Source organism: Cavia porcellus, unplaced genomic scaffold (assembly GCF_034190915.1).
Source record: "Cavia porcellus strain 051 isolate PalLab524CR breed Dunkin Hartley unplaced genomic scaffold, mCavPor4.1 scaffold_8, whole genome shotgun sequence".
Lineage (NCBI taxonomy): Eukaryota > Metazoa > Chordata > Mammalia > Rodentia > Caviidae > Cavia > Cavia porcellus.
Window position 1 is genome coordinate 49,644,040 of NW_026947491.1, and position 144,179 is coordinate 49,788,218.

A 144,179-nucleotide genomic window follows, 5' to 3' on the forward strand; every position below is an offset into this window, starting at 1 on the left:
CCGATAAAAAGAAAAATACAAAAAAAATTATTTTTAAATAAAGTTTTAAGTCTAGGGATGTACTTGTAAAAACTCCACACAAGGATGTAAACATATACTAAAAACTAAAAACATCCCTCCAAAAACAACAAACTACATTATAATTAAAAAAAAAAAAAAAAAAAAAGGCCTGGGGTAACTCTTAAGTTCAATTCCCAAAACTAGGACATACACCCCATAAAACAGACAAAAACATTTGTCCAAAATAGAAAACATTTAGGAAAACTTAGTAGCTCCTGCCTATCATCTCAGTACTTGGGAGGTCAAGGTAAAAGGCTCATGTGCTCAAAGCCAGACTAAGCAATAGAAGTTCAGGGCAAATCTGGACAACACAATAGGAGAAGACTGTCTGAAAAACCAAACCAAGCCAAAATTAAGCAATGAACATAGGGTATAGCTCAGTGATAGAACTCTTATGAGGGCCTTAGGTACTGAAAAATAAATTACATAAATAAGGGGGAGAGGGAACATAAAAATAAGTATTATTTTTAATACTTATTAGGTTCCCCGTCCTATTTTTGAGACCCAGACTGATTTTTTTTTAAGTTTTTTTTTTCTTTTGGTACTAGGGATTGAACACATGACCATGTCATACTTGCCAAGCAGGTCCTTAAGTCACTGAGCTAAATCCCTGCCCCACCCCCTTTTTATACAGGGATTGAACTCATGTCCTTGCCATGCAGGCGTTTATACCGAGCTAAATCCCAGGCCCCTTATTTTTTAGTTTTTTGAGACAGCATTTCACTTCATAATTCACGCTGGCCCCGAACTACCTGCAATGCTCCTGCGTCAGCCTCTTGAGTATAGGAATTGCAGATGTGAACCACCATGCCCAGATAATCAAGTGGTATTTTATGTAAAATACAAGTTACTTTTCATGTCACAAGAATCACACAGAACTTTATTTTTTTTTTGGTAGTACCAGGAATCAAACCCATGACCTCACGCTTGCCAGGCAGGCACTAATGCCACTGAGCTAAATCTCTGGCCCAGAGCGTATCTTTTTTTCCCTGAAGTTAAAATGTCCCTTATAATTCACCTTACCAACTTTATCTTAAGAGTTAAAAACTTTTTGTTTTGCTGGGGGTAGAATGCAGGTGTGACAGGATCACACTAAATTACCTGATCTTAACATCCTCTTGGATCATTATGTCAGAAAGACTGGGATTGGGCTGGGGATTTAGCTCAGCAGCGTAAGAGCCTGCCTTGTGCAAGCACAGGGTCCTGAGTTTGACTCCTGGTACTAAAGCAGGCAAAAAAAAGTCTGGTAATACAAGAATTGACCAACACGCCCAGATATAAAAACTTTCAACGGATTCCTTATACTACTGATACACTTTTACACCTGTTCTCACAAATACTCTGGAGTGGGTGTGCAGTCTCATTGTATAGTTTAGGCTTGCCTCCAATTTGTGGAGCTCCTCTGGCCTCCAGTGCTGGGATTATAGGCATGCATCACCACCACCACCACCACCACCCCACACACACAACCACACACTTTCATATTGAGGTCTTTGCAGTTTTATCTGCAGACCTCCCACCTTTTTCTACTCACTACGTAGTTCACACTGGCCTTTAACTCACTATGTAACCAAGAGTAGCCTTGAACTTGCAGCGATCCTTGCCTCAATCTCCTGAGTACTGGGATTACAGGTGTGTGCAACCATGCTTGGCTACCAAAGCATTTACCAGGCCTGGGATCCAGGAATCCACATAACCCTAAAAAAATCCAGATAATTTTGAGAGCCAGCAGGTTCAATACAAACCACAAATTTCTAGGGGAAACTGGAACTTCAAGACCAATTAGTTGACGTCAGAGAAAGAACAACGGTTGAGACATAAGTATGTCAGAGAGGCTTAGTGGCAAGTTTAACACATTCCCGTCTGCATGAACCACTATTACGTATGTCACTGTTCCATAAATGACTGTAACTCTTGTACCACCAGTGATATAAGCTGCTTGACTGGACAGTCAGCCATGTGTTACTACTGGTGGTTCAAGCTGCCTAGCAACCAGACACAGAAGCCCTATTATGAATGTGCTAGGGTGTTTTACAGTTTTTTTTTTTATTTTTTTTCAGTTTTCTTTTTAAAGAAGGGTTGTTACATGCCAAAGTTGGCCTTGGACTTTGTATTGTAATTATAGGAATATACTTCTATGTCCAGCTACTTCTCAACCCTTTAATGTAGCTAAAGCATAGGTTGGTCATTATTTAATGTAGTCACTGGATTTGAGGTTAAGAAATTTATTTTTTAAGACAGGGTCACCTGGCCTTGAACTCACTTATGTAGCCCAAGCTGGCTTTGAAGACAGACCAATTTACTGTTTTGTTAAAAAAAAAAAAAAAACTTTTTGTTTGTAGGCAGGGGCTTATGCCTCTAAGCTATAATTCCAGCCCTCAAAAATATGAGTCAGAACTCTACAGTTCAGGCTGATCTCAAAAAATCCCGCCTTAGTTTCCTAAGCACTATTACAGTATGTTTATTTTATTTTATTTTTATTGGTACCAGGGATCAAACTCACGACTGCCTGCTTGCAAGGCAGGTGCTTATGTCCCTGAACTAAATCCCCAGTCCCGCACTATTACAGTATGTAACACCATGTCCAGCAAAACAAAAACTAAACTGGGCTTGGTGGCGCACACCTGTAACTTGGAAGGCTAATCCAAAATTGCCATGAACTTGAGGCCAACCAGGGCCACAGTGGAAACTGTCTTTAAAAATAAAAAAAACCCTATTAAACCAGGTGGTATGTGACTATAATCACAGGACTGTGGGAGTATAAGAAAGATCATGACTCTGAGCCTAGTATAGGTGACATAGCAAAATGGTTTCAAAATAAAAATGCCATGTGTGATGCCTGCTAATAAAGGTTATGAAACCCTTAAAGTGTTTAAACATGAACTCAACCTAAAATTTTTAAGGTGATTGGAGGTACTACATATGAATCCATGGTGGAGTGTTTCCCTAGCGTGTGTGAGGCCTTGAGTCTTATCACAACAAAAAGGTACAAACGTTAGATGTGGTGGCAAATGCCTGTAATCCCAGCACTTGGGAGGCTAAGGCAGGAGGATCTTTAGTTCAAAGGACAGCTTTCTGAACTGCACACAAAAACCCTTTCTCAAAAAGATGAAAGGTGGTGGGCGGGAGGAGTTTTAAGAATCTTAAGACAGGATGTAATCAGAAAGCCAACAGGTTGTGTTTTCTTAACACTACAGATTAATGTCTTAGCAGTAAAACAGTGAACCCTTAACTTCCAGAGAAGAGTACTTTCAAGAGACTAAATCCAAGCATACTGGCCCATGCTAGTAATCCAAGGACTCAAATGTTGAGCTACACATACAGCAAGACTCTGCATTAACAAAAAAGGGTCAAGGGGAGACGAGATTGAGAAAGTGAAAATTTCTCCCTCTTTAAGCTAAGAATTACAGTATATGTCATGGATCTTTCAGTAAATTCCAAAAAAAGCGAAGACTAAGTTAACATCTGGGGGCTTTTAAGAAACTATTCCTTTACCAGGGTTAAGGCCAAAGCTATACTGTCACAGGTAAATAATGTTATGCCCAAAACCCCTGAAAGCAGTAAAGTTTTTTCATGAAATTTGGGGGGAAAAATCATTTTTCAGTAGCATCCTGATAGGAGCCATATACTGAACACAGGAAAAAAATTTAAGTATGCTTTTTCTTCTGATTCTCCACATACTTATTGTCTTTCTCATTTATCATTTTTTTGTCCATTAAATTTGTCTTCCTTGGCTTACCTGTGAGGTGCCTAAATAGAAATCACCAGAGACAAATAACTTTTGTATCATATGCAACACAAGTACTAAATATCTGCTATATAAAGTGCTGGCTGAGGATGGTGGCACAGGCATAGTATAATCCCAGCACTTGGAAGGCTGAGGCAGGATTGCTGCCAATTTCAGGTCAGCATGAGTGACAGTGAATTCAAGGCCAGCCTAAACTGCATAGTAAAACTGTCTTTAAAAGATCGAAAAAAATTTCCAAAAATAAAAAATTGCATGACAAATATATAGAAACTGTGAGGGAATGAAAACTGCCAAAATGCATAAGCTCAAAGATTGAGGAGGACAACACAATTGGTTTTATTTTAATCAAATCACAACACTTTCTTTGCCAGCTGCTGCAAAGTGCATCTACAATTTTCTATTACAGATCCACTTTAAGAAGGTTTCCTGTGACATTATAGCAAGCCTTTTTCACACACAGGAATAGCCCCAAATTCTTCAAAAGTAAATACTCGATTCCAGTAAATATAGATACATGAAGTTACAGTAAAAGACACTTAAAAGGACAGCCAAAAGTCTTCCAACAGTTTATTAGAAAGAATGTAGACATTTAAAAAAATCCCACTGTCATGAACATAAATTGAGGTTTTTTTCAGCTAGCATAAAAGCTGAATCAAAAACAAATAAAAATCCAATAGTGTATTAACACCTTTTCATTCATTTGCCATATTGACAGTGCAAATACAAATCTGGTCTAAATGTACAGACTCCCAAGCAACAATGTACAGCTTTCTCCGTCCTCCATGCTAAGAGATGTAAAAGCTTTAAGGGCCAAACAATACCAAGTGTACAGGCTTCAAAAACCATCTAAGTTAAGGGCATTCACTAGTTTTAGCTAAGATACATTTGGAACACTGACAAGTGATCACTTACATACAATAATGTGTAGTAAATTTTTTGAAAAATAAACTTTAGTGGAATAATCCTGAAAAGTATACCAAAGGAATGGTAGGTTATCAATTTAAGGTACCAGCCAATTTAAGCCAATGTCTAAAACCTAAAATTTAGTTACCTTTCCCTACGCTGAGAATTTACTATCATGTCAGTAACTATGTTATGAAGTACAGAAGACTTAGGTGAATTTTTTTTTTAAAATCACAAATGCTGTATCAATTGCTTAGGACCTCAACAGCTTGTGAAACTCTGGGAAATGTTCATGCATAAGAATAATCCCTCAGGTGACTCGAAACTGCCCCATACAATGGTAAATTATCAACCCTTTGTGAAGCCTTAAAGGGGAAAGAAAAAAAAAAAAAAAAGGTTGGAAAAATGGGTTAAAGGAGGCAAATACAGCATCTGCCTTTAGAGCTATCAACTCAGGAATTCTCTCAATTATGAAATCTTGCAGAGAAGTTATTTTCTTTTTCAAAATTCAGGTGATGACGTTTATTTACTCCAGATCTGGCATTTCTGAAAGGATTTTTAAAAAATATGAATTAATTAAGGAACAATAACCAATTTAAAATTCTTACAGTACACAGTCAAAATAAAAGTTTCCCAGTAAACTGGTCATTTTAGCTCTATCATTCACATTTCTACTTTATTCAATACCATGAGGATCAACCATTTTCTTCAAAGTATTGTTATATAGTTGATCTGTTTTGATCTGACACTTCTGTGTAAATACACTTTTTATAAAGTCACTTACTTTCATCATCACTGTCTTGTGAATCCTGCAGATGAAGAAATAAAGAGAAGTTATCAAGGTGATCAAATATTCCTCTAACTAGTTTGGCCGAAGAAGTCAAAACACTGTATTTTTGACTAAAATAGCAAAGGCATATGGCTATTATCAATGGATAAGACCTGGTTTATCTAAGGAGAATGGATATATAGCTGAGAGGCTATATTCCTGTAAAAAGCTAATGTGTGGCTTCCTGGTGAGAATTCAGCTCATCTTCTTAACTGTCCTCTTTGTCATTCAGTGAAAGGAAAAATGGCTCAATACAAAGATCAATAGGCCAATAAAGACAAACTCTAATCCTAAATTATTATAATTAGTTTCTAAGCTATATTGAATAATTTTTCTGGAAGATATAAACAGGATGCCAGAGGGGGCAATGCTAAGGAAATGACCTAGTGTTATATTATTAGTTTCACAATGCCCCTCTCTTGATTATACTCTCTGACAAATCTGTTTTTATTTGTTTAGGTTTTTTGAGACAGGATCTTGTTCTAATTCAGGCTAGCCTTGAATTCATTAGTGTATTCCAGGCTGGCCTCTAACTCCCAGTGGTCTCTTGCCTCATTCTCCCAAGGGTTAGGATACCTGTTCTTGGTTTTGAATCTATCTTTAACTTGTATCCTTTGTCAAAGTAATCCCTAAATTGACTTATTAAGACATGATGTCTTTCTGCAACGATTCTTACAAAATTTGGTCCCTTTAGGAACAGTCCATAAACATGGCTCCCTACTAGATATCCATCCATTAAGAATGGGCACATTTTAAAAGTGGTATTTAGGAAAAAACAACTGCCTCCTCCCAGGAATCTTTAAGCTATATAGAACAACCATAAATGCACTGTTTCTGATTATTAAAAATTAAGAGAAAAAAAGAATTTGAAGACTTACATCATCTGCTCCATCCACTTCTGGTAAATCTACATCCTCATCACCACCCATGTTGTTCATCATCTATTTGAAGTGTAAAAATTAAGTTTTAAAAACGATGTTAAATTAGGCCTTAATTATTAGGTGGCACAATCCTGAATATTCAAGTCTGTTATAGATTTCCTAACAAAAAAATACCAAAGAAATATATACCTTTCTTTCTGGAAAAGGTAGATTATAGATAATTCTGAAAAATGGTTATCTTTAGTGAGAAAAAGTAGGATTCATCTGTAGGGATAAAGTTTTTTATTTTGCCATGTATATTATAGTATTATCACTATAATTTAAAGTATTATGAGGACATAAACGATTTACCTTTTTTCAAATACCTTTGAAAAAAATAAAGATAAAAAAAATAAAAATTTGAGATGGCTAATCTGTACTAATAGCCTGAATATCCAACCAAAGGCTAAACAATAATAAATTTAAGATACCACAAATGAAAAGTTCTTCAAAAGTGCATACTGTGGAATGCAGCCTTGAATAACTACAATAAATTGGGACTAGTAATACAGAGTACTAACTTACTATTAGTTATTTTTAAAAAGGATATATTATTTGAAGAGATGCAAGTAACCAGAGAGTAAACAACTATTATCAAAGAAGGAAGGATTCATCTCAAGTTAAAAGTTTTTCCACAGTATTTAAATTTTAGAAAAAAACTATTTAAACAGTCACATACAACTTTAAAAAGGAAAAATTAATCAGGTGTGGTAAAACATGTAATGACATTCTGGCCACATGAGACAGGAGGATCCTAAGTTCAAGTCCATCCTGGGGATTTTGCCACTTAGTTAAGTAAGACTCCATCTCAAAACTTAAAAAAGGAGCTAGGGATGTAACTCAGAATGAAGGCTCTAGATGCAATTTTCAGTAACAGAGGAAAAAAAAAAAGGTCAACATTGGAATCCCCAACATGATGAACATTTGGCGAAAGTGAAATAAGCCCAGTGTCACAGGACTATTTTACTCTACTGTGAGGTATCTAAAATACCGAACCGCACAAAGACAAGTACAAGAGTAGTTTGGGGTTATTGGGGGTTTCACTTCAAAAATTATGCTGCTTTTTTAGTTTCCTTAAGTTCCAGAGACCTACTGGGCCTCCAGTAAACAATATAATTTTCTACACTTATGTACATGGGAATCAGATATCACACACGTGTTTTTACCTTAATTAATAGTAATAAAAAGAGCTGGGGAAGTTACTCATTGGTAGAACGCTCTCCTAGCATGACCCCACTAGATTAATCCCTAGCACCATAAACATAAAAACATTAACATATATGCTGAGGCCAGGGATTTAGCTCAGCGGCATAAATGCCTGCCTGGCAAGCACAAGGTTGTGAGTTCAATTCCCAGTACCAAAACAACAACAAAAAAATATATGCCTGTAATCCCAACTACTTGGGAAGCTTAGGCAGGATCACCAATTTGAACCCAACAGTGGTAATTTAATGACTTAATGAGATATTATCTCAAAATAAAATAGGGCAGAGATATAACTCAATACAAAGGCCCTGAGTTTAATTCCAAATACAACACTGTAATGTTTGCTTCAGCAGCACATATACCAAGCAATGCACCATACACACACAACCTAGTCAAACCTCTTAGTAAAATCATAATCATCACAATCTAGTTTTAAATAGCATAGGCAACTGACAAAGACACTGCTGAATACTTAACTTTTGTTGTATTATAACTGAACTTAAGGCCTCCTGCTAGACAAAGGCTCTACCATGAGCTACATTCCTATCCCTTTTTATTTGGAAACAGTGTTAAGATTACCCTCATTGGACTCAAACTTTCAATCCTCATTCCTCAGCCTCCAAAGTAGTTGGAATTACATCTGACACTGCAGCTTTTGTTTTTCCTTGAGCATGAAAAATGCTCAAAATTCAAAAAAAAAAAAAAAATGCTCAAAATATGCTAAGCATAATGCTAGGTGCTAAGAATACAACAGCAATAGAACTCAATTTAGGAAATGAAAAAGACAAAAAAAAGTAAAACAATACAAAGGTAGCACAATAAAAAATGAATAGGTAGGAGTGATCAGGTTAAAACAATCACTATAGCTAAAAATAGCACATGAGGAATCACGTGAATATTCTTTCCTCTTACTGAAATCAAGGTGTGAGAGCCATATGAAATGTTAAATACATTCAGTAGGAAATTAATACTTTAAATACATTTTATGGGTTTATATTTAAATCTAATGTCTTTTTTTTGTTTGTTTGTTTTGTTTTGAGACAAGGTCTTGCTATGTATTTCAAACTGGCCTTGAACTCATGGTGATCCTTCTGCTTTAGGGTCCTGAGTTGGGATTACAGGCATTCATCACAGTATGCAAGTAATATGCACTTTGTTTTTTGCTCTTCACATTCCTTGAGAGTAATATGCACTTTTTAATCAGCTTTATTCTAACACATACTGATGACTTTTTAATCAGCTTTATTCTAACACAATCTGTCTAGAAAGATCTAACATTTTTTGCTTTGGCAATATATGGTTTTGTGACATCTTAGAAAACAGACTTAAGCACACATGGTAGAACACACCTTCACTCTAGTACTTGGGAGGCTGAGGCAGAAGAATCTCAATTTTGGGTCCAGTCTCAAATAGTGAACTGAAGGACAGTCTAGACTACACAGGAGACCATCTCAGAAAACCAGGTGTGCACATACGTACACGTATGCGTACATACACACACCCACCCACACACACCCACACACACAGATGGCTTTTGTTTTTGCAACTAAAAACCTTCAAACATCTCAGTATGACTCACCATCCTTCTTACATTTAAAGTTTTGTATCTGCACTTATTATATAGCTACAAAATACAAAACAATTACTGGATTCATTCTCCAAAGAAGAAAAATGTTTCAATTCTAGAGCAACAACTAGCTAGGTTGAACTAATTGATTATACAGATTAATTTTGTCTTTTAGTATCTTATTTTATTTACCTATTTTTGGGTACTGGGAATCAAACTCATGACCTCGTGCTTGCCAGGTAGGCACTTGTGCTGTTAAGCTAAATTTCCAGCTCTATTTATTTTATTTAATGTTTATCTATTTTTAGAACACTTAAAACCAATTATAATCTATAGAACCATATATATACTGAGGCAGGAGACAGAGAAAACTTACCTCAGAGAAGCGATCAAAATTAGACATGTCTTCATCAGAATCATCCTCCCAGTCTTTCCAATTATTGAAGTCCACACTAAGCCAATTAAGCTATAGATCAATATAAACATCACCCTACAGTTAGCTTAACTTGCACTTTAAGACATTTTTGACCTACACTCATACTCATTAATTGGACACATAATTAGCACACACAAGAAAATGTGTACATATACACACACCAAGAACAAAAACACCCAGATGAAAATAGAAAAACTGGCTGGGGATTTAGCTCAGCGGCATAAGCACCTGCCTTGCAAACAGGCAGTCGTGAGTTCGATCCCTGGTACCGATAAAAAGGAAAAAGACAAAAAACAAACAAACAAAAAAACCATGCTGGCTACATGCGTGTACATGGACCCACTCCCCAAAATGATTGTAAACTGCATGTAGTGCAAACATGTACTAATAAAACTGTCTGTATTTAACATGTACAGATCTTAAAAAAGAAAATAGAAAAACTAACAAGCACTTTAAAGGTAAATATGTAGTTTTACAAACATTCAGAATTATTAAAATTATCTTTTGAAACATTCACATAGGAACTATTCTTGGACACTTAAAAAAGTTTTACTTTTTTCACTGGCTCCAACTATGTTCTCATGTTATAGGTAAGCAAATATTAAATCTTTTATGTTAGGTCCGTCTTTCTCATTTTTTATGGTGCTAAGTACTGAACCCCGGGCCTTGTGCACATAAAACATACTCTCTACCACTGGGGATCATCTCTAGCCCCAATGCATCTCTTTGATGAAAGATTCTGTATCAACTAATGACTGATTTTCTGACCATAATGCTGTTACAAGGAAAAAAAAAAAGAGAGAATATGAGCTTTTATACTTAGCTATGAAATGAAAACACTGTATTCCTTATCCAAAAAAGTGTATCTTTTTCTTTTTTTGGTACTGGGAATTGAACTCAAGATCCTGTGCTTGCCAGTTAAGTTCTGTGTTGCTGAGTTATATCCTCAGCCCCAAACAAGCGTATCTTTTCTGTTTTATTTATTTTTATCCATCCCATTAGTGAGTTATCTTTTCTGTTTTAATATAGACATATTAAACATTCAAAGAAAAGAGGAAAACATACCTTTGCCCTTTCTTTTGTTAACCTAGGCCATGACTGGCCAGATTCTCCTTTTCGTAAACAACATAAAATTGATCTGTCTGTTCTTTTATGCTTAGAATCCTAAAAACAAAAGCACAATGACACCATTTATCTCTCTTGGATCACTACAGTATATAGAGAGCAGTCTGTCCTTCCTACCTCTCTTTTTATTGATTTTTCTTTAGAGACAAAAGTCTTGCTTGTTGTCCAGATTATTTGGCTTAAACTTGGTTGTGTACCCTCAGCCTCCCAGAAGCTGGGATTAGAGTTGTGAACCACTCTACCTGGCTCTCACCTCTCCTTTTCTCATTTCTTGTTCTATTTTTTCCCCTAGATTCAAAGAACTATGTCTTTGACTCCTAAGAATTTCAAACTCTCCAAGTGCCAAAATATTTCTGAAGACAGTTACTTAACTTGACATCATTTTTTCTTGGCTGCATGAGATGAAAGAATACCTTCAAAAATCTAACTGAGCACATTAAGATCACAGAATGGCTTAAAGATGCTTAGAGAAGCCTTAAATTACCCGAGTCCAAATAGTAATAACAAGAAAAGAATATAAAGGGTGAAAAACATTACAAAATATAAATATATCTAGCTAAGTCCTCAACTGCTAAACCAAAATTACTGCTTACTGCTAAAAAAATACTTGAAGTATGTCTCATATATAAATAAGGATTAAGAATACTTACACTTGGATCAATACAGTGAAAAAGATCAATTTCATTTAAATGTTTAAAATTATCGCTTCCTCCAAGACAACTGTATAAAAGAAAAAGAAATAAGCTTCTTCAAAGATCAGTATTAACTGCATGAAAAAAACAATAAAACCCTCAGGTTAATCAGTCTTCTGAGAAGATTTTAAACCTAATTACATAAAACAGTAAATTTACCTGAAAGTAAGTTTGGATTTTTCAAAGTTTACATTAACATCTTTACTATCTTCAACACAAAATTCAATGAAGACATAGTCCCTTCGATCATACCACTTTGCAGAAGCAGGCTGCCTACAAACAGAAAAATAAGACAAACTCGTTTATTAACTATTTACATAATCTCTGAAGTGCAGGATGTGAGTGATGTATTTGTCTACTCCACTATATATCACTAGTTATTTTGAGGCACGTCACTGTAATTTAAACAGAAACTTTAACAGTAACCATTGCATTTAAAATATTAAGGCTTCTTTGGAAGAGGCAACAATATTGGGAACAAACACGGCTTTTACACTAAGCTATATTCCTATCATTTTTATTTTTGCTGCTTATACTAAGTATTGAACCCAGGGACTCCCTCCCACAAGATAGGCAAGCACTCCACCACTCAAGAGTATTTCCAACTTCCCCATCCCCCAATCTTTTGAGAGAGGATTTCCAACTAAATTGCTGATTTGCCCAGGCTAAGGTCAAACCTGCAATGCTCCTGCCTCAGCCTCCCCACATTGCTACATCACCATATCTGGCTAAAAATTTAAAAAAATAATTTTTTTTTCTTGATACCAGGGATTGAACTCATGATCTCAAGCTTGCCAGGTAGGCACTTACGCTGCTGAGCTAAATCCTCAGCCCTAAAAATTAAATTTTACAACTTTACCTGTTACTTTTTTGTACTTATATCCAAAATATACTAGAAGAAACCTGTAATTTTTTACCTTTTTCTTACTATTAGTTTCTTCACATTGTTGGCTGCCAGAACTCAAACTATAAAAATTATATTTATAAACCACTGTGACTGCTGAGCATGGGGGCATACACTTGCAATTCTAGCATTTGGGAGACTGAGGCATGAGAATCCAGGCCAGCCTGGGCTACATAGTGAGTTCTAGGTCAGTCTGAACTGTAAGATATCACCTCTCAAAAACTGCAATCAAAAAACAAAACACAAGGGGCTGGGGATTTAGCTCAGCGGCATAAGCGCCTGCCTTGCAAGCAGGCAGTTGTGAGGTGAGTTCGATCCCTGGTACCGATAAAAACAAAAAAGACCAAAAAAAAAAAAAAAAAAAAAAAAACCACCAAAAAACATGAGGTGTGCACTTATAATCTCAGCACTATGGAAAGGAAGCCAGTGAATTCAAGGCCAGCATGAATTGAGTGAGAGAAGACCTTAAAAACAAACAAACATGCTTTAGGCTTAGGAACCTAGGTCCATGGTACATTATTTATCTAGCATGCAGTAGGCCCTTGGTTTGATTCCCAGATTGTATAGAAAAAAGTCAGTTTTTAATCTGTTAAAACCCATTAAAAAGCAAACACATTCAAGTGCAGTTAATTGGCAGTAAAAACTGTATATGTCAGGGGCTGGGGATTTAGCTCAGCGGCACAAGCACCTGCCTTGCAAGCAGGCGGTCGTGAGTTCGATCCTTGGTACTGATAAAAATGAAAAAGACAAAAAACAAAAACTGTATATGTCAAGTGTGCTGAGGTACATGCCTATAATTCCAGCTATTCCAGAGCTTAATGAAGGATTATTCCAAATTCCAAACAGCCTTGGCAGCTCAGGTAGATCCTGAATCAAAATAAAATGTTTAGGGGCTGGGGATTTAGCTCAGCGGCATAAGCACCTGCCTTGAAAGCAGGCAGTCCTGAGTTTGATCCCTGGTACTGATAAAAATGAAAAAGACAAAAAAAAAAAAAATAAATAGGGGCTGGGGGTTTAGCTCAGTGGCATAAGCGCCTGTCTTGCAAGCAGGCGGTCCTGAGTTCGATCCCCGGTACCGATAAAAAGGAAAAAGACAAATAAATAAATAAATAAAATGTTTAAAAAGGGCAGAGGATTTAAATTAGTAGAGCACTTGCTGGGTGTGGTAGTAGATGTCTGTGATCCTAGCATTCAGAAGGCTGAGGAAGGAGATCATCCTGACCTGAAGGCAGCCTGGGTTACTTAAGTTCAAGGCCAGCCTGCACTACACATAGAAAGACCTTGCCTCTCAGTGGCGTAAGCACCTGCCTTGCAAGCAGGCAGTTGTGAGTTCGATCCCCGGTACTGATAAAAAGGAGAAAGATAAATAAATAAATATATAAATAAATAAATAAATAAGTACGAGGAAAGTAGTAGAGTACTTGCCTAGCATGCTTGAGGTTCTATCCCTTAATACTACGAATGAAGGAAAGAAAGTGACAGCTGTTGGGCAGGCTGAGACAGGAAAACTGTCATGGCCCCAGAGTTTACATCCTCAGTTTAGTTAGTAGATTTAGTAGCAAGGCAGATGTCTACTCTGCCCAATCTGGCCTCCAATTTGAGATCTTCCTGCCTCAGCAATTATTTGTGTGTACCACCATACTTGAAACTTCTGAATGTAGCATACCTTAATTCACAATCTTTTGCATGCATTGGCTATATATTATTTCCTAACTCTCTTTCCAAAACAGTATAAGGTCACCATGTGGTAACAGAGTGTCTTTTAAAATGCTTGTTACTTTGTAACTGGTTTGGTTTTTTTGCTCAGTGGTAAAGATCGGGTTTATTAGCATTGTACAAGGCCATAGGTTTATTAACCCATGTCAACAAAATCTACAATGTGTGTGTTATGTGTACAGACAAGTAAAACTTTTAATCTTTCTCCCTCAGCCTCTCAGACTGCTGGGATTATAGGCATGCACCCAAACCATGCTTGGCTTCACTTTCCTTTTATTAAAGTCCAAGCAAATTAGCATTACATGGTTTTATACTCAATAAAGGAAAATGATGTTCAAATAAGGCAATTATCTTAGAACTAAGGCCCTGGGTTCAACCTTCTACTACCTTCTACACCAAACAAAGTTGGCAGAAATTCATGAGGTTCTGCTTTGTCCTTAACTCTAGGATTTGAACAGACCTAGGACAATCATTTAACAGTCTGTGCATGCCCACAGTGCAGGACCAATTATTTCGGATCTTGGAACAAGAGTTTTCATCCTTTTATGCCAATTTCCAGGGTTTCATATCTGGCTTGCTGAAATACATTACCCAGTGACTATCAAGCTCATCTCACTTTTGTAACACACACAAACACCAGCAAACTAGCTGGGCATGGTGACACACTCCTGTAATCTAGGCACTTGGGAGGCTGAGGCAGAAAGATCCTTGCAAGTTAAAGACCAGCCTAGGCTACAAAGTGAGCCCAAGACTAGCTTGAACTGCATAGTGAGACCTTGTCTCAAAAAGACAAAAGAAGCTTGGTGTGATGGTACACTCCTGTAATCCTAGCATTTGGGAGGCTGAGGCAGGCGAATCATTTTAAGTGCAGGACCAGCCTGGGCTACAAAGTGGGCACAAGGCCAGCTTGAACCACACAGCAAGACCTTGTCTCAAAAAGAAAGAAAGAGGCCAGCCAGAACTGCATAGAGACCCTGTCTCAAAAAGACAAAAAGACAAAAAAAAAAAAAAAAAAAAAAAAAGAAATAGCAGCAAACTGATAGTGGGGGCAGGGTCAGGAGGCCTACAATGCTTACAAGCACCTGCTGTTACTGAGCAGTGGTAAAGGGTTGCATTTAGTGTATCAGTAAAGCTGGAGTTTGTTTGAGGCTGGAAAGAAGTACAGCCTAGACTGGAGTACTAATTCTTTATAAAAATGGCAGTGAAGGAAAGAGGTATTTCTCCTTCCTTCCCTTTATTAACTTCTACTCAAGCTAAACGACAAAGTAGAATTTCTTAAAAGAAAAAGGGTTTTTTTTTTTTAAAGTCTTTTTGAGACGGTCTCACTGTGCAGTTCAGGCTGGCCTGGAACTTGCAATGATCCTCTTGCCTCAGCCTCCAAGTGCTGGGATTACAGGTGTGCACCACCATACCCGGTTAGTTTATCACTTTGCAAATCATTGAAATGAAGAACTGCTTCAGACTAAAAGATACTTAAGAGCCAGGCATGGTGGTGCATACCTGTAACCTCATTCAGAAACTAAGGCAGGAGGATTATTGTGAGTTCAAGGCCTACATGCTACACAGTGAGATCTTGGTTTTCAAAACCAAAAAGAAAACAAACAGATACTTACTTAAGAGATTTAAGAAACAAACACAATTCAAGAACATGGTCTGGTTGGGTGTGGTGTCCCATGCCTCTAATCCATGTACACAGGAGGGCCAAGAGGATCACTGTAAATTTGAGGCCAGCCTGAATTGCATAGTGAAACCCTATTTCAAAAAGTCAGCCTGAGGGCTAGGGGATTTAGCTCAGTGGCATAATCCCTGATACCACACTCACACATGCACGCACACACACACACAAAGAACCCCCCCAAAATCAAAACAAAAAAAAGCCGGTTTTTTTTGCGTGGTAGGGCAATCCTGCAATCTCAGCATTCAAGGGGCTAAGGCTGGGGGACTGAGTTTGAAATCTGAGATCAGCCTGGGCTAACAAAGTTAAGTCTAAGGCCAGCCTGAACCACATAGCAAGACCCTTGTCTCAGAAAGACCAAAAAAATCCCCACGAAAAACAAAAGGTAAGCTGAACTACTTAAGCAATGTCCCAAAAGTTTATGTGTTGCACCTGTATGATAGCTATATGGAAATTATTCTCTCTCTTTTTTTGGTCTTTGTGAGACAGGGTCTCACTATAAAGTTCAGGCTGGCCTTGATTTGTTTCAAACTCAAAACAATCTTGTCTGCCTCAACCTCCTGCGTGCTGGGAATACAGGTGTGTGCCACCTTGTCCAGCTTTATTCTCTTGATTTTTACGTCTGAAAAATATATTTTATGAAAATCAACATGGGGTAGAGGCGTAGCTTAGCAATACAATGGTTGCCTGGCATATGTGTAGTTCTGAATTTGACTTCTTGCTTGGCCAAAAACAATCCTCTGAAAAAAAATTTTTGTCTTTTTCCTTTTTATCGGTACCGGGGATCGAACTCGTGACTGCCTGCTTGCAAGGCAGGCACTTATGCTGCTGAGCTAAATCCCCAGCCCCAATCCTCTGAAATTTTAATGACACTGCTTTCTTGATTTTAGTGGCAACAAGAATCATACGTCAAGCATGCTAGACAAGTGCTATACACTGAACTGCTCCAACTATCTTGAAGTTATTTCTGTGTACAATGCTTTGTGTTTTCTATTCATTTAAGACATAGGCAGACTGCAATTAATTATAGCTCACAAATCTGGCTATGACTGTTCAATTATCATTTACTCTGAAGCTTCAAAAATTGTTGCTTTGATAAATGGTATTCATTAGTCCACAGATACTCAGGCTGTAGATGTTCCTTATTTTAATGTTTTTCATAAACTTAAAAATAAAATCCACTGGGGAAGAGTAGGAGTGATAGATAACAGACCCTGTCATAATAGTTGGCACTAAATAATTGGTACATTAGGGGTTACTATTGTTTGTACTGTACCTTTTGTGACTCACGAAAATTATACAACAATCAAGAGGCATTAACTTGGGGCTTGGAATATAATTCAGCAGTAGACTACCTGCCTAATATGTACAAGTTACTGGGTTTAATTTCCAGTACTGCAAAAGATAGAAATGACTGTTTGGTTCATTTTGCAGGCCTGGGGCCAGTGGTCTGGGTCTCTTGGGAGGATGACAGTATGCAATTTATCAAATCTGGGGAATTTCCTTCTAGCTTGTCTTTGAAACTCAGTATTGTTCTGACTGTTCTGCTTTGATTGGTTTTACTGTTTGTTTTAGGTTTGATTTTGTTATATCTGATGGAATGGACAAGTATTATAAAGATAAAAAGATATTGGTAGCTACTATTGTTTTCCTAGTATCTTGCTCTGAAGTTCTGTACCAATTTTGCTGCTTTGTTTTGACTGGCTTTGATCTATTTTGTTGTATTTTACTATCTTTAAAATAAAAAAATGAAAAAAAAAAAAGATAAACACAAAAATAAATTTAAGCCAGACGTGGTGGTCACACCTTTAATCCCAGCACTCAGGAGGCTGAGGCAGGAGGATTGTTGAGTTCCAGACCAGCCTGGGCTACAAAGTGAGCTCAAGGCCAGCCTGAACTGCATAGCGAGACCCTGTCTCAAAAAGACTAAATAAATGAATTTTAAAAAAATAACAAGAGGAGCATTGCATGTTCTTCTGACAAGCCTTTTCTTTTTCCCAGTACCAGCATTTGAACCTGGTGCCTTCACATAGCCACATTCCATTTGAATATCCCCCACCCCCAACAGGTTCTCATTACGCAGCCTAGACTGGCAACAAACTCATTGTGATATGTCTGCTTCAGACTAGCATTACAGGCATGGCCTGCACCACTATACCTGACTATAGACTTCAATATGCTAAAAGCTGAGAGGTTTTATCCTAATTTGTAGAAAATTGTAGTACCTTTCAGTTCAGAAAATAGATGTACCAGTGACCTGGGATACACGCTCAGGGGCACAAATGCCTGCCTGGCAAGCACAAGGAAATGAGTTCAATCTCTGGTACAAAAAAAAAAAAAAAAGTAACAGGGAAGTTACATGGAAATAATTTGCTAAGGAAAATGATTCAGTTATTATTTCAGTTTTCTGATAGCTAATTAAATGAAGACATTTTATTATAAAAAATAATTATAACAGGTATGTTGGCACATACCTGTAATCCAGCACTAGGAAGCTGAGGCAGGAGGATCAGTACAAATTCAAGGTCAGCCTGTACTACATAGTAAGTTCAAGGCCAGTCTTACCTACACATCTAGACCCTCTTAAGTTTATTTCCTTCACCTCGCTATATTACTTCTCTCACAAAGGTCGATTGACTTCTTTACAAATGAAAGTTTCTTCATATATAAAATGTGACAAATCAAATATTAATATCTGAATTTGTTTTGTTTATGAATACATCCCCAGCCCTTTTTTTGAGACAGGGTGTCACTAAATTGTTCAAGTGGGCTCAAATCTATGACCCTCTTGCCTTGTGCTGGGCCTACAAATGTACCACCACACATGGTTTAATATCCGAATCTTAACTTTAAGACCTGGGGAAAATTAGAATGTTATAATCTTGTCTATACTACTGATTATTTTTTTTAAATTACCATGCTGTATTTATTTATTTATTTTTGTCTTTTTCATTCTTACCGGTACCAAGGATCGAACTCATGACCGCCTGCTTGCAAGGCAGGTGCTTATGCCGCTGAGCTAAATCCCCAGCCCTCTATACTGATTATTTAACATGCACAAATATATTAGAGAATAGAGCAGTAACAGCCACTGAATAAAATATGCTCCCTTTTCTTGAGGGTGGGTGTTTAAGACAGTTTCTCACTATGTAATTCAGGCTGACCTGAGACTCTTAGTGGCTTCTTTTACTGAGATTACAAACCAACCAACCACCAAAATAACCCACCCACCCAAATAGCAGCATGAAGAAACTAATCAGGTGAAAAAAGAAAAAAGAGAATGGGGCTGGGGATTTAGCTCAGCGGCATAAGCACCTGTCTTGCAAGCAGTCAGTCGTGAGTTTGATCCTTGGTACCGATAAAAAAAAAAAGGAAAAAGACCAAAAAAGAAAAGAAAAAGTGAAAAGAATTCTGACAAATTGGTAGGAGTGGTACACACCTGTAATCCTAGCAACCCTGGGACGCTGAAGAAGAAATACTACAAATTTAAATTCAGCCTAAGCAACTTTGTGAGATTCTAATTTCAGAGTAAAGGTCTTACTTAGTCTCAATCCCCAGTACCATAAGACTGAACACAATTATAAATAAAAGTTTTGACCAAAGTCAACTTTGTTTCTTGAGATAGATCTAGCTGTGTAGCCCAGGTTGGTCTCAAATTCTCCCTGATCCTCTTACCTCAGTCTTCACAATTGTGCAGCTGGCCCACATCTATAATCCCCAGCACTTGGGAGGCTGAGGAAAGAGGATCAATGTGAGTTTGAGGCCAGCATCAGTGACAAAGTGAGTTCAAACCCAGCCTGAACTGTATAGAGAAACTATGGCTCCAAAAGCAAAAAAAAATTCCTAAAGCTCAAAACATTCTGGTATGTACCACCACGTAGGACTTTAGGTTTGAAAAAAAAAAATGGAGGATAGGGAGATAAGGAGGAGACGATAGTCAATTAAAAAGAAAGTCTCTTGTTTTGACCTAAGAGATCAAGGTTACCAAATTATATCCACTTCTTATTCTTAAAAATATTATTTTTAAAATAAAGGACTCGCAAGTCAAAAGATTTTTAAGGCTGACTTGGTGCTATTTTTCCAATATTCCAAAATATAGTACATGTGCTGCCAAAATGAGCAAACTTTACAAAACACAGCAAAGCTGTAATTAATGAACTATAAAACCAGAGACTGAATCTATAAATGTCTTTCTCATAGTCTTTCAACTATTCACTACCTATCTACTTTCCAGTCTGTGTAACATGGAATACAGATGAATTTGACTAAAAATGGGTTACAGTAAAATAAAGCATCAAGAATATGAGATCCCAGGGCCAGGGATTTAGCTCAGGGGCATAAGTGCCTGCCTGGCAAACATGAGGTCATGAGTTCAATCCCTGGTACTGACTAAAAAAATAATATTAGGGGCTGGGGATTTAGCTCAGCGGCATAAGCGCCTGCCTTATAAGCAGGCAGTTGTGAATTTGATCCCTGGTACCGATAAAAACAAAAAAGACCAAAAATAAAAAAAAAAAAAAGAGATCCCAGTTAATTCCAACTCTAACTGTCAAGCATCTTACATAGGCAAGTCAGATAGCTGAAACAAATTTAGGAGTTGAAACTTCTTCACTAAACAAATGTTTATTCAATGTGGTGGAAGTATTCTGAAGATACAACAGTAGACCAAAGATCAAAATTTCAGCTCTTAAAAAGCTTACCAGGGCCAGGGATTTAGCTCAGCAGCATAAATGCCTGCCTGGCAAGTGCAAAGTCATGAATTCAATCCCTAGTACACATGAACACACACACACACACACACACACACACACACACACACACACACACACACAGAACTTACCAGCTGGGCCTGTTGCCACACACTTATAATCTAAACTCTCAGAAGACTAAAGTAAGATTGCTTGAGGCAGGAGGATTACTGCAAGTTCAAAACCAGCCTAGGCTACAAGGTGAGCTCAAGGCCAGTCTAAAGTGCGTAAGACCTTGTCTTAATAAACAAACAAAAAGAGGACAAGCTAGGCTCAAACTTCCAATCTGGCCTCAGTATCCTAGAAAAGTGAGGTAACAGGTGTGGGCTAGCCATTTTTAAAAACTCATGCTTTATTCAAAAGTAATGACTGTCGTGTTCTGAATCCTTTTGCTGTTTGTTTATATGTACGCATTTATTTATTTCCTGTTGTATTGGGTTTTGAACCTAGGGTGTTTGTACTATGATATGTCCCTAGCCCACTTCCTTACTCCCATTTTTCCTTTTTTCTTGGCCATGGGATCTCACTATAAAGCTCAGTTTGGCCTCAAACTTGGGATTCTCTTGCTTCAGAATCCAAATGCTAGATCACACCCGTTAAAATAGGGCATTACCTAAAACTATATTCAAACTGAGTATGTATGGTGGCATATACCTATAATCCGTTTTCTGGGAGGCTGAGGCAAAAGGACTGAGTTGAGCGCAGAGTGAAAGCCCTAGACTCAAAACCCGGTACCACTGCCTAAGTATATATGTTTATATACTTTTAATACATCCTCAACTATCTTTCCATGTTAACAGGTATAGAAAAATAAAATGAGTAAAGCTACAGTAAGCATAAAAAACAAAGGATGTTATCAAATTGAGAAGTATTGTTTTTTTTTTTTTAGCATGAGTAGTACATGGCTATGATTTCAGCACTCTATTGAAACCAAAAAAATCAAAGTACTGATTTTTTTTTTTTTTTTTTTTTTGTCTTTTTGTGAGACAGGGTCTAGCTATGCAGTTCAGGCTGGCTTTGAGCTTACTTTATAGCCCAGGCTGGACTCAAACTCACAAGGATCCTCCCACCTCAACCTCCCAAATGCTGGGATTACAGGCATGAGTCTGACTCAAAAGTACTGATTTTTAAAAACTGAAATTTGTCAATTTGGCTTATCATTCATAAAATAATCAAGAAAACTTGTAGGGGCTGGGGATTTAGCTCAGTGGCATAAGCGCCTGCCTTGCAAACAGGCAGTCGTGAGTTCGATGCCTGGTACCGATAAAAACAAAAAAGGCAAAAAATAAAAAAACTTTTAAATCTATTTCAATATATGGGAGGAAATAAGACATGAAAAGTTGACTATGCCTCCCAATGCTGGGATTAAAAGTATGTGCCACCACATCCCAAAGGGCTCCGTGTATTAATTTACATCTTAAAAGGAGGGCAAAAGTGGTTCAAGGTTGTATCTCTTCCCTCCCCAAACATAAAATGCCAAACATAAAGTGTTCTTCCCAACCAATTCCATGACTTTCCCATATTTCCCCATTTGTGGACTCTAATATTCCCCGAACAGTCTTCACTGTATGAAGTAAAATTCCTTTAAAACTCAAAATTTTAGACCTAGTGGGCTCTATTACTGTCAGCCAAGAAATATGACATTATATAAGAAGCACTTTAAATTATGTCAACCAGGCATGGTGGTGCACATCTATAATCCCAGGAGGCTGACACAGGATCACTATGAGTTGGGGGCCACTCTGGCCTACAGTGAGGCCTTGTCTCCTCAGAAATCATAAATAAACCCAAAATACAGATACTGTCTTTCTTTTCAAATTTAGACAACTACCTGGGAAATTTTGTTTTTGTGAAGTAGGAAAAAAAGATTTCTAGAGCAGTAAGATATAGCGGCACAAGCAACTGCTTGGCAAGCCAAGATTCTGACTTCAATTCCAGCTTTAAAAAAAAAAAAAAAAAAAAAAAAAAGATTTCTATTATAAATCCTGAGTTCTAATCCGGTTCTGAACATTTTAGGATACTAACTGCTTTGTGAATGGATGTCTTATTAACTCTTGAAGCTGGGCATGCAATCTCAGCACTAAGAGGTTGAGGTAGGACGACCAAGGGTTTGAACCTAGTCTGAGCATTGTATCAAGACCTTGTCTCAATTTTTTTTAAATGGACTCGGGATACATGGTAGTGCAGGAACCTGGGATATAGCTTAACAGCATTAAGTGCCTTCTGGCCAGTGCAAGGTCCTAAATTCAAATCCCAGTATGAAAAAATATATAATACATAAATGTACATAATAGTGCAGTGTGAAGCTCCTGGATTCAATCCCCTGTATCATGTGCAAATAAAAAGGACTATTGGAATCAAATTAAAAATCTTAAAAATACTTTATTAGTTCTAGAAATCTTTTGGGTCCCCTATGTGAAAGATTATGCAAATGCATGACTTTTCCCTTTCCTGTACATACCCTTTCTTTCTCCTGCCTGACTGCTCTGGCTGAAGTTTGAAGTACCATACTGAACAGGAATGATGAGAGTGAACACCCTTGTCCTGTTCCTGATTTTAAAAGAAAAGCTCTAAAGATTCTTTTTTCTCATTTAGTGTGATATTGGTAGTAGGTCTGTCATAAATGCCTTTTATCAGTTTGAAGTAAGGTCCTTCTTCTATCCCTGTTTTCATAAAAAAACTTTTGTGATTTAGAACCTTTCTGTACACAAAGATACTGAGCATTCTCTAAATTCAAAAGACCTGACATAAACATTCTACCAATAAGGTACACTACATGTGAAGAACAACTCTGGCACTGAAAATCTAGGACAGCAACATTTCATACAGGTTTGGAATATTACATGAAAAGAAACTATTACTGTTCAAGATAACATTAGAATTGGCAATCCTTGAGCTGGGCATAGTGGCACATGCCTGTAATCCCATCAGAAAGCTGGGGCAGAGGATTGCAATGAGTTTGAAGCCATCTGCACTATACAGTGAGACTCTGTCTCAAAAACAAACAAACAAACAAACAAGGGGCTGGGAATTTAGCTCAGCAGCATAAACACCTGCCTTGCAAGGGTGCAGTTGCTGACTTTGATTCCCCGAGACCAAAAAAATAAAACCAAAAAACCAAAAGAACAAGAAATCTGCAAAAGCAAAGACTCAAAGGTATAAGGGAGCAGCCTCAATTTAAAATTTACTGCTGTTAATCTAAACAATTGATAATAAAAAGCTTAATAAAAATGCTATAGTAAGATACTATCCTAAAAGTTCTTTTGGTTTTTTTTGAGACAGGGGTTATGCAGTACAGGGTGACCTTGAACTTGCATTCAGCCTCTGAATGCTGGCTTACAAGCATGAACAATGCTCAACCCAGCCTAAATGTTTCTTTTCTTTTCTTTTCTTTTTTTTTTTTTTTTTTTTGTCTTTTTCGTTTTTATCGGTACCAGGGATTGAACTCACGACTGCCTGTTTGCAAGGCAGGCGCTTATGCTGCTGAGCTAAATCCCCAGCCCTGCATCCTAAATGTTTAAAAGCTAGGTCAGCCATGATGGCCAGCACTTGGGCAGCAGAAGCAGGATTGCTAGGAATTTGAGATCAGTCTAGAATATCTAGTGCCATTTTGCTCCCCCTAAAAGGCATTTTTCACAAAACACACAATCACTAACTATACAAGACTCCAAAATGATACAAAATGATAGACACCTAGAATTTGCTTTTCCTTTAGCAGTACGCCACATCTCTATGTCCTAACATTTTTTTCATTCATTTTGACACAGGGTATCATGAAGTTGCTCAGGATAGCCTTAGACTAGGAAAAACTTTTTTTTTTTAAATTTTTATCGGTACCGGGGATCAAACTCACTTGCCTGCTTGCAAGGCAGGTGCTTATGCTGCTGAGCTAAATCCCCAGCCCCTTGTTTTTTTTTTTTTTATTTTAATTTTTTTTTTTTTTAATTTTAGACTAGGGAAAACTACCCTCAGTCTGCCTGCTCAGTAGCTAGAGTGTAACACACGTGCCACCTTGTAGATGAATTTTAGATTTTTAAACTACCAATACAATTAAACAGGAGGATCAGATTGTTATTAATTTAGTATTAAAATGGCCTGAACAAGTGATTTTGTCATTTCCAGTTCCTGTTGCCTTCTAGTTAAAGCCTAACTAAGCAAGAAAGAAAAAAATCCGAAAAATAAGAAAGAATCCAGTTGCCAGGTTACAATGGTTAGGAAATCAACACTGAACAAAGGCCATCATAAATTACTCTTTTCTAACTTAAAGAGAAATTAACCATATGCCATATATTATGGAATTTATTCTGAAGGTTCAATGTAAGGATTGATTCTATTTTTAGGGCTCAAGCCTACAAAACTGAGTGACAGCTAAGGAATACTTTAACCAATGTTACAGACAGGAAGTTTCTGCACAATTATAGGCCACAGATGACCAAGACTTCAAATTTTATTTTGTATCTATTGTTAATTCCTATGATAATATTTTAAAAGTACCAAATAGCTCTCCTGCACTAGTTTGCCACAAGGAAGCACTCTTTCCTGTTATGAGATCAAAAATATAGTGAATATTGCTGAGTATTATCCAACAGAAAGGCACTCATAAAAACACTACATAGCTTCATCTATCTTATTTAAAGCACTTTTCCAAAGTGAAAATGACTATGAGGCAAACATTTTGAATTGATGAAAGACAATGAAATAGCCAGGACTGCACAACTAAAGATACTCACCGAAAGGACTTTCAGAAGAGCTCCAAAAAGTGCCAAGAATGATGGGATGTGCATGCTTGAAGCAAGAAGTATTCTTTTAAGGATTGCTTTGAGATGGATTCATGACAATGTCATTTATTTTTTAAATCTTTTTCAGATGAGGTCTCACTATGTAGTTCAGACTGGCTCTAAGATCACTTTGCAGCCTCATCTGATCTTGAACGGGCAAGGAAGGATCCTACTACCTCAACCTCCTGAGTGCTGGGATTACAGGCATGCACCATGACACCTGGCTGACAATTTTATTGGATTTGGTACCAGGAACTGAATTCAGAACCTTCTGCTCACCAGGCAGGTGCTTGTACAGCTGGGATCTATCTATCTATCTATCTATCTCCGGCCCAATTGAAGTAAATTTTAATTTACACATTTGCTGTATTTTATAATCACACCTGGTTAATTTAGTGAAAAAGTCAAGGATTTAATTCCTAGTACAGCCTCCTATCCCCAAATCAGTTTTGAAGGTAGCATTCTTCTAACTAGAAACTACTTCTTGGGGGTATTGACTGCTACACTTTTTATTTATGTAATTTAACATTTCTCATTTAGTTATGTGACCTCCAGAAAATATTTTACTTTTTCCCCAGAAAGTATTTCTAATTCAAACCATTTCAAATAGCATATTTCTGTCAGGCATAGTGGCAAATGTCTGTAACCTCAGCACTAGGGAGACTGAGGCAGGAAGATACTGAGTTCATTGTCAGACTGGACAACAACAGTGTGACTATCTCCAAAAACAAAAAACAAACAACAACAAAAAAAATGCAAATGCTTTTTTTTTTTGTGAAAAGGATCTTACTTGACTATATGAAGTTGGTTACAACGTAAAACTTTTCTTTCTTGAGACAGGGTCTCACTATGTTCAGGCTGGCCTCAAACTCATGGCTATTCTCCTGCCTCAGCCTCTTGAATACTTTGGTGATTACAGGCATGTACCAACACACCAGGCTTAAAAGACATTTTTAACACATTGGAACATTACTTAAAGGAGGGAAAAAGCACAAGCTGTTTTTAGATAAATTTAAATTGACTTAGCTAGGCATGGTGGTGCACCCTTGCAATCCCAGCTCTCAGGAGGCTGAGGCAGATTGCTGTGAATCTGTCTGGCTTACATAAGACAAGTTGAAAGCTAGCCTGGACGAGAGTGAAACCTTGCCTCAAAACAAAGCAAATTTGACTAGAACCTTTTATCAACTTTGTAGGGGAAACATAGTCCAAAATTCTAAATATGCTCTCACAGTAATACTTTCTTCTTGAAGGTGGTTTTCAACCATCAACTGGCAGTATCCTAAAGCTTTTTTTGTGGGGATGGTAGTATGACTTGAAAAAGGCTTTTCCTATGTAGTTCATGCTGGAATCCACCTGGTGGTGATCCCCTCCTGTCTAGCCTCAGGAATGCTAGGATTACAGGCACACACCAGCTTCCTTAAAAAACTTCCAGTTTTATACTCTTAAACCACCACCCCTCTCCCCGTTTTTGAAGCTAGCCTCTAGATACATAGTTCACAGTGGCCTTTTCACTCATTGTGTACTCCATTTTAGTCCAGCACTCCAGAGATCCTCTTGCCTCTGCTTCTGGAACACAGGAATTGCAGGCATGCACCACACCTTGTTTAGCAAACCCTTTAAAGTGAATTATTTTGTAATAAAGCTACTCCCTTTTAATTGTTCTCCAGTTACCTTTAGAGCAGTTAGCACCTCCCTCTGAAAAACTCAAATTAGCTTTCATATCGGATAAGTTAAATGTTTTTTCGAAAAGAATATAAAGCAGAGGTGCCTTAATCGGATTTCTTAATCGGTTAAAATTCTTTTATCACAACAAAGATAGGGCTGCTTCAGAATCTGTGGTCACCGCATAATAAATATTTGCTTATTAAGCATCGAAATGTAAGTCACATGCCTATCTGGTTCTCACTCTGATAAAAGACCTCATCTAAAGTTTACTGTGCAACTACGCAAACGCACACAGAGTTTCTAAATCTCTGGACACGTGCAGCTACTACCTGTGCTTCTTGGTAACTCCTGGCTGCGGGGGAGGCGGCTGAGATTTGGCAACACGCACGCTTTTCCCAGAACCAGAGCTAGGAGGCGGTCTGGCGAGACCCATACTCCAGAAACCCAGAGACGTGAGAAGCTAACTACGGTGCACAGGCCTCCCTGCGGCCGCTTCGCAGGAGGGCCGAGAGCCGCGTGGTGCAGCTGGCCAGAGTCCGCGCGGCGCCCACCACAGGTGGGCCCGGCCCGGCGCGCCACCGCGGGGTCCACGCCTCCAGCGCCCGCGTGGACGGGCGCTCCCAGCAACTCAGGGCCTAGCGCTAAGTTACCACCCAGGACCGCCCAAGGGTGAAAAGTGGGGCTCCTGGCACCGTACGGTGAGGGAAGCTTCAAAGACGGGGAAAACGGTCATGTGGAACAAAAATGTCCTCTACCCGCCAACAGTAAGCGGAGTGAAGATCTCGAGACCTCCCACCCAAGGCCAGGTATGACCGCCTCCCAGAGAAGCCCTAGGGGCCGCACGCGGGGGGAGGGAGGGGAGCTGCTGGCTGCTGGGAGACCCCCGCGCGGCCTGGGCCTTATTCATGGGCGACCTTCCCAGAGCGGGATGTCGCACTCACATTGTGAACGGGGCAGGGGGACGGGCGAGCGGGTGGGCGGGCCTCTTGCGGCGGCTGCTAGGGAGTCGACTCCTTTTTGGTGGCGACTCCGGCGTTGTCTCCCCGGTCGTGGCCTCTTCTCGTTCCCCTCAGGCGACGGCGACGGCGACTGCGACGGCGACGACGGCGGGCTCGACCTGGGTCCCCACAATGCACCGCGCGGCGAGCGCGGCTCCTTGGTCGAGGAGAAGTGTAGGAAAAGGGGCGCGAGGACGGAGAATGAACGTGCGTGCGTGCGAGCAAGGGGTGGTAAGGCCGGGCGGCGGCTGGTGACGCAGCAAAATGCCCGGGCCGAGTCGCCGCGCGTGCGCAGTCTTTGTTTTTAGGCTCCTGCGCGGCTTTCTAGAGCTATCTACGGAAAGGGCGGGGTCTCCCAGCTCCTTCGCGAGGGTTCCCGGCGCAAGCCCCGCCCTTCGCTACGCACACCCCCTCCCGCCCTGTTTGCCTTGTTCCCGCCTCTCCTTCCGCGCTCTTCTCTAGCGTTAAGCAAAAACCGTTGGCTTCTCAACCGCCTGGCCACGCGCCGTGAGTGAGTTAAGAGAGCGTGCCTCGCATTGGCAAAGAGCAAGGCTGTGAGGAGAAGGCGTGCAGAGTCGCGAGTCTTCATAAGTAAACCGAAGCATTGGTTAGTCAAGCCATTGAGGAAACGGTCCTTCGTAAAAAGATGTGAAAACCCCTGAAGACAGTGCAGGGCTAATTTGGGGATGGGGGCTCGGGGCTTTTCGCGGTCGCCGTGGTTTTGAGGACCGCAGCCCGAGTCCGGGGCCGCGCAGGGACGCTTGCGCTTGGGAGCGGCTTCTGCTCGGACTTTGGGACGTTAGCGCTGAAGGTGCGCCCGGAAAGCTGAGGAGAGGAGAGCTCGGCGTCCCAGGACCCCGGTGATACGATAGTCCGCCATGCGCTGTACCTCGCCGTCTCAGACAAGGGGCTGTGCGCTGCCCGCTGGGCAGAAGTCTAGCAGGGCACCGACCGAGGGGAGGCAGTGCTTGCCAAAGACAGTGATGGAGGAAGGGAAGACATTTTTTTTTTTTAGAACATTTATTTAGAATAGGGAGACCTAAGGAAAGGGTTAGAAAAAGCGTTTGGGGCGTCATAGTATTATAAGGTGTTTAATGTCAGTGTTGTGCAAGACAGGTATGGGTACTGCAGAAGAGGAAGTGAAGCCTGGGTGGTGGCGCACACCTGTAACCCTAGCACCGTAGGGTACAGCAGAAGAGACGATTCAAACCCATGCTTTGACCCAGTGAGACCCTGTCACAAAATTCAAAAAGGGCAGGGGATTGTAGCTCAGAGAGAAGGCCTTGAATTCAGTCCCTGGAACAAGACAAAAAAACATACTGTGCATTTTTTTTTTCAGTTAAATCGAAACATGTAAAAACCATAATTTGTCGTACAAGAGCTAACAGTTTGGCAAGTTAGATTGTATCTGCAGGCCTTAGTTTACCAGTATGGCCTAGGAAATCCTAACTGTAGAGAAATAATTTTTGGTGATATTTGCCAGTAATCCGAAACTCAGAAGATGACAGGAAGATTTTAAATTCAAGGCCAGCCTAGACAAAAATAAATAAAAAAATCCCAGGTATGATGGACACACCTGAAATCCTACCATCTGGGAAGCTAAAGCAGAAGGAATCCCAAATTGGAGTCCAAATTCTGCATGGTAGCCTACTAGGAGGCTAAGGCAAGTGAATGTTTTAAATTCAAGACCACACTGATTGTGTAGTAAGTCAGTGACAATCCAAACTACATAGCAATACTGTCCAAAAATAAAAGAAACAAAGATGCAGCACAACTTGGCGATTTATTTATTTTTAACAGTCTTCTCAAAGTATAAGAAAAGTGCTATTTAGTGGAAGGGTCCTGGGTTCAGTCCCTAGTACCAGGCAAAAAGAAGAAAACAAAGCAAAAGGTCAAGAACAAACAAATTTGATGGGGTAGTACACCCTTTAAGATCAAGCCTTAACCTAAAGCTATCATTTTAATATAATCCGCATTAGCTAAGGCATATAGAAGTGAACCAGTAGCTCTGTGACTTAAGCGCTTGCCTGAGAAGCGTGAGGTTGCTTAATCCCCAGTACCAAAAAAAAAAAAAAAAAAAAAAAAAATCAATGCAGTGTCAGTGTACGTAGAAAGATACTTGATGAGACCAAAAAAATTCACAAATAATGGTGGCACTCAATATCAGTTTGTGTTCATCTTACATCTCTGGTAGGAAGCTACTGAAGTTTTTTTTTTTTTTTTTTTTTTTAATTATAGTAACACTTCTCAAAATATTGCCTTGGTAACAATATACAAAATGAAACTGGTATTGGTAGTACAAACCTATAATCCTAGCACTCAGGAGGCTGAGGCACAAGGATCATGAGTTCAGTAAAAAAAAGCCAGGTGTAGTAGCACATGCCTGTAATCTCAGCACTTGAGAGGATGAGGCAAGAGAATTGTCAGGAGTTTGAGACCAGCCTGGGCCACATAGTGAGTTCAAATGCCAGTTTGAGCTACGTAGACTTTTATCTTGAAAGATTGATGCTAGACTTCCGGGAGAACATGGCGGACAGATAACAGCAACTACTGGAGGCTCTCTGAAAGACTCAGCTCAGAAGCCAGGAATGGTGCGGACTAAGGAGACATAAGCAGGTGGAGATATGCTCTGCTGACTCAGGAACGAACTGGGCTGAGAGAAACCAACTTGGAATGCAGTCCTGGTGCTAAAACATGAAGAGAAAAGCCTCGGTGTGGAGGCTGGACCCCGCACCATTGTAAGCCGCGATTTGGGTTTCCTGCCGCGTGGCGGCTGGCTGCCTCTACAGTGGCTCGGCAAGGAGAGAGACACACAGAAGCTCTGAGAACGGCAATCTGCGAACGGCAGGGAGGCGTGCACTGACTTGTGGTGAGGTGAGTGAGAGAAACTGACACTCTACCACAGTTTGACTCCAGCAGAGGACTTTCTGGGCCCAAGCAGTCCTGCGGGAGCAGGGCGCTGTGGCGACTCCAGCCACACATCCCCCTCTCAGGCGGGATTGGTGAAAAGTGCCTGGCCTGCGTGACGCTGCCGGCGGACCTGGTAGACTGTCCCAACCCAGATCCCAGAGCCTGACAGTGGCCGGGAGGGGAGATGTGTAGGCTGCCTGGTCCGTAACTCCCTGGTGCGCAGCGGTGAGTGGGAACACCTAACTGGCGCAATTCGATCAGGCTGTGGCTGACTGGGAGAGAAGCTGGGCCTCTTATATAAGCTTGCATATATAAGGAACAGAGAAGAAGAGGCAGCATGGGAAAAGGCAGCAACAAGAAAGGCTCCTCGGCCCCCAATTCTGAGAAACAGGCAATAGCAGACACCGCACCAATATACATAAGGCACCATATAGAGAGCCTCATAGACCAATTCAGGAATGAAGTTATCAACGACCTGAAGCTAGAAGTAGGCAGAATAGTTAGAGAAATGCTAAGTACCACCCAAGAAAAAACAGGTGGTGGAATGGAAGAACAGAAAAAAAGGGGAGAATTGTTTGATGGAGAAAACAGAGAAAGCATAGAATACGTGAAGCAGGTTCAAAGGCACTACCAAGATACTAAGAAGTCTATAGAAGACTGGCATAACAGCTTGAAAGAAACTAAGGACAGACTATCTGAACTGGAGGGCAGACTTGTAATATGGGAGAATGAAATGAAAAACTTCTTAAAAATAACAAAGAAACAAACAGCAATAATACAAAGACAAGAAGATGATAAGAGGATCCATAACTTAAGGATTAAGAACATAAAAGAAGAAGTAGGGACACAAACAAGTGAACTACAAAAGCTACTCACAGAAATAATCCAGGAGAATTTTCCTAATTTAGCAAAAGGTAAAGATACTCAGATGTATGAGGCATACAGGACCCCAGCTACCTACAACCCAAACAGAGCAACACCCAGGCATATAATAATAAAAATTCCAGAAATCCAATACAAGAACAGAATATTAAAAGCCGTCAGAGACAAGAAGCAGATCACTTACAAGAGAACACCCATCAGAATTACAGCAGATTTCTCTGCACAAACCATCAAATCACGAAGAGCGTGGGGGGAAATAATTCAAGCTTTGAAAGATAATAATCTCCAGCCAAGATTGAGATATCCTGCACAACTGTCCCTGGAAATTGATGGAAAAACAAGGTGCTTCCAGGATAAAGAGGAACTGGGGGAATTTGCAACCACCAATTCAACTCTAAAGAGAGTTTTGCAGGATATTCTAAAAAAAGAAAAATACAAAGAATCCAGAAATAATAGCAGAGAGGCCACAACGAATGGAGCAGAGAACAAAATGAAGAAGACAAACTGACAGCTACTGACAGAAAAAGAGCTCAACAGAAATGAGGCAGAGAAGATTGGATGATAGGAACAGCTATTTTGGAGAAAATGACATCTTAATAGGTAATACTGATTTAGTATCATCTTGTTTTGAAGTCTCATCTAGCTTTTGTCCTTCTGTCTCCAATGGTCTAAATAGGCTGTATCTTATTGGATTTTATTATGTACGATAGTATAAGCAAAAACCTTTTAAAGACAAGGAGATTATACAGAAACCATTGTTCATTTTCTGTTAGTCGATTCTAAATACTCTGTAATGCTGTCATTCTCTTGAATGGTTTTACATTGTTTTGAACCGAAGTTGTACTCAAGGATTTCAAAGAAAGAGACAATATGGTAACTACTTTTAGGTTAGGATTATCTGGTGGTGAAACACTATTCTGCTTAAATGGTTATGTTTTGATCTGCGCTGTTTCATTGTTATGCCCTCTTTTATCTCAATCTCCACTCCATTATTTTTTATCTTTATCCTTTTAATTAAAGGAAAAAAATAGCAGGATATATTATAGTAACCCACTTTGACTTTTCGTTACCTTGATTTAAAGCCCTGTATTAGTCTCACCATCTGGTTTTTAACTGATGTTCCCCTATTCTGTTTTGCTTGATAGTACCAGGTTCGAAAGTTTAAGCAACAGCTGTGAAGATAGTGAGATTCATTATAACGCCCATTCTCGTTGACTATTATCTACTTTTGAAGACCCATAATGTCTCCAATGTTTTGGTTTTGTTGGTTTCGTTCTTTACTGTTTTGTTCAATTTTATTATAACTGATGATATAGGCAATTCTATTAGAGATAGCGGGAGGCATTATGGTAACCATTGTTGATCACCTTGTATTATGTTTTTACATTATCTATTATGTCCACCCTTTTGACTTGACCGAGTCTGTTCTCTTATGTCACATTTGGTTTTACTCTCTTCCAAAAAAGTAATAAGAACCGTGGGAGCAATGAAACCCAAAATGTGTAATAGTCATGGTACAAAAGAGAGGAAAAGAAAGTGCTCCAAACTATATAACTGCATGTATATTTAAGTGTATAAGATAGAAAATGATATCACAGAGTTTTATTGGATCAATGAACAGAACTGTTTGCAGTATCATTGATGGAATGTCCACTTTACAAGCTTTAATTTTGTGACTTGAACAATTATTTCTAAGATGACAATATGTAATCCATTAACTAGTGATTTCCTACTGTTCATTTTTTTTCTGTAAATCTGTATAACTTGTACCCTTTCCCTGCTTTTTTTTTTCTTTTCTCCTTAAATAAAAAAAAAAAAAAAAAAAAAAAAAAAAAAGAAAGATTGATGCTAGCCCAGGCTGGTCTGGAACTTGCAAGGAACCTCCGTCCTCAGCCTCCCCAGTACTGGGATTATAGGAGTGCACCATTATGCCTGAGGAGACCCTGTTTTAAAAAAAAAATGATAGAAGTTACGCTGGGGATTTAGCTCAGCAGCATAAGCGCCTGCCTTGCAAGCGCATGGTCGTGAGTTCGATGCCTAGTACCAATGAAAGAAAAAAAAAATGATAGAAGTTGAGAGGAAAGAGAAAGAAAAAGTAAAAAATTAAGGTGTATTATGTAGATGTACCAACTTCCTAGGATGAATATAATCATTATGTACTACAACAACTAATACTAAAAATAAATGGAGCAGGTGTGGTGGTGGATTTTGGGAGTCTGAAGTAGGAAGATTACAAATTCAAACTGAGGCTGGGAAACATTAATTTAGGGAGACATCGTCTCAAAGAAAAAGAAGAAAACAGGAAAAGAAGGGAGTAAAAAAAGGGCAAGAATGAAGGCCAGGGAGTGTAGCCAGTAAAGACTCCTGAGTTCAATACTACAAAAAAAAAAAAAATTAGAGTACTACTTTAAAGGTATAAACACTGTAAAAACAGCAACCTAAGGATGTAAGGAAATCTTGGGAAAGCAGAAATTGAGCCAAATGTCAAAGGCTGAATAAAAATTTTCTCCAGCCAGTAGTGAGAAGCAGGTTTTAGAAAAATTTCCTGGGGCTGGGGATTTAGCTCAGCGGCATAAGTACCTGCCTTGCAAGCAGGCGGTGATGAGTTCAATCCCCTGTACCGATTAAAAAAAAAAAAATTTCCTGGCAGTAGGTATAGCTTATATAAAAGAGTCAGTGGTACTTTCAGGAAGAGTTTAAAGTTCATTGTAGCTGAAGTTTAGGAGACAGTATAAAAGACGGAAGGTAAAGGGCCCTATATACCTCTTCAAGGACTTTAACTTTATAGACAACAGATTACTTGCCTTTTTGTTTTTGTTTTGCTTTTGCTATAAGTATTTTAGTGGAACTGAGGTTTTTGTTTTTTCTTTTCAAAGAACAGTTCTACAGAGGCATTGGTGGTATAGTGGTTAGCGTAGCTGTCCTCAAAGAACAGCTCAGACTAGGCATGGTAGTACATGCCTATAATCCCAGTACTCAGTAGGCTAGGGCAAAAAGATCGCTGTGAGTTCGAGGCCAGCCTCAGCTACCAAGTGAATTCAAGGCCAGCCTGAACTGCATAGTGAGACCCTGCCTCAAAAACAAAAAACACGCCAGTGATTTAGCTCAGTGGCATAAGTGCCTGCCTGGCAAGCACAAGGCTGTGAGTTCAATCCCCAGCAAAAACAAAAACAGGGCCAGGGATTTAGTTAGCAGCACAAGTGCCTGCCTGGCAAGCACAAGATTGTAAGTTTGATCCCCAGTACAAAAAAACAAAACATCTCTGAGCTGAGCATAGTGGTTTATATCCATAATCCTTTTTTGGTCTTTTTCGTTTTTATCGGTACCAGAGATCGAACTCACGATTGCCTGCTTGCAAGGCAGATGCTTATGCCGCTGAGCTTAAATCCCCAGCCCCTTATATCCATAATCCTATCACTCAAGAGACTGATGCAAAAGGATAAGCCTGGGATAGCAGCACACATCTGTAATCCCAGTACTCGGGAGACTTAGGTAGGAGGATTGCTCCAAATTTGAGGCCAGTCTGGGCTGTATAGTGAATTCAAGTCTAGCCTGAACACAGCAAAACCCTGTCTCAACAAAACCCAAAATAAAACAGTTCTGTGTGTATGTGTCTGATGTTTGGGTTTTAATTGACAGCCTCACACGTGGCAAGCAAAGACTGAGTTACCTTATACTCCAGATGTTAGGGGCTTTTATTTATTTTTTTTGGTTTTTATCGGTACCAGGGATAGAACTCACCTCACAACTGCCTGCTTGCAAGGCAAGCGCTTATGCTGCTGAGCTAAATCCCAAGCCCCAGGGCTTTTATTTAATACTTAGTAAGACTATGTAATAACTACTCAGACACTGTCTCAAAACAACATTCTGAGTAAGTTTTTCTCCACTTCTGTGACTCCTTAAATTCTAATTTCCTTTGGATCTAAAGGTCTTGGCAAGAAAAAAAAAATTCTAATCTCTTGTATATACTTACCATAGCTGGTCAGTCTGTAGTCTTTCTCAACTTTAGATGACAAAATATAATCAACAATTTTGAAAAGATTCTGTTCACCAGCACTGGGAAACAAAGATGACACCCATCCTCACACTCAAGAAAGTTGCCCACCCACATCATGGCAAGAATTACATTCCTAAGATAGCATAATATACAACATTCCTACACTGTGGCAAAATATTTGCGAAGCATCAATTTAAAGGAAGAAAAATTTTGGCTTGCAGTTGCAGACATTTCTGTTGATAGTTACTTGACCCCATTGGTCTAGGTCTCAGATAAAGCTAATAATAGCAGGCAGTGTGTCACGGAATAAAGCTGTTCATATTGGCCTGAAAGCAAAACAGAGGAAGGGTCTGGAGTCCCATTATTATCTACTTAAGAGAAATTTTCCAAATGACCTGACTTCCTCTATCTAGGCCCCATATAAAGTTTCCACTACTTCCCAATAGTGTCACACTGGAGCCTGGAACACGAAAACTTTTTTTTTTTTTTTTGTCACAATGTAATTCCAGCACTTGAGAGGCTGAGGCAGAAGAATTACCTATAGTGGGAGGCCAGGCTGGGCTGAATTTACAGAGATTCTTTGCTTCATCATCCCAAATGCTGGGATTACTGGTGTGAACCATCACACCTGGCTTCATCCACAAGTTTGATGTCTCTGACCTTGAAGATCAGTTACAAAGAAGAAGAGAAAAGTTTCTAGAATGGAAGATTGATTGAAATGTGATACCATTACCTAACTCTGAAAAGGGCAATGGAGGATGGAGGAATAGAAAGAGAAAATTTAATAGTGTATATAAAGTATTGAATAGGAGAGGGGCCAAAAATTTTGACTGTGTGGTCAAAGATAAAAAATGTGCTTTTGGGGCTGGGGATTTAGCTCAGCAGCATAAGCGCCTGCCTTGCAAGCAGGCAGTCTTAAGTTGGATCCCCGGTACTGATGAAAAAGAAAAAAAAAAAAAAAAAAAGCTTTTTTTTTTTTTTTTTTTAAAAGCAGGGTCTGGGGGCTGGGAATGTAGCTCAGCGGCATAAGCGCCTGCCTTGCAAGCAGGCAGTCGTGAGTTTGATCCTCGGTACCCATAAAAAGAAAAAAAATAAAGCAGGGTCTGGGATTACAAGGGCGTGCTGTGGGTTGTTTTTATTTATTTGGGGTTTTGTTTGAGACAGGGTTTTGCTATTTAGTGCAGGCTGCCCTTCAGTTTGTTTATGTAGCCCAAAATAGTTTTGAATTCAGGGAAACCCTCCTGCTTTAGCCTCATGAGTGTTGGGATTACAGGCATGTGCCATCATGCCTGATTTGTGGTTTTAGAAATAGGGGTTGAAACTAGGTGTGGTGATGCACACCTGTAATCCTAGTACTCCAGAGGTTAAAGCAGGAGGATTACAAATTCAAGGCCATCCTGGGGTAATATGCAGCAAGACCCTGACTCATAGAAATAAAGAAGTTTTGTTGTGCCTGGTAGTACATACCTATAATCCCAGCGTTTAGGAGGATCACAGTGGATGGGGTTTGAGGCCAGCCTGGGCTACATAGTGAGTTCAAGGACAGTCTGAATAATGAGTTCAAGGACATTCTGAATAGTGAGTTCAAAGGCAGTCTGAATCACACAGCTGAACTCTCTGTCTCTCTGTCTGTCTGTCTCTCTCTCTCTGTCTCTCTGTCTCTGTTGCTGTCTCTCTCTCACACACACACATGACTAGCCTGGACTATATGATAAGATCCTGTCTCAAAAAACAAACATAAAACAACAACAGTGAGGAAATAAATTTTATCATGTTTGAAACAAGAGAAGTTGTTGCAAAGAAAAATGAACCAACAGTGGAGTTTTGGGGGTCTCTTCTATGTTGAGTATCATGTCATCTGCAAATAATGATAATTTAACTTCCTTCTTTTCCTATCTTTACTCCTTTTATTTCTCTCTTGTTGAACAGACTAACAGAATAAGTCTTGCAATAAGTCTTGCAAGAGATGAGTTAGGAGAGGATAAAAGATGTGGGGGGGAGCCCCTTGGATAAGATAACTAACATGAAAGTAACTAAGAAAGTGGGCATCGTGGCCCAGCACTAGGGAGACTGAGGCAGGAGGATTTCCATGCGTTTGAGGTCAGTCTGGACTACATAGTTCAAGACCAGTTCGAACTACACAGTAAAACCCTGTCTCAAAAACAAAATCAAATGAAACAAAAACAAAAACTATAAGATGAAAAACAAAAATCAAAACAAGGGCTGGGTATCTCAGTGGGAAAGTTCTGGGGACAAATTAGTTAAAAACTACTTAGGAGGGCTGGGGATTTATCTCAGCTTCATATGAGCCTGCCTTGCAAGTGTGTGGTCGTGAGTTTGATCCCCAGTACCAATTAAAAAAAAGACAAACAAAAACAAAAACTGTTTAGGAGCCGGGTGTGGTAGCTCAACCTGTAATCCTAGCACTCTGGAGGCTGAGGTGGGAGGATCATTGCAAGTTCAAGACCAGCCTGGGTTACAAAGTGAGCTAAAGGCCAGCCTGAACTGCATAGGGAGACCCCGTCTCAAAAAAAGATCAAAGGGGCTGGGGATTTAGCTCAGCGGCATAAGCACCTGCCTTGCAAGCAGGCAGTCGTGAGTTTGATCCCCGGTACCGATAAAAATGAAAAAGCAAAAAAAAAAAAAAAAAAAAGATCAAAAACAAAAAACCCTACTTTGTAGGGACTAAGTAGGTAGTTCAGTGGGAGATTGACTGCTTAGCATGATCAAGATCCAGAGTTTTATTCCTGGCACTACACAAAATAAAAATAAATTGCAGAGTCCATGAAATAATGTACTTCGTTTGTTGTATTCCTTTGGTGTTATTTCTTTAATCTGCCAGTTTTATACGACCTCCACATGATATGGTGAAATAAATATAACTTCTACTCTGCTAGATGTCTGATACATAGAGTTCATGTTCCCCAAAGTTGAAGAATGGAGGTTAAGAGTGGGAAAATTTATTGGGGAAAAGGAATGGAGGATAGGTTTGCTATTGTTTTGAGACAGAGTCTCACTATGTAGTTCAGACTGGCCTTGAACTCTGTGTAACCTTTGCAGGCCTCAAACTCAGTGATCTTGCCTTGTGTGCCACCATGCTCAGCAGGAATGGGGAATAGGAATAGCTCCTGAGACTCAGGAGGGGTCCCAAGTGGATTGATAACCAGACCACTTCTGAAAGAAAGTTGTATAGAGCAAAATCATGAGGTGGGTACTACATGAGGCAAAATTGTGATCACTTATGATCAACAAGATTACAAGTATAGTTGCTTAGGTAATATTGATCCAATGGGAAGCAGGTGACATAGCAAGTGTACATGGATGATATCATTAACCTTGATTGATGATTTATATTCTTAGTCTGGGTGGGTGGGGGAGGGTGGCCTATCCCTAATAAAATAATAGTTTATGTGTATGGGAAATCTCAAAATGGTGTTACCAACAATCTCAAATTTCCATGTTTATCTCTTAGGGAAGTATATAAATCTAAATTATTGTGATTTTAATCTTTAGATGCTACCTCAGGCCTTGATGTCTTGTCATTCTCTGCACTTCCTTGAGGGTCTTGCCCTATTTGGCTGCCTAATTTAGTTGTCTATAATATTCCTGAAAGATATTCTTAACTGGGGCTGGAGATTTAGCTCAGTGGCATAAGCATCTGCCTTGCAAGCAGGCGATCGTGAGTACAATCCCCGGTACCGATAAAAAGTTAAAAAAAAAAGATACCCTTAACTGCCTTGACAGAGTAAGAGGCAAAGACCATTCTGGCTGAAGGGGGTAATAGTTGTGATTGGCAGGCGGAGATTTTCTTCAGAGGTTCTGTCTAAAGGCCCTTGATAGACATCTAATGTTTTCATCTTATGTAGGTGTATGGAGACCAGGGCAATGAAACTATTAAGTATGCATGAGCCAAATAATATTATAAATGCAATCAATAAATGTTTCTACCAGGAAGAGCTGATAATAATCTACCACACTGTAGGGTAAGGAGAAAATCCATGAAATTTTGGGATGTGATATGGCATCAGCCTGTCATTTAATATTTTAAACAGCCATCGATTTACTAGCAGAAGGATCAGGAACATACAAACAACATTTGGCTTTTACAATTGCGCAGGTACCCCCTTGTGCTGCTAAGATATCTAATGCCAACCAATTTTGAAGGATGACTTGTCTCATTAATTTTACTTCTTCATGTAGGAGAGAGACCAGTCAAGGTGTCATTTAAGGGCCCTTGAGTATATTTAGTCAAGGCCTCAGAGTGTTGCATGACATCCTCTAATCCTAAGGAAGGAATATAGAATCCAAATTATCATACCAGTGAAACACAATTCTAAACCATCAATATCATAGATGGTGTAAGTTTGCAGATTTGTCATTACTTTTGACACTTCTGCTTTGTAACCATAAAAATCCAAACAGGCATCTCCCTATCCATCTAGGGAGCAATGAGGGTCACAAATTGATTCCAGTGGAGGTTTTCCATTAATACCAGGGTGATTAAACCAGTCTGTTACAGTCTTTAGCTGTAAAGTTATGATGTGTATACACTGCTGAGGGGTATCCACCCCAATATTTAGTAGAATTAGGCCAATGAGAATAAAAGTGATTTCTTCATTCCTACATAAGGAGGCCTTCCTACTAAATTATCCTGTTGTTACAGTTCACTACATGTGATCATAATTAGTATAAATATTGACTTTCTCTCCTTCACTGAGTTGTAAAGCTCTTGTCATAAGTATGTGTCCTGCTAGATGGGCACTAGTTCTAGAGGTAAGTGAGGAACTTTCAAATTTCTGATGTAGAGTCAATACTGCATACCCTGCTTTTTTTAGGGGGCGGGGCTCGCATTTTACTTGAAGGAACTATCATCACAGAAGAGATCAAATCAGGGGCAGTAAAGAGGTATGTCTTAACAATTCTTCTCTGGCTGCATATGTATGAAGAATTACTTGTTTGATTTTATTATGTGATGATATGAACAGCTATTTTGAAGAAAACAAGACATTATAGTAGCCATTGCTGATTTCCTATAATCTTATTTTGAAGTCCTCTCCTGCTTTTATTGTTTTGTTTTGATTGGTTCTGTCCTGTTGTTTTATTTTATTTTATTTTATTTTTTTATTTTTGTCATTTTCATTTTTATCGGTACCAGGGATCGAACTCACGACTGCCTGCTTGCAAGGTAGGCGCTTATGCTGCTGAGCTAAATTCCCAGCCCCTATTTGATTTTATTATATGTGATGCTATGGACAAGTTTTTTGAGGAAAATGAGATAGTATAGTAGCCATTATTCATTTCCCGTTACCTGGTTTTGAAGTCCTGTAATGCTTTCATTATTGTTATTGGTTCTATACTATTTTGTTATGTTTGATATTATTGTCAACTATTTCAAAGATATAGTATGATATAGTTGATATCATAGATAATATAGTGAGTAGATAGTATGGTCAACTATTTCAAAGAAAACAAGAGACGGTATGGTAGCCACTGTTGATGTCCTATTTTCTTGTTGTGAAGTCCTGTGATGCTTGCAGTGTTCTGTTCTGATTTGCTTTATTCTGTTTTCTTTTGTTTTATTCTCTTTAAAATAAAAAAATTAAAAAAAAAAAAAAGAAAGAAAGAAGACCTGCTACGTTGTATATCTACAATGAGATCTTTGGGCCTAAAGTCAGCTTGCTTCTGGTGCCAAGAGAGCTACAGCAGCCCCAGCTCTGAGGCATGAAGGCCATCCCTTTACTGCAATATCCAATTCATGACTCAGATACCCTACAGGCTATTGAGCTGCTCCTCCAGTGAGCACTCTCAAAGCCATGCCCCGCCTTTCATCAACATACAGATAGAAATGGTGTCCTGTTAGTAGGTTCGGTGCTGGGGCGTTTAGAAGTGCTTGTTTGAGCTTCTGGAATGCAGTTTGGTAATCAGATTCTCATGTGAAAATGAATATCTGCCTTTAGGCTTCCTTTATAAGTTGACAGATGGTTTGCCAATCTTGCCATATTCTGCTATCCAAAATCTACAAAAGCTTGTAATTCTTAGGAATCCTTTTATCTGTTTTAGGGTCTTGGAAAGTATTGGTTTAATTCTGTCTTCCCTCAGCCTTCAGATTCTCTTTGATATGATAAAGCCCAAGTACTCTACCTCAAGGCTACAAAGTGGCTATAAGGGGCAGAGACCTTATAACCATTATATGCTGGAAAATTTAGCAGAACACAGGTGCCTTGGCTAAGAGCTCTTGGCTAAGAGCTCTTCTGAGTAGCACATAACAGTATATTATCAACATAAGGCAAGAACTGTGACAGAAAATTCAAAACATGCTTAGTCATGGAAAAGCACTTGTTCAAAAGACAAGGCCTATCTCTGAAATCTTGAGGAAGCAAAGTCCAAGTCAGTTAAAAAGTTTGGTTGAGCGGATTTTCAAAGACAACACAAAATTGGGAATCTGTATGTAAATGAGTAAAAAGAAGGCATCTTTTAAATCTAACACTGAAAACCAACCGGCATCTTCTAGGATCTGAGAAAGGAGAGTGTACAGGTGAGTACGAACAGGTAGATTAGCACTTGTGCCTTATTTATCAATATAAGGTCCTATATCAACTTCCATTCTCCATTGGGTTTTTTTTTTTTTTAAACTCCCAAGATTGGAGTGTTGCAAGAGCTGTTACAAGATGTGAGTAAACCACGTACAGTTAAATTGTCAATCATAAGCAATGGTCCTTTTTTAACTTCAATCCATAGGTATTTTATATGGTGAGGAAAACTAGTAGGATCTTTGAGATGTATTTGTACTGGACCAGCTTTTATTGCTGTACTATTTTAGTTGTCGATATTTCAGGATTTATTTTTGTCTCCATGAGGGAAAGGCAGCATACCTGACCTGGGTGCATGTATATTACAGTATTTAGCAGACATAAAATATCTCTCCCTAGGAGGCAACTAGATTTATAGGCATAATCAAAAAGGAGCAAGTGAAGAGATAGCTATCCCTGGAAGTTTGGAAAAGCCAGGAACATGGATTGTTTAGGGCAAGCTGCAAGAAGGGGAGCAAAGTGGGCCTAAGAGAGAAGCTGTGGGAGTTACAATCACCAGAAGTGCCCTGGAGTGTAACTACTCAAGCCCTTTGGAGCTCACAATTTGCCATAGATTGCTTGGCTGCTGGATTTGCAACTACAGGATTTAATGTTTGCGCTGTTGGATTTTGGACATTCTTTTGTCTTTGTACCCTCTTGTTTGTAACTTGGAATGAAAATGTTAATCTTGTGCCATTGCATATTGGAAGTGTTTAACTTTGTTTTCATTTGTACAGGGGTATGCAGCTAAGAGCTTGTCTTGGTTCTTAAACTTTTCAGCAATGCTGAAACTATTAGGACTTTGACAACTCTTGCAACTGGACTAAATACCTTTGCATAAAAGGATGTATATGAGTCTTTGGAGGGGCAGAGGCAAAATGTTATGATTGTAATGAAATGTTAATAGACTTAATGTTGGTTCTTAAGTATTGTTAAACCTGTGTTATAATGTTCAAATTGTGAAATGATAATAACCATGCTTTTGTACTGGAGACCTATTTTAAAGAAATATATCTAGGGGCTGGGGATTTAGCTCAGCGGCATAAGCACCTGCCTTGCAAGCAGGCGGTTGTGAGTTCGATCCCTGGTACTGATAAAAAGTTAAAAAAAATATATATATATCTAACTGGGTGTGGTAGCTCACGCCTATAATCCCAGCACTCGGGAGGCTGAAGCAGGAGGATCCTTGCAAGTTCGAGACCAGCCTGGGCTACAAAGTGAGTTCAAGGCCAGCCTGAACTGCATAGCCAGACCCTGTATCAAAAAGACCAAAAAAAAAATTATATATATATATATGGTTGCCAAATTGACAAGGGGTGGATTGTTATAGTTGACACATCGTGTCAACTTGAGAGGTTTTACTAAGAGACTCAGCAAATGAGCCAGGATCCTTACTTTGTAAATATCCTCAGTTTGTACTAGAGGGCACAGAGGTGGTATGAGTGCTATACCTGCCCTGAGGGTAGGGGGAGTACTCTGCTTACAATGTAAGGGAAAATAGGCTTGTTCTCCCTCTTTTTTGCTCTGGCTGCTTTTACTGGCTGCTGCCTTGAAGTGTTGCTCTGGTGCCATGCCACCCTGACATGGGGCCAGCTGATTATGGCCTTAAACGTCCACAAACTGTAAATAAATCTTTTATTCCTTTATTTTAGGCATCAAGTGTTTTGTCTCAGTAACAAGAAAAAGTAACCAAGACACTGGTGCTTTCCCAAATCAAGGAATAAGCAATTGACAGCCATGACAATTTTTGATTACCTAAATGAGTCACAATATACAATCCATGAAACAAAAGCAAACACTTGTTTCCAATGATCTCAATGGGGTCTCCAAATGATATAGGAACCCCAAGTGATATAAGGGAGATAAATGTAATCTCAACCTGCTAGAAGTTCAATATGTCCTTTTTTTTTGTACCAGGGATAGAAGTCCAATATGGCAAGTTTGTGTTTTCCAAAGTCAAAGAATTCTAACGAACAGTGGAGGTTAAGAGTAGGAAAATTTATTAGAGAACATCTTCACAGGAATTGAGAGTCATGAGGTGTCTCCAAGGGGTTGCCAGCTAGCCCACTTCTCAAAGGAAGTTTTATAGAGCAAAATCATGAGGTGGGTACATGAGATAAAATTATATCAACCAATAGGATTACAAGTTTAGTCACATAGGTAATATTGATTCAAAGGGAAACAGGTCACATATCAAGTGTACAGGGATATCATTAACATTAATCGATAATCTACAGTCTTAGTCTTAGTGGGTGGAGGAAGATAGCCCACTCCCTAATGAGATAATGGTTTATTTATATGGGAAATCCCAAAAGGGCATTACCAATAATCTCAAATTTCCATTTATTCCTTAGGGAAGTATGTAAATCTGGCCATGTGACTTTAATCTTCTTCAAAGTCTCCTCCAGACACAGTTGCCATGTGTTTTCAGCTTCTGCACTGGTTCCCTTAAGAGTTCCCAGCCCTATCTGACTGTCTGAAATATTTCTACCAAATTTAGCTGTCTCTAATACCAGGGCTTCATCATGCTGGACAAATGCTATACTACTGACCTATATTTTATTTTGAGACAGGGTCTAACGAAATTGTCGACAATGGCCTCAAAATTGCAATCCTGGGCCAGGGATATATCTCAGTAGCACAGTGCCTGCCTGGCAAGTGTGAGGTTGTGGAGTTCAATCCTGGTACCAAAAGAAAAAAAAAATTGCAATTCTATCTCAGTCTGTTGAGTAGCTGGGATTATAAGTATGTGTCACCGCACCTAGTGGTGGTGGTAGCTTCTTATCCCTGTAATGGAACAATGAGCCAAATTCAGAAGCTATGGCAAAATTAGGAGGCTCTGAAAGTGTTATTAGAAAATGAATTTTTCAGCCAGGGATTTAACTCTGTGGCATAAGCACCTGCCTGGCAAGCGCAAGGTTGTGAGTTCAACCCCCGGCACAAAAAGCAACAAAGAAAGGATTTTTCAGCTGGGCATGGTGGCACACACCTATAATTCCAGTACTAGGGAGGCTAAGGCAGGAAGATTGCCATGAATTTGAGGCCAGCATGGGCTACATAGTTAGTTTAAGGCCAGCTTTAACTACATTAGGAGACCTTGTCTCAACAAACAAACAAAAGCAAACCAAAAGCAGAGATTTTTTAAAATTTTTATTGGTACCGGGGATCGAACTCACGACCGCCTGCTTGCAAGGCAGGTGCTTATGCTGCTGAGCTAAATCCCCAGCCCCAAAAGCAGGGATTTTGAACAAGTTAAAAAATTTCTCTGCATATCAATAAATACTACTAAATTCAAGATCTACTATGGGGCTAGGGATTTAGCACAGTGGCATAAGCACCTGCCTTGCAAGCAGGCAGTCGTGAGTTCGATCCCCAGTACTGATAAAAAGGAAAAATACAAAAAAAAAAAAATTAGAGGAAGTCAGGGGCTGGAACTATAGGGATGGTGGTGCACCCCTATAGTCCCAGTACTCAGGAGGCTGAGGCAGGATGATTTGCTTTTGAGGCCAGCTTGTGCTATGTAGTGAATTCAAGGCCAACCTAAACTACATGGCAAGGCCTTGTCTCAGAAAAAATTTTTTCTACAAAAGAATTATAAAAACTGGGCAGTGAGGGGTTGGCTATTTAGTTCAGTGGCACAACCTGCCTGGCAAGCATAAGTTCAATTCCAGGTACAAAAAAAAAAAAAAATCCTGGGCAATGAAAGCCTAAATTTTTTTATGCTTTGCTAATTATTTGAAATAATGTTAATATTGCGTTTTAACATATATTTTATATGGCAGGATAAGATAAGGTAAATCAATAATAGGTTAACTAACAATGAAGAATTTTTTAGGGGAAAAGAAATAAAAATCAAATCATATGAACATTTTAGCACTGATCTCTAATACCTTTTCTGTTGAAGGGAACTAGTAGGGCCAGGTGTGGTGGTGCATACTTGTAACTCTAGCACTTGGGATGAGTTTGAGGCCAGTCAACCTGGACTGCCCAAGCTACTAAATGAAATCTTATGTCAAAGCTCATAAAAAAAAAAAACGGTAAATTTTTGAAGACGAATCAAGTCTGTTTGTGACCTAAAGCAAGCAAGCTTAAAACAGTGAGGTTGGGGCTGGGGATTTAGCTCAGCGGCATAAGCGCCTGTCTTGCAAGTAGGCAGCCGTGAGTTTGATCCCCGGTACCAACAACAACAACAACAAAAAACAGTGAAGTTAACTTTTCTGCTTCCAGTCATGAAGTAAACTGTTACAGAACATTTCCTCTGCTGTAATCAGAAGTTGGAAAGACTATACCAGGTGTTTTTAAACACTGGACAGTTGAGAAGGATGCAAAGTGAAAATTATGATCTTGTCTTTGTCTCTTGGAAGCACCTTGTGGATCCCAGGTTAGGGAGACAGTATCTAATCAGAGTGCTACAGTCTGGTTACACCAAAAAGACAAAGTTTTTATTTTGACATAAGGCCTCAAAATAAATTTGCCCTAGCAGAACATCCAAACTATTGCACCCACAGAATTTGTAGATAAGGATATAAAACACTATCATTTTATTGTACGTGTTCAAGAAGCTAGAGAAAAGGTGAAAATACAAAATAGGGACATAGAATATAAGGATATGTGTCACTTACATGAATCTATCTATGTATGTTCTAATAAAAAGTACAAGCCAGATGTGGTGGTGCATGCTTATAATCCCAGATACTCAGAAACCTGAGGCAGGAAGATCACAAATTCAAGGTCAGCCTGGGAAATTTTGAGAGACTCAAAATAAAAAGGACTAAGTAAGTAGTTCAGTGGCATGCCTGAAGCCTTGGGTTCCGTCACCAGTACTGAAAAATGAAGATGAAAAAATGAAGCTGAGATTAAAAAATGTTAGATGATTAGATGGGATTAAGGGAAGATTATTGTAGTGTATTGATAACTTGTGGTCAACCTGTAATAACAGCTGAACGAATCAGTGTGGTACTGAGTGTGGATGCCCACCCAATGATTGTTGCCAACATAAAAAAGAAAACGAGCAGAAAAGGTGGTGTTGGTTCTCCTGGAGGAGCTGGTTGATCTTCTTTCCTGATAGGAGCTTAGCTGTTTTCATCTCTCATCCTCAGAGGTTCACTTTGGGGGAGCTGTGGTCCTTACTTTGAACATGACTTCCTAGCTCAGCGGGAAAGACGTGTGCTGTTCAATTTCCTAGGGAAGCTTGCCAAGTTGGCTTCCTGATGTGAGCTCAGCTGTTCTCCTTGGAGGAGCTCTGGACCCCTCATTGTCGCTGAGGATGGCTGTGGTACTTTTTGGGGAAGCTCTGGTCCTTACTTTGAGCATCGCTTCTTGGCTCCGTTGCAGAACCCTCAGCCTATTGGCATAGATACTTCGTCCTGTTGGCACCGAGTTTCTAGCTTCCACCGCTGACCTTTTGGCCTTCCCAGGGCAGATCTGTGAAATCAGTGCATGAGTCATTGTGAGCTCTAGACCTCCAGTTGGACTTCTTGCGGGGGCATTGTCATGGGCTCTAAATCTTTTTTTTTTTCAATTTTTTTTTTTTTGTTGTTTTGTTTCTTTTTTACCGGCACCAGGGATCGAACTCACAACTGCCTGGTAGCAAATTAGGTGCTTATGCTGCTGAGCTAAATCCCCAGCCCATGGGCTCTAAATCTTGAGCTGGACTCACATGGAATGTTGCTGTGGGACCTGGGCCCTCAGCTGGATTCTTTGGGGTCTTTGCTGTGTGAAAACATTTCCTGCACTTTGTGTGTTTGACTCTCTGTGACTATTATAAAATAATACTAATTATGTGTCCTGTATTGAATCATTTTCCTTGCAATACAACAGATACTGAATAAATAAGTGTACTTGAAGACATAGCAGTACTATCTACAGAGTGGGGAAAAGAATTTTTGAAAATGAAGTCAGCTTGGTGGCATACACCTATAATCCTAGCCCTTGGTAGACTGAGGCAGGATCTCTAAATTTGAGGCCAGTTTGGGCTACCTGGTGAGTTCACCTGTCTGAATCAGGGACCTATAGTGTAGTCTGGCCTTGCATTCAGTGCTCCTCCTGCTTCAGCCTCTTTGAGTGCTGGGGTTATAGGCGTGTATCACCAAACTCAGCTTTTTAAGTTTTTGAGACAGTTTGCTAAATCACTGAAGTGACCGAACAGGGCCAGAACTTTTTGTCATATATATTGATCACTTTCATCATAAGACTTTGTACCTATACATAATACATATTTTTAAAAGTTTTTTTGAGACAGGGTGTCACTAACCTGTTCTTGAACTGTGTAGCCCACGATGGCCTCAAACTCAGGGTGATCCTTCTGTCTCAACCTCCCAAATTCTGGGATTACAGGTGTGAGCCACCACATCCAGCTCTCATTTTAATTTTTTGTTTTTTTTTAGCCACGCTACTTTGTAATTTTATTTTATTTTATTTTTTTAGCCAGGCTACTTTTTAAAAAAAATTTTTTGTTTTACATTTCATTTGAATTTCAGGATGAGGCTACAGTTCATTCACAGTGTTGGGTATCTCTGATTTGATTATTCCCACCAGTTTGAACTACCAGTGGTCAAGAACAATGTCCTCATCCAGCAGCCTGTACCAATTCTCAGAGGGTCTTTGATTACAATAATGCAAAAGGCAGATTCAGCAGATGTCATATTCTAGTTCGTTAAGGAAAACAAATGGTATAAAAACTTTAATTGTGGTATAGCAGTTGTAAATGTCTGTTACTAGCAATGGGATACTTTTCCTGTTAAATTTTAGAGAATTATTGATAAACAATTTGCAATACCATTTTTCCTTTTTTTTTTTTTTTTTTTTTTTTTCAGACAGGGTCTCCTATGTAGCGCAGGCTGGCCTGTTAATTTGCAGTGATCCCACTGCCTCAGCCTCCTGAATGCTAGGATTACAGAAGTACACCACTATGCCCAGCAGGGCATTGATTATCCAAATACAAGCATTCTCAGTCCATTTTTATTTATTAATTTTATTAGTAAAAAGACCAATAAAAGTGATTAGATGTTTGTACCAGTGGTATAAGCTATCTAATGGGTAGTTCAACCTACTATCCCTTGGGAATGTGTTCATTTTTTCATATATTTATTAGCCATTCCTCGTTTTTAGAAAAATACTTTTGATTGAATTTTAAATTGTTTCTCTTTTGGAAATTGCATCAAGGACCTATTTTCAGTTTTGTGACTTTCAAATAATCTAAATCAGTGGTGGCAAACCTACAGCATCCCTGCTACAGAGGGCTGATTTGCCTTCTTTTTTTTTTTTTTTTTGAGACAGGGTCTCACTGTATCATTCAGGTTGGCCTTGAACTCTTACATAGCCCAGACTGGCTTCATATCACAATTCTCCTACCTTAGCCTCCTAAATACTGTGATTAGAGGGGCTGGGGATTTAGCTCAGCGGCATAAGCGTCTGCCTTGCAAGCAGGCAGTTGTGAGTTCAATCCCTGGTACCGATAAAAAAGACAAACACACACACACACACACACACACACACACACACACACACACAAACTGTGATTAGTCATACATCACCATGCCTAACTGTATCCTTGAAAGTTCTGAAATGTTTGCTATCACTGGTCTAAACTGTTCCAAGTGAAATGGAAGTAGGTAATCATCCTTAATCAAACTTTACTCATCAATCTGTACTTCCCCTCTATTGAATACTTCCCTGCTGTGGAACAAAAAAGGACAAGCTCTTTGAAGGAAATAAATGTTAGGGTTTGGTCTTTCATTCACATTATAATTCCTTTTACAGGCTTTGAAAGATCAGTAAGGCATGGTTGCATACATCTGTAACCTCTTAGGAGGCTGAGGCAGGAGGATCACTTTGAGTTGAGACCCACCTGAACTACATAGGGAATCACTGTCTCAAACAAAAATTCCCAAACCAGGGATTGAAAGATCAAACTCAACAACTGAAAGTCTAAACCAGTCATCCATGATGGCTGGGTGTGGTGGTGCAGGCCTTATAATCCCAACATGGCCAGCACTGACTGAGACAGATCACTTTGAGTTTCAGGGCAGCCACAGGTACATTGTGAGTTTACCCTGTCTCAAAACCAAACAATTATAAATGGTGTTGATATACCTTATTCCCATCTAATGTACTCATTTGTTTTTTCTGTTTTTTGAGACAGGGTCTCAGCTATATAGTCCAGGGTGGTCTCAAACTCTCAGGAGATCCTGCCTCAGCCTCCCAAATGCTGGATTACAATTAATACTGCCTCTATACCCTTTCCCATTTCTAAATTTTAGTTGTGTCCCCTGAATTACTTTTGGTACTAGGAATTTAACTTGGCACGTTGCACTTGGTTGGCAGGTGCTGTGCTGCTAAGCTATATATACCCAGTCTTTTCCTGAATTATTCAGACAATCCATACTTTTCTTGGGGTTCCAAGTTTTTATTATAAACTAGCCTATTGTGTGTCTGAAATAGTTCTGCTTTTCACTTATTGTGATCATAACTGTGGCTACCTATAATCTACATAATCTAGATTGTCTGTATGCTGCATTCCTTATGTTTACACTAAAGTCACAATCTTCCTCTTTGTGAGATCAATTTTCATCTTTTACAAATAACCACTTTTTGTCCACGTTTTTGGTACACTAAGCCTTCACACAAGTTATAACTAATTGGGATTGTACCAAGCCTGGCTTAAAGCAAACTCCTTAGAGCAGTGATAGAGAACCTTTCAGAGCTTTCAATGATACATACAAACTGCTGTGGCCTGTGTGCCATAGGATTGTGATCATAGGTAGATCCTCGAGTTACAAACCAGTAATTCCATGGCACACTGAAAATGCATTTAATGTATCAAGTTAGTAACATAGTACCCTTTACTGTTTGGTTTATCCTTTTGACTATGTGGCTAAATGGTCTGCTGGCACCACCAAGCATCAGATCAAAATTCAAAGTTATCTTCTCAAATGCTTATTGCTTTGGATTACCGTAAAGTTTAAAAATTTTAAGTCAGGGCTGGAGATTTAGCTCAGCAGCATAAGCGCCTGCCTTGCAAGTAGGCAGTCGTGAGTTCGATCCCCGGTACCGATAAAAAGGAAAAAGACCAAAAAAAAAAAAAAAAAAAAAAATTTAAGTCAAAGTATTTTTTTTTCTTTTCTTTTTTTTTTTACATCGGAACCAGGGATCGAACTCACGACTGCCTGCTTGCAAGGCAGGCGCTTATGCCGCTGAACTAAATCCCCAGCCCCTAAGTCAAAGTATTTTAAGTAAACTGTTAAATTCAGACATGAATTATTAGCTGAATCAGATTCTGTGAATGGTTAACATGAGAAGAAACAAACTGAGAAAGTACTGTTGTCGTCTCTGAAAATAAGAGGGTCCTAACAGCCTAGTAGTGTTGTTGAAACTACCACACGTGCCCAGGAGCTTTCAATGACAGCAAATAGCCTGTTGACCACCATGGGCTAGTATAATAATACTTTATAAGAGGTGAAAAAATCCGTATTAACTCTTGTATTGAAAAAAAAAAAAAAAAAAAAAAAAAAAAAGAGGTGAAAAAGGTTGAGATTTTAAAAATAGAGAAAATCGGGGCTGGAGGTTTAGCTCAGCGGCATAAGCGCCTGCCTTGCAAGCACACAGTCGTGAGTTCAATCCCCGGTACCGATAAAAAGGAAAAAGACAAAAAAAAAAAAAAAAAAAAAAAAAAAAAAAAAAAAAAAAAAAAAAAAAAAAGAGAGAGAAAATCTGGGGCAACAAATCTTTTTGATTAAAGGTGGTCTTGAAATAAATTACTGAAGACTTCAATTTTGGGTAGAGTGAGTTGGGGGAAGAGACCAAGCACCCACTGAGTTCATCCAATAAGTCATAACTTTATTAGTGATAGAAACAGTACAAATTTCAAACCAAGCTGCAGTGACCTTTTTGCAAACACCAAAGAAGTCCTCTTTTCAGATGATTACATTGTTAGTTCCTGTAAGAAAAAAAAGATAATTAGACGTGATGAACTGGGAGAGTTCTGGTCTTAAAACTTAAGGCAACTCAGAATAGGTTTTGGAATGGGGCTTCCTATTTGGCTAATATTAGGCAGAGAAGATTAAGGTCACTCTGATTGGTCAGGTAAGAGGCTGCTAAGGAATAGTCATGGACACTTACCATAATAGCATTTACAATATCATTACTGTTGTTCTTCAGAGCTCGGACCGCCTTTGCCCTTGATACATTTGCTTGTGACATAACCAATTCTATGTCCTTAACTTCCACACCTGTTTCATCAACCTAAAAGAGGAAAAGGGAAGGGAAGCTTAATAAATTGCAGGTAAGAACCTCAGTAATTCTTTGAAGCTGTAATTTGGGGGGGGGGGGGGACAGGGACCAGGAATGAAACTCAGGACTTTGCACAGGCAGACACTGTGACACTGAGCTATACTCCGTCTGGCCTTTTTTTTTTTTTTTGGTCTTTTTAAGGCAGGGTATCAGACTGGTTTTGAACTCACTCTGTAGCTCAGGCTGGCCTCCAGCCACAATCTTTTTGAATCCTGTTCTTACAATGAATGAAAAGCCACATAACTTAGCGGGGACCGAGTACATAAGAAACAGAGAATCTAGCTGAGTGCAGTGGCACATGCCTATAATCCCTGCACTCTGGGAGACTGAAGCAGGAGAGGTAGTTTAGTGTCAAAGTTTTGGCTTCAATCCCCAGTACAGAGGGGGGAAAAAAAATCTGACATCACAGACTAAATAAGTAGATGAAGCAGAGAAGATTAAAAGTACAGAAGCTTTTCTGGTATACCTCTTCCTCTTCACTCTCCTCTTGAACAGTTGGAGTCTGTGTATTTTCTTGAATGTTTGAGACAGCTTCACCTTGAACTTTGAATTTCTCAGCAGCCGCTAACTGTGCTTGCTGAGATAAGTCTTCAATCTACAGGGCAGAGAATAGACTCAGGTGAGATAATTTTACAGTAAAGAAAGAAATCATAAATACTTTTTCAGATTTGTCACTCAATCTATTTCAGGTAACTTACTATATATCATAAAATGCATACCTCACTTAGATTATCACAGAAAGAGAAGTAGCTTAGGTATAGATTCTTAGCTATAGATATTTGTCTCCATGGACTATTTGGCAAAGTTTGAAGATTTTTTTGTTATCACACTGAATACGAAGTGGCTAAATATCTATAATGCACAGGATAGTGCTCCCAAAATAATTACATAGGTCAAAATGTCAATAATTTTCAGAGTTTAGGAAAACCTTACTCACCTTGGCTTCCCCAAAAACTATGTAGGTATCTGAAGCTGGGCTCTTATAGACATCTGGTTTTGTGATGACAAAGAGGATATTCTTAGATTTCCGGATAGTGACTCTAGTAACCCCTGTAACCTGCCGAAGACCCAGTTTGGACATAGCCTAAAGAATACAAAAGAATAATAAGTTTCAACCTTAGAAGAATCTTTAAAAAGCACAGGAAAAGTTATCATCCTGAAGCAAATATTTTTCCTGGGTTATGAAAAATTTATACAAATTAAGAACACAACTTGGGGTGGTGATGCATCCCTGTAATCTCAACACTTGGGAGGCTGAGGCAGGAGGGCTGCCTTGAGTTTAAGGACAGCCTGGGCTACCTAGTGAGTTCAAGGATACTCTGAATTACAAAGCACGACCCTGACTCAAAAAACCAAACCAAAGCAAACAAACTGAAAACTAAATCAAACAAAAACAAATTAAGAGTCAGAAAATCAATTTTCAGAATGCATGCACTTTTTTTGTACCTTGTTACTAAATAATATTTTACTACTACCAACAATTCCAGTGCAAGTGTTCTACTCTGAAGTTATTTCATTGTAACCACTTGTTTGTAAATTAAAATGTTACCTTCCGTGCCTTCTTTTCACTCCGACTCTGTTTTGCTTTACTGACTGGTTCTTCATCGATTTCAGCTGCTGCTGCCAGCTAAAGACAAAACAGCTATGAATTAAATGGAATCTAAGACCTAGGTATCACTATCTCTGTGGTTTTCCTTTACCAAGATTTTTTAGCCCTGGTTCTTCAGTGCTCCCATAACCCGCATACAGCACTTACACCAACCATTTAGTAAAATAAAAGAATATCCACCTGGGCTTGTTGTGTGGTTGCTTGTGTGGAATCTTGCTCCTCAAGCTCTGGTACTGATTCATCACTGTCAGATTCTGTTCCAGACCCTAAGATGACAAACAGCTTTACAATTCTACAGTAAAGATTTTAAGGAGGATGCATATCATAGCTTGTGTGGACTAGAGATCACTGCTATATGCTAAGCCTTACAATGTTAAATGTAAATTCACTAACTTGTGTAAAGCCAACTTGAAAGCCCCCCAACTCACACTAATACATATGTATCTATTACAGACTCACCTCCAGAAATGAGGGATAATCACTAGATATACTGAATATTTTTAGTATTACAATTGATTTTTTTGTCCCCTTTAAGATCTTCATTTCTTGGTATAGTCATCCACAAAGCACCTATGGGACTTCAATAGCTCAATCATCTCAGAAAGATTCTGGCAAAAGGTTATCTCTGGATACTCAAGTGAAGAAACAATAAAATGACAGGCCAGAGCAGGTAGGGTGCTTTCTCCTCATTTCTTTAAACTTAAATCAGAGAAGGCCAGAAACAATTATGTATATACATTTCGCCTTATTTTCAAACCATTCACTAGTAATTTGCTCTAATCAGTATCTCTGGAAAATCCTCAATGTCAAGTTCTAAAAGTCACCTCTCTTATGATTCTGTGATTTCCCCCATTTCTTTCAAATGTATCTCACATTTTATTTCCCTTAATTGAAAGGCCAAGCACCACTAAAGACTACTGAGAAAGAAAAAAGCATTTACCTGCACCATTCTTTAGGTGCCTACAGTTTTAAGAAAGGAAGTCCCTGGGCAACTGGTCATTACTAAGTCTATGAAATAAAAAAATAGCTCCAGAGTCCCCAATATTTTTAGCAAATCCCAGGCCCAGGGACAAGGTTAGTGATGTGTAAGATTAGAGCAAATTAAAGGTCTGGTAGGTCTTGGTTTTCAATGTCAGCAGTGTTAGGTAAAAAGGACCACAGATACATAGTTCAGTCTGTACCATATTACATAACACACCAAGTACTATCTGAAATAATGAAAACCAAGATTTAATTTTGTATTCCCAGAGCTTTTTGCGTTTAAGATTATTATTCTATGTACTATGTCCAAACCCAAGCAAATGTACTGGAGAAAGCGGCGCATCCTTGGGTTAGTACTGGTGGGTAGCCCCAAGAGGGGTGTGGGCAACACACCATGCACACAGCAAACCAAGGCAAATACCCTTGTTGTTCTTCAAAACAGGCTGCTTGGCAGAGGGGGTTGGGACAGGGATTCCAGCAGGTTTGGGGGTGGGCATGTTGACGAGGACCGTCTGGAAAGGCATGCCCCCAGAGATGGGTTCCGGGGGAATCAGAGGCGGCAGCTCATCCTCATCAGCAGGGGCTGGGGGCTTAGAGGGTGACTCCAGCCCAGGTGAGGACTGCAGAAACTGCTGTTTAGGAAGGAGAGGGGAAACTGGGGAGGGAGCAAGAGGCAGGGAAACTGGTGGGTTGGGTGCTGGAGAGACAGGTGCTGATCCAGCTTTAGGGTCAGAGGCCACTGCTGCTAGAGGGGTAGATGTCTTGGACTCAGGAGGAGCAGCCAAGGAACCTTTTGCAGAATGAGAACCTGTGCCTTTTGTAGAAATATGGAGGGCTTTTGTTGTCTTTGAAGAATCTTTCTGAATGGGTGCTGCAGCCATGGTAGAATGAGATCCTTTAGTATCATTTTTAGCAGAGGGATCAGAACACTTAAGAGGTACAGTGGCAGAATTCTTGGCTCCTGTGCCTTTATGAGCAGGAGCCTCAGTGATTGATGCACTTTTTGGAGCTGGGGCAACAAGTACTTCTTTGGTATCTATGGGGCTTTTCTTTTCTGGGAGCCCTTCTAATGCCTGAGGGTCAATAGCCCCCAAGGTACTTGGAACTGACACTGGGGAAGTAGGGAAGCCTTTAGGGGAGGGAGGAAACACAGAGGAGATGGCAGGGGCTCCTTTGGAAGCAGCAAGAGTGGCTGGAAAAATAGGGGCTTCTTCAGAGGATGGAGCCTCTTTGTGAGAGTGAGGAGTCACAGCTAAAGCTGGGCCTTCCTTGCAAGAGAGAGGGGTGGCATCTAGGGAAGTGGAGGCCCTTTTGGAGGCTGGAGTCTTTTGAGGAGTACTAGCTGAAGGAGAGAAAGCTCCTTTAGAGGATGGGTTTGCTGGGGCATCTTTAAGGGAGTTGGGAGTCACAGATGAGACAGATTGAACCCCTTTGGGAAACGGGGTTACTGGAGCCTTTTGAGAGGGGCTGGGCATCACAACTTGGGGATCAGGGCCCTCTTTGGGTGCTACAGTTGTTGGGGTCTTTTTTGGAGAAGGAGTCTTGGCTGAGACAGGGGGGCTCCCTTTGGCTGATGGGACTTTTTTGGAGGAGTGAGTCACCACTGTAGGAGTGGGGGGCTCTTTGGAAGCTGTGGTTTCTGTAGCCTTTTGGGGGGATGGGCCACTTGAGATCCCTTTGGAAGGTGAGGTTACTGAAGGCTTTTTGGGGGAGGGAGCTTTGCCTGGAAAAGGGTTCTCCTTGCAGGATGGAGTGGCTGGGGCCTCTTTGGGGGCTGAAGTTGCTGAGGCATTTTTAGGAGAGGCAGGAGCCAGGATTGTAGTAATGGGGGCCCCTTTGGATGAACTTGAGGCTTTTTGTGGGGAGAGAGGAGTCTCTGATGTGGGCATGGGAGGCTCTTTGGGGGCTGGTACTCCTGAAGCCTTTTTGGGGGAGGCAGGTGCCAGACCTTTTTTGGAAGAGGGGTGTGTGTCTGCTAGGATCTCCTTGGGGGTGGCAGCTGCTGGGGCCTTTTTAGGGGAAGGAGGAACCAGAGCTGGGAGAATGGAGGCTCCTTTGGAAGATGTGTTTGCCAGAGTCTCTTTGGGGGCTGCAGTTGCTGGGGCTTTTTTGGGGGAGGGAGTAGTCTGTGATGGTAAAGTGGGAACCTCAGTGGGGGGTGGGCTTGGTAGGGTCTCTTGGGGGGCTGCAGTTGCAGGGGGCTTTTTAGGGGAGGCAGGAACCACACCAGAGGAAATGGAGGCTGCCTTGGGGGATGGGACTGTTAAGACTTCTTTGGGAGCTGCAGTTGCTAAGGCCTTTTTAGGAGAGAGGGGAGTTTCAGCAGGGGTGGTAAGGACCCCTTTGGGGGATGGAGTTGTGGGGATCTCCTTGGGAACTTCAGTTGCTGAGGCCTTTTTGGGGGGAGTCTTGGCTGTGGAGGTGGGGGACCCTTTTGGGGTTATAGTTGTTAGTGTCTCCTTGGATGCTGCAGTTGCTGAAGTCTTTTTGGGGGAAGGAGTCTTGACTGGGGCAGTGGGAGCCTCTTTGGGTGATTCAATTGTTGGGGTCTCTTTGAGGACTCCATTTTCTGGGACACTTATAGTGGTGGTGGGGACCCCTTTGGGGAATGGAGCCCCACTGGTCTCCTTGGAGGCTGCACTAGCTGCAGTCTTTTTGGAGAGGGAAGTCTCAGTTGGGGGAGTGGAGATTCCTTTGGAAGGAGTTGCTGAGGTCTCTTTGGGGGATGCAGTTGTTAGGGCCTTTTTTGGAGACAGAGAAATCTCAGGTGGGGGAGTGGAGGCCTCTTTGGGGGCTGGAGTTGCTGGGGCCTTTTTTGGGGAAGGAAAAGTCTCAGGTAGAGGAGTGGGGGCCCTTGTAGGGGCTGCAGATGCTGGGGTCTTTTTGGAGGGAGTTTTGGCTGGGAGAGTGGGAGCCCCTTTGAGGGATGGAGTTGCTGGGACTTTTTTGGGGGAGGAAGGAGTCTCAGTTGTGGGGGTGGGGGCTCCTTTGGAAGAGGGGGTTGCTGAGGCCTTTTTGGGGGAGGGAGGAGTATCAGTTGGAGGGATGGAGGTTTCTTTGGAAGAGGGGGTTGCTGGAATCTCTTTGGGGGCTGCAGTTACTGAGGCCTTTTTGGGGGAGGGAGGAAGAGGAGTTTCAGTTGAGGGAGTGGAGGCTCTTTTGGAAGAGGGGGTTGCTGGAGTCTCTTTGGGGGCTGCAGTTACTGGGGCCTTTTTGGGGGAGGAAGGAGGAGGAGTCTCAGTTGAGGGAGTGGAGGCTCCTTTGGAAGAGGGGGTTGCTGGAGTCTCTTTGGGGGCTGCAGTTACTGGGGCCTTTTTGGGGGAGGGAGGAGGAGGAGTCTCAGTTGAGGGAGTGGAGGCTCCTTTGGAAGAGGGGATTGCTAGAGTCTCTTTGGGGGCTGTAGTTGCTGAGGCCTTTTTGGGGGAGGGAGGAGTTTCCGTTAGGAGGGTGGGGGCTCCTTTGGAAGAGGGGGTTGCTGGAGTCTCTTTGGGGGCTACAGTTGCTGGGGCCTTTTTCGGGGAAGGAGCAGTCTCAGTTGAGGGGGTGGGGGCTCCTTTGGAAGAGGGGGTTGCTGAAATCTCTTTAGGGGCTGCAGTTGCTGGGGCCTTTTTGGGGGAGGGAGGAGTCTTAGATGAGGGGGCAGAGGTTCCTTTGGAAGAGGGGGTTGTAGGAGTCTCTTTGGGGGCTGCAGTTACTGGGGCCTTTTTGGGGGAGGGAGGAAGAAGAGTCTCAGTTGAGGGAGTGGAGGCTCCTTTGGAAGAGGGGATTGCTGGGGTCTCTTTGGGGGCTGTAGTTGCTGAGGCCTTTTTGGGGGAGGGAGGAGGAGGAGTCTCAGTTGAGGGAGTGGAGGCTCCTTTGGAAGAGGGGATTGCTGGGGTCTCTTTGGGGGCTGTAGTTGCTGAGGCCTTTTTGGGGGAGGGAGCAGTCTCAGTTGACGGGTCGGTGGCTCCTTTGGAAGAGGGGATTGCTGGGGTCTCTTTGGGGGCTGCAGTTGCTGAGGAGTTTTGGGGGGAGGGATCAGTCTCAGATAGAGGAATGGGAACTCTTTTGGGGGAGGTAGATGTCTTAGCTGGGGCAATGGGGGGTGCTTTGAGGGATGAGGTTGCAGGGTCCTTTTTATGGGAGGAAGGAGTCTTGGCTGGGATAGTGGGAGTCCCTTTGAAGGACTGGGTTGTTAGGGCCTTTTTAGGGGATGCTGGAGCTGCAAGTGGGGAATCAGGGACCTCTATGGGACAGAGGGTTGCTGGGACCTCTTTGGGGCATGGTGTTGTTCCTTCTGGGAAAGGAGTAGAGGAAGGAGGAGACTGCTTTTTGGTTAGTGAATCTTTAGGGTCTTGAAAAGAATGACTAGCTTCTGGAAGGAAAGAAGCTTCAATGTGAGAAATACTGGAGACATTTCCAGTCAGATTATCAGTGACAGTGGAATCCTTCTGGGTTGCCAGTCTTTTAGACTGAGGAGAAATACCAGTCCCTAAAGGAGATGGGGAATTAGCCAGGTAAGATATAGTAACAGAAGCACCAGAATCTTCACTTGGATGCCCTCCAGGGGAGGAAGCCAAAGGTGCCAATGTTGAGGTATGAGAAATATCACCAACTTTCTTTTGTTCAAGAGAAATGTCAGCTGGTACAACTGTGGGAAAAGGCAAAGACTTAGGAATTTCAGGGGCCTCTACCACGGTAGCTGCAGAAACAGAAACATTCTGGGGGGATAAATTCACAGCTGGAGCTACAGGGCAACTTTCAGAGGTCTGTGGAACCAAAGGTAAAGTAGTAGGAGTGTAAATATCCTTTTTAGCTGGGTGGTTTTCAGCAGCTGACAAGACAGCTCCTACAAAAGGACCGGATGTAGTTGCAGGAGAAGCAGTATCTCTGGCAGCTGTAGGAGCCACTCCCACAGGGTCAGCACTTTCCAAAGGAATATCAAGCACTGTTGGGGCAGTATCAGAACTTTTAAGAAACAGACTAGTAGAGTCTGGGCTTGCATAAGGATCTGTCTTAACTACAGAGATTGGGGAGCTGACATCCAGAGCAGCAGCAGTAGCACCAGCTGGCTCAGTCACAGGGAGAGGGCCTACAAGGCCTTTCTTTGCTACAGTGGCTCCACAAGTTACTTCCAGAGATGATACATTCTGAAGAGAGGGAAAATTTTGGGGGCCTGCCAGGGCCAAAGGTAGCAGATTAATAGAATCTTTCTTGGTAGGGAATCCTGCCTGGGATGGAGTAGCTGCCACCTGAGGAGTAGGAAGTTCCTTGTAAGTCATAGGTACCACACCCAAGGCAGAAGAAGTTGATTCTTTACCACTTATGGGACCTGATGAAACTGGAGAAGCCACACAAGTAGCTACCTCAAAGGTAGTAGTATTAGTTGGGCCTTTGAGAATAAGAGAGGCTGAGGGACACAATGAATAAACAGTAGCTACATTTGGGGAGACAGCAGGACTGTGGCAGGTTACGCTAGTGATGGCAGACTGGCCTTTATCAGCAGAAATAATTAGAGTTGAAGTGGGAGCTTTGAATGGAAGGGAAGCGGCAGCACTAGCAATAAGCTCACTCCTAGAAGGAAGAGGAGGAATCTCAGATCTCTGAGATGGGTAAGAGGCCTCCATGGAAGAATGATCTTTGGAAATAGTATTCGTTATAGAATCTAACAGAATGCTAGGGCCTGTTTGACCTAAAGGTTGAACAGGAGAGCCTAAACAACTTTGATGTAAAGGTGCAAGATGAGTGCTAAGGGAAGTGGGGAAAACTGGGGGGATATTGGGAATTCCAGTCTTTTGCGAAGAGGCCACTGCAGGAACAGACTGGGTTGAGAGAGAGAAGGTAGTAGGTGAACCAACAGGCCCCTTTAGGCTTGAGCTTAAAGGATTTTGTGGCATTAGAGCTGGGGAAACGGGGATACTTCTAACCTGAGAAGTGATAGGTGGTATCTGAGGATAAGAAGATACTCTAGATTCACTAGAGACCAAGGGAGTTACAAAGTGGGGAGGAATTCCACTGACTGTAACTGGAAGATATGGGGTAGGATCTTTCAGATTAGGAACTACTGGAGAGGGAACTTGAATGGGAGAGGTCTTTGGTTCTGAGGCAGTGAGGGGAGCTGACAGAGATGTCACTGACCCTGACTCAGCTACAGCTGAACTTTTGTGAACTGAGTGGGGAGCCAATGCAACTAGAGCCAACGGAGCTGAACAGGAATGGGCACCTTTCAAACTTGGCCCTAACATGGGAGAGGCCAGGGCTAAGGCAGCTGGGGAGATAGGAGGTCCTATCAGGTGTGGTAGGAAAGTTGGGGTGTCAGGGGAAGTTTCTAAAGGCATGGTCATTCCTGAAGCTGGCTGGGGAAAAGGAACCTCTAAAGAGACTGAGCTACTAGTAGAGGGAGCGGGAAATGGGGATGACTGGTTTGCAATTGGTATGGGGCATTGTTGGGGGGCCAAGGAGCAAGGAGGGGTAGGGGTAGATCCTGGCTGCCCTAAGGCAGTAGTGACATTCAAGGCTGGAGACATAGGAAGCACAGCTGGAGGATAAAAGCAAAAAGATAAAGGAAGGAAGGAAAAACAAAAAACAAACGAAAAAAAGGTGAGTTAAGCAGTCCAACTTGGCATAACATGCCTCACAGAAACAATGAGATTTTAGATCTAAGAATGAAGGTCACCACACAAGATTAGACAAAGGTGACAAGCAACACCAAATCTTTCCCCAAATACAAGTCACTGGTAAAGTGAAAAAGTACATCATTCTCGTGTCCCACACTTTCCAAGTTCTACCACAATAAACCAACTATTTTAAGGTGAGAAAATGTCTAATGGCAACATATCTCTAAACAGGGAGAACAGGTCCAGGAATGGGTCTATGCTCCTATTCCTTAAACCCAGTTGTTTCCTTCCCTTTGACCCTGAAATGGATCCTATTTCTAAGTCTTTTCTCATAGCCAATAGAATTACAGGAATAGCTGTGCTATCCTGCCTACCCAAGGATCAAAAACTAACTGAATCACACTGAAAACTGGAATAAACAAGGCAGCAATCAGTGATAATGATGGGGAATTAAAAATGAATTAGAAAAACAAACAACCCCCCTGCATTTTTTATATTCCCAGGATTCACTAGGCTAGAAAAATAAACCTCTTAAAATAATTTTAGAAGGGGGGATGTAATACAGTTCACTGGCATAGTGCCTGCCTGGCAAGCAAAAGATCCTGAGTTTGATTCCAGTACCAGAAAACCTACAACAAAACAAAACATACATGGGGGAACCTGGCATAATTCAATTCTATTACATTTGAAATTCTTGAGAATATCAACTCAATAATGTAAGGTCTTTACACATCAATCCAAGATGAACTAGACCTTCAGAGAGAGAGAGAGAGAGAGAGACAGAGAGCTTAGTCACAGGGGTAGGGACTGTATTATGAAACTCTGACCCAACTTGTTAAACCAGATTGTGGTTCTATTTTGGAAAGAAAACTAAAGTGAAAAGACTATGTTAGAATCTAACTCCTTAGTCTGGAAAAGTATATCACTTGTCAAAATAGACCAACATTTGGGACTAAAGTGAACCTAAGTAAAAGGTTTTCTGAACAAGGGGAAAAAATACTATTTCTCATTCAGGAGATAAAAAACAGACTATGTCAGTGATGGTGAACCTACAGCATGCTTTCCACAGTGGGCTATTTATCATTGAAAGCTCTAAAAGATTTGCTATCAGTAGACTAGCTGAACAATATTCAATGCCTGGGAGAGTTAAAACTGACAACATCCGAATTTAAAATTCATTTAACTAGTTAATTTTAAAGCCTTACAGTATCTGACTACAGAAAAAAAAGAGGGCTCAACCAGTTTTTCTTTGAAAATTTGTATTCAGTCTTATGACTCCTGTACAAATACTTTCAGATAGATTTACCAGAATTTAAAACATGCTTTCTTCTTGCAGGATTTCAAGATGGAATGTTAAAATATTCTGCATTGACACCATCATCAATTCCTTCAGTTAACTTTTTTGGAAACAGGGCCGTGCAAGTAGTTCAGGGTGATTTTTTTTTTTTTTTTTTTTTTGTCTTTTGAGACAGTCTCACTATGCAGTTCAGATTGGTCTTAAGCTCACTTTGTAGCTTAGGCTGATCATGAACTCACAATGATCCTGCCTCAGCCTCTAGAGTGCTGGGATGCACCACCAAACCCAGCTAGGGTGGCTTTGAATTTATGGTGATCCTTCTGCTTTAGGCTCCATAGTGCTGGGATTAGTTTTGTGCACCATGCTGGACTGGAGCTAGCTTCTTCATTCATTCTAATAAGACTAATTATAGTTACAGACAAAATCCTGAGCATTTATCACTGGTAGTCCGTTATAACAAACCTACTGTACAAGCTCAGACTAATCAAGATGTTTTAAAAGCACTAAGAATTGGTTCAGGAACTAACAATGCTAATTGAACCAGATGGGGTAGTGCTGATCTGGGCCAGCACAGAGGCAGGAAGAAGCCAAGTTTAAGAGCCCTCCCCCCAGCATACTGTGCAAAGAAAGGGCTGGGGATATTGCTTAGTCTTAGTCAAAAGGCTTGAGTTAAATTCCTAGTACTGCCAAACAAAACAAAACCTCATTAGTTTAGAATTCAGAAACCAAACGATCCTAATCCGTTCAATGATGCAACCTTTGAAACTGGGCTGAAATCACAGAATTTTTGGAGACCAAGTCTTTATCCACTCCCAAGTTTCTTGTAGCTAAAGGATTTCACTTGCTCATTTTCCAATTCAGGGCCCCCTTTTTTCCAGCAGCTGTATTAATCCCTTCAGCTGCTAAAATCAGACAGATGGGAGAATCATTAATGCTTTCAACTATAAACAAGTTTAATTCTAAAAGGAGACCGAAACTGCTCTTTAAATGACAAGGATGCATGTAGGTGGTGGACTCTACAGTCTACAGTCGAAGCAGCTTGTGTCTAAGCTAGCTGTTTGTTATCACTGAAAGCTTTAAAAGGTTCACTGTTACTGGCTTAAAGATTACCCTCATTAAGTTCTGCACGACTGACAGGACAAGAAGATTTTACATTTTTTTCACTGCCTATCTTTCTAGTTATTCAACCAAAATTGAAAACTTGTCTCCATACTACATTGTACACCTATTAATCCTCCCTCCTGCCCCCCTTTTAGAGACATAGTCTCCTTTGCAGCCCTTAAACTTGGGGCCATCCTCCCTGTACTGGGATACCTGCCTGCACCATCATGCCCACCCACCTCCACTAATTTCAATGTTGAAGATAAACAGAAGGATTTCACTTTTGGGATCCAGACAATTGTCTTGGGCACTATTCCAGATCTAAATCTCTAAAACAGAAATTAACTGACTTTCAGAGACTATGAGGCTCAGCAGGACACGTTTACCAGGGCACTTAACTCATCCAGACATGTGACAAAGGCACAATGCCAAGCTCTGCTATCCAAAACCTTGTTGCAACCAGCTGGCTCTTCACAAAAACTTCAGGTCCCCCTAGCCTGGCTGCGTCATCCAGTTCCTACAGGTAGCATCACTGAGCCCTTTCCCTGGTTTAGTATGCCTATATGAGGTGGTGGTTCCATAGCACAGCTTCTTTTTTTTTTTTTTTTTTGGTACCAGGGTTTGAACTCACAACCTTGGGCTTGCCAGGCAGGTGCTTATGCCGCTGAGCTAAAAATCCCAGGCCCTGCACAGCTTCTTTGAGAGGCAGCAGGCATAACTCTCAGATCAGGGCTGGGAACTTTTAAGGTCCACAAATTTTACAGATTTTATTCCTCGTAAAGAAGTCCTAGCAGGACAGCAGTCAATATTCTCTTTCCTGGTAAAGCTGAAAACCAATCTTTTTAAAAAAAATTTTTAATGACAACAAACTATAAAAAGGCAGATGTGTATATATTTCCTCTTTGTCACTTTACCCCGCAAAATAGCCTTAGGTGTCAATCGTAATAGTAACATGGGTATGGAAACCTACCTGTCTCAGCCTGGGGCTGTGGCAACTCCTGCTCTGTAGCAGGGACGGTTTCTGTGGCTTCACCGGGCATTTCTGAAGGAAGGGAATAAAAAGGAGGCCTAAATTGACTGGGATGTAGTCACCTGCCCAAACCAGAGTGAAACATTCTTAAAGACTCTGAGGAGGGCTGTTAGGTGGCTGGGAACAGGTGGGGAAATATGACACGATCCTTAATCTCTTTACCAAGCTAACCATCTTCGCTCATCGTGTCTCTCTACTCCATTGAAAGCGGACTTCTCAGTGTCCAGGTTCGTTGTGTCCCGCACTCCTGACCCTACAAGGCCAACAATCACCACTGCGCTCTCAGCTCAAGGAGAGGTTCTCGTTTTGGTTCCCGACCAGAAGAGTCCTTCGCTGCCACCCTTGAACCCGCTCCCCGCCAGACACTCACGCTGCCTGGGCTGGGGCCTCCAGTACTCTGACGACTTTTGAGAGAAGCAGAGAGGATGCCGTAAGTTCCAGCGCTCCCCTCACAATAGGAACGGTGCTGGGGTTTTAAAGGCTGTGACCCTTAACCTACTCCAGATTCATGTCAAGCCATTCCCAACGACGTCTCCGTCGCTAACACTGTAACGGCTCCCACGTCCCCATGCGCAGACTCCATTCCCGGACCCGCGGCCCTTATGCCCTGCTGTTGCCAATACACCAACCCCAGACCCCATTTTGTCCGTTGGTCCAGGGAAAAGTAGGAAGCCCTGTGGCCTCACAAACACTCCAACTCTCTTTAAACTCTATCTCCCCGGGGCAGGTCAGCCCACAGGAAAGGAGGATGGCCGTGGATAGAGAGTTAAAGCGCAGACAACACTTACTGTGCGGAGAACGCGGAACCAAGATGGCGGCAGAAAGAGAGCGAGCGAGAGCGTGACCCACGCCTGTTGCAGAAGGAAGTCAGGTGCGGAAGGGGCGGGACCAAGATCCAATTCCGGGTCAGGAGCTGCCTGCGGCCAGTTCGTTTATCCTGCGATCAGTCCCGCAGTTCCCAGGGAGGGGGTGGTGACGATCTCTAAATAAGGTTAAGAATTGAGAACTGGACGTGCGGGCTTGGCAGGGGCTCTCCGATCTACAAGCTACCTCGGCCCTTTCCGGAGAGCGTGTTTAACGCCCTAATGGAAGATACCGGTTGGCAAAGCTGCGGTAGCCGTTTAAATTACAGTCTTTGATTTCCCCTTTCTCAAATGCAGAAAAAGGATGCCACAGAAATTGAATTTCCACCGTTGGATAGTAGAAGTGACCTAAGTCAACCTTATTATTGGAGTGAACTGTTTTAAAACGATATTGAAATCATTTTAAAGCTGGGGGCACATATAACAATTGTTTTTGCCTGCTATTTTGGGAAATTCATCCATTCTAGGTACACAGGACCACAAGTTAAGAACCTGTGCTTTTTTTTGGTACCGGGGACCGAAGTTAAAGACCTTGCGCTTGCCAGGCCGACGCTTTTGCCGCTGAGACCCTGTGCTTTTTTGTAAAAGATGCTTGAAAAGTAGAATGTGAAGCCAGTGTTTTGTTCATGAAAAGGCTGCTGACTTTCATACCATGTCAGCTCTACAAAAGGACTTAGCAAATACGAGCCCGGCCTACCTACATCAACTAAAAACTATTTGGTCTAATGGCTTGAAGATGATTCCTGCTGTCTTTTAAAGGAACCAGTGAAAATTTAAAATGCTCGGAAAGCTACTTTTTAATTTACCAGGAATAGGAAGTTATAAATTTTTTCTTCCCATCATGCAGATTCTGAAGCCACGTTTTGTTTCCTGAATATTATTTGGGTTACTTCAGGCTTTTTTTTTTTTTTTTTTGCAGTACTTGGGATTAAACCCAGAGTCTTTGCCCTAAGTTATATCCCTAGCCTTTAATATTATTATTATTTTTTAAATTTTAAGACAGGGTCACACTCGGTTGATAAATTGTCCATGCTGGGCAAGAATTTGATTCTCCTGCCTCAGTTCTGATTTAGAGACAGGGTCATAATAATACTGTATTTCCCTGAAAAATAAGGCCTGAGCTTTTTCTTTCAAATTTTTTTTTTTTTTGCTTTTTTGGGGAGACAGGGTCTCACTATAGTTCAGGCTGGCCTTGAACTCCCTATATTGCCCGGGCTGGCCTCAAACTTGCCACAATCTCCTGCTTCAGCCTTCTGGGTGCTGGGATGACAGCCATGCACCACTGCACCTACCTAAAGCCTGGCTTAATTTTTGCTCCAAAAAATGCAGTAGGGCTTATTTTCAAAGAATGTCCCCCCCCCCAATACAATAATCTACATTTATTCATGTACAAAAATTATATTTAGCTGGGCGTGGTGGCTCATGCCTAGTCCTAGTACTTGGGAGGGAGGCTGAAACAGGAGGGCTTACTGGGAGTTTGAGGCCAGTCAGCTATATAGTGAGTTTAAGGTCAGCCTGCACTACAAAGTGGGACCCTGTCTCAAAAAATGAACTACGTTTTTTCAAATACAGTCGTCATATTCTGGAACATCATCATTCTATAAGTTTCAAATTCTGACTTGAATTTCTTTCAACTCCATTTCGTATAGAACGTTTGGGTCCAATCTCTTATGTCCAGCAAAAGAACTTTTCATTTTTTCTTTTTTTTTTTTTTTTTTTTTGTACTGGAGATTGAACTCATGAACCTTGTGCTTGCCAGGCAGATGCTTATGCCACTGAGTTAAATCTCCAGCTAATAGAACTCTTTTAATTGAGCACTTCTTGTAGAGTTAGCCTGCTTGTAGTGCCTTGGCAACATGGCTGTCCATGACTTCACCCAAGTCACAACCTCCTGCAGGCTGGGCTTCACAAAGTTTCCATTAAATCAGGTGTTAATTGAAGACTTATGAGACAGGAGTGCTGCTAAAAATGATGACTTAAGAATATGGTCCTCATGAAAGCAACAAAAAATTGTGGGCACCAAAATTCAGAAAACATTAATTTCACTTGAGTGCATTAAGTATGTCCATTACAGCATGATGTGTTAAATTCTGAAGATTCACATTAGACACAACCATGTCTGTTATCAAGTGTGCACCTTGTTCATACATTGTGTCTGTACTCTGGTCATTTGACAATAAGTCATTCAAGTTCATGTTTACACAGGTGTTTATCTCTCATCCAAAGGTACCTAGTTGAATATTTACAAATACTTATAATTTATATTATTTAAATATTAACATGAATATATATATATATATATATATATATATATATATATATATCTTTTTGTTTTGTTTTGTTAGTACGGATAGAACTTAGGACCTCGCACTTGCCAGGCAGGCACTTATGCCGCTAAGCTAAATCCCTGGTTATTATATTTAAACATTACTATTTTTTTGGTACTGGGGATTGAACCACTGAACTAAATCCCTGCCCCAACATTACTATTTTATAGTTCAATGTCAGTCCTATGTTACAACAGACATACTAAATGCATCTGAATTTGAGACTCTGGTCTCTGCCTCCCAAATATTAGGATTATGGATGGATCCCACCATAATCAGCCATTCTAGGCAATGTTTTTGCTTCAGTTTCTATTCTGTAAAATGAGGACAGTAATGAGCTGGGAATTTAGCTCAGTGGTATAAGTGGCTGCTTGGCAAGTGTGAGTTTGTGAGTTCGATCCCTAGTACCAAAAACAAAAATAACAACAAAAAAGAGGGCAGTAATACCTACTTTATAGGATTATTAGGAAGATGAAATTAGATAATGCATATTACTTTAAAAGTATTTGTGGGGCTGGGGATTTAGCTCAGCAGCATAAGCGCCTGCCTTGCAAGCAGGCAGTTGTGAGTTCGATCCCTGGTACCGATAAAAAAGGAAAAAGGCAAAAAAAAAAAAAAAAAAAAAGTATTTGTTATGGGGCTGGGGATTTAGCTCAGGGGAGTAAGCACCTGCCTTGCAAGCACATGATCCTGAGTTTGATCCCTGGTACTGATAAAAACAAAAAACAAACAAATCAAAAGTACTTATTATTACTACTAGAGTACTGTGGATAGAATTAATTTCTACTTAATCTACCTGATCTGTAAGATTTTCACTGCAGCCCCTTTACTTTTAGAAAACAGGTAAAAAATAGCTAATTGTCTCTAGATAAAATTACATCCTGACAGCAAGCCCATGGGCTTTTTCTAACTTTCAGTCTTAATGACTAACCAAGGAATGAACTTTCTTTTTTTGGAGTACTGGGGATTGAACCTATGTCTTACCTCCTACCCACCTCGCTTGGCTTTGTGAGGTAGAGTTTTTTCATGTAGTTCAGACTGGCTTTTGAACTCTCAGCAGTCTCCTGTCGCAGCTCCCAGAGTGCTGAGATTACAGGTGATTTCTCCAGGGGTCTTCCTTTTTCATTTTTGAGAAAGAGTACTGCTATCATCACTCACTATGGATTGGAACTTGCAATCCTCCTGCCTCAGCCTACCAGAAAGCTGGGATCACACACATGCACCACTGCACCTAGCTTTTTTTTTTTTTTTTTTTTAATCAGTTTTGGTGACAGGGTGTCACTATAGCTCAGGCTAGCCTAAACTCTGGATCTTCTGGCCTCAGCCTCGCAGAGTGCTGGGATTATAGGCATTTCCCACCACATCCAGTTTTTGGGTTTCTTTATAAATTGGCAAGTTTGAAGCTGGGCATGGTGGTGCACACCTGTGTCCCAGTCCTGGGGTGGCTGAGGCAGGAGGACTACTAAGAGTCCAAGACCAGCCTGGACTCTATAGTGAGTTCAGGCTCAATTGGACATAGCAAAACCTGTCTCAAAAAGAAAAAAAAAAAATTGGTAAATTTGGAGGTAGAAGCTGTTGCTGAACCCTTTGTTTCTATAGTCTATTAGTGGATTGGCAAATGAAGGTAAAAGGTCAACAGTTTTTCACAATTCTGTTCTGTGTGGTACTAGGGGTTGAACCATGGCCTTTGCACTAAACTATAGCCCTATCCCTTTATAATTACTTATTTTGTGAAAGGGTCTTGCTGTGTTATTAAATCACTCAGGGTAGATTTTAATTTCTAATCCTTGTGCCTTAGCATCCCAGAGTGCTGGCATTATAGGTGTGTCCTTGAGTTTGGTTTTTAATTAATGCTTTTATGGGCCAGAATACCAGCTTTTATCCAAGGGCTTTAATATTAAAGCATTAAAATACTTTAGTGCTAGACATTTTACAAAGTTATAATGGAAGCTTAAAATGTTTCCAGTTAAAAGCATACAAGTCGGGCTGGGGGTTTAGCTCAGCGGCATAAGCACCTGCCTTGCAAGCAGGCGGTCGTGAGTTCAATCCCCGGTACCGATAAAAATGAAAAAGACAAAAAAAAAAAAAAAAAAAAAAAGCATACAAGTCTTTCTACTGTTACTGAGTTTTTAAATGGACTGAGCCTTTACTTTTCAGTTTCAATTGACCCACTTTAAGAACTTGAAGACCGGGGCTGGGGATTTAGCTCAGCGGCATAAGTACCTGCCTTGCAAGCAGGCAGTCATGAGTTCGATCCCTGGTACTGATTAAAATTAAAAAAAAAAAAAAAAAAACTTGAAGACCAAATAATCCATAGTGTAGAAGCTCAAAGAATGAGACATTTTACACAATAACCCTTAATATTTTTTCTTAAAAAGTAGAAAAGGACACTGGGCATGGTGGTGCATGACTGTAATCTTAGCACATGGGTGGCTGAGGCAGAATTGTCTTGAGTTCAAGACCAGCCTGGGCTACAAAGTGAGCTCAAGGCCAGCCTGAACTGCACAGTGAAACCCTGTCTTGAAAAGACCAAAAAAAAAGTAGAAAAGACACAGGACGCATCTGTAATCCTTGTACTCAGGAGGATGAGGCAGAACTGCCAAGTTTGAGACCAACCAGGGTTGTGTAGTGAGTTCAAGGCCAATTTGCACTACATAGTATGACCTTGTCTTAAAAAGCAAACATTGGGGCTAGGGATTTAGCTCAGCAGCATAAGCGCCTGCCTTGCAAGCCTGCAGTCGTTTGATTCCTGGTACCAGTAAAAATACAAAAAAAAAAAAAAAAAAAGCCAACAAACATCATAACAAAAGAAAAAAATGCAAAGCATTTCAGTGTGTTAACTAGTCTATTTTATGTAAACCAAAAGGTTAAAAAAATGTGTGACTATAGAAGAAACAACATTAAAGGAAATATAAAGGGAAGTTTTTATGAAGCCACAGAACCACTATCTTTTCTTTTAAATCTTTTTCCTTTTTATTGGTACTGGGGATTTTTATCAGTACCAGGGATGGAACTCACCACCACACACTTGAAAGGCAGGCATTTATGTTACTGAGCTAAATCCCCAGCCCCTGAGAATCACTCTTTTGACAGCTTGCTTCTCAATGTTTCTCTGTAAACCAAATGTATGCTAGAATGACTTTATTTAGATTGGCTATAGAAGCAGGCAAGCCAAACCTATCACTTTAACATCTATTACACAAAATTTAAAACTTAAGTATATAGTTATATAAAAAGTCCAAGTTTTGACAATTTTTTTTTTTTGTATTGAGAATAGAACCCATAGTCTCAAGCATATCAGTTAAACATTGTTCCAATGAGCTACACCCCCAGCCCTTATTTTGAGACAGGGTTTCACTAAATGCCTAGACTGAGCCTGAATTTGTGATCCTCCTGCCTCAGCCTTCCAGAGTGCTGCACTATCATGTCTGGCTATAGCAGTTTTTTTTAGCAGATTTTATATTGGTTAAGTTTATTATTTTTTTTAAGATGGTTCTTTATGGTTTACTAATTCAGTTGTTCTCTGAAGGAAAAAAGACATACAGTAGTTGTAAAAACTCACTCTTGGCTGGGGCCTAATACTGTTCATGTAGTAACTTATATTTTTTGAATTAAAATTTTGGTAGATTGAACTGGTCAGTTTAAAACAATTTTAAGATGTCATAGTGAAAAAAAAGAAAATGTCATAGTGGTATATACCTGTGAGGAAGAGTGAATGTTCAAGCTTAACCTGGGTCACTTAGTGAATCTGTCTTTTTTTTCTTTGTCTTTTTCCTTTTTATCGGTACCAGGGATCAAACTCATGACTGCCTGCTTGCAAGGCAGGCGCTTATGCCGCTAAATCCCCAGCCCCTGAATCTGTTTTAAAAAGGGATTGGGGGAGAGGAAAAAAAAAAAAAAAAGAAAAAAGAAAAAGGAAGCAAGTTGGGAATGTAGCTCAGGGTAAAGATCCTGGGTTCAATCTTCAGTACCGAAAAAGCAAAGACAGGTAGTAGGGTGTTGTCTGACCACTGAAAACAAAAGGAAAATCAGCAACTGATTCCAGGTATAATTCAGTGTCTATGACTTAAGGACAAAGCTGTCATTTATCCAGAAATATGGAGGCTGTACCCAGTGAGTTATTACTGCTCACTCACCTTTATACATGGCAACTGGTAGAACTGAACCTATTGGCAGCATTAGAATTAGCTCTGTGTATTAAAATTTTCAAAATTTTGGGCAGTTCTATTCCTTGCTTTACTGGCCCCTTCCATGAAACTTGACACGCTCTTTGATGGTCTCAGGAATTCTTTTCAACATTAAAGTATCTCTCAAGGTAAAAGAAATTCTGATAGCTATAAGTAGTATTTTGGGATAACAAAAATGGCCTAAGTTTGATTGTGGTTATACTTGTACAACTCTGTCAATGTGGTAAAAGCTTACATTTTGAATGTATAAATTGTGTGGTATACACATTTTTAGTTTAATAAAGTTTTATTTTAAAAAAGGAAATTGTGTTTTAAGCATTAAGACACATATATTTCTGTCATATTTATTAAATGGGTCTTGAAGTATTTGATCCTTGGTTGAATGTAGAAGATATCCACACTGGTTTGAGGGAAGTTGTTATCTTCAGAAATCTTTCTGTAAATCTAAAATAGAATAGATTTACAACAACAGTTAGTAAAGGGAAACAAAACTCATTGTCACATCTTGATCTGCTTCATGCTTCTGTTAAATTCACATCATGCATAAAGGTTTGCTTTCACATTTGCTGAAGCCCACAGTTCAGGCTAAACCAGTACAGAATGAGAATACAAAGGACTTACACAGCCAGTTGGAAGGAGGCCTCAGCAAAGCTTTTCAAGTTCAGAGTCATCATTGTTTATTTAATAAGCACATATTTGTGTGTCTACTTTTGAATAAAATAATTATCTTAGGCACTACTTAAGCCAATATTCATTTAATTAAGAACTAAAGTCGAGGTTGGGGGAATGGCTTGGTGGTAAAGGACTGGTCTAGACCCTGGCTTTGACCCCAACACAACAAAATAAGCAATGCTGAATTGGAAAAAGTCTTCCTATTTCTGTAACATTGCCACAGTTTTCTAGGGTCTCTATCAATCTCTCTCTCTTTTTTTTTTTTTGGTACCAGAGATCAAACTCATGACTGCACACTTACAAGGCAGGTGCTTATGCTGCTGAGCGAAATCCCCAGCCCCTCTATCAATCTCTTAAATAATGTTTACTATGATTTTTTTCTTTTGGTTTATATATTGTGAAATTTTGCCTATGCAAGGAACTTTACTGGGAATTGAACTCATGATCTCATGCTTGCCAGGCAGGTGCTTGTGCCACTGAGCTGAATCCCCAGCCTCTCTGCAAGGAACTCTTCATTTGACATTGCTATCTTCTTTGCACCACCTCCTAGTCACTATACCCATGAGGATTTTAGCAGTTCTCTGCTGCATGTGACAATTGACAATTACCTTAAAACTTTCCCCTTCCATCTGTGATGCTTCACTTTCACCTTTCATCTCTCTACTTTTTTTAATTGGTACTGGGGATCGAACTCACGACCACATGCTTGCAAGGCAGGCGCTTATGCCGCTGAGCTAAATCCCCAGCCATCTCTCTACTTCTAAATCACTGCCAATTTCAAGAATGGTTTCTATATTTGCACCTGTTATAGATTTCCAGTGCTAAGGTACTAATGGTATAGCCCATCCTCTTGGTGTTACAACCCTTTTCTTTCCAGATTTACTTATCTGACCTTATGATACAACTACACATCCTGGTACTCTCTTTTCTCAAAAGCCTAATAATCTCCTTGTTCCTATTTATTAAGCCTAATCCACTAAGTTTGGAATTCAAGCCCATCTTGGCTTTAGCTATCACTTTGGCTTTATATCCTATCATTTCCTGACAGTTCTTCTAGATTACCTGTACTATTTGATGGGCTTGTAATTATCTGATACTTTCTTGTCTCTGCCAAAGGCAGAGGCCCAAAAATGAACAAACCTAGGCTGGGGATATTGTTTGATGCTTCCTAGTATGAGCAAGGCCTTAGGTTTGATGCCCAACATCACATATACCCTTTCCTTTCTGCAATGCTGTACCCTATCTCATTAGACTATAACCTGGGTGTGGTGGTACTCACCTGTAATCCCAGGACCCATGAGGCTGAGGAAGAAGGATCTCTACAACTTCAAGGCCAGGCTGGACTATATAGTGAGACCTTCTAAAAAACCTTCCTAATGCTAAAAAAACACCTTCCCCCAAAAAACAAAATCAAACCAAAATGAAAAACAGAAAAGCTTCCAGAGAACTTCTGATAATAGAAATTCTACTTATGTATTAAGTAATAGTATATTGGCATTAGAGTTTTTTTTTTTTTAAGTTTCAGAGGACTAAATCCAGGGTTTTTGCACTGAGCTACATCCTCAGACCTTATTTTGAGACTGATCTTGCTAATTTTCTAAATTTTCCAGGCTGGCTCAACTTGTGATCCTCTTGCCTCAACTTGCCCAACAGCTAAGATTATAGGTGTGTACCATTGCTCCAATTTACCATGTTAGTACTTAATGACAAGGAGACATGGTATAGAATTCATCTTTTTTCTTTTTGGGTGGTAGTGGGGATTAAAACCAGGGTTTTGCACATGGTAGGCAAGTGTTCTATCACTGAGCTACAATTTCCAGACCTTTTTTATTTATTTTTGACATGACAGGGTCTCATTTTGTAGTACAGGCTGGCCATGAACTTGTGGCAATCCTCTTGTCTCAACCTCTTGAATAGCTGGTATAATGAGTGTGTACCACTGTGCCTCTGTCTCTGAACTTCACATATATATATAATTCATTTTTTGTCAATAATACCGGAAGTAAAACATGTTTAATAAATATTATGTGTTGAAATGAATTAAAGCAGCCTTTTTTTTTTGTCTTTTTGAAACAGGATCTCACTATGTAGTTCAGGTTGGCCTTGAGCTCAACTTGCATTAATCCTGTCTCAACTTCCCCAATGCTGGGATGATAGGTGTGCACCACCATGCCCAGCTATTACTTTTTTTTAATGTAGCAAAACTTTTGTAAAAGGTAGGAAAAGAAACAGGCTCTGCAGAGGAAGTTTGGGCCAAATAAAAGTAGGAAAAGTAGTATACCCTACAGTGTGAGAGTGGGCCACTGTGCAAGAGTGAACACAGTGGCCAGACACCTCATTTTTGAAAACAGTAAAATATATCAGTGAATTTTTTTTGGGAGGCAAAGACTATAGCTCAAAAATTGTTCCTTTGTTGGATGCTTTGAATTACTCAGATTTAAGTAGATAAAAGGCAAAAGTATAGTCTTACCGCTCTTCTTGAGAAGTTCTCCTTTTCGAGATTTATCCAGGTTTTCAAGAAATTGTTCAAATACTTTCACATAAGGTGCTAGACTGGTCTTCTTATGATCTAAATTATGAAGCATGGGTGCTATAATTAGCATGTTGGCAGGAAGAATAACATAAGAATACAACTTTTAAGTTTCTTGTTCCCTAAGATCCTCCTGTCTCAGTCTCCCAAGTGTTGGGATTACAAGTGCGCACCACCGTCCTTGGCTCCTGTAAGAATTTCCTAGGGGTGGGGTGCAGGTAATTAGCTCAGTAGTAGTGTGCTTGCCTGGCACATGAGAAGACCTAAATTTGATTCCCATATACACAGAAACAATTTTACAGTGTAATAAAAAATTTCTAGATACAAATATAAGGAAACATGCAATTTCACACATATAGTAAGGGTTGAGATTTTTAAATATTCTCTCTCATATACGTCTTTATTTTATTTTTGGTACTGGGGATCGAACTCACAACCTCAAGCTTGCCAGGCAGGCGCTTATGTTGCTGAGCTAAATCCCCAGCCCCATATAAGTCTTTTAAATCTAGTGTTTTTTACACTTAAAGCATATCTCAACATATGGCAAAACAATAAAAAACACATTGTCTAAGACTAAAAACATGGAGTTGGAAAAGTAGGCTTATATTCCTAAGATTTTCAAATATACTTAAAAGTATATTTACTTAAAGTATATACTTATTCTAATAATTGAATCAAGCACAGTGCTAGGATTATAGGCATGGGCCACTATGCCTAGCCAGTTGATTTTTGTATTGAATAAATTTTATAAAATTGTTTTCTATGTTTCCTATTACATTATCTTATGAAAAGTAACGAAAAACCCTCTAATGTTTAGTCATCCTGTATTAAATAATTGGATGGGTAAGTGGTTAAAAAGTTTGTAAGTTTGTGTTCAAAGTGAAGCTTCAGGCTGGGCATGGTAGTGCATGCCTATAGTTCCAGCACTGGCAAGGCTGAGGCAAGATGATCATTGCAAATTCAAGGCCAGGTTGGGCTACATAGTCAGTTTAAGGCCATCCTGAACTTCACAGCAAGACTTTGTTTAAAAAAAAAAAAAAAAAACCAATCAAACAAACAAAACTTCAATATATGAACCTACCTCTGGTTCTGTGTTTGATATCAGATTCAGTTTCATTCTCCTCTTTTTCCTTTTCATTAGTGGAAATGACATTTAATTCACAGCAGAGGGAGCTACAAATAACAGTATGAGAATTTGCAAGTTTGTTTCTGGTCAGTATTACGCATTTAGTGCTAGCCAATGAATCTCCTAAGATTTTCTGTGAAACAATTATATGGAATGCTTCAGCCTGTATGGCTCAGAAGAGAATGCTTGCTCAGCATGCTAAGGCTCTAGGTTCAATCCCCAGCACTACAAAGAAAAATAAATAAGAAAATACAAACCCCTTCCCTGAGCCCCCCAAACAACGAACAGCCAATTTGGAATCTTTAAAGAGTACAGTTTCTTATTGTAGTTTTTCATGCATGTTATTAAAATCTATGAAATCTTATAATAAAAAAACTTTTCTTGGTAGTGCTGGAATTGAACTCTGGGCTTTGCATATTCTAGGCAAGTGCTCTACCATAGACAGATATCCTCAGCCTTAAATAGATTGTTAATATGATTAAGCTGACATTGCCCAGGCTCACTATTTTTGGTGCTGGACACTGAACCTAGCTATACGCCCAGCCCTCCCAAACTTATCTGACCTTAAAATCTTTTATAATACAGCTGAATTTTAAACTTGTATCACTGCTTCTGGCATCAAAATTCAATCTTAGAGTCAAACATCCACATAACTGAATAACCATTCCTGTGCAGTGACTTTTCTAAAATGGAATCTAATGTAATCTATTTCAAATTCATATTTACAGAGAATGATCAATGATCTGGAGCATACCTTACTGTAGGAACAGTAAAGGGATCAAACAGATCCACTTTCTGTAAATCAATAGGCACAGAAATCCGACCTGTAAGAACCAGGAGTTATAAGCTGATGATTATGAAATGATAATTGTTACAGGCTTTGTTTTCTTTCCTTTTTGTTTTGAATAGGGTTTTGCTATGCAGTTCAGGCTGCCCTTGAACTTTCAGTAACCTTCCTGCTTCAGCCTCTTGAGCACTGAGATTACAGGTGTGTGCCACCACACCGGGCTTATAGGCTGTCTTCTTATAGCCTAACTTCTAATGAGTTATTCTTGGTTAAAATTGCACAGAGGGTTAGATTTATTTGTTAAGTTATATTTAGAAATATAAGTTACTTTCCTACTGGTTATATCTCTTATTTATCTTAAGAAACTGATGGGAAGACTATTTATCTATTTCTCAGTTTTTCTTATTTTTACTTTTATTTCTACATTGAAAAATAGAATTATTCTAAAATTCCAAGCTGGGTATGGTTATGTCTTCCTGCAATCCGAGCATTTGAGAGGCTGAACACAGGAGGGCAGTCATGAGTTCAAGGCTAGTCTGGACTACAGAGTAAGTTCAAGGCCAGCATGAACTATACAGCAAGACCCTGTCTCAAAAAAACAAAACAAAATTCCATATTTACATTCAGAAAAATTCCACTTAGTGAGTCCACAAAATGGAACAAAATAGATGGAAATGGTTCATTATACTGCTTAGTTTATTTGCTGAGTTCAAAATAGACACCTATATGTTGGAAACTTTTTCTTTTTTCTTTTGGTACCAGGGATCAAATTCATGACCTCACACTAGGCAAATGCTTGAGCCACTGAGCTAAATCTCTGGCCCCAATTTTTCTTTTTTTCCATGTTGGACACCTTTTTTTTCCTTGAAAAAAGGTCTATGTAGTTCAGGCTTGCCTTGAACTCAATATGGAGCTCAGCCTAACCTCAAATTTGTGGTGATTCTCTTGCTTCACCTAGTGCTGGGATTATAGGTGTGCAGCACTACGACTGTTTATGTTAAATATCTTTAGAAAACACTCTGGAAATAAAATACAGTCATGTGCCCTTAATGACATGATGGTTAACAGTTAGCTCTCTGCACAATATTGTCTGATAACAGCTTTGAGCTAGTAAGCCAGCCTGAATTATATGAGAATTTGCCTAACCAAAACAAAAAACAAAAAACCATATATATGGCTGGACATAATAGTGCATGGCTGTTATCCCAACTATTCATGAGGCCAAGGCAGAAGCCAGCATGGGCAATTTAGGGAGATCTTATCTCAAAATAAGAAACTGAGTGTGGTGGCACATGCCTGCAGTCCTAGCCCTTGGGAGGCAGAGGCAGGAGGATCACCACAGATTTGAGGCCAGCCTGAACTCCAGTGAGACCCTCAAAGCAAACAAACAAACCCAAAAGTAAAACCAAAATAAAGGAAGAAAAAAAGGGCTGAGGGTGTAACTCAGTGGTAGAGCCCCTGCCTAGGATGCACAAAGCCCAGGGTCCTATCCCAAGTAGTACAAACAACAAAACAAAAAATGAAGTGAAGCTGAGGAATGCCAAGAGTAACAAGTAATAAGGGAACTGGGACTTGTCTGAAGATAAGACTGCAGCTTCTTAATATGGCAACTATAATAAAAATATACATACAAAAAATTGCATATATAGTGTTGCGTGGTGTGACAGTGCACACCTGTAATCCCAGCATTCAGGAGGCTGAGACAGGAGGATCACCATTAGTTCAAGGCAGCCTGAGCTACATAGTAAGTTCAAGGCCAGTTTGAACTACATAGTAAAACTCTATTACAAAAAACCAAAAAAGTAAGTACAGTTCTTGTGAATGAAAGCAATAATTGAGCTAAACCTTAAATATCAGAATGAGAGGATGCTCACTGGGGTTTAAAATTAAGCTTAAAATAAATCAAAAGAAGCTAAAAGCAAATTTGACAGGTTTGAAGGGGAACTTCATGAACTGCAGAGTCATTATAGATTATTATTATTATTGTTTTGCTTTTTTGAGACAGGGTCTCACTATGCAGTTCAGGCTGGTCTTGAGTTCACTTTGTAGCCCAGGCTGGTCTCGAACTTGCAACAATCCTCCCACCTCAGCCTCCCGAGTGCTGGGATTACAGGCGTGAGACATCACGCCCGGCTATTATAGATTATTAAAGGAAACAAGGCAATTTGGAAGAATTGAATGTGTGCCATACTCTTAAAGGACTTTACATTTTACTGTATTGGTATTTTTTTCCCACACGCTGGAGATTAAACCTAGATCAATGCACTAAACTAGACTCTCACTATACACTAAATTAAACCCAAAATCGATCAAAGATCTAATTTTTTTTGTCTTTTTGAGACAATGTTTTGCTGTGCAGTTCTGAATGGCTTTGAACTCACTTTGTAGTCCAGGATGGCCTTAAACTCACAATGATAATTCTGCCTTAGCTTCTTGAGTACTGGGATTACAAGCATGCATCACCACTCCTAGCCAAAGATCTATTTGTTTTTTTTTGGTACCAGGGATCTAACTTACAACCTCACGCTTGCCAGGCAGGCACTTGTTCCACTGAGCTAAATCCTCAGTCCCAAAGATCTAAATATTAAAACAGAGACAATAAATCTGCTGGAAGATAGAATAGGTAGAATCCTTGAAAACATTGGTTTAGGCAAAGACTTTATGAACAAAAGCCCAATTGCACTGGAACTACCCCAAAGAATCAACAATTTGGGTATCTAAATCTTATTATAAAGCTTTGGTGCAGCAAGAGAAACCACCAACAGAGTAAAGAAACAGAGTAAGGAAACAACTCAGTGTGAGAAGAAAAATTTACCTGTTGTTCCAGAGACAAAAAACTATTATTTTAGAATATATAAATAACTAAAAAATATTACACCACTCAAATTTAAAGACCCAATCCAAAAATGAGCATCTGAAACAAACAGATACTTCTCAGATGAAATGTAGAAATAGCAAATAAATATATGAAAAAAAGTTCAACATCACTGGTCATTTGGGAGATGCAAATTAAAACAAGGAGATTCCATTTCAACCCAGAAAGAATGACTATTATCAAGAAATCAACCAGTAACAAATGCTGACAAGACTGTGGGGGAAAAGGAATGCTTTTCCAGTGTTGGTGGGAGTGCAGACTAGTGCAACCACTGTAGAAATTAGTGCTCTCACTGTAGAAAAAACTAGGGGTAGAGATTCCATTTGACCCAGCTATTCTTCTTGGTATCTTCCTGAAAGAATTAAAAGCATCACACTTGGTGATATAGGCACACCCATAATAGCTAAATCTTGAAAACCACCCAAGTGCTCATCCACCAAGGAATGGCTAAAGAAGATTTTTTTTTTAATACAGCGTACTACTCGTCATAAGAAAGATAAAAAAGATATTTCTAGCTAAATGGATGCACCTTGAGACCATACTCTTAAAGTGAAATAAATTGGGCACACATAATTAAATACCACATGGTTTCTTTGGTGTGAGAAGCCAAAAGTGTAAATATGGAACAAAATGTGTAATAGCAATTGGGAAATGGGAAGCAAATGTTCAAATGAGAAAAGGAACAAAGGGTGGTGGAGAAAAGAAGGAACGAGAAAAAAATAAGAAGGAAAAACTGAAAACAAAGCTCTTGTAAATAAACAGGGGGAAGAGAAACCTCCCCTGGGAGGGAAGGGGAATACGAAAAAGAAGATACATCATGTACAGGTACAAATTCCTTATGATGAAAGTTATCATTATGCATACCTAAAATGTACTAATATGGTGCATGCCTGTAATCCCAGCATTCAGGAGGCTGAGGTAGAAGGATTGCTTGAGTTCAAGGACAGGCTGGCTATATAGGAGTTCAAAGCCTGAGTTCAAGGACAGGCTGGCTATATAGGAGTTCAAAGCCAGATTAACTACACAGTGAGACTGTCTCAAAAAAAAAAAAAAAAAAGGGCGGGGGATTTAGCTCAGTGGCATAAGTGCTTGCCTGGCAAGTGCAAGGTCATGAGTTCATGAATTCAATCTCTGGTACCGAAACAAACAAACAAAAAACCCCCAAAAAACAAACAAACAAAAAAAGACAATGCCAGAGTACTTCAATTCAATAAGAAAAGGATGCATTATTTAATAACTTGATGCTAGCCAGGTATGGTGGCACGGGACTGTAGTCCTGGCACTTGGGAGGCTGAGGCAAGAGGATTGCTTTGCGTTCGAGGCCAGCCTGGACTACATAGTGAGACCCTGCCTCAAAAGAAAAAAAAAAAAAAAGAAGAAGAAAGAAATGCGGGAGAAAGAGAAATTTTTTTTTGATATGGGGGATGGAAATCGTGACCTTGCACTTACCAGGCAAATGCTTAAGACATTGAGCTAAATCCCTGGCAAGACCAGAAAATTTTTGAAATGTAAACATTATATACTGCAAACATGTACAAAACAAAACAAAACAAAACAAAACAAAACAAAATACAAAATAAAACAAAACTAAACAAAAAAAGGATAAAAAAAGAAATTAAGACATGTAATGTACATGCACAAGTTCTGACAATCAATGAACATTATTTACTACATATATGTACTAATAAACTAAAATCATAAAAAAGAAATATGTAAACAGAAAAACAAAAAAGGACTGAATTCAGCTGGATGTGGTCATGTGTGCTTACTTGTAATCCCAGCACCCTCGGAGACTGGGGCAGAAGGATTGCAAATCCAAGTCAAGCTAAGCCTGATACCTAGTTTCTAAATAAAAAATAAAAAAGGGGCAGGGCAACACCCTGCCCCTGGTTTGCCCTGCCCCTTTTTTATTTTTTATTCAATCCCTAATACTAGTGAAACTGGGATGGGGAAGGAAGAGAGAACTGAATTCTGTCCCAGCACCAACACAACTTGTTTTATGACTTTGAACAAGTCACTTTCACATCCTGGGTTACTGTTTTTTTTTTTTTTTTTTTTTTTTTTTTGTCTTTTTCCTTTTTATCGGTACCGGGGATTGAACTCACGACTGCCTGCTTGCAAGGCAGGCGCTTATGCCGCTGAGCTAAACCTCCAGCCCCCGGGTTACTGTTTTTTTATCTGTGCAATGCAAGTTTCTATCCTGTGATTTCTACATTCTTACCAATTCTTTGTTTTATTCTGTTTTTTGAGGCAGGGTCCTCACTATCTAGAGCAGGTTGGTCTTAAACTCACAGTGATCTTCCTGTCTCAGCCTCCCAAGTGCCGGGATTATAGGTGTGTGCCCCTCATGCCAGGCTTAGTTTCTTATCAATTCTAATTTAAACTTCATACCTCTTAAACATTTACTGAAAAAAAGAATTACATAGAAACTTTAACATAAAAGATAAGTTAGGTACTAGCTAGAAAAGAAATCTTCAGTCTTTAATATCACAGATATATGTTCAGGGGCTGGGGATTTAGTTCAGTGGCATAAGCACCTGCCTGCTAGTGCAAGGTCATGAGTTCGATCCCTGGTCCAAAAAAAACAAAAAAAACCAGATATATGTTCATACCTTTATGATATGCTTGCTAAAACAAAACAAAACAAAAAAAATAAATTTAGTTTTCCTTACTTTCTTTACATTGTACCTGTTTTAGGATGAACACTAAAAGGGCTCTTCAGTAAATGATTGATTCCTTTACTAACATTGATATCCAGCCGTGGAAAACAGTACTGCAGCATAATTTCCCACTCCAGCCAGGGTCCACATTTGTCATTTTTGATATTCTAGAAGATGCAAGGCCAGTATGAAAATCAGTAGGAACTTTTGAGTATTTCTTAATTTTTAAGATTTTCATTAATAAAAATTAAATAAACCAGATGATTTACTTGAAGGTAGGGAAGCAGAAAGAGAAAGAGGGAGAGAGATGGCTAGTTAGTCTGGACAAATAGGGAGTATTTGAAAGGGAAATTCTGAGTATTTCTTTAAAGAAGGTTAAAAAATGATCTTCAACCATCTTTAACTAATCAAACAAAACAATCAGCACTCAATTAAGAAATACATTAGCATATTTGAAAATACAGATTTCAATGGAATATACCTGACATGTGTTGATTACTCTTTTCAGATGCTCCCAACGCTGAACTGAATTGTGAGACTTCTGGAAGCATGTCTGAAGTTCTTCATGAATTGGTGATGTGACATTAAGGAACACATTCATTTAGGGCATATCAGCAAACTACTGAGTTTTTAGTATGTATTACCACAAAGATATACAAAACTTTCATATATAAAAATATATACACATATATATTGTTGTTTGTTTTGCTTTGTTTTTTGAGACAGGGTCTTGTTATGCAGTTCAGGTTGACTCTGAACCAAACACGTAGCCCAGTCTGGCCTTGAACTCATGAGATCCTCCTGCCTTGGCGTCCTGAGTGCTAGGATTACAGACATGTGCCACACCTGGAAAAACTTACACATTTAGAAAGAAGTTATTTTTGTTTTGTGACAGGATCTCACTATGTATTTCAGGCTGGCCTCCAACTTGTGGCAATCTTGTTTTAGCCTTCTGAATGCCAGAATTACAGACATGTGCAATGGTGCCAAGCCACATTTCTTATGGCATTCCAGATTAGAGATACAAAAATGTAGAAATACAAGAGATAGTTTGTATTTAGGCACAGTGGCATGTGCCCATAATCCCAGCACTCGGGAGCCCAAGGCAGGATTGCTGTGAGTTTGAGGCTAGCCTAGAATACATAGCAAGACCCTATTTCAAAAACAAAGACAAACCAAGAGATTTTGTATAAAAAGATTAAATTTACACATAAGCGCATTTGTAATATTATAAATCAATATAACTTGCTCATGTGGGAATGGTTTCAGAAAAGGATATTCCCAGGAACAAGAGCTAAAATCTTATCCCAGCTTTCTTTATTTTCAAGAATGTCTTGATCAACCAATGCATATTCTTCAAAGTATTTTTTAATTATGTGTATAGATCTTCTGTAGGAATAACAATAACAAAGTCCTGATACTATAAACAACATATATAACTTTAGTTATTGTTGTACTCGAGTGTGAGGCTACTGCTTATTTTCTCTCAATTTCTAGAACTGTGTAAGATGGGAATAATATCCCTTTGCTAGGCTATGAGTTAAATAAGACACTTAAAAGGGGAAAGATACTAGTGTAGTAGCTGGCACAGGATATTCAAAAAATCTTTACTTCTTTTTTATTATTTTTTTTCAAGAAATGTTTACATCTTAAACTCTATAATCAAGGTTAGTAGCATCATAAAAGTGTAACAGCATAGAAAGTAAGTAATCCACTGCAGCATATTAGTACTAGAATTAGAATGTGGGTTAGTCTAGTCTTCTCTGAATTGCTTGCTTTAACATTTCAAATGTGTAGTGCTTGTACTTTGCAAATACACTTAATATCTACTATGCCCTTTAATTTCTGCCATAACTGTGAGATGGGTACAGCAGATGATCTATTCATCATAAAGATAAGGAAATGGAGGCTTAAATACTTCATCAGGTTCATAGTATATAACAGAATAGGGCCTTTTCTAATGGAATGCTTTTCCCATTATCCTAGAGAAGTACTGAATTCAACAGAAAAAGCATAGGCTTGGGGTTAAGCTCAAGAATGCTAAATGTAACAACTGTGTGATACCAAGCAAATGATATAATCTCTCTAAAACTCACTTTCCTCATTTGTAAATGGAGTATTGTCATGTCTCTCATGAAGCTGTTGTGAAGGCCAAAATGAACAACTGTAGAAGCCAACAGGATACTGCAGCATAATTATGCACTCAGCTAACTGTAGCTATTATTATAAAATGCTACCCAGCTGTGAAAATTGATAGTAAGACAATTCTGAAAGCACACGTAAGCATATTAGACACGACTTAATTGCAGTCTTTTCCAACAGACCTGACAAAAGGGTGAATTTTTTCACTTAGGTGAACTTTCTTTTTAACGTCCTGGCCACCCTAAAAAGTAAAACATTAAAAAAGAACTTATGTTTATTGTTTGATCATTTTTTTCATGCCTATATCTTCTAAACAACTACTTTGAAGATAATAATATGCAATATATTAACCATTGTAAATGTCCTATTATTTTGTTTGGAAATTCTGTATCATTTTTATTTTTTGTTTTAAAACAAAACAACAAAAAGAATTTACATATATATAATAGAATAATTTAATATTTTCTTTGAGGTGTGTATAATTATTACATTTAGAATTATATAACTTCTAGACAAATTAATCTTTATTTATTTATTTATTTTTGGTCTTTTTTTCATTTTTATTGGTACCGGGGATTGAACTCACGACTGCCTGCTTGCAAGGCAGGTACTTATGCCACTGAGCTAAATCCCCAGCCCCTAAATTAATCTTTATTAATACAATTTTTTTTTTTTTTTTTTTTTTAAGACAGGGTCTTGCTGTGTAGTTCAGGCTAGCCTCAAATTTGCTATATAGCCTGGGCTGGCCTTGAACTTGTGATCCATTTGCCTCAAAATATCTTAAACAATGCATTATTTTAAAAAATTACTCCATTATTTTCTTAGATGAGGTCTTGCTGTGTTGCTCAGGTTGTTCTCAAATTCATGGGCTCAAGTGATTCTTTGTAAGGAGCCGCCAGAAAGACCCATTGCTGCCTCACTGCCTCTCTCTCTCTCCTATGGGCACAATGCATCTGCCTACATTAACCATAATCTTCTCCTGCTTACGTCACATACCCGGACATGACAATGACCCTGTTGTATTCATCCCCATAGCCTCTTCCTGTCCCACCAGCCCGCCCTTTCCCTATAAAAGATGTAATCACTTCTGGAATAAATGGGGGCTTGATTGGACTCTCTCAACTTGCCTCAGTCTCTCTTTGTCTCCCCTATGTCTTTATTTAATCCCCGTTCCTCCTCCAGGTACACCCCACGGATTGATCTGTAGGCCGGATCAATTCTCCTGCTTCAGGGTTCTGAATGCTGGGACTATAGCCATGTTCTACCATGTCTGGGTTGCTATTATGATTTTAAATGATTACTGGTAAGATTATCTACTCTGGAATGTGAATGGTATAGTGATAGCTTACTTCTTTTTTTGGTGGTACTGTACCACCCAGTCACATCCCTACTCCTTTTTAATTTTATTGCAACAGAATATTACTAAATTGTCCAGGCTGCCCTGGAATGGTGATCCTTCTGGTTCAGCCTCCTAAGTAGCTGGAATTCAGGCATGGGCCACCATGTCTGACTTCTGTATTATTTTGGTACTGGGGATCAACTCATGACCTTGTGCTTTTCAGGCAGATGCATATGCTGCTGAGCTAAATCCCTGGCTTTTGTATTATTTTGAGATAGGTCTTACTATGTTGCCCAGGCTGGTCTTAAATTTGTGATTTTCCTTCCTTAGCTTCCCAAGTAGCTGGGATTACAGGTATGCATCATTGCTTCCAGCAAGACAACTTAAATTTTTGTTACTAAGGATACCAGGGTTGGTAGTAAATAAAGAAAATGTAAATCATAATTAAGAGACCCTTACCTTTACAAGGCTCAAATATTCAACTATCCCAGAACGTACTGCAGAGGACAATTTTCTAACTGATTCATCACAGACCCAACAATGAACACCTCTCCTTCCAGAATATACCCAGAGACGATGCTTAAACCCAAAGTCCTCTGTAGAGGGGAGAAAAAAGAAAATGTATAAACTTCTATTTTTGTTTACTTTTCTTAGCATCATTTTTAAAAATCTGTTCATGTACACTTTCATGTAAACTGTACTAAATTACCTATTTACTGTTGTTTTTCATGTTTTTGCCCTCATGACTTCATTCTGGTCTTCCTGCTAAGAATGTCTTTATGTCCAGCACTTTCATTTGTCCTTGATCATTGATCACTTTTTTTTTTTCCTGATACTGAGGACTGAACTCATGACCTCATGCTTGCCAGGCAGGTGCTATGATGCTGAGCTATATCCTTGGCCTGGTCATTTGTTCTTAAAAATACCTTAGGGATATTAAGAATTAATGTTTAAAGTATGTAGAACAGTGCCAGGCACATAACAAATACTCTATATAAGAGTTAGTTATCATGAGTTTGATCCCTGGTACCGATTAAAAAAAAAAAAAAAAGAAAGAAAAAAATAAAAAAAACTTGCATACATAGCAATTTTTATTTATTTATTTATTTATTGGTACTGGGAATCGAACTCATGACCTTGCACTTGCCAGGCAGGCGCTTATGCCGCTGAACTAAATAAATCCCCAGCTAGTCTCCTCTTAAAAGTACTGGAATTACAGATGAGTACTACCACACCTGGTTGTGTACATTCTTATATGCATTTCTGGTGTCCTACAATCATATAGGTCCCTGAGTGTGTTATTTAACATAAATGTGATCTTCAAATTTTAAATGTTTCCTTAGACTGTGTAACTTATCTGAGCTAAGAATTGTTATCTTTTTATACCTCATTCATTTAGATCAACAGAAGTCTAAATTGGGAAAAAACACAATGGTTTGTTGAACAGTTATATTAAAGTTTCCACTACAATTTTAATTTTTTTTTTTTTTTTTTTTGGTTTGGATTTAAAGGGGATTGAACTCAGAGACTTTGAACTGAGTTACATTTCCAACCCTTTGTAAATTTTTATTTTGTGACAAGGTTTCACTAAATTACTAAGCTGCCCACCTAGACTCCCAATTTGTGATTTTCCTGCTTCAACTCCCAGATTGCTGGAATTACAGGCACATGTGGCACACTGAGTACCACTTCATTCTTATGTTTTATTTTCCTCTCAGATGTTTCAAGGAGACATATTAGAAGTTTATGAAATGTGATTAAAAAATACAGAAACTAATATTCAGAGAAGAGATTCTTGCATTTGCCCTCACTCAGACATTATTGATACTTGCCTTTCAGTGCTCGGTCAATGATGTGTATGGCCATTGTCACGAGGGTCCAGCACTTGGAGCATATGTCTGCAGAGCTGGAACAGAGTCATCATTATTCACTGTCACTGATACCTTGCACCCTAACAGCAAGCTGTATGTCCTTACCTACAGCATCTTCTCACATCATCATAGTCTGTCATGTCAATGTCAAACACCAGTTCTTTCTCTTGAGCCTGGAAGGCTCCCAGCTTCACAGCATTGTGTTGATTGGGCTATGAATATAAAATATCGATTAATTTCTATAAGAGTTGCTATGTTGTTAAGTCTGTCTACTTTCTACTCACATAGAAAAAGTGACCAAAGAAAAACAAACTATCATGACAGGTCTATATTAATTAAAGGTCATTACTTTGGAATCCACACATTCAGAACTGATGATAGTTTTAATTTTTACCTATTTAAAACAGTACATAGCCTCCAACTCTAATTTTTATTTATTTGGTACCAGGGATTGAACTCATGATTGTGCGCTTGCAAGGTAAGCACTTATGCCGCTGAGCTAAATCCCCAGCCCCTAACTCTAATTTTTAATCTGACAAAAATTGTATTAAGAGTATGTAGGGACACAGAGGCTATACTTGTGCGGAGAGGTTAATCCTCATCTGCCAGAGAGGAATATCAGTAGACATTAAAATGGAAAAATGAAAGAAAAATAAGCCTCTTACTTAGAGACAAGGAGGTAAATGCCATATGAATCAGCTAAAAGAAATAGGCTGCTTCTAGGCAGCAATAAATGGTTGAAAAGGTAGAACATTTTTACCCTAAGAGAACTATTTGATTTTCATAAACTCCATGTATATACATAACTGACAAAAACCACAAAGAAAATACAAAAAAGAAAAAAGTTCACAGATGACTGTCTTGACCCAATTAAGAACAACAACAACAACAAAAAAAAAATAGCTGAGTGTGGTGCTATATGCCTGTAATCCCAGTATTCTGGTAAATCAAGGCAGGAGAATTGCAAGTTTGAGTCCAGTCTGGGCAATTTAGTGAGATCCTGTCTCAAAATAAAAAACGGTCTGAGAGCATAGCTCCGTACTCATGCCCTGGGTTTAAATCCCAGCAACAGATACATGGAACACAGATACAAGGACACATACACATACACACACATATATAAACACAGAGACTTGGGCTTTTTTTCTTCTCTCAGTGTTAGGGAAAGAAAATAAAGTGGTACTCTGGTCTTTCTGCAGTTTCATTCTAACCTCTAAAGGGGAATAAATTTCAAACCATTTCTCTTACCTGTGTTTTCTTTCTTTCTTTCTTTTGGTACCAGGGATCGAACTCATGATTTCACACTTGCCAGGTAGGTGCTTGTGCCACTGAGGTATACCCCTGGCTTACCTGTGTTTTCTTACTTCTCTCCTGACCCTAATGACAGTAGGGAAGCCTGGGGTTTAGAGTAAAAAAACTGGAACCAAGTCCTACATGCATTTAGAAATTGTGTAATTTTGGGCAACTAAATTCTCCAGGCCTATTTTCTTCTTCATAATAATGAGGCTTGATAGGAGAAACAAGTTATATATAATATGAAAACTCCATTCACAAACCATTACCCCCTATCTATATTATACTCCATTTCCCAGTGTTTAATTTTAAGGAGGGTAGGAAAGGTAATTTTGGTTTGTCATTCATTCAACACATAATAATTATTTATGGTATACTTTCTCTTGCAGGGGTCTTCTAAGCACTCAGGATAGATGGGGGTGGGCAGGAATGGGAGGAGTGGCAGGCCCTCCCAGTGCTACTTGAGAAAAGAGTGGAAAGAAGTGAGGAAAAGCCGGTAGATGCCCAGGGAAATGAATTTTAGGCTGTAGAAACAGCCTGCACAATGTACAGTGTGACATGAGCACAGTGAGTGAAGAGAAGAAAAGAATTTTGAGGATGAGTGATGGGGGAGCCATTAGAGTACTCTACACTATCAGAGAAACTTCTCTAATAACATACTATAGAATTAATCCTCATAGAGTGAGCAGAGGAAACAGAATGAGTTGCTTCAAAAGGATCCCTTTGGCAGCTGTGTTGAGAACGGACTCCAGTTTACAGTGCAAACTGTTGGTTTTTTTTCAGTAATTCAGATGAAAGATGGTGGTGGTAGCAGTGGTAATAGCTGGATTTTATGCATTACGATACTGTCAAAGGGGGTTTCCTAATGGAACCAGTATGGGAGTGTTAAGAAACTGGAATAAAAAATAACTCCAATACTGAGATCAAATGTAATTCTCTTATTTTCCTCTCTTAAACTTTGTTGAGGCTCTCATTTACTCTTTTAGCCAGATACTGTTTCTTTCTTTCTTTCTTTTTTTTTTTTTTTTTTGGCTTTTTGGAGACAAAGTCTTGCAACATAGTGCAGGTTGGTCTTGTACTCACTATGTAGCCCACACTGGCCTCCAACTCGTTGTGATCCTTTTGCTTCAGCCTCTTGATTACAGGCCTCTGCCACCATGCCCAGCTTTACTTTTTTTTTTAATACTACTGAGATTGCAACCAATTTACTTCCAAATGATTTCCAGTCAGTATTGTGTCAAGGAACAAAAATGATTACAACAAACATGTTTAAAAATGTGGATTTTCAACTACAATAAATTCAAATAAAATTTTAATTTCAAAACTCTAGTGGCACTAATCTAGTCTTGATTTATAAAATAAAACAACAAAATAAACACAAAAAACATTTCTTACTCTGTGGGAATACACTGCGCCAATATCAATCTTGTATGGATTCATTTTCTGCATTTCCTTTTCCAGATCACTCTGATTGTTGAATGATTGATAGCGAATGTAAATATCATCTTTCAATGTGAACGAAAATTCGCGGTTTTGAAAATAATTCTTTACCACTGCAAAGTAAGTATGCATTTTAGAATAAGGTACTTTATTCAGCTTAGGGAATTATAACATTAACCAATGGGAAGATTTTTTTTTTTTTTTGTCTTTTTCCTTTTTATCGGTACCAGGGATCGAGCTCACGACCGCCTGCTTGCAAGGCAGGTGCTTATGCTGCTTGAGCCCTCGTGCCCAACATTGTTCTAGGTGTGAAAAGATAGGACCTAATCCTTAATACTAAGTTTACCATTCCACACTTGCTAGGAAAAAGTAAACATGAGGAGAAAAATAAATAATTATAAATATACAATGCCTCTTCTCTCTCCTTGGTAGGCACTAACCGATTCAGTTGTGAAGAAGAAAGTATGCTCCTTGGACGCTGATGCAGATGAACCCTCTGAAACTTTATTATGCCTGGTCCTAGTTAATCTCTGAAAGTCTGGGCGTACTAAACTGCTCACTAGATTCACGCTGAGCCTTTTACACCTGTGAGGTGGTGGGCAGGGTAGATAGCAGTACTGTACAGGAAATGCTGAGTGCAGTGGTACACGCCTGTCATTCCCGGTACTCCGGAGGCTGAGTCAGGAGCACCCTAAATTCGAGCTCAGCCTAAATTTAGTGAGACACTGTGTCAAAAATAAAACAGCACAAACGGTTGGGGATGTAGTCCAGTAGTAGAGTGATAGACCCTGACACTGTATCCCAGCACCACCAACAAAACAGGGCACTGAGGCATTTCATATTGTCAATCTTAAGTACGTCCGGTCCGAGTGTCCTTATTGGGTTCCCGACCCAGTACTCATCCCGCTCCCAGCCTCCATTACCTCCGCCATAGTTGAGCCAGCGATAGTACTGGGGATAGGGGAAGAGCCTCCGGTAATAAAGCTTGAGCAGCTCGGGGAGCTCGGCTGGATCAAACGACTCCATGGCGCTGCGAACTCTCAGTCAGTAATACTGCATGAATTGGCGGGAACCGCGCAGTCTGACGTTCCACCAGTAAGCAGGCGCGGTGAGGTCGCGGCCCGGCATCTGCTGAGGCTCATGGGAATTGTAGTTCTCGCAGCCCGTTACAGTGGCCGGTCTCCGCCCACCTGTCAGGACAACTTGAGGTGCACCCTCAGCTTCCGGGTGTGAGTGGCTATGTCCACTTTAGAAACAGGTTCCCTAAGAAGAACTGATTTAGGTTACCAAAATATATTTTAAAAAATGTCCTGTGCAAATTCTATGAATATTCTCAGAACAAAATGAAACGAAACAAAGCAAAAAACCCGCAAACCTTCTATAATCTTTTAAAAGAGGTGGTGACACATGCCTGTAATCCTAGCCCTCAAGACTCCGAGGCAGAAAGATCACAAATTCGAGCCCAGCCTTGTCAACTCATCGAGACTGTGTAAATAACAAGGGCAGGTTTGGTGTTGCATGTCTGTAAAACCAGCACTCTGGAGACTGAGGCAGGAGAATTGATGAGAGTTCAAGCCCAGCCTGAACTACACTGTGGGACTCTGTCTCAAAAACCAAACCAAAACAGAATAAAACAAAACGAAAGTTGGGGATGTAGCCAGTAGGAAGGCCCTGTTTTCAATCGCTGGTTAGAGAAGTCTCTAGTAAACTCCTATTAGCCTAATTTGGGAAAATGCTCACAGTCTTCCCAATTTTCTGGGTTAAATGATTAAAAAATGGGCTGTAGAAAAGACAGTTATTTGAAAATTTCCCGAGATCCTCCATAAAATTTATTTGGTTCTCCCAACCTCTATGCATCATTCTGTTGTGGGTACAGCGAATTCTATTGCTGGCACGATTTTCATTCCAGTAGAGTAATAGCTTTGCTTTGCAGAGTTGCCCACTTATCTCTCTTTCTCCCTCTCCCTCTCTCTCTCCCTTTCCCTTCTCCCTTCCTCTCTCTCTCCTTCCCTCTCTTTTACTTTGGGTACCCGAGATCGAACTCATGATCTTGGCTTGTCAGGCAGGTGCTTTTGCCCGTGAGCTAAATCCCTGGCCCCTTTTCTTCTTTTTCTTTCTTTCTTTTTTGTGGCAGTACACAGGGCTGAATCTAGGGTCTTAGCACGGACTAACTCCCCACGCCTTTGTTTTTTATTTTGAGGCAGAAAATTACCAAATAGCTAGATTGCCCGGACTGGGCTCAAATTGGGGATCCTCCTGCCTCAGCCTTCCAGAATACTGGGATTACAGGCATCCTTCTCCCCAGTGGAGGTTTCTTAGTTTCCTTGTTGCTGCCTTTAGTAATTGACTTCTTTAGTTCTTCCAGTTTCAGTTGCTAAGAAGGGCAGGACTTTAAGGAGCTAAGACATAAGGAGAGAAAGCAAAGGCAATTACAGATAGTATGCCAATTGCTAAAGCAAGAATTTTGCAAAGGAGTATTTATTTGAGAAACAACAGCTCTGTCTTTTCTATCAAACAAGAACGCCTCCATTTTGAACTGTTGTCCATCCTAAGCAGCCCCTCCTGAACATACCAAATTATAAGAAATGCCTGCTCAGTTTAGACTTGGGGAGCATAGTTTACAGGTAAAGATAATTTATCAACAACCAAGGACTTTCAGTGCCCCATACCCCCACTCTTCTCTTCCTTTAACTATTTAAACTAGCTAATCAGGATAGACTGTAAACCTTCAATCCGACCAATGGGGATAAAGTCAGCTGCTTCACCTGCATTAGGGATAAAAGGTGCAACATTCCTTTGTTTTGTATACCTGCTACCTCATTGCTGGGGCTTGCTTGTGTCATTTTGCAAAAGTAAAATCCTTGTCAAGATTTCTTGGTGTCTGAATACTTTATTATGCACACCAAAAAAATTGAGTCTAGAGGCTTATTTCCAATATTTACAAGGCTGACACACAGGAGGAGATGGGAGCCCTATTGCAAATCCATTTTGCTGAGGGAGATACTGTTTAAAGGTATTGATGGAATTAAGAAACCATTTTCTGGCCAGATGTGATAGTGCATGCCTGTAATCCCAGCACTTGGGAGGCTAAGGCAGGAGGATGGTTACTTTGGTGTAGTTTGGGTTAACATAGTGAGACTCCGCTTAAAAGAAATAAAAAAACTAAATATAAAAACAAAAATTCCACCAAAAAGCCAGGCGTGGTGGCATACACTGATAATCCCAGCCCTTGGGTCCCCGAGGCAGAGGGATTACCATGAGTTTGATGCCAGCCTGAGATACATAGTGAGATTCTGCTTCAAACAAAAACAACAGCAGCAACAACAACAACAGCAAACAAACCAAAAACAAAACAAAATAAAAACCAGAAAGTCAATTCAGTGGCATATGTTTGTAATCTCAGCACTTTGGGAGATTGAGATAAGAGGATCAGGAGTTGGAGTCCAGCCTGGGCAACCTGACAATTTAATGAGACTCTATCTCAAAATAGAACTTAAGAAAGAGCTGGGGATATAGCTCAATATGAAGGCTTTGAGTTTAATCTTCAGAACCATAAAACAAAACAAAAGAAAGAAAAAGAAAAAAAAGAAAGAAAGACAGAGAGATAAATTGAGGCCTGTGGAAAGGTGATTGGAAGGAGAGAAAGTAATTGTAGTTTATCCCTGTGTAATCAAACTTAATGGTTTATAGGTTGCAATTGAGAAAGTGGTGCCCTTAGCATGCTCTGAGAGTAGTTTTTAGTGTGCAGGCCAGGGTAAGGAGTTGGTGATTTTAGCTACTTTGAGATAGACAAAAGTGGTCTCCAGGTTCCTGAAAAATAAGTAAGTCAGTCATTACCCCATGAACAACGTGTCTCAGGTATTATGTGACTTCCAAAATTGGTGATAAAGGCAAGTTACTAAACACACAAAAAAGAGAGAGTTTATGGAGGTTTTACTTTGGTTTCCTTTCTACACTATGGTTGCTGAATGTTTGTTCCTCTCTAGAATTTCTGCATTGAAACCTAATCACCATGTGATAGTATGGGGGAGTCAAGACTTCAACCAGTCATGAAGTCTCTGTTCTCATGAACAGGGAAAGAGCCCACATGAGGCCCCAGAGAGCTGCCTTCTTCCATCATGTGAGAACACAGCTAGGAATGATCATCTAGGAACTAGAAAGCAATCCCTCCAGACACCGAACCTGCCAGAACAGTTTTCTTGTACTCCCAGGCTCCAGAACTCAGAGAAATAGTTTTTTGGTTGTTTTTAGACCATTTTACTCAGGGTCTTTACTTACACCAGCTGGAATGGACAAAGTTTGCCTTACCATTAATTGTCTTATCAGGAAAAAGGGAATAATAATAGCTAAATTTATTTAGTTTATCCTGGCATCAGTTACTATTTTAATTTTTTTGCTGTTTTAATTTTATTCTTCATAAGAACTCTATATGTTAGGTACAAAGATCACTTTCTATTTTACAGATAGGGAAATAGTCAAGAATTGAGCAATTTGTTCAAGATCTCTCAGCTAGTCTGTGGGAGAGAGTTTAATTGAAGAATCCAACAACCTACAGAGTCTGTGTGCTAAATCCCTGAAGTAATATTCTATATAAACTATAAGCTTGCTTTTTTTTTCCTTTGTGGTACTAGGTATGGAACCCACAACCTTGCAACTGCTAGGTAAATATTCTATTCCTCACTTGTGTTCCAGCATAGAGGTTTTTATTTGAAAAGCCACTGGGAGGCAATATTGCCATTCTTTTCTTTCCTTTGTGATTTCATTCATATAAGAATAAAACTCTCTTCTTTTAAGCCTTACACTATCTGGCTACACCATTCTGCAGCTTTTTGGGAGTGTATCTTACAGAACCAAGTTTTTCTCCTCAAGTTTCTTGAAGACATATTTGATGGACTTTTCTTTCAGTTCAGTTTTATTATTGTTATTTTGGATGTTTTTAGCACCGAGCGGCATGATCTATTCTGGATAGGCACAGTTTATTCTGTTCTTTAATTCATTGATTTATTCTACAAATAGTTAATGAACATATGTGAGAGAACAGATAATATTTCTGGGTGTATCTGTGAAGAAGTTTCTAGAAAACACTAGTATATGAGTTGGTAGACTGAGTGGGGAGGATTTACTCTCTGAGTGGGTGACATCCAACCAGCAGGGCCCCAGATAGACACAAAGTGCAGAGAGAAATTATTTCTGTAGCTGGCACACATTTCTTCTCTCATCTGTGGACATCAGAACAACAGGTCCAGGGGCTTAAGGTCTTAGTGACTTAGCAAGATCCTGTCTCAAAATAAAAAATAAAAAAAGAATTATGTGGATTTGGCTCAGTGCAAGATGCCTTGCTTCAGTCTCCAGTCCAGAAAGAAAAGTGAGACACAGAGAAGGCAGCAACAGATGAAGAGAATGAAGAGTAATAGAAGCAGAAGAGTTGAGACAGTGAATTCACAGAAGCCAAGGGAGGGAACAAGAGAGTTGTGAAAGAGTAACTGTTGTCAGTGAAGATGAAGACTGAAAAGAGCACATCAGATTTGGTGAACTGGAAGTCATGAATTGTGGTGGATTGAAAACTAATGGCCGGACTTCCGAGAGAACATGGTGGACAGATAGCAGCAGCTATGGAGGCTCTCTGAGAGAATCAGCTTGGAATTCAGGAATGGTGTGGAGTAAGGAGTCGTGAGCAGGTGGAGATATGCCCTGCTGACCCAAGAACGAATTGGGCTGAGAGAAACCAACTTGGAGTGCAATCCTGGTGCTATAACAGGAACAGAAAAGCCTCAGTGTGGAAGCTGGAGCCCATGGCATTGGAAGCCATGATTTGGGTTTCCCGCCACGTGGTGGCTGCGTCTACATCGGCTCGGCAGGGAGAGAGACGTGGAAGCTCTGAGAACGGGAATCGGCGAACGGAGTTGAAAACAGGACGGGTGGGGAGCTGTGCATTGACTTGCGGTGAGGTGAGTAAGAGAAACTGACACTCTTCCCACGGTTTGGGAGACTCCAGCGGAGGACATTCTGGGACTGGGTAGACTTGTGGGAGCAGGGCGCTGCAGCGACTTCAGCCACGTATCCCCCTCTCAAGCGGGATTCGTGAGAAGTGCCTGGCCTACATGACGCTGCTAGCAGAGACCCAGTGGGCTAGCACAACCCAGATCCCAGAGCCTGAGGGTGACCTGGAGGGGTGGGCCCCGAATAGGCTGCCTGATCTGCAACTTCCTGGTGTGCTGTGGTGGGTGGGAACACCTAGCCGGTGCAATTCAATCAGACTGTGGCTGACAGGAAAGGAAGCTGGGCCTCCTATATATGCTTGCATATATAAGGAACAAAGAATATGGGAAGAGGGAGCAACAAGAAAGGCCCTTCGGCCCCCAATCCTGAGAAACAGGCAATAGTGGACACCGCACCAATAGACATAAAGCGCCATCTAGAGAGCCTCATAGACAAGTTCAGGAATGAAGTTATTAATGACCTGAAGCTAGAAATAAGCAGAATAGTTAGAGAAATGCTAAGCACCACCCAAGAAAAAACAGATGGTGGAATGGAAGATCAGAAAAAGAGGGGACAATTGTTTGATGGAGAAAATAGAGAAAGCATAGAATACGTGAAGCAGGTTCAAAGAGACTACCAGGAAACTAAAAACTCTATCAAAAACTGGCATAACAGCTTGAAGGAAACTAAGGACAGACTATCTGAACTGGAGGGCAGATTTGTAATGTGGGAGAATGAAATGAAAAACTTCTTAAAAGTAACAAAGAAACAAACAGCAATAATACAAAGACTAGAAGATGATAAGAGGATCCATAACTTAAGAATTAAGAACATAAAAGAAGAAGTAGGGACATAAACAAATGAACTACAAAAGCTACTCACAGAAATAATCCAGGAGAATTTTCCTAATTTAGCAAAAGGTAAAGATATTCAGTTGTATGAAGCATACAGGACCCCAGCCACCTACAACCCAAACAGAGCAACACCCAGGCATATAATAATTAAAATTCCAGAAATTCAATACAAGAACAGAATATTAAAAGCTGTCAGAGACAAGAAACAGACCACTTACAAGGGAACACCCATCAGAATTACAGCAGATTTCTCTGCACAAACCATCAAATCACGAAGAGCTTGGGGGGAAATAATTCAAGCTTTGAAAGATAACAATCTCCAGCCAAGATTGATATATCCTGCACAACTATTCCTGGAAATTGATGGAAAAACAAGGTGCTTCCAGGATAAAGAGGAACTAGGGGAATATGCAACCACCAATTCAACTCTACAGAGAATACTACAGGATATTCTAAAAAAGAAAAATACAAAGAATCCAGAAATAGTGGCAGAGAGGCCACAATGAATGGAGCAGAAAATAAAATGAAGAAGACAAACTGACAACTAATGACAGAAAAAGAGCTCAACAGAAATGAGGCAGAGAAGATTGGAGGATAGGAACAGCTATTTTGGAGAAACTGACGTCTTAATAGGTAATACTGATTTAGTATCATCTTGTTTTGAAGTCTCATCAAGCTTTTGTTCTTCTGTCTCCATTAGTCTAAACAGGTTGTATCTTATTGGATTTTATTATGTATGATAGTATAAGCAAAAACTTTTATAGACAAGGAGATTATGCAGAAACCATTGTTCATTTTCTGTTGGTTGATTCTAAATACCCTGTAATGCTGTCATTCTCTTAAATGGTTTTACATTGTTTTGATATATTTGATGCTACAGTATACGAAGTTATACTCAAAGATTTCAAGGAAAGAGACAATATGGTAACTACTTTTATGTCAGGATTATCTGGTGGTGAAACACTATTCTGCTTAAATGGTTATGTTTTGATCTGCGCTGTTTTGCTGTTATGCCCTCTTTTATCTCAATCTCCACTTCATTATTTACTTTTTTATTTTTATCCTTTTAATTAAGGGAAAAATAAATAAGAAATAGTAGGATATATTATAGTAACCCACTTTGACTTTTCATTATCTTGATTTAAAGCCCTGTATTACTCTCACCATCTTGTTTTTGACTGATGTCCCCCTATTCTGTTTTGCTTGATAGTACCAGGTTCGAAAGTTTAAGCAACAGCTGTGAAGATAGTGAGATTCATTATAACGCCCATTCTCGTTGACTATTATCTACTTTTGAAGACCCATAATGTCTCCAATGTTTTGGTTTTGTCGGTTTTGTTCTTTACTGTTTTGTTCAATTTTATTATAACTGATGATATAGGCAATTCTATTAGAGATAGCAGGAGGCATTATGGTAACCATTGTTGATCACCTTGTATTATGCTTTTACATTATCTATTATGTCCACCCTTTTGATTTGATTGACTCTGTTCTGTTATGTCACATTTGGTTCTACTCTCTTCCAAAAAAGTAATAAGAACTGTGGGAGCAACAAAACCCAAAATGGGTAATCGTCATTGTACAAAAGAGAGGAAAAGAAAGTGCTCTAAACAATATAACTGCATGTATATATAAGTGTATAAGATAGATAATGATATCACTGAGTTTTGTTGGATCATTGAACAGAACTGTTTGCAGTCTCACTGTTGGAATGTCCACTTTACAAGCTTTAATTTTGTGACTTGAACAATTATTTCTAAGATGACAATATGTAATCCATTAACTAGTGATTTCCTACTGTTTATTTTTTCTGTAAATCTGTATAACTTGTACCCTTTCTCTGCTTTTTTTTCCCTCCTTAAATAAAATTAAAAAAAAAAAAGAAAACTAATGGCCGGGACTAGGGATTTAAACATCAACTGAACTGCATCAGCATGGTGCTGAGTGTAGATGGCCCTCCTGAGGAAAGTTGCCAGCGTAGAAAGGAGATAGAAAGAGTAACATTGTGGGTTCTTTTTTTTTTTTTTTTTTTTTAATATGGAACACTTCACAAATTTGCGTGTCATCCTTGCGCAGGGGCCATGCTAATCTTCTCTGTATTGTTCCAATTTTAGTATATGTGCTGCCGAAGCGAGCACCACTGTGGGTTCTTTTAAGCGTGGTTGTTTGGACTGTTGATTCTCTTGGGGGAGATTGTCATGCTGGCTTCCTTGATATGAGCTCAGCTGTTATCATCGGAAGAGCTTGGGATCTTGTTGCTGAGAATGGCTGCGGTTCACTTTGGGATAGCTTTGGTCCTTATGTTAAGCATTGCTTCCTGGCTCTGGAGGGGAAGATGGTGTGCTGTTCAGTCTCCTGGAAAAGTGTGTCATGCTGGCTTCCTGATATGGACTTGGCTGTTACCATCATCAGAGGAGTTTGGGATCTCATTGTTGCTGAGGATGGCTGTGATACTTTTTATGGGAGTCCTCATTTTGAGCATTGCTTCTTGCTTCCAGTGCAGAACCCTCAACCTACTAGCACAGATCTTTCACCCAACTGGTATAGACTTTCTAGCTTCTACTACTGACCTTTGGGCCTTCCCCGCACAGATATATAAATCAGACTTTCATGAGTTATTGTTGTGGGCTCTAGGCATCCAGTTGGACTCATAGGGAACATTGTCATGGGCTCTTGGTCTTCAGATGGATTCATGCAAGTCATTGCTGTATGATCCAGGCCCTCAGCTGAATTCTCTAGGTCTTTGAGTGTGTGGACAGATTTCCTGCCCTTTCTTTATGTTCAACTTCTTGAGTGACCATTATAAATAATACTATAAATTGTGTCCTGTATGTAATCATTTTCCTTGAAATCACCTAATTACAACACTGATGATCTTTAGAGTTATTTTAGTCTAGTGGTTAGGAAGATGGGAGATTTCAGAGTGTTACAGAATCAGGTCCTTTGTTCTGTTTTTCAACTTTATTAAGTGGTCCACCACTGTCCATCCTGTTTCCCAGGATACAAATTGCAAGTCAGTTTGAGCCACCTTCTTATGCCACACTCCCTTGTACCAGTCAGTAGTAAGACCTGTATTTTCTAGTTTGAGGATCTCTGGAGTAAGCCTTTTCCTCTCCATCCCTGTGACCACTGCCTGAGTTCAGATCCTCGTTGTTTACCTTAGATCTTTGCAATAGAGTGCTCCTTGGTTTTCCCAGTCAAGACTCATTCAAGACTCATTCTATCTTCCTCACTGTAGAAAGGTCTTTTTTTTTTTTTTTTTTTTTTGTCTTTTTCTTTTTTTGTCGGTACTGGGGATCGAACTCACGACTGCCTGCTTGCAAGGCAGGCGCTTATGCTGCTGAGCTAAATCCCCAGCCCAAACACTTTTTTTTTTTTTGTCTTTTTCATTTTTATCGGTACCGGGGATCGAACTCATGACTGCCTGGTTTCAAGGCAGGTGCTTATGCCGCTGAGCTAAATCCCCAGCCCTGTAGAAAGGTCTTTAAGACACTGCTTAACAGTCCTTTAAGAATTCTCACAGGCTCTTGAAGTTTGTTCCTGTCAGAAACCTTTTCAGATTTTTTACTCCATAGCCTATTGTTTTATCTGAAGCTCATGCCTCGGCTATGTAAAACAGTATTTAAATGCCCTGGGTCCCAAGTCAAGTGTGGTGATGCATGCCTATAATCTCAGCAATTGGGAGGCTGAGGAAGGAGGATTGCCTTGAGTTTGAGGCCAGCCTGGATTACACAGTGAAACCTTTTCTTAAAAACAAACAAACAAACAAACAAACAAAAAGCCCTGGATCTCTGTGTCATGGTGCCCAAATCCAGATCCTAGAATGTTGCTCAGAGTTGTCCCATCTGGGTATACCATTGTGCTCTATGAACTGTGATCTGTATGACATGGATCCTGAGAGACATTTAAGCCCTGTGTGGTGGATATACAACTGGTGGTCAGCTTGTAACACCCAGATGAACTGAATCAACATGGTGCTGGGTGTATGTAGAAGACCCACCTGAGGATCATGGTCAACATAAAAAGGAGAACTAGAGGACAAGAGGTGATCCTGTTGGTTCTCCTGGAGGAGATTGTTGTGTTGGCTTTCCTGATATAAACTCAGTTGTTTACATTGTTGGAGGAGGTTGGCACCTCATTGTCACTGAGGATAGCTATGGTTCTTTTTGAGGGAGTTTTAGTCCTTACCTTGAGCATCACTTTCTGATTCCAGTGCAGATCCCTCAGCCTGCTGGCACAGATCCTTCATCCCATTGGCGCGGACTTTCTAGTTTCTACCATTGACCTTTGGGCCTTTCCAGTGCAGATCCTTGATTCAGACTTGTAAGAGATATTGTAGTGGGTTCTAGGCCTCCATTCTGACTCATGGGTGTCATTGCCATGGGTTCTAGGTCTTTAGTTGGACTCACGTAGGGCATTACTGTGGAAACCAGGCTCTCAGCTAGATTCTTTGGGTCTTTAGTGTGTGGACAGATTTCCTGTACTCTTTTGTATTTGACTCTTTGGATGACTAATAAAATAATCCTGTAAATTATGCATCCTGTATTAAATTGCTTCCCTTGCAAACCCCAACCACAACACCATGCAATTGTAAAGGATGGACCAGGAGAACCAGGAAACTGAAGGATACAAAAACATATGGCAAAGCTGGGCATAGTGGTACACACTTCTTTTTTTTAGAGATAACCAAGCTGAAAGTTTAATGAAAGAAGGGTACACAAAAAGTTACTAGTATTAAGATAAAATACAAAATATAGGTTAAGTATAGATAAGATTTTGTCTTTTCTAAATCCTTTTATACAAGATCTCTGCTAGTTGACCTACAAAAAATCTGACAAGTCAATTTACAGTTATAAATTCTATTTTTTTAATTTTAAAGAGGATAAAACCAAAGAAAATAAAACAATAAAATCAATCAAAGTAAACCAGAATAAGTGATACAGGACTTCCAAACCTTATGAGATCAACAATAGTAACCACAATGTCTTTGTTGTTTACAAAATAGCTTCAGAAAACACCTTCAGACATATTAAAAGTCAAACAGAACAGAATAGAATAGAAACAAAATAATGAATGCAATAAACAGCTCAAAACAAGTCAATAATAAATACATGATGGCTTCCAGAATGCATCTTGCTATCTTTCAAATATCTGCTCATGCCATCAGAGTTAACGTAAACAAAGCAGAAGCAAATAAAAACCCAATCCAACAAAACAATGAAAATGATATAGTTTCCTGGAAGGGAGCTCCTCCCATGGGGCCTGGTTCTCTCCCTCTGAAATCTGTGACTGGGCTGACTCACAGAGAGAGGCTTGGGTGTGGCTCTCACCAAGCTGGCAGCAGCCTGTGCGTGGCAGCGAGCTCTTTCCATGGAGCCTGGTTCTCTCCCTCCACAGTCCTCGAGTGGCGCTGACTCCAGTACACACTTGTAATCTCAGCACAAGGGAGGCTGAGGCAGGAGGATAGCTGTGAGCTTGAGGCCAGTCTGGGCTACAGAGTGAGTTCAATGCCAGTCTGAGTTACATAGAGTTCAAGACCAGCCTACACTACAAAGCAAGAGCCTACCTCAAAGAACAAAAACAAAACAAAACAAAAAATATATTTTTATATAAAAGTGAACAAACTGTGACTTATTAATGTAAAGTTAGACAAATGATTATTTGCAAGAAGAAGGGAGTTTATAAGGGCCTTTAACCACATGGGAAAAAAACAAGGAAAATGTAAAGATTCATGTATATAGGCAATGAGTACAAGGATTTGTGTTATTTTCGGAACTACAAAGATGTAGTACAGGATGCTTTTGAACAGGAGATGCAGGAAGACCTAACCAAGGACCTCACAAAGAAAGGTAAACAGAGGAAACGGGACAATGCAAATACCATTACAGGTATTGTGACCAGTATGTGCCAAGCCAGAGTTTCCCCCTAGTATGACATATTTCATATATTTGAAATACTTGTGTGTACTAAATGGTTTCACTCATTGCTCCTATACAGCGAGTTCTCCCTAGTGTGCCTCACCCTCCCGAGCACTGAGATTACAGGTGTGTGCCAGGCTTGCATTTATTAACTGATCCTCCCATTAAGACTGGGGGAATTCAATGAAGAATAAAGCATTTTCACTCACTGTTTTGCATCAGTTCCTTATACATGTCTGAATCAGAATAGATATTATGGTAAATTAGTATTTACTGAACAAAAATGATGATTGACCTGAGTCTTAATAGGGGAGTATTATTTTTCAAGTTGTTAAGAACTGGGAAAAAATAAATTGTAGAAAAACATATGCAAAGAATAAAAAGCTGTACTGCTGGACATGGTGGCTGGCATCTTTGGTCCCAGCTACTGGAGAGGTTGAAGTAGGAGCATCACTCAGGCCCTGGAGTTTGATGTCAGCTGGTGCAACATCCCAAGACCCCATCTCTTAACAAAACAAAACACAAAACAAGAACCAAATCAAACCCCCAACAATCTGTGCCAAATGGGTTATTAAAAACTACTTGCTATGAATAAAAAGCAGGGAGAAAGGGATGGTATCGTAAGTGAGACAGCTATCAGAGAAGGGAGGCTTTCATGCTACAGTCTGGAATTCGAATTGTGTAGATTCGCCTCTACCAAGCATTATGGTTTTAGGCCTCAAAATGTCTTAGTGAACCCACATGTATCTTTGACCTCTATTTGTGTTGTTATGAATTATATTAGTTCAGTGAGCTCTGATAGATTGACGAAAAGGTGGCTGTTTCTCTGGACTTCCATATAAAAAATGTGGGCATATGTGAATATTAATTTTTAAAATAAATGGATTTATTTATTTACTTATTTATTGAGTCAGGGTCTTGCTACATATTTTAGGCTGGTCTTGAACTCATTCTGTAGTCCAGGTTGGCCTTGAGGTCACAGTGGATTCTGCATTCACTGATAGTCCAATAGCAAAGAAGTCACAGTCTGGAGGATGGACTCAAGGAGGTAACTAAACATGCAGAGTCCCTTTGTGACAAGGAAGAAATACAATGACAGCTGTCCTGTTTCTTTTGAAGGAGGAGGACATCAGCTGGGAATTTAGCTCATCAGCATAAGTGATGACTGGCAAGCTTCAAGTCATGAGTTTGATCCCTAGTACCAAACAAACAACCAACCAAAAGAAAAAGAAAAGAAAAGAAAAGAAGGACACAGCCTCACCACATGGCTTTATCTGGCAGACCTTGAGGGCCTGTACCACCTTGTGTGCTGGTACTGGGAGAGGCAGGTGGTGAGCCACCTTAAAGACATGTATGTCATCATCATGGGCTGTGACTTAGGCTTCAAGCTGGCCAGACAGTGGGACATGGGAGGCTCGAGCATGCTGGCTGCGTGTCTGACAGAAGAAGGGTCCAAGAGCCTGTTTAGCTGCCGCGCCTGGCCATAGGTCTGCAGAGGAGGAGCTGGGCAGATCTGGGGTGCCCTCACCGGCCTCTCTGCGTGTCTGGAGGACTCTGGATATCTCTGCAACCAGGGAGGGTCCACAGGTTCCTGAACCACTGCGGCCTGTGGTGAGTACCCTAACCCGGCTGCGATTGAAGAACTGTGGAGCTTCCAAGGGGCAGGTGGGCGCACAGTGTCCCTGAGGCCCAGCTTGTCTGGAACTGCGGAGTTCTGAGCAGGCAGAGGAGGGCCACTGGTTCTGTAGGCCCAATGGCTTGGGGTAGCGCGGTGCCAGAGTCTCAGTAGCTCCAAACATAGAAGGGGATTTTCAACAGATCCTGAGGAAGCTTTCAAATAACACTTGAAACACAGAAATATAGGAAAATGACAAAACAAAAGACCAAATTACAACCTCAAACCTCCAGCCCATCTCAAGAAACACTAGGAGCGATATATATAGAAGAAAATATATCCCATCCACCTCATATATCGGACACAATAGCCACTGAAATTGACAAGCAACTCCAGGAAGCTTTAAAGAAATTCAAACTCGAAATAATCTCCCAGATAAAAGAAGAAATGATAAAAGAAATGAAAGAGATTCTAAATATATCTAAAGAAAACACAGATAAAAAATTGGAGGAACTAAACAAAAAGATAGAATCCCTAGATGAGCAATATAAGAAACAAACAGAATACATAATGCAGATGCACAGAGATATACAGGAAATACAAAACTCCACTGAAAGTTGTAAAAACTGCCTTAATGAAAGTGAAGATAGAATTTCAGACCTTGAAGACAGGATTGCAGCTAGTGAACAGGAAAGGAAAGTTCTTTTGAAAATAACAAGGAATCAGGAAACAACAATTCAACAACTGCAAGATGATGCAAAGAAGAATAACATAAGAATGATAGGGATTAATGAAAGAGAGGGAGACAACATGAAGGATGTCAGGAGGATATTTAGAGAAGTAATAGCTGAAAATTTTCCAAGCATGAGATCAGAAACTGACATCAGGATCAGTGAAGCATATAGAACTCCAAACAGTCATAACCAAAATAAAACTACACCCAGACATATAATAATCACCATCCCAGAAATCCAACACAAGAATAGATTATTAAAAGCTGTCAGAGAGAAAAGACAGATCACTTATAAAGGAAAACCTATCAGAATCACAGCAGACTTCTCAGCACAAACGATAAAGTCAAGAAGAGCATGGAGTGAAGTATTCCAGATCCTAAAGCAAAATGATTTCCAACCGAGACTGATATATCCTGCAAAACTATCATTCAAAATAGATGGTGCAATACGATACTTCCATGACAAAGAACAGCTGAAGAACTTCATGAACACCAAAGCAACCCTGCAAAAAATATTGAAAGACAGTTTAGATACACAAAGGAAAAAACCACTAAGCAAAGCAAATAATTAAACAGAACAGAAAGATAAAGATGCAACAGCAGAGAGATAACATTCCTACAATTAACCAGCATTTAACAGTAATAACCATTAATGTAAATGGTCTCAATGCACCAATCAAAAGAAACAGACTAGCAGAATGGATCAAGAAACAAAATCCAACCATATGCTGTTTACAGGAAACCCATCTAACCCAGAAGGATACTCACAGACTGAAAGTCAAAGGATGGAAAACAATTCTCCATGCAGCAGGAATCCAAAAAAAGGCAGGAGTAGCCATTCTGTTTGCAGACAACGTGAACTTTAAACCAACAATGACCATAAAGGACAAAGAAGGTCACTACATACTCGTAAGGGGAAAACTCCAAGAGGAAGAGATAACTATCTTAAATATATACGCACCAAACTCCAGAGCACCCAGTTATATAAAACAATTATTAACAGAAATGAAAACTCAAATTATCAGTAACACAATTGTAACAGGAGACCTTAATACACCACTGACACCAAGGGACAGATCAACCAGACAGAAAATGAGCAAAGAAATAACAGAACTGAATCACACCTGTGAACAAATGGGTTTGATAGACATATACAGAATGTTCCACCCAACAACATCAGAATACACATTCTTCTCAGCAGTACATGGATCATTTTCTAAAATAGACCATATATTAGCTCACAGAACATATTTAAGCAAATGCAAAAAAGTTGAAATCATCCCTTGCATATTATCGGATCATAGCGCTCTGAAATTAGAAATTAATGACAAAAGATACTGCAAAAATTCCACAAACACATGGAAACTAAATAACACACTCTTGAGTAATCAGTGGGTCACAGAAGAAATTAAAGAAGAAATTAAACAATACCTAAAAGAAAATGAAAATGCAGATATAACTTACCGGGATCTGTGGGATGCAATGAAAGCCGTTCTGAGAGGAAAATTTATTGCACTGAGTTCCCACATCAGGAAAACAGAACGAATACAAATAAATAACTTGATGCTACACCTCAAACAGCTAGAAAAAGAAGAGCAAGTCAAGCCCAAAGCCAAAAGAAGAGAGGAAATTATAAAAATCAGAGCAGAAATCAATGCAATAGAGACTAAGAAAACAATCCAAAGAATCAACGAATCAAAGAGTTGGTTCTTTGAAAGAATAAATAAAATCGATAAGCCCCTAGCCAACCTTATTAAAAAAAGGAAAGAAAAAGCTCAAATTCATGCAATAAGAAATGAAAAAGGAGAAATCACTACAGACCCAAAAGAAATACAGAGGATCATCAACACCTGTTTCGAAAACCTCTACTCTCAAAAGTTTGATAACACAGAAGAAATAGACACATTCTTAGAAGCATATGAAGTACCAAAGCTAGATCAAGAGGATATAAAACTGTTGAATAACCCAATCTCTGTTAATGAACTTGAAAATGTAATTAAGGCCTTACCCACCAAGAAGAGCCCAGGCCCAGATGGATTCACTGCAGAATTCTACAAGAAATATAAAGAAGACCTAATGCCGACACTCCTCAAACTATTCAATGAAATTGAAAGGGAAGCAATCCTTCCTAAGTCATTCCTGGAAGCAAATATTACTCTAGTACCAAAACCTGAGAAAGACCCAACTATAAAAGAGAACTATAGACCGATCTCCCTAATGAACACAGATGCAAAAATCCTCAATAAAATATTGGCAAATAGGATCCAGCAAATCATCAAGAAGATTATACACCATGACCAAGTGGGATTCATCCCAGGAATGCAAGGATGGTTCAACATACGCAAATCAATAAATGTAATCCACCATATCAATAAAGCCAAAAATAAGAATCACATGATCATCTCTATAGATGCAGAAAAAGCCTTCGATAAGGTCCAACACTTATTCATGATAAGAACTTTACAGAAAATTGGAATAAATGGTCTTTACCTCAATATAATAAAGGCCATTTATGACAAACCAACAGCCAGCATCATACTAAATGGCCAAAAATTGAAAGCCTTTACTTTAAAATCGGGCACAAGACAAGGATGTCCTTTATCACCACTCCTATTTAATATAGTACTGGAAGTACTAGCCAGAGCAATTAGGCAAGAAAGAGAAATAAAAGGGGTAAAGATAGGAAAAGAAGACGTTAAGATGTCATTGTTTGCAGACGACATGATACTCTACATAGAAGACCCCCTAAGCTCCATTGAAAGACTCTTAGATACAATAAATAAATTCAGTAATGTGGCTGGATACAAAATCAATACTCAGAAATCAATAGCATTGCTATACACGAACAACAAAATTACAGAGAGGGAAATAAGAGAAACTGGACTATTCACATTAGCAAGCAAAAAAATGAAATATTTAGGAATTACTCTTACGAAAGAAGTGAAAGACTTATACAGTGAAAATTATAATACACTGAAAAAGGAAATTGAAGATGATCTCAGAAAATGGAAAGACATCCCTTGCTCATGGATAGGAAGAACAAACATTGTGAAAATGGCCATTCTCCCAAAACTGTTATACAGATTCAATGCAATCCCAATAGAAATTCCATCAACATACCTTATAGATCTAGAGAAATCACTCCTAAATTTCATCCGGAACCAGAAGAGACCTAGAATCGCAAAGGCAATTCTAAGCAGCAAAGACAAAGCAGGAGGCATCACAATCCCTGACTTGAAGTTATACTACAAAGCAACAGTAGTAAAATCGACATGGTATTGGAATCAAAACAGAGCCGAAGATCAGTGGAATAGATTAGAAGATACAACCACAACTACGAACACACTCAACCACCTTATCTTTGATAAAGGAGCCAAGCAGGTTCACTGGAAGAACGACAGTCTCTTTAATAAATGGTGCTGGAAAAACTGGCTCTCCATTTGCCGAAAACTAAAGCTAGACCCATGTCTATCACCATGTACTAAATTAAAATCTAAATGGGTCAAAGATCTGAATATTAAAACAGAAACACTAAATCTATTGGAAGACAAATTAGGTAGAAACCTTGGAGACATAGGAGTAGGTAAAAAATTCATGAACAGGACTCAAACCGCACGGGAAATACTTCCCAGAATCAATAACTGGGACCACTTCTTATTAAAAAGTTTCTGCATGTCAAAAGAAATCTCCAGCATAGTGAAAAGAAAACCCACAAACTGGGAAAAGATTTTAGTGAACTCTCTCTCAGACAAGGGCCTCTTGTCTAAAACATATAAAGAATTAAAGAAACTCAGACCTCCAAAATTCAAAGATCCAATCCAAAAATGGGCATCTGAGATGAATACGCAATTCTCAGATGAAGAAATGCAAATGGCAAATAAATACATGAAAAAATGCTCATCATCATTGGTCATTAGAGAAATGCAAATTAAAACCACACTGAGATACCATCTCACTCCTAAAAGAATGGCCAGGATCAAGAAAACCGACAACAAATGCTGGAGAGGCTGTGGGGAAAAAAGAACTCTCCTGCACTGCTGGTGGGAGTGTAGACTGGTACAGCCTTTGTGGAGATCTGTCTGGAGATTTCTCAAAAAGTTGGGACTGGAAATCCCATTTATTCCAGCTATTCCACTTCTAGGCATATTCCCAGAAGAACTGAAAGCATCATACCACAGTGATATATGTGCACCTATGTTTATAGCAGCACAATTTGTAATCGCCAGATCTTGGAAACAACCCAAGTGTCCATCAACTGAGGAATGGATAAAAAAGTTGTGGTATTTCTATACAATGGAGTATTATTCAGCTATAAAGAAGGATCACATTGAGATATTTATCAATAAATGGGCGCAGCTTGAGACCATACTCATAAGTGAAATAAATCAATCTCGCATGTGTGAATACCGAATAGTTTCCCTAATGTAAGTAATGATTCAAATATATAAAAATATGTGGTAATCATGATTCCCCATTAGGTGGCCTTGGAGCCTTATAAAGTTTTCACTCATTAATTAGAAAGGCTTTATTCTGGGCTTCTTGATTTGAAAATATTTGAAGCTAGAGTATATGAAGTTTTATCCAAATATATCAAGGAAAAAGACACTATGGTAACTACTATTAAGTCAGGTTATATGGTGGTGAAGTACTAGGTTGTTGAAACAGTCATGCTGTGACCTCTATTGTTATATTGTTATGTCCTGTTTTATCTCAATCTCCCCCTTATTGTTTTAAAAAAATTATTTAGTCATTTCTTATGTTTGTCTTAATTAAAGAAAAAATTCAAAAAATTAGGATATATAAATAGTAACTCTTTTTGATTTCCTATTAACTTGTTTTGAAGTCCTGTAGTACTCCCACGATCTTGTTTTGACTGATTAGACTCTGTTCCATTCTATATGGTAGTATCAAGTTTGAAGACATAGGCAACTACTTTGAAGACAATAAGATTCACTAAGATACCCATTCTGGTTTGACTATTGTCTTCTTTGGAAGTCCTGTAATGTTTACAATGCCTAAGTTTTATTGGTCTTGTTCTCTACTGTTTTGTCCAACTTTATAATATCTAATGAGATAGACAATTCTTTTTAAGGAAACAAGGGACAACGTTGATAACCATTGTTGATAACCTTGTACTCTGTTCTACATCATGTGCTATGTCTATCCTTGGTATTGACTGACAGCTTTGTTTTGCCATATCTGACTGTATTCTTCCCCCCCCCCCAAAAAAAAAGTAATAAGCACTAAGGAGTAATGAAATCCAAAGTGCGTGAATTTTGTTGTAAAAAAGAGAGGGAAAAAAAAAAGAAAAAGAGCTCTAACGGATATAACAGCAAGTGTGTTTAGGGGTGTTAAATAGCTGACTGTATCAATGTTTTTGGATCATTGAACACAGCTGTTTGCAGTCTACCTGTTTGAATGTCCACCTTGTATTCTTTGATACTGTGATTTGAGGAACTATTTTCAAGATGATAATATGTAATATACTAACAGGTGATTTCTTAAAAAAAAAAAAAAAAAGAAGAAGGGTCCAAGCAGCTGAGGAAATGAATATCAGAATGACTGGAGACAGTGATCCTGGACGTCACCAGGGCAGAGAACACTGCTAAAGCTGCCCAGTGAGTGAAGGAGTGTGGGTGCGTGGGAACAGAAGTGTGGTAGATTATCTTTTCATTTATTTAGACATGAAGATGCAAAGGCAGGCTTTGTCATTTGAAGACTTGTGGAATATTATTTTCCGTAGTGTCTACCTTGGAAAACGAGTTTCGCCGTGTGCGATGGCACATGCCTATAATCTCAGAATTTGGGAGGATGTGGTAGGAAGATCACCACCAGTTCAGTGCCACCTTGTTCTATGGAGTGAGCTCAACACCAGCCTGGAATACATAGCAAGACCCTGTCCTGAAACCAACCAACCAACCAAACAAAAGAAAAATGAGTTCCATAGATTCAAGACTGTTACATAATCCTGCAGGTAGACATAATTGTTCATGTTTGAAAAATTTTTACTTGTTGTGGTGGCATACACCTGTAATCCTAGCACTTGGGGAGGCTGAGGCAGGAGGATCCCTGTAAATTTGAGGCCGGCCTGTGCTACATAATGAGTTCAAGGCCAATATGAACTATATAATGAGGCCCTGTCTCAGGTCCCACAAAACAAAAGCAAAATTTTAAAAATTTTATTTTAAAGAGAAAAAAGAAAAAACAAAAAAATCAAAAAGCAGACAGACCTCCCCCCCCCAAAAACAGCAAAAGCAAAATGACAACAACAAATAGCTATATAGATTGTAAAAGCAAGATATTAGAAATTTAACAATTGCTGTTATACTGCATATTGTTATCTTCAAAATAGTTGCTCAGGTTACCAGATACAGGAATAAAACAAAACAGTAAAATGGAACAAAACATTGGATTTTAAAAACAAGACAGAAGAAAATTCCCACAGTTGTTACAATGTACACATACATCCTCCAAAAAGATGGTCAGACCACCAGCCCCAGGCCTGCAAAGTCAATTAAATAATATGAGCATCAAGCTATTCCTTCCACCTCAGTTGCTATCATCTCACCCTGAGTCCCTCTGAAACAGCCAGTCTTCTTTCTGAGTCTCTTCCTGATCCCCAGGGTAGACCTTGGCTCATAGAAGGCCCCAAAGCAGAATTTTAAAGATTTTTTTTTTTTTTACCGGTACCAAGGATCGAACTCACGACCAAGCGCTTACAAGGCAGGCACTTATGCCACTGAGCTAAATCCCCAGCCCTTAAAGATGTTTTTAAGAAACTGATTTTTCTTCCATTGGTGGCATTCCTTAAAAGCAGTCTTTGATCTTAAAATAATTTTTTTGTCCTTGAGACAGCATCTTACTACATAGATTAACTCAGACTTGATATGTAGTCTAGGTTGCCTTCAAACTTGTGATCTTTCTTTCTCAGCTTTCCTTACAGGTGTGTACTTCTAGGCCCAGCTAAATTTTCTTTTTTTTTTTTTTTTTTGGTACTGGAATTTGAACTTATGACCTCACGCTTTCCAGGCAGGCACTTACAAACTGAGCTAAATCCCCAGTCTCCAGCTAAGTTTTTAAAAAATTTATTGTTTTAAAAATTGTACTTTATATTTCTTAGAGCAGTTTTGGGTTTATGAAAAATCGGACAGAGTGCACAGTTTCTATATATATTCTTTTCTCACATTCCCTGATTATTAATGTCTTGCATTGGTGCTGTACATTGACTACAACTAAAGAACAAAAATTTATATGTTATTATTAACTAAGATCTATAATATACCTTAGGGTTCATTGTGTTGTACAGTTCTGTGGTCTGCAGAAATGTATCGTGATTTGTATATATCACATTAGTGTTGTATAGAGGAGTTTTAGTTATACAAAGTCCTTGTGTTCCACAGCTTTATCACTACCTCACATCCCCCAGAAGTTACTGTTCTAAGACTGTCCCATTGCTTTGCCTCTTGCAGAATGTCATGCAGCCAGAATTTTATGTTATCTCAGACTGTCTTCTTTCACTTAGCTCTGTGCATATATGTAGCTTTCACCTTGTTTTGTGGCTTGCGAGCTTGTTTCGTTTGCTTGCTACATATTACTTCATTTCCATTGTGTAGATATATACATTATATTACCCATCACATATTCAAGACTGCACTGGTTGTTTCCAGTTATTGTTTTTCTTTTTAAATGTATAAAATACAATTACTTTATTGATTTCCTACAATCTAGTTTGTCAGCTAGAATTGATTCCATTTATGCATCATTAAAAACAATGGTATTTTCTTTTGTTTTTTGTTTTTGGTCTTTTTGGAGATAGGGTCTCGCTATGCAGTTCAGGCTGGCCTTGAGCACACTTTGTAGCCCAGGCTGGTCTCAAACTCCCAACGATCCTCCCACTTCAGCCTCCCAAGTGCTGGGATTATAGGCGTGAGCCACCATTCCCGGCTCAACAATGGTATTTTTTTTTTGTCTTTTTCCTTTTTATCGGTACCAGGGATCGAACTCACGACTGCCTGCTTATAAGGCAGGCGCTTATGCCGCTGAGCTAAATCCCCAGCCCCTAACAATGGTATTTTCAAATGATGCATTATATAAGAAGTTACAGAACTTAAAATGCACCCTGATTAATTATATAAACTGGTAATTTTTTTTTAAAAAGCGTAATTGAGACCAGGGATTTAGCTCAGTGGCATAAGTGCCTGCCTGACAAGTGCAAGGCTATGAGTTCAATACACAGTATCACAAAAAAGAAAAAAAAAGCATATCCAATAATTTGGTCCTTTCTTCATAAAATGGATATTTAAATGTTTCTCCTAAAATCTTTCTCCTGATAGTCCTGTGGGATATCATTATGTTATGGGTAGTGCAAAGTGTGGCACATACAGTTTCATCTAGAAAGGTATTTCTAGATTTAAACAGAATGTGCATAACAAGATACATGTCAATGTATGATACCCATCATGTTTCAAATACAAGGCAGCCCCTCAGGCCACCATATTATTTTGGTTTTGCATTGTCATTTATGGCATCAGAGATTAATTACACATAACGAGCTTCTATATGTTTAAATCCTGAATATATGAAAATTAGTTGCTACTCTAACATATTATTCTTCTAGGTAGCAATTTGGTGTGTATCAGGAGAAAGCCAGCCTCCTGTGTCTACAAGTTGGAATCATTAACTGCTGGTAAATCAGGTCTAGCTTGCTTTTAGTGACTGTTCCCATGTCCAGGCAGCGCCTATCTTCCTCCCTTAGGAAGCCAGACGGTGACACTGCGGGGACTTACTCCTTGTATATAGTTCCCCTCCTTTTTTTCTTTTCTGGATTAACTGTGTTACTGAATTATTTCCCCTTCTGATCTCTCTATGACCACCATTTTAATCACTCATAGGTCCTTCCATAAAAGCTCAGAGAGATCCATGAGGAGAAGTTCTGGAGACAGGCTATCCAAAAGAAGAAGACTGAGTATTGGAATGTCCTGGGCTTTTCCTGTGTGTGCTGCAAACTTCTGCCAGGTTGAAGAGCCTGTAGCGTTTTCTGAATGTTCCCACATCTCTGGTTTTTCTACAAAATCACCTGCCACATCCAGCTCCCTTTATATTGAAGCTTTTAGAAGTCTGATCTTTTTAGCTCTTCGCTATTTATTTTCTTTCCTTACACTTTCATTTTCAGCCATGAGGAATTGCACATGTCGCTTCAAATCTGCGGTTTTGGTTGCCTGCTCCTCTATAATTGTTTTGTCATCTTTTGGGGCTTTGCTTCCCATACATAACTCTGTTGGCCCACTCTTGCTGAAGTAAATATACTGTAGTAGTGTTCATGGACTTCTGTCAGAAACCTGAATTTCAGACAGGTTTTTCTCTGAGAAATAAGGCGGTTCTGGCCCTTTAACTCCTCTGTAGGAGGCTTATGAGATGCCTGGAGATGGGCAGCTGCATCCTCGTCTGTGTTCTGTGGGTCCTTCAGTAGCTCCTCATGCTTTGCCCTCTCCTATCACTCCTGGATGAGGAGGAGCTGCTCCATGTGGCTGTCTTCTGCCTGCTCATGCTGTGTCAGCTTCATGACTTCACACGCTTTCCCTCCTGGCAAGGAACCCAAGGCCTCACACTCAGGAAAGTGCTCTACTGCATGCCCACATCCTGTTGTATTTCCAGTTTCTGGGACATGGCCTGATTGTGTGTTAAGGGCCCAATAAATGATGAATGAATCAAATTTACTGCTTGTTTTATTTATTATTTTTATGCCCTTGACTTCTGGAATGTTTTTGCTCTTCTGACTTGAATTCTCTACCATTTGCTGGCTTTCTCCATCTAGATATGTGGTGAGGACCTCAAATTCACCACATCTGAGGGGAATACTTTACTTTCCTATCCTCTCATGAGCAAGTCTGCTTTTGCTATCAGAGTATGATGTTACCATTCCTTCAGACACAGAGATCCTTTACAGCTTTTCTCAAATTTTATAGTTTCAAGCTTTTTGTATTTGTCTTATATGAGTCTCTTATAAGAACATATATCTGATATACAAAGTAATTTGGCCCGAAAGTTATTGTTAATTTTTTTTTTGTGCTGGGAATCTCCTCAGGACTTCACATTTGATAGGCAGGTGCTCTGCCAAGGAGCTATATCTCTGGCCCTGCCATTTTTTAAAAACAGTGCTGGAGATAGTCTCAATGGCTTCATGCCTGCCAAATAAGTTCTGTGCCACTGAGCTACACTCCATCCCAGCTGACAAGTTTTTGCTTTTGTCTTAGGGTACTTGGGGCATCTTTCATGTTGCCAAAAACTTGAATATTCTGATGCCAGCCTTTTCCTGTGAGTCAGTGCCATTTGTGGCCTGTGTGGGAAGAGATCAAGAAGTCACCAAGAAGCAAGCCTGTGAACCAGCGCCATGTGTGGGCCACTGTGGGGTCAGCCAGATGTCAACCTCTCTCCCTGCCTGTGCTGGGAAACAAGAAGAGCCAACCCTCCTATCCCCACTGTAACTGGCTGGCTGATCCAGAGAAACACAGGGTGCAATGATCGCTATTGAGGTAAAATACAATTTAATGCTTGTAATGTTTAGTGTTTCACTGAATTTGCAGGTCCAAAGTTGGTAGTCTGATCGTCTGTTCAGAGGATAACAACACACAATGTAGCATCCATGGGGGAGCTCCTTCTGAAGGTGGTAGCCATTGTTAATTCTCCATCATCTTGTTTTGAAGTCCTGTATCATTTTCATTGTTTTGTTGGGTTGCATTTTATTCTGTTTTTTTGGTTTGATTTTATCATATCCAATGGCATGGACAGTTATTTCAAAGATAAAAGATATGTATATATGGTAGCCATTTTGGATTTACTCTTATCTTGTTTTGAAGTCCTTTATTGCATTCATTGTTTTGTTTTTATTGGTTCTATTCTGTTCTGTTTTGTTTGATTTTTACTATGTCTGAAAGTATCTGCAGCTATTTTGAAGACAACAAGAGGCATTATGAAAACCATTGTTGCCTTCCTAATGTTTTGAAGTCCTGTGTCACACTGGTTTATTTTGATTTGCTTTATTCTGTTTTATTTTGCTTGGTTTTATTCTCTTTAAAATAAAAAAACTTGAATAGTCCATCCATTTATACTTTTTAATTATTGATATGTTCACATTTATTTCTTAATTTTGTTTATCATATTTTTCTCCATTTCATTTCTAATTTTGTTTATTTATTTATTTTTGGTCTTTTTTATCTGTTCTTTTTTTTTTATCGGTACTGGGGATCGAACTCACGACTGCCTGCTTGCAAGGCAGGTGCTTATGCCATTGAGCTAAATCCCCAGCCCTATTTTTGGTCTTTTTGAGATAAGGTCTTGCTATACAGTTCAGGCTGGCCTCGGGCTCACTTTGTAGCCCAGGCTGGTCTGGAACTTGCAACAATCTTTCTGGCTCAGCCTCCTAAGTGCTGGGATTATAGGAGTGTGCCACCATACCTGGCTTCTTTTCCTCTTTTAAATGGACTAATGTGTGTGTGTGTGTGTGTGTGTGTGTGTGTGTTTTGGGGATTGAACCTGGCATCATGCACGTGCTAAGCACATGTACCAGTGAGCTGCATCCTCAGCCCCAGACTGCATTTTTTTTTCAGTGCTGGAATTGAACTCAGGGTCTCTAACACTGAACTACATCCCCAGCCCTTTACTTAAAAAAAATTTATTTTATTTTAAAGATAATAAAACCCAACAAAACAAAACAGAACAAGTTCAATCAAAACAAAGCAGTGAAGTTGGTACAGAACTTCAAAGCAGGGTAGTAAGAAAACAACGACTACCATAGTATATCTTGTTATCTTCACAATAGTTGTTCATACCATCAGATATAGCAAAATCAAACCGAAACAAAACAGAATATAATCAATCAAAATAGAATACTGAATAAGGCAAAAACAATTAATCGGAACAAAACAAAACAGTGAGAACAATATTGGATTTCAAAACCAAGACAGGAGGAAATCCCCCATAGTTGACACAATGACACAGTTGACACATCTCTCCCTAGAGATGCTCAGATTACCTGCCCCAGACCCACAGAGTCAACCAAGCAACATAAGTATCAGGCTATTTCCTTCCCCTCAGTTGTTATCATCTCATCCTGAGTCCTCCAAATCAGCAGGGTGGAGGGGATGCTCTTCTGTTTTTGCGTGCCATGGAACTGGCTAACTCATGGGAAAGTGTGGTTTATTTTTTGGGTGATGCTCTTATTGATCAGTATGACTCATTTTATAGGTGAAAGTATGGCCCAGTTTATAGGAGAAAGACAAGGGTCCATTCTATTGTATTTTCTTTTTCTAAAGACTCATGATCCAAGCTGTTTGACCTAAAAACATTCTTCAAAACTTTTGAATCTTTTTCTTTTTTTGAATCTTTTTGAAGTTTGGTTTCTTCCCTTTACCTTATCGACTAACTAATTTATAGATTTGTAGTATTTTTGGGAGCTTTTGGGAGTGAAGATCTGGAAGAAAAGCATAAATAAGTGTAGGGAGTGCAGATATGATAACTGTAGGTAATTTTTAATTTTTTTTATCAATACCAGGGATCGAACTCACGACCACGTGCTTGCAAGGCAGGCACTTATGCCACTGAGCTAAAGCCCCAGCCCCAATCATAGGTAATTTTGATTGTTTCCTGAAGTTACATTCTTTTTCAAAGTATAGTTTTATTTATTTATTTTTTGCTCTTTAGATTTCTTGAGAATAAAGTACAGTTTATAATGTTGGGTGTGATGCTATACACCTGTGATCCCAGCACTGGGAGAATGAAGGTCACCATGAGTTCAAGGCCAGACTGAGCTACAGAGTGAGTTCAAGGCCAATTTGAGCTATGTAGGGATGTAGGGAGACCTCTCTCAAAAAAAAGTTATAATTTATGAATTCTCCTGAAACTGTGAGCTAATTTAAGCCTTTTCTCCTTCAAGTTGTGGGTGTCAATATTATTCTTCAATGATGGTAAGGCTGGCTATTACGCTAATTTTTCTCATGCTTATCTCTGCATTTTGAATTAATATACTGTATTTATTTTTTGGATTTTCTTTTTTTTAGCTTTTTCATTTTTTTTTTTTTGATGGTGAGGAGCCAATGCAGAGTCTCCCATTGGCTAGATAGATAGATACTCTACCACTGAGCTAAATCTCCAGCCTTTGTATACCATATTTATTTTATTTTATTTTATTTAAGAGGAAAAAGAGAAAAACACAAAACAAAACAAAGTGGTGTAAGGGTACACGTAATACAGAACTACAAAAAAAAAAAAAAAAAAAAAACAAAACCAAAAACATAGCAGTAGGAAATCACCTGTTAATAGATTACATATTATCATCTTGAAAATAGTTGCTCAAATCACAGTATCAAAGAATACAAAGTGGACATTCAAACAGGGAGACTGCAAACAGCTGTGTTCAATGATCCAAAAACATTGATATAACTATTTAACACCCCTAAACACACTTGTTGTTATATCTGTTAGAGCTCTTTTTTTTTCCCCTCTCTTTTTTACAACAAAATTTACACATTTTGGATTTTATTACTCCTTAGTTCCTATTACTTTTTTTTTGGGGGGGAGAGAATACAGTCAAATATGGCAAAACAAAGCTGTCAGTCAAAACCAAGGATAGACATAGCACATGGTGTAGAACAGAGTACAAGGTTATCAACAATGGTTATCAACGTTGTCTCTTGTTTCCTTAAAAAGAATTGTCTATCTCATTAGATATTATAAAGTTGGACAAAACAGTAGAGAACAAGACCAATGAAACTTAGGCATTGTAAACATTACAGGACTTCCAAAGGAGACAATAGTCAAACCAGAATGGGCATCTTAGTGAATCTTATTGCCTTCAAAGTAGTTGCCTATACCCTCAAACTTGTCATACAGAATGGAACAGAGTCTAATCAGTCAAAACAAGATCGTGGGAGTATTACAGGACTTCAAAACAAGTTAATAGGAAATCAAAAAGAGTTACTATTATATATCCTAATTTTTAAAATTTTTCCCCTTATTTAAGACAAACATAAGAAATAACTAAATAATTTTTTTAAAGAATAAGGGGGAGATTGAGATAAAACAGGACATAACAATATAACAATAGAGGTCAAAGCTTGACTGTTTCAGCAACCTAGTAACCATATTTCTTGATTCATTAATTTTAGATGTTCTGGACTGACTTTCTATTATAGTAAACTAGAGCTTAGCATTTTTATGCCTCTTTCCTTCCTATTTTCTTTGTTCTAATATTTTTAATATAGCTTGATAAAAATCACATTAATTATTAGTACTTGGAATATAAAGTATGGGAGTGCTATGTTTTTTTTTTTTTTAATTTTGAGATAAGGTCTTGCTTAGTAGTATAGGCTAGCCTTGAACTTTCAGTGATCCTTGTACCTCATCATCTGAAGTGCTGGGATTTCAGGAATGTGCCATGATACCTCCTAGCTTCAGACCTTTTTATTCACCATTTATTTATTTATTTTTGAGATAGAATCTCACTACGCGGTTCAGGCTGGCCTGGACTCACTGTGTAGCACAGATTTGCCTCAGCCTTGTGGTGATCTTCCTGCCTCAGCCTCCTGAGTGCTAGGATTATAGGTATGTGCCACCATACCAGGTTTACATTCATTTTCTTTTAGTTGTTTTTTATAGTGATGGGTTCTCAACACAAATCACAATGTAGATCAGAGAACTACTGCGGTGAGGGCGAGTGGCTGAGAGAGGATTTTGTGTGGTATTTATATAAGAGGACTGGCTTACGGAGTAACAGGATTTAAGGAAAGATTTTTTTGGGGGAGGCTCCAATTTTTTGAGTTCTTTGTATATTTTAAATATTGATCTTCTCTTCAAAATATAGATGGAAAAATTGCTTTATCCATTCATAGGTTGTCTTTTTATCCTGTTGATTGTTTCCTGTGCTGTGCAGAAGACTTTCAATTTGATATGATCACATTTCTTTATTTGTGTACCAACTATTTACAAAGAATGTACTCATTATGTGCTGGAAACATGTACTTAATTTTTTTTTTTTTTTTTTTTTTTAGCACAGAGTCTCGCTATGCTGTTCAGGCCAGCCTTGAACTTGCTATGTAGTCCAGGCTAGCCTCAAACTCATGGTTATCCTCCTGCCTCAGTCTCCCAGGTGCTGGGATTACAGGCATGCAATGCCATCTCTGGCTCTTGCTTCTTTCTTACAATATCTTACTGCGTAACCCATGCTGCCCTTGAATTTGTGGTCCTCTTGCCTCGGCTTCTCGGGTCCTGAATCTGATTTTCCATGTTCCTATTTTAGGGGATTTTATTTGGAATTTTCTGTGGTTACATACTATTTTAAATTTGTTCAAGTAAATCATTACAAAGAGATCTGTTTATCTTATCAAGTGGCTTATGTAAAGCATAGCACGTGAAGAGAGCACCAGCAATACGAAGGAGTATAGTCCTTGGGAAGGAGGTACATCAAGAAATGCTTTAATTTTTCATCTCCAGGATTTTGTACCTAATAGCCTTTCAATAAATACTTACAGAAAGAGACAAGTACAAGACCATAATACTAAGTGAAGTATAAAGGCTCTTTTCAGAGGAAAGACATCTTGATAAATTAAAACTGTAGGAAAAGAATCCGAATTTCACTTTCTGACTAGAGTTCAACAGGGTGAACTAGCTCTCTATGCATGTCTATAAAATTTTGGTCTGTTTGTTAATGAATTACAGCCATTAATATTTCCAAGTCATTAATCTCTTATCCACAAGGAAAGTTGTATCTAAGATATACAATTAAATAAAAAATATGTGCTGGCACATATAGTATGAAACCTCTGTAAACAGAAACATCCATATGCAGATGCATGTGTGTATGCACAATGTGTGAGGGAAATCATCCCAATTGGTAATCGGAGAGGACTGGACCTATACTTGCTGTATTGTATTTTTGTCCTCTTTCAATTTCCTAAAACTTGTATTATGTATAAGATGGGATATATCTATACTGAACATATTTCTGGCAGTCAGAAAATCAGACTGGTAATCAGTTTGGTGGGGTTTTTGTTCTTAGAGAGTAGAAGGAAGACACTTGATTAGGTGATGAGGTGGGAGTTGGGGAGGGCACTATATAAAGTCTCCGAATCCTGTAAGGGCCAGGCGGTGCTCTTCTCACCTGTAAAACTTACTATTCTCAGAGTAGCAAGAAAGCAGCTCTTGACACATATAGTTCTACACCCAGTCAAAGGAAGCCAAACTCTGCAAGGGTTCTCCTTCCTTTAAGTCTGTTGAGTTGTTTCTCTCTAGGCAAAGCACACAGTATCAGGGTGAATGGCTGCTTAGCACTTATAACATTGTAAGGGAAGCACTGAATGACTTAGTTGTCTTTTGAACTAGTCTGTAATATTCTGAAGACATATGTCCTCTGAGACCTCTACATCCTTAAGAAGGCTTTTAGTAAATGAGAACATACATAAGGAACACCAGTAAGTAGTTCAGTTATCTCAGTTATCTCCCTATGTCTATATTAAATAAGGGTTCAGAGGTGGAATATGTTTTTAAGTAACCAAATATATATATATATATATATATATATATTTTTTTTTTTTTTTTTTTTTGAGACAAGGTCTTGCTATGTAGTTCAGGTTGGCCTTGAACTAACTATGTAGCTCAGTCTGGTCTTGAATTTATGGAGATCCTTCTGCCTCAGCCTCATAAGTACGGAGATTACAGACATGTATCACCACATACAGCTCCAAATCCAGATTTTGTGCCTTGGTCCAATGACCTCTCGCCTCCTAAGGATTCCCATGCCCCTGAATCAACACTTTTGCTGAACTGCTCTCTGTTTTCTGCTCTTTTATTTTATTTTGTTTACTATTTTTCTTTGGTACCAGGAACCAAACTCAGGGCCTTGCACTTGCCAGGCAGGTGTTGTGCCACTGAGATACAACCCTGGTCCCACTCTCTGTTTTCTATCCATAGACTTCTCTCCTACTTGAGAGTACAACTTTCTGGAGAGAATTTTGTCTTTCGCATACCTGGTTTTGAGCTGAGCTAATTAAACATAGTAAATATTTGTGGAATGAGTGGATTTATGTAATTTTCTAACACCAATATGTCAGTTTGATAAAAGCAAACATATACATGGAAAATACACCAAGTTCCTATCTTTGATTCAACACAAGTTGTTTATTTTAAACTGTTGTTAATAAAGGAGCAGGACAAGTATAGAGAGGTAGACATGCACATCCTAAATAGAAAACTCAATGAGATATTTTTTCCAACAAGATATTTTGAAGAGTTTTTGAAATATAAGATGTGGCTTTTAAAAATTTTTTAGTTTATTTATTTAATTTTTTAGTCAGGATCTCACTATGTAGTTCAGGATGGCTTTAAGCTCATTTCCCCCCCTTTTTGTCTTTTTGAGACAGTGTCTCACTATGTTGTTCAAGCTGTCTTGAACTCACTTTGTAGCCCAGATTGGCCTTGAACTCTAAATAATCCTCCTGCTCAGTCTCCTGAATGCTGGAATTATAGATGTGCACCACTACACCTGGCCTAAAGAGGCAACTTTAATTGGAAAAAAAAAGCCCAAATGTAAAATGGTGTATGATCTCAAACATGGGTGACTGTATTTTTAACTTTCTTGTGCCTCTAACAATATTTGACACACACAATGTAAAGGATGAGAGGTTTATTTTGGCTCATGATTTTAGAGGTTTCAGTCCAGATTTCAGTCCAAAGGTTTGCTCTGAGGCAGAAGCATTGTGGTGGGCCAGCATGATGGAGAGATTTGGGAGAAAACCAGAAGAGGAGTCAAGAACCAGACACAGTTTCATTGGTCATACCTGCTTGATCTACTTCCTCCAACTGGGCCCCACATCCTGATAGAGCTTTTAGGTGAAGCTTTGTCAAAGGGTTAGTGGCTTTACAATCAGTGTGATGGTTGATACATTGTGTCAACTTGAGAAGGCTAAAAGCTTAACTAAGTAAGTCAGCAGTTCTATTTCTTAAAGTATAGAGGACATCCCCTTACTTCTCTAGGGTGTTGTTCATTGTATCAACTGGAGACGTTTAGAAGTTTAACTAAGTGACTCAGCAGAGGACTGGGGTCCTCACTTTGTAAACATCCTCATCCTCTGCAAGAGGAGGGTACTGAAATCATGTGAGTGCTACACCCACCCTGGCAGGAGGGTAGCCTATTTACAATATAAGGATGGAAAAGAGGCTTGTTCTCTCTCCTTTTTTGCTCTTATTGCTTTTGCTGTCTTCTTCCACCTTGAACTATTGTTCCTCTGTCATGCCATCCTGCCTTGGAGCCAGCTGATTATGGACTGAAACCTCCACAACTGTGAGCTAAATATGTTTTCCTGCCTTAATTTTGGGCATTGGATAATTTTGTGTCAGCAATGAAAGAAAAGTAACCAAGACAATTAGCTCTCCTGAAATCTCTTAACCAGTCAAACTGACAAGATTAATCATCACTTGTTGGTCTTGGTAACACAACTATGTATAAATCCAATCTCTTGGGAGGCTGAGACAGGGGGATCCCAAGTTTGTGCTCAGGCCGGGTAATTTAGCAGTTTAGAAAGGCCCTGTTTCAAATAATAAGTAAAAATGGTCTGGGAGTATAGGTCAGTATGAAGGCCTTGGGTTTAATCCATAGTAAAAACAAACAAACAACAATAAAAACGGTTACAGTGACCAAATAGTTTATTATTCAAATCAAGACATTTTTAAAAATGAAAGGTAAAATAAAGTTATTATATTTTTGAAAAACTTATTAACACAGAAATTAGTTTTTAATTTTTCAAATACATGTACTAATTCTAATTCATTCTGAAAAGTAAAATTCTTTCTAAACACAACATATCTAGGGCCAAGGATTTAGCTCAGCAGCATAAGTACCTGCCTGACAAGCACTGGGTCATGAGTTTACTCCCCACTATTAAAACAAACAAACAAAACAAAACTAAACAAAAAGCCAACGTATCAGTGGCACATGCCTATAACTCTAGCCCTTAGGTGGTTGAGGCAGGAGGACTGAGTGCAGCCTGGGCTGTATAGTGAGTTCAAGGCAGGACTGAACTACAGAGCAAGATCTTGTCTCAAAAGACCAAAATAAATTTAGAAAACCATATCTATAAACATTCAAGTATGAGCTCTTTATTGTGATTATTTAAATTAAAATAGCTGCTTATTGGATCTGGAATATTCCTGTGACCCATGTGCTAAATAAAGGCCAGCTTGGTACTACTGGGAGGTGGCAGAACCTAGTGGACCTAGCAAAACTAGTGGGAGACCTTCTAATCACTGTCCTTGGACGTTTGACAGGGTTGTGGGGCCTGGTCACACACGTCATTGGCCAACCATGAGGATCCGCAGTTTTGCACTGTCATGATCTCTAGCTCTCTCACCGCAGTCCAAAGTAGTTGTGCCAACTGCTGTGGATCTCTGCATCGTCAACCAAAACAAGCCTTTTATGTTTATAAATTGATTATTCAAGGTAGTTCCTATAGTGTTGGAAAGTTCATATTTTTAGTATTAATTCCTTTTCTTTAATGGTACTTTTAGGTGTATCCTTCTGTGCTGACAGAAATTTTTCTGATATATTTTTTTCTATATGACCTTACATGTAATTTTTCATGCAATTGCAATAATTGATTAATAAATTTAAAATTGTTTGCAAACATTAATTGACTTTTTGGTAGTGCATAACATTTTTCAGAAACTACTTTTTTTTTTTTTAAATTGGTACCAGGGATCAAACTCATGACTATGTGCTTGCAAGGCAGGTACTTATGCTGCTGAGCTAAATCCCCCACCCAGAAACTGCTTTTTCTACAGCTGCTGAGTATATAGTAACTTCAGAAGTAATTCTATTAAGTAAAGAATATTTTCATTTTTTTTGTATTGAAAGGTATGTATTCTTGCATAGCATGTGCAAAGTCTTGAGTTTGATCCCTAGCACCACACACATGTACAAAAAACAAGACAAACAAACAAACAAACAAAAACAAAGAAAGAAAGGAAAAAGAAGAAAGAAAGATATATATATATATATATATATATATATATATATATATATGTCAGTCCAAATATTTTCATAAGTACTTTCTTTTTGGCCATAATCAAAGTGACTTTCTTTAACATTTTGGCAAAATAGCCATTCAAACCCCTACTATATTTTCTCTAAATTTTCAGAGCACACAATCATAAATGTTCTTAATTTTATTCCATATAGTGCATGCTTATCCACTAAAAAATAGAGGTTTCAAAAAAAGTTTCTTCCCATAATTGCGTGTAACTATAGGGATGCAAATCCATATAATCCAAAATGCAATTATATAATTTTTTTTTAATTATAGAATTTTAAAATTAAACCTTACACAGGATTTGAGTTCTCATTATTAATTTGTCCTGTTTCTGCTCTTCTTGTTGCAGGGGTGAATTTAAGTGGTTTGCTCTTTACATGATTTGTTTTCAATAATGCAGCTTTCTGAAAGCATCAAAAATGGTATTCAATGTCTTGAATACTGAATACAGATTTTCAATGAATTTTTGATAAAATGCAATAAAAATTTCAGGAACCCATTAACAAAAGCTAGAAAATGTGTGGTAAAGATTGGGAAGGCAGTTGCACAAAATTTCACATATTTATAACACCTCATTAGTGATGGGAAAGAAAGGAAGGTAGTATTGCCAAGTCAAAGTATAAAAGAGATATATAAAAATATCTCTTTTAATGTAGCAACTTAGTGCTCTTAATCCATTCTCAGATAGATATGTACAGCCTTACCATTATATAATTTCAGAACATTTTCATCATCCTAGAAAGAATATTGTATCCAAAGTATTTATTTCATTGTATTTTTCATATTATTTTCACTGTAGAATGAAACAATGCGCATTCAAGAATGGATAAACATATAGGCAGAGTGTGATAAATAATTAAAAGCAAGTACCCTGTAACACCACCCACTCTACTCAACCTATGAATGTTGCCATCCCAATGTATGCCTTCCACATCTGACCATTTAGAGATGATCACTATTTTATTCTATTAAATAACTTTCTTTTTAGTTTACCTATTATTCTTACTCAAACAATTTGATTTCTTTTTTTGAGACAAGATCTCTGTAGGTCGCTCAGGCTGTCTTTGAACTTGCTGTGTAGCCCAGGCTGGCCTTGAACTCTCAGCAGTCTTTCTGCCTCAGCCTCCCAAGCACTGAGTTTATAAGTGTGCACTACCATGCCTGGCTAACAATGTGCTCTTGCTTTGCTCATTTTGATTCTGATGTACCTTTCTTACTAGATTTGACTGTATTCATTTTCATTACTGTTGAAATATATGAAGATTTTCTGTCTACCACTTATTTAGCTGTTTCTTTTGCTTTATCATCTCATATCTTTTTAAGAAAAACACTTACTTAACTTTGAAGAAGAGGAAATTTCTTTTGGCTCATGATCAGGCCAGCCTTGGTTTGCTGGCTAACTCTGGGTCTGAGCTGGGGCACAGCACGATGGCAGGGGGCTGAGTGTCATGGTGGAGGAGAGCTGGTTGCCTCCTGGCAGCCAGGAGCAGAGTCCAAATGTTTCTTTTCATCACATCAGCTTTGCTGTAAGAATATTAGCATTCAGTTAGTCTGTAGTCAAAACAGTGTTGAATTTTGGCAGATACAGATTCTAATTTGATAGAAGATCACAGCTTATTTGGAAGCAAACAATGAAGTCTATTTGTCTTCCTTGGAGTTTTAATTTAATAAGAATATTGTTCTCACAATGGAATTGTGCTCCACCAAACTTTGTGCTTGAAATCATTACTGCCTAAACTAAAAAACTTTATAGTAATATCAAATTTTCATTTTTAGTATTGATTGATTGATTGAGACAAGATCTTGCTATGTAGTGTAGACTGGCTTTGAACTATGTATCCCAGGCTGCCTTGAACTCACTGTGATTCTCCTGCCTCAGTCTCCAAGTGTTGAGATTACAGGCATTTGCCACCACACCTGGCACAGTGTTTACTTATTTTTGAGTTTTCTTTTCTTTTCTTTCTTTCTTTCTTTCTTTCTTTCTTTCTTTCTTTCTTTCTTTCTTTCTGTACCAGGAATTAACCTCAGGACCTTGAACTTGCCAGGCAGGTGATGAGCTACATCCCTGGCCCCTATTTTTAATTTTTAAATTCAATATATGCTTGCAATATATAATTAATGCATTAATCATGGAATACTGTTCACACACATATTGTGTCTTGATTGTTTATTTCCTCTTACTCTCATCTCTTCCCATGCCAAATCCCCTTCCTGTTTCCAGTGTTGAATTTTTAAAGCCAAATTTTCAGTAACATTTACAATGTTATGTTTTCACCTTTGACAGAATTAACTTCCAGAACCTTTAATAGATTTAAAAAATCAAAGAATAATTGAAATTAATTCATTTTCTTCTTGAATCAAGTAATAATTCTGACATAGAATGGCATGGTGCAAGCTGGTGTGGTTTTGCAGATCTAATGTCTCAGCTACTCAGGAGACTGTGGTAGAAGGATCACAAATTTGAGCCAGGCTGGACAATATAGTGAGGCTCATCTCTTTTTTTCTTTTTCTTTTTCTTTTTTTAAATTTTATTTAAGGAGAAAAGAAAAAAAAAGCAGGGAAAGGGTACAAGTTATACAGATTTACAGAAAAAAAAATGAACAGTAGGAAATCACTAGTTAATGGATTACATATTGTCATCTTAGAAATAATTGTTCAAGTCACAAAATTAAAGCTTGTAAAGTGGACATTCCATCAATGATACTGCAAACAGTTCTGTTCATTGATCCAATAAAACTCTGTGATATCATTTTCTATCTTATACACTTAAATATACATGCAGTTATATAGTTTGGAGCACTTTCTTTTCCTCTCTTTTGTACCATGACTATTACACATTTTGGGTTTCATTGCTCCCACGGTTCTTATTACTTTTTTGGAAGAGAGTAAAACCAAATGTGACATAAGAGAACAGACTCGGTCAAGTCAAAAGGGTGGACATAATAGATAATGTAAAAACATAATACAAGGTGATCAACAATGGTTACCATAATGCCTCCCGCTATCTCTAATAGAATTGCCTATATCGTTAGTTATAATACAATTGAACAAAACAGTAAAGAATAAAACCGACAAAACCAAAACATTGGAGACATTGTAGGTCTTCAAAAGTAGATAAAAGTCAACAAGAATGGGCGTCATAATGAATCTCATTATCTTCACAGCTGATGCCTAAACTTTCGAACCTGATACTATCCAGCAAAACAGAATAGGGGAACATCAGTTAAAAACCAGATGGTGAGAGTAACACAGGGCTTTAAATCAAGGTAATGAAAAGTCATAGTGGGTTACTATAATATATCCTGCTATTTTTTCCCTTAATTAAAAGGATAAAGATAAAAAAGTAAATGATGGAGTGGAGATTGAGATAAAAGAGGGCATAACAACGAAACAGCGCAGATCAAAACATAACCATTTAAGCAGAATAGTGTTTCACCACCAGATAATCCTAACCTAAAAGTAGTTACCATATTGTCTCTTTCTTTGAAATCCTTGAGTACAACTTCGTATACTGTAGCATTAAGTATATCAAAACAATGTAAAACCATTTAAGAGAATGACAGCATTACAGAGTATTTAGAATCGACTAACAGAAAATGAACAATGGTTTCTGTATAATCTCCTTGTCTTTAAAAGGTTTTTGCTTATACTATCGTACATAATAAAATCCAATAAGATACAGCCTATTTAGACCATTGGAGACAGAAGGACAAAAGCTAGATGAGACTTCAAAACAAGATGATACTAAATCAGTATTACCTATTAAGATGTCATTTTCTCCAAAATAGCTGTTCCTATCATCCAATCTTCTCTGCCTCATTTCTGTTGAGCTCTTTTTCTGTCAGTAGCTGTCAGTTTGTCTTCTTCATTTTGTTCTCTGCTCCATTCGTTGTGGCCTCTCTGCCATTATTTCTGGATTCTTTGTATTTTTCTTTTTTTAGAATATCCTGCAATACTCTCTGTAGAGTTGAATTGGTGGTTGCAAATTCCCCCAGTTCCTCTTTATCCTGGAAGCACCTTGTTTTTCCATCAATTTCCAGGGACAGTTGTGCAGGATATCTCAATCTTGGCTGGAGATTATTATCTTTCAAAGCTTGAATTATTTCCCCCCACGCTCTTCGTGATTTGATGGTTTGTGCAGAGAAATCTGCTGTAATTCTGATGGGTGTTCCCTTGTAAGTGGTCTGTTTCTTGTCTCTGACAGCTTTTAATATTCTGTTCTTGTATTGAATTTCTGGAATTTTTATTATTATATGCCTGGGTGTTGCTCTGTTTGGGTTGTAGGTAGCTGGGGTCCTGTATGCCTCATACATCTGAGTATCTTTACCTTTTGCTAAATTAGGAAAATTCTCCTGGATTATTTCTGTGAGTAGCTTTTGTAGTTCACTTGTTTGTGTCCCTACTTCTTCTTTTATGTTCTTAATCCTTAAGTTATGGATCCTCTTATCATCTTCTTGTCTTTGTATTATTGCTGTTTGTTTCTTTGTTATTTTTAAGAAGTTTTTCATTTCATTCTCCCATATTACAAGTCTGCCCTCCAGTTCAGATAGTCTGTCCTTAGTTTCTTTCAAGCTGTTATGCCAGTCTTCTATAGACTTCTTAGTATCTTGGTAGTCCCTTTGAACCTGCTTCACGTATTCTATGCTTTCTCTGTTTTCTCCATCAAACAATTCTCCCCTTTTTTTCTGTTCTTCCATTCCACCACCTGTTTTTTCTTGGGTGGTACTTAGCATTTCTCTAACTATTCTGCCTACTTCTAGCTTCAGGTCGTTGATAACTTCATTCCTGAATTGGTCTATGAGGCTCTCTATATGGTGCCTTATGTATATTGGTGTGGTGTCTGCTATTGCCTGTTTCTCAGAATTGGGGGCCGAGGAGCCTTTCTTGTTGCTGCCTCTTCCCATGCTGCCTCTTCTTGTCTGTTCCTTATATATGCAAGCTTATATAAGAGGCCCAGCTTCTCTCCCAGTCAGCCACAGCCTGATCGAATTGCGCCAGTTAGGTGTTCCCGTTCACCGCTGCGCACCAGGGAGTTGCGGACCAGGCAGCCTACGCGTCTCCCCTCCCGGCCACCGTCAGGCTCTGGGATCCAGGTTGGGACAGCCTACCAGGTCCTCCGACAGCGTCACGCAGGCCAGGCACTTTTTACCAATCCCGCCCGAGAGGGGGATGTGTGGCTGGAGTCCCTACCGCGCCCTGCTCCCGCAGGATTGCTTGGGCCCAGAAAGTCCTCCGCTGGAGTCAAACTGTGGTAGAATGTCAGCTTCTCTCACTCACCTCACCACAAGTCAGTGCACGCCTCCCTGCCGTTCGCAGATTGCCGTTCTCAGAGCTTCTGCGCGTCTCTCTCCTTGCCGAGCCAGTGTAGAGGCAGCCAGCGCCGCGCGGTGGGAAACCCAAATCGCGGCTTACAATGGCGCGGAGTCCAGCCTCCACACCGAGGCTTTTCTGTTCCTGTTTTAGCACCAGGAATGCATTCCAAGTTGGTTTCTCTCAGCCCAGTTTGTTCCTGAGTCAGCAGAGCATATCTCCTCCTGCTTATGTCTCCTTAATCTGCACCATTCCTGGCTTCTGAGCCGAGTCTTTCAGAGAGCCTCCGGTAGTTGTTGTTATCTGTCCGCCATGTTCTCCCGGAACTCACATCTCTTTTTTTCTTTTTTTTTTTTTTTTGTCTTTTTCCTTTTTATCGGTACCGGGGATCGAACTCACGACTGCCTGCTTGCAAGGCAGGCGCTTATGCCACTGAGCTAAATCCCCAGCCCCCTTTTTTTCTTTTTCTTTTTGTCTTTTTCCTTTTTATTGGTACCGGGGATCGAACTCATGACTGCCTGCTTGCAAGGCAGGCGCTTATGCTGCTGAGCTAAATCCCCAGCCCCTAGAGGCTCATCTCTTTTTAAAAATTTTTTTATTTTAAAGGGGGCAAAATTAAACACAACAAAACAGGACAAAATAGGACATAAGAAAGCAATGTAAGAGATACAAATTTCAAAGCTAGACAACCTGAGGTCTTTACTGTCTATTATATTGTCTCTTTTTTTCTTCCAAATAGTTGTCCATGTCTTCACACACAGAGAATTCATACAAAACAACATAGTATAAAACAGACCAAACACTGTGAGGAAGGTGATTTAGGTCTTCAAAACCAGACAATAGGTAGGTCATTCGTGGTTGTCAGAGTCTCTCATTCTCTTCAAAATAGCTGTCCATACGTTCATGTATATTGAAGTTCAACAAAACAACACAGGCAGTGAGGGGAGAGATTGCTTGGTTTCTCAGTACTCCAGGTCTCAGCATGGCACGGGTCCCAGTAAATGCCAGTGGCTCCTGTCCTGGACCGCCACAGCCTGCCATGCTCACAGCCACTTATGAGGGTGGGGAGGGGTTGCTTCAAGCTGTTTCTTTCTAAGTAATTGACCATTTCACTGTCCAAGTTCTGAAATGGTCAACAGATCATAGAAAGACATGTCTTTAGGCTCCTGCTTGAAACCAACAGCATCAGGAAGCTGCTGGCCTTGATTCAGGACCAGGTGAAGCTCATCTAAAAAAAAAAATTTGTTTGGCTGGGGATTTAGCTCAGTGGCATAAGTGCCTGCCTGGCAAGCCTGTGGTCGTGAGTTTGATCCCCAGTATCACAAAAAAAAAAAAAAAAAAAAGTTGACTGTGTAGCTCAGCAATAGAGAGCTTGTCTATTTTGCATGAAATCCTAGATTTAACCTTAAATTAAATCTAGGATTTCAGTGTCTAGGAGACTTTAATTGCCCCCCAAAAGCATGATTCAGCTGTATGTGTCATTTTTCTGCTAAAGAAGTTGATTTGATTTTTTAAAATATTTGCACCAGTAATTTTGAAGGCAAGACTACATTTGTTCAAAATGATGAGTCATCCTTCGCGTAGTTATGTCAATACGTTTTCTGCAACTGCAAGCATTAAACAAACATTTGTTTCGGGTGTAGTCTTTTAAAAAATAATGACTAACTTTTGAAGCAATTTAGATAGTAAATGTTCATAGGGTTGGTCAGTAGTATGTTTGGATCAGTTAGAGAGAGAGAGAGAGAGAGAGACAGACAGACAGACAGACAGAGACTGTTCTGAGTTGAGATGAGGTCTTGCTGTGTTACACAGACTGCTCGTGAATGCCTGCATTCAAGTAACCTTTCTGAAATAGAAAAAAAGGCATGAGACCAGACCCTCCCCTTTTAAATTTTTTCGTGATGGCCAGAGTGGGTGTGATTTCATTGGCAGGTGTCATACTCCTCCTCCACCCTGCCCGGAGGAGGGTCCCAAGTGGCTGACACCCACCACTTTTACAGTTGCTTTGACAGCCACCCCGGAGGCCTGGTTAGCTCTTGTAGTGCTAACAGGAATTGAGGTTAGGTGATGACCATGTAGTCTCTTCCCCAATCCATGCAGCTTTAGGTGCTCTTGTCACCTGTCTGTGGGGACACTGGATGACCATTCATGATAGGGCAAAGACTGAAGACAGACCTGGGCCCCTTGCTGATATTCCCCAAGCCCTAAACTACAATGGGTAATTATGAACATGGCTGCCCATTGAGGAGACTTCAAAAGTTGGAAACAATAGCTATTTCAGCCCACTACTTGCCAGGAAACAGGGGTTAGCAATGAAATAGTGACTTCTCTCTAGGTTTGGTTGAGCTTTCACTATGAGGCTGTTCTACATGCCAAAGCCTGTGTTAGAAATACTGCCTTGGTCATAGGAGGCTTCAAGCATGGACCTCTCCACGATGATTCTACCCTGTAACATGCACATGACCCACTCCACTCTGTCACTAGTTTGAAAAGTCCACTCATAGTTTTGAAGAATGCAGAAGACTGTAAGTGCACATCCTTGGCCTCCAGTACATATGTAGCATTCTCTCTCACTCCAGAATTAGCTCAGGAGGCCTTCTTTTGGTGTATTATCTTTCTCTCCTGCAGCATAGTCCCAAATAGTTGCAAATAGTCCCACCTTGTTAGGGTGGTCTCATATGACTTTTATCACAGGTACAGGAGGCAGAAGGGATGATGCTAAAAAAGAGTTGATAACACTAGGGGTTATTAGTACTGAAGAAATCCAGAGAGTAGTGAAGAGCTGATGAATTCCTCAAAAACAGCAGAGGGGTTCCAGAAAGACAGAGGAAGCTGATGAAAAAGTTCTAGAAAACCTCCAAAGGGGCTGTAAACCCTGGCTGCTGAGTTGCTGAGAGAGATAACTGAGCCACAAGAAACAGACACACTAGGAACTGGTGATACAAGGTTGGGCTGGTAGCAAGGTTAAGGTTGGTCAGACCTTGTAGTATGCAGCTTCAGTTAAGGGACTGTGGCCACTGGGCTTGTTGGCTTCCTGGAGGCTGCTCCACTGGCCAGCACAACGTTATATGCCAGTATGGATTTCTCTTGGACTCTTGGGTGCTGCTTAGTATCACCAGAAAGCTGGCAAGCACTATGGGGAAAAAACAGAGGAAAAAGGAGGAGGTACAGGAAGAAGAAGGAGAAGGAGAAGCAGAAGGGGGAGAAGGAGAAAGAGAAGGACGAGAAGAAGAAGAGGAGGAAGAAGAGGGGAAGGAGGAGGAAGGAGGATGAAGAGGAGGAGAAGAAGGAGGAGGAGGAGGAGGAGGAGGAGGAGGAGGAGGAGGAGGAGGAGGAGAAGAAGAAGAAGAAGAAGAAGAAGAAGAAGAAGAAGAAGAAGAAGAAGAAGAGGAGCTAGTAGTAGTGATGAAAAAAGTTCTTGAGCACTGAGTTGTAAAGAGCCAAGTGCAATAATTCCTCAAGTGGAAGGCTTTCTCTGAGGAGGGCAACACAGAGGAGCCAGAGAATATGGATACTTCTACTTCACTACTGAACTTCTACAGTCACAGTAGACAGCAGAGGAGACAGATATATCAGAGGGAGGCAAGTCAAAACTGATTTGGATTCTGATCATAATGGAGAGGAGAGAGAAAACCAGTGAAGAAGAAAGAGGAGTCAGGAAAGTTTTGCCTGGGATTTGGATTTTTGGAGCCACAGACTGTATTTGTGGGTTTATGTCTCTCACTAAAATGGAAGAATACTGATGAAGTTGACCTTGTCCCTGCCAAATGCCCTCAAGCTGTCAGATTCTAGTATGAGGAAGGCTGACACGGCATTCCTCTCCTTCAGAGGATGATGACAAAAAAGATGACAAGAATTGAGCAAAAAGGTACTGTCAGTTTTCTTTTTTTTAAAACATTTTTTTCAAATCTATTTTATTTCAAAGAGAAAAAAAACTAAAGAAAAAAATTTCAAACACGTCAATAAGGGGCAATAATGATATATATACTGAGCACTGTCATCCCCAGATCATTTATCCAGAGAACAAGACTTGTGCATTCAATTGTCTGAACAATAGCAGCACAAATCTTTCTCTTCACTGAACTCAGAGAAATCAGTAGTATAACTATCTTAACTATTCTTAAAATATGCACACACACACACACACACACATATATTGTTTCCTTCAGCTTCTCACACTAGTGAGACAATAAAATGTCCACATATGTGTGTCTTATTTCACTAATGAGTATAGTCTCGAGTTGCATCCATTTACCTATAAAAGTCTCCAGTTTATCCTTCTCAATGGCTGAGTAGTACTCCATTGTATAAAAATACATCTTTGTTATCCATTCCTCAGTTGATGGGCATTTAGGTTGTTTCCAAGATCTAGCTATTACACATTGTGCTGCTATAAACATGGGTGCACATATATCACTGTGGTATGATGTTTTTAATTCTTCTGGGAAGATACCCAGAAAGGGAAATAGCTGGGTTGAATGGGACCTGTAGTCCTAGTTTTTAAAGGAATCTCCACACTGATTTCCCCCGTAGTGTACGAGTCTAAATTCCCACCAACAGTGGAGAAGCATTCTATTTTCCCCACATCCCCTCCAGCATTTGTTATTGCTTGATTTCTTAATACTAGCCATTCTTTCTGTAGTGGGGTAAAATCTCAGTGTTATTTTCATTTGTATCTCTTTAATGACCAGTAATGTTGAACATATTTCACATATTTATTTGCTGCTTGTATTTCTTCACTTGAGAAGTGTGTATTCATCTCAGATGTCCAATTTTGGATTAGATTTTTAAATTTGGGAGGACTGATGTTTTTGAGCTCTTTATATGTTCATGATAGTAGTCCTTTATCTGAGCTACAGTTGGCAAACATTTTCTCTCACTTAGTGGGTTATCTCTTCACTTCATTAATGGTATCTCTTGCTATGTAAAAGCTTTTCAATAGGGTGAGATCCCAGTTGTTGATCCTTTGTGATTGCTCTTGGGGTTTCGTTCATAAAGTTTTTGCCTATACCATTGTCTTCAAGAGTTTTACCTACTTTATCTTCCAGCAGATTTATTGTTTCTGTTTTAATATTAAGATATTTGATCCATTCTGATTTTAGCTTGGTACACAGTGAAAGATACGGATTCAGTTTTAATTTTCAGCATGTGTAGGGCCAGTTTTTTCAGCATCATCTATTAAAGAGACTATCTTTCTTCCAGTGAATGTGTTTGGCTCCTTTGTCAAAGATAAGATGACCTAGTGTGTTTGGAGTTGTTTCTGTGTCTTCTAGCCTGTTCCACTGATCTTTGGGCCTGGTTTTCTTTTTTTTAGTACTGGGAATTGAACTCACAACCTTTTGCTTGCTAGGCAGGTTCTTATCCCGCTGAGCTAAATCCCTGGCCCTTTGAGTCTGTTTTTTTTTTTTTTTGTCTTTTTCTTTTTTTATCGGTACCGGGGATCAAACTCACGACTGCCTGCTTGCAAGGCAGGCGCTTAGGCCGCTGAGCTAAATCCCCGGCCCCTTGAGTCTGTTTTTTGCCAGTACTACAGTGTTTTTTTTTTTTTTTTTCTTAAATCACAGTAGCTTTATAGTATAAGTTAAGTCAGGGAATGTGATGCCTCTGTATTACCTTTGTTGCCCAGAATTGCTTTTGCTATTCTAGGTCTTTTTCTGGTTCCAGATGAATTTCAGGATTCTTTTCTTTAATTCTGTGAGATGTGCTATTGAAATTTTGATTGGGATTGCATTGAATCTGTATAACAGTTTTGGAAGCATGGCCATTTTCATTATATTGATTCTTTCTATACAAGAGCACGGAATAGCGCTCCATTTCTAATATCCTGTTCAGTCTCCTTTTTCAGAGTACTATAGTTTTCAGTGTAGAGGGCTTTTACATCCTTTGTTAGATTGATTCATAGGTATTTCATTTTTTAGATGCTATTGTGAAAATTGTTGCTTCCCTGATTTCTCTCTCAGCAAGTTTATTATTCGTGTATAGGAATGCTACTGAGTTTTGAATGTTGACTTTGTATCCAGCTATGCTACTTAATTTGCTCATTAAATCTACCAGTTTTTTAGTGGAGCTTTTGAGGTCTAAGCAGAGTATCATGTCATGTGCAAATAATGATAGTTTAACTTCTTCCTTTCCTGTCTTTGTTTCTCTTATTTCCTTCTCTTGCCTAATTGCTCCAGCTAAACTTTCCAGGACTGTGTTGAATGAGAGTGGAGACAGTGGACATCTTTGTCTCATTTCTGATTTTAGAGAGAAATTTTTTAGTTTTTGTCCATTTAGTATGAAATTGGCTATTGGTTTGTCATAGATGGCTTTTATCAGATTGAGATAAAGACCATCTATTCCAATTTTCTGTTGGGTTTTTACCATGAATTGGTGCTCAACTTTGTCAAAAGCTTTTTCTGTATCTATTGAGATGATCATATGATTTTTGTCCTTGACTCTATTAATATGGTGTATTACATTAATTGATTTACATTGTTGAACCATCCCTGCATCCTTGGGATGAATCTCACTTGATTGTAGTGTATAATATTGATGATCTGCTGTATTCTGTTTACTAGTATCTCACTGAGAATTTTTGCATCAGTGTTCACTAGGGAGACTCGCCTGTAATTCTCTTTCTTTTTTCTTTCTTTCTTGCTTTTTTTTTTTTTTTTTTTTTGGTACTGGGATTGAACTCATGACCACGTGCTTGCAAGGCAGGCGCTTATGCCACTGAACTAAATCCTTAGCCCTGTAATTCTCTTTCTTAGTTGAGTATTTCTCTGGGTTTGCTCTGAGGGGAATACTTGCTTCAGGAATAAATTTGAAAGTATTGCTTCTCATTCAATTTCACTGAAGAGTTTGAGAAGTAGTGGTTTAGGTCTTTTCTAAATTTCTTGTAGAAGTCTGCAATGAATTCATCAGGGCCTGGGCTTTTCTCTGTTGATAGGTTTTCAATTTCATTTATTGACATTGAGTTATTTAGGATTTTTATATCTTCTTATTTCACTTTTGTTAATTTATATGTATCTAGGACTCTGTCCATTTCTTCTGTGTTTTTCATCTTATTAGAATACAAGTTTTCAAAGTAGGTATAGATGATCTTCTGCATTTCTTTGCAGGGTGCATTGTGAGTTCACCCTTTTAATTTCTAATTGCATGGATTTGTGTTTTTTTCCTTTTGTTGAAAAGGTTGGAGAAGGGTTTGCCAATTTTATTTAATCTTTCAAAGAGCTAACTCTTCAATTCATTGATCATTTGTGTTGCTTTTTAAAATCATCAGTGCATTAATTTCTACTCTGATTTTTATAATTTCTTCCCTGTAGGAGCTTTTGGCTTAGCCTGCTCTTCTTTTTCTAGAAGTTTGAGGTTCACCATTGAATTATTTATATGCACTTGCTCTATTTTCCTGATATGGGTATTTACTGCCATAAATTTCCCTTTTAGGACTGCTTTTATTGTGTTTATAAATTCTGGTATGTTGTTTTGTCATTATCATTCAACTGTAAAAGTTTTCTAATTTCTTCTGACCCATTGTTTGCTCAGGAAGGTGTTATTTAATTTCCAAGTGTTTATGAAGTTTTTGTGATTTCTTTTACCATGAATTTCCAATTCCATTGAACATGGTCTGATAATATGAATGGGATAATTTCCATTCCTTTTCATTTACTTAACCATGTTCTATGAACTGGTATGTGGTCTATTTTGAAGAATGTCCCATGTGCATCTGAGAAGAATGTATGTTCTTGTGTTGTGGGGTGGGACATGTTATAGACATCTACTAAGTACATTTTTTCAAAAGTTTGATTCAGTTCTAATGTTGCATTATTGATTTTTTGTCTAGTTGATCTGTCTTTTTGTAATAATGGAATATTGAGATCCCCCAATACAATTGTAATTAGGGCTTATTTGATTCTTTACTTAGAAAACAACAACAATAACAACAACAACAAAAAAAATAAAATGATGATACAGAATTTCAAAACAAAATAGTGGGAAATTTATACTAGTTAATATATTGCATATTGTTATCTTCAAAGTAGTTGTTCAGATTACAAGATTTAGGCCTTCACAGTCCAACAATGGAAGCACAAATTGTCTTTTTTATTTTAAAGAGTAAAACCCAAGGAAAAAACCAGAATAAAGCCAATCAAAGTAAATTAGTATAAGTGATACAGGACTTCAAAATCTTGTGAATTCATCAATAGTTACCATAATGCCTTTCATAGTCTTTAAAATAGCTGCTGATAACTTTGGACACAGTAAAAATCAAGCAAAACAGAATAGAGTAGAAACAAGAAAAACAAAACAATGAATGCAATAAAGAACTTCAAAACAAGCCAATAGCAAATCCAAAATAGCTACCACAATATGTCTTGCTATCTTTTAAGTAGCTGCTCATGTCATCAGATTTAACATAATCAAACAAAACAAAAGAGAATAAAACCCAACCCAACAAAATGAAAATGATACGGTTTCCAGGGAGGGATCACCTCCTGGTGAGGCCTGGTTCTCTCCCTCTATAATCTGAGAATGGTCACAAACTGTTCTTTTTGATTAACTGAAATTAGTAGTATAGTTACATATCTTGTACACACACATATACAGAAATACACATGCATATAATCTTTTTCTTTCTTTCTTTCTTTTCTTTTTTCCTCTGTCCATGTTGTTTTTTCCTTTTGAATACTTTCCCTTTTTTATGCCCATGTATTTGTTTTATATATTTTGGTGAAATAATATTTGTTGCATATATAGTTATGATTGTTATCTCTTCCTCTTGGATTGTTCTTTTGCAAAAATGTAGAGACATTCTTTATCTTTCCTAATAAGTCTTGGCTTGCAATTCACTTTGTCTGCAAATAAAATAGCTACTCCTGCTTATTTTGGGGTTCCTGTTGCCTGGAGTATTGTTTTTCATCCTTTGACTTTCAGTCTATAAATTTCTTTTTTTAAAATTAAATGTGTTTCTTGTATGTAGCATATTGTTGGCTCTTGCTTCTTTACCTCTTCTGCCAGTCTGTATCTTTTGATTGGTGAATTGAGATCATTAACATTGACGATTATAACATTATACGAATTGACTTATCCTTGTCATGTTATTTTCTATTGTTGGCTGCCCCTCTTTTTTTTTGCCCTCCGTTTGTTTGCCTCGCCTGATAGGTTCCTTCTGTTGGGTTTCATGAAGCTTTACACCTTGTTATCTCTTTCTAGAATATCTTTCAAAACAGTTTGTAGTACTTGTTTGGTTTATAAGTTTCCTCAGATGTTCTTTGTTGTGGAAGTATCTTATTTCTCCATCAGTTTTGAAATATAGTTTTGTGGGAGTACATCAATCTGGTTTGAAGGTTGTTTTCCTTTAGGACTAAATACTTCACTCTCAACTCTCTTTGACTTGAGACTTTGCACTAAAAAGTAATTCTGATGTAATTCAGCTGTAATTCTGATGGGCTTTCCTTTATAGGTGATTTGTTTCTTTTTTCTAATAACTTTTAAGATTCTATTTTTGTGCTGAATTTTTGGAATCTTAACTATGATGTGCCTGCTATATATATATTTTGTTTTGATCATGGCTAATTGGAGTCCCATATGCCTCACTTATCTGTATGTTAAATTTATTTTTCTCTACCAAGGAAGTTTTATGCCATGCTGTGTGTGAATGGGTTTTTAAAAAATTTTTAAATTTAATTTTTATTTTAAACAAAAACAAACAAAACAACACAGATCAAAGCCAATCAAAACCAAGCAGCAAAATTGGTATAGCACTTCAAAGCAGGATACTAGGAAAACAATATTAGCTATCACATAGTATATCTTTTTATCTTCACAATACTTGTTTATCAGGTATAGCAAAATCAAATCCAAAACAAAACAGGACAAAACCAATCAAAACAGAATACTGAATACAGAAAAAATAATCAGAACAAAGCAAAACAGTGAGAACAATATTGGGTTTCAAAGACAAGTTTGAAGGAAATCCTTCAGATTTGCTATAATGCATACTGTCATCCTCCCAAGAGATGCTCAGACTTTTGGCTCCAGGCCTGTGAAATGAACCAAACAATACATTTAGTTGCTTTATATACCTTAGTTGTTATCAACTCAGCCTATCCTCTGAAACATTGGGTTGCTTATGGGATTGGGGGGCTTGATTCTCAGCCCACGCATCTGTAGGCTCATGGGAGGCACTGACTTTTCTCTTCCTTGAAGCCATGTGGCTTGTATGGCTTACCCGAAAGACTGGCTGCTTAGCTTCTTGTTGGATTCTCCCAGTCCCAGTGTGGTAGATTCTCAGGAGGCACTGACTTTCCTCTTCCTGGAAGCCACGTGGATTGCTTGAATGGGATTCTCTAAAACATCATTTGTTGTATCTCCTGCTTTTTCCTTGACTCCATTCAATCTTAAATTATTCTTCTTTGTTGCATATAGCAGCTGCTGGATTGCTTTTTCATAGTCTCCTGCTATTTTGAGAAATCTGTCTTTTCATGATCCCTAACTGCAAGCCTGTCTTCTGTATCTGAGATCCAGTCCTCACATTGGCCTCTCTGCTGTGAATACTTTCAGTGGCATTTTTATTCTCCTGGATATCTGCTTGAATGTGCTTTATGGGTTCAATTTCTTTCCTATGCTGATCTTCCATAATTTTCTTAAGCTCATCTATTTTTTTTGTATATAGCAGCTCTAGCATTACTAAATATGGTCTTTATCTGAGAGATTGTTTCTGATTTGATTTTTTCCCAAGCCTCATTAAATTGCTTTGTGGTTACCACCTCATGGATGCCAGGTGGGAGGCTTTCAGGATGTCCCACCTCATTGCTGCCTGGATTTGCCTTTGGTGAACTTAATGTCTTGGGTAGCATTTTGTTGAAGTGTATTTTTATTTTTTTTCTATTTTTAGTTTAATTCCTGGGGTGATGCTTGTAAATTGCCTATGATGGGTTGCTTTATTGCTTCTATCTAGGATCCTTAGGTAGTGATCACTTCTCTGAGGTATCTTCCAGTTGGTTTTTGGGTTTTGAGTCTTTTGGAAGATTTTACCTCTTCAGTTTGTTGGAGATGAGAAGTTGTTGCTTGTTTGGCTCAGTCTGTGGTTCTTTGGCATTGTGCCATAGTATTTTCTGTGATTCTCATTCAATCTCCATCATAGAATACTGGAATGAACAGCTATTTAGAACAATTATGTCCATTTGGCATATAGTGGTGCTAATAGCATCAGACACATTCTAGCAAATGACAAACTAAGTTAATTCACCACTTTTAACTGTATGAACTAGATTTATAATTATATAACAAAATCCAAAACAAACCAGAATATTATGTGCAGTATACAAGTCAGTTTTTGCCTCAAGGACTACAATTTAAAATGGATTAAGGAGAAAACAGAGAAATGGAAAAAGAGGAGAAAGAGATTAGAAGTAAGGTTGTATGACAAAGGGGAGTCATGCCAACTTTGGGAAACTGGTGCAAAAGACTAAAGGAAAAGAGAGATGAAGGAGATAAAAAGAAGAATCAAATGGAATCACACCCACAAGTCTATGAACCACGTTCACACTCATACAAAACAAGATCAAACAAACAGAGAAAGAAAAAGAAAAAAAGAAAAGAAAAGAAAACAAAGTCCACTTCCAGAGTTTTCTCTGGTTTCACCAGTAGACAACACGTGGAGAAACAGTTCAGATCTGTGCAGAATCTCCCTCAGCAAACTGTAGGTAGCTTTCTGGTGGGGTAGTGGGTAATCTCAGCATCTACTACCCCACCAGAAAGCTACCGATTTGATTCTATGCCTGGAATACTTGACCTTTTAAAAAAATGTACTCAACATGGTTTTGCACGCCTGTAATCCCAGGAGTTGGGTGGCTGAAGCTGGAGGTTCACCATGAGTTTGAGTCCAGGCTGGGATGTATAGTGAGTTCAAGACCAGCCTGAACTACATAGTGAGACCCTGTCTCAAAACAAACAAACAAACAAACAAACAAACAAACAGCGAACCAAAAATAAAATGCCATTTGTACCATAAATGCAGACTGTAAGAGTGCTTAAAAACTGTGAATGCCTGAAACCTATGTAAGTCAAGATGTTCCCTACCTGAGCTTACTATTGTTGACTACAAAGAACTAAACCAGATTGTGAATTGCCAAAGCTACCATTCTACAGATAGAAACGAAAAGGGAAAGTCTTTTATTAAAAAGGATACACAAAGAGATCATTCCACTTAGAGGAACTTACCATGTAGCCTGGGCTGGCTCAAACTCATCATGGTCCTTCTGCCACAGCCTCCCGAGTACTGGGATTGCAGGTATTTGTTACCACACCTGGCCTAATTTTATTATTATTATTATTATTATTTTGTATTGGGGCTCAAACTCACAA

The 144,179-nt window shown here is 39.2% G+C and overlaps 3 protein-coding genes, 1 long non-coding RNA gene, 2 other non-coding genes and 2 pseudogenes across 11 annotated transcripts; 2 read left to right on the forward strand and 6 right to left on the reverse strand.

Annotated features, from left to right (window-relative positions):
• Positions 1-4,120: 4,120 nt before the first annotated feature.
• Ptges3 (prostaglandin E synthase 3) lies at positions 4,121-28,182 on the reverse strand. Its single transcript, XM_003475964.5, has 8 exons — positions 27,914-28,182; positions 11,646-11,759; positions 11,445-11,514; positions 10,735-10,833; positions 9,610-9,699; positions 6,419-6,481; positions 5,496-5,520; positions 4,121-5,257 (listed from the first exon to the last, which is right to left on the reverse strand). Coding segments are annotated over exons 1-8 (483 nt in total). The 5' UTR covers positions 27,916-28,182; the 3' UTR covers positions 4,121-5,237.
• LOC106028988 (uncharacterized) lies at positions 27,259-86,519 on the forward strand. Of its 3 annotated transcripts, none has more exons than XR_010049313.1 (5): positions 27,259-27,778; positions 40,595-40,664; positions 65,441-65,662; positions 65,960-66,103; positions 83,768-86,519. It is a non-coding gene; the product is annotated as an uncharacterized LOC106028988 (long non-coding RNA). The 3 variants fall into 3 exon arrangements; XR_010049314.1 differs by lacking the exon at positions 40,595-40,664 and adding an exon at positions 74,892-74,946; XR_002792764.2 differs by lacking the exon at positions 40,595-40,664 and having other exon boundaries at positions 83,768-83,950.
• Positions 52,145-66,110, reverse strand: Naca (nascent polypeptide associated complex subunit alpha). 3 transcript variants are annotated; one of them, XM_063254954.1, is made up of 9 exons: positions 65,395-65,485; positions 65,173-65,244; positions 55,630-61,725; positions 54,408-54,493; positions 54,168-54,245; positions 53,556-53,702; positions 53,085-53,213; positions 52,448-52,570; positions 52,145-52,265 (listed from the first exon to the last, which is right to left on the reverse strand). In XM_063254954.1, exons 2-9 carry the CDS (start codon positions 65,240-65,242, stop codon positions 52,251-52,253), a joined length of 6,744 nt encoding a protein of 2,247 aa, XP_063111024.1. In that variant the 5' UTR covers positions 65,243-65,244; positions 65,395-65,485; the 3' UTR covers positions 52,145-52,250. The 3 variants fall into 3 exon arrangements, with proteins under 3 accessions (XP_063111024.1, XP_003476224.2, XP_013014648.2); XM_003476176.4 differs by lacking the exons at positions 55,630-61,725; positions 65,395-65,485 and adding an exon at positions 66,021-66,110; XM_013159194.3 differs by lacking the exon at positions 55,630-61,725 and having other exon boundaries at positions 65,395-65,413.
• On the reverse strand, positions 72,877-92,432 carry Prim1 (DNA primase subunit 1). Of its 2 annotated transcripts, none has more exons than XM_063254978.1 (13): positions 92,268-92,432; positions 91,300-91,457; positions 88,717-88,823; positions 88,573-88,646; positions 87,200-87,336; positions 85,584-85,642; positions 84,539-84,645; positions 83,741-83,832; positions 83,288-83,426; positions 77,692-77,761; positions 76,893-76,984; positions 75,752-75,850; positions 72,877-73,053 (listed from the first exon to the last, which is right to left on the reverse strand). In XM_063254978.1, exons 1-13 carry the CDS (start codon positions 92,368-92,370, stop codon positions 73,034-73,036), a joined length of 1,257 nt encoding a protein of 418 aa, XP_063111048.1. In that variant the 5' UTR covers positions 92,371-92,432; the 3' UTR covers positions 72,877-73,033. The 2 variants fall into 2 exon arrangements, with proteins under 2 accessions (XP_063111048.1, XP_013014647.2); XM_013159193.3 differs by having other exon boundaries at positions 84,539-84,648.
• A 7,776-nt stretch (positions 92,433-100,208) lies between these two features.
• Positions 100,209-100,315, reverse strand: LOC111753353 (U6 spliceosomal RNA). The gene has a single exon (XR_002788161.2). It is a non-coding gene; the product is annotated as a U6 spliceosomal RNA (small nuclear RNA).
• Positions 100,316-115,323: 15,008 nt separating this feature from the next.
• Positions 115,324-116,236, reverse strand: LOC134477473 (nuclear receptor-binding factor 2-like; annotated as a pseudogene).
• A 16,672-nt stretch (positions 116,237-132,908) lies between these two features.
• Positions 132,909-133,045, reverse strand: LOC111753310 (small nucleolar RNA SNORA2/SNORA34 family). The gene has a single exon (XR_002788129.1). It is a non-coding gene; the product is annotated as a small nucleolar RNA SNORA2/SNORA34 family (small nucleolar RNA).
• A 2,155-nt stretch (positions 133,046-135,200) lies between these two features.
• On the forward strand, positions 135,201-135,688 carry LOC111758608 (chromobox protein homolog 1-like; annotated as a pseudogene).
• The last annotated feature ends 8,491 nt before the right edge of the window (positions 135,689-144,179 follow it).

What these genes read in the sequence shown, in the direction of transcription:
- Naca (XM_063254954.1), bottom strand. Translation starts at nt 65,242, where the DNA reads ATGCCCGGTGAAGCCACAGAAACCGTCCCTGCTACAGAGCAGGAGTTG. An exon ending in ACAGCCCCAGGCTGAGACAG is followed by an intron (nt 61,726 to 65,172) that starts GTAGGTTTCCAT and finishes TTTATCCTCCAG; the next exon opens with CTGTGCTTCCTATGTCTCCA. An exon ending in TAGTTTTTGGGGAAGCCAAG is followed by an intron (nt 53,214 to 53,555) that starts GTGAGTAAGGTT and finishes TCTGCCCTGTAG; the next exon opens with ATTGAAGACTTATCTCAGCA.
- Ptges3 (XM_003475964.5), bottom strand. An exon ending in AAATCCAAACTTACTTTCAG is followed by an intron (nt 11,515 to 11,645) that starts GTAAATTTACTG and finishes TCTTTTATACAG; the next exon opens with TTGTCTTGGAGGAAGCGATA. An exon ending in ACAAGACAGTGATGATGAAA is followed by an intron (nt 5,258 to 5,495) that starts GTAAGTGACTTT and finishes AAATCCTTTCAG; the next exon opens with AAATGCCAGATCTGGAGTAA.
- Prim1 (XM_013159193.3), bottom strand. Translation starts at nt 92,370, where the DNA reads ATGGAGTCGTTTGATCCAGCCGAGCTCCCCGAGCTGCTCAAGCTTTAT. An exon ending in GCGCAGTGTATTCCCACAGA is followed by an intron (nt 88,824 to 91,299) that starts GTAAGAAATGTT and finishes TTATATTCATAG; the next exon opens with CCCAATCAACACAATGCTGT. An exon ending in TAGTGTTCATCCTAAAACAG is followed by an intron (nt 77,762 to 83,287) that starts GTACAATGTAAA and finishes TGGTTCTTACAG; the next exon opens with GTCGGATTTCTGTGCCTATT.